At 37.4% G+C, this 144179-nt stretch overlaps 1 protein-coding gene across 3 annotated transcripts; it reads left to right on the top strand.

Annotated features, from left to right (window-relative positions):
• The first annotated feature begins 10932 nt into the window (after positions 1-10932).
• Positions 10933-85577, top strand: SS18 (SS18 subunit of BAF chromatin remodeling complex). Of its 3 annotated transcripts, XM_012506381.2 has the most exons (11): positions 10933-11088; positions 14008-14084; positions 23221-23305; positions 43856-44009; positions 48727-48948; positions 62120-62287; positions 62914-63018; positions 65647-65739; positions 66443-66565; positions 69109-69242; positions 83465-85577. In XM_012506381.2, exons 1-11 carry the CDS (start codon positions 11020-11022, stop codon positions 83489-83491), a joined length of 1257 nt encoding a protein of 418 aa, XP_012361835.1. In that variant the 5' UTR covers positions 10933-11019; the 3' UTR covers positions 83492-85577. The 3 variants fall into 3 exon arrangements, with proteins under 3 accessions (XP_012361835.1, XP_030666485.1, XP_030666484.1); XM_030810625.1 differs by lacking the exon at positions 65647-65739 and having other exon boundaries at positions 83465-84501; XM_030810624.1 differs by lacking the exons at positions 10933-11088; positions 14008-14084; positions 23221-23305 and adding an exon at positions 36599-36663 and having other exon boundaries at positions 83465-84501.
• Positions 85578-144179: the final 58602 nt, after the last annotated feature.

Genomic DNA, 144179 nt, shown 5'->3' on the forward strand with positions numbered 1-144179 from the left:
AGCCATTCTAACTGGGGTGAGATAATATCTCACTGTGATTCTGATTTACATTTCTTCAATGATTAGTGGAGTTGATCAATTGCATGTATTCTTTTGAGAAATGCCTATCAGATCATTTGTTCATTTTAAAATTGGATTGTATTTGCTTTTTTGCTATTGAGTTCCATATATATTCTGGTTATTAATCCCTTATCAGATGAATAGTTTGCAAATATTTTCTCCCGTTCCTTAGGTTGACTCTTCACTCTTGATTTTTTCTTTGCTGTGCAGAAGTTTTTTAGCTTGATATAATCCAATTTGTCTATTTTTGCTTTTGTTGCCTGTGTTTCAGGGGTCTTATCCAAAAAATCTTGGCCTGGCCGGGCGTGGTGGCTCATGCCTGTAATCCCAGCACTTTGGAAGGCTGAGGTGGGTGGATCACGAAGTCAGGAGTTTGAGACCAGCCCGGCCAACATGGTGAAACCCTGTCTCTACAAAAATTAGCTGGGCGTGGTGGTGCACATAGCAGTAATCCCAGGTACTTGGGAGGCTGAGGCAGGAGAATTGCTTGAACCTGGGAGGCAGAAGTTGCAGTGAGCCGAGATCATGCCACTGCAATGCAGCCTGGGCAACAGAGCAAGACTCTGTCTAAAAAAAAATAAATAAATAAATAAAAAATCTTGCTCAGATCAGTGTTCTGAAGTGTTCCCCAATGTTTTCTTCTGGTAGTTTCATGTCTTACATTTAACTCTTTAATCCATTTTGATTTGACTTTGTATATGGTGAGAGATTGGGGTCTAGTTTCATTTTGCATGTGGTTATCCCGTTTTCCTAGCACCTTTTATTGAAGATAATGTCCTTTTCCCAATGTATGTTTTTGGCACCTTTGTTGAAAATGAGTTCACTGTAGATATGTGGATTTATTTCTGACTTCTCTATTCTGTTCCATTGGTCTATGCATCTGTTTTTATGTTAGTACCGTGTCTCTTTTTATGTGAGTACCATGCTGTTTTGGCTACTATAGCTTTGTATTAATAGTATTAATGATATATTTTGTATTAATAGTATATTTTGAAGTCAGATAGTGGGATGCCTCCAGCTTTGGTTTTCTTTCTTTGGTTTCTTTCTTTTGGTTTCTTTCTTTTAGTTTCTTTCTTTGGTTTTCTTTCTTTTCTTTCAAAGCTTAAGATTGCTTTGAGTATTAAGGATCTTTTTGTGGTTTCATACAGTTTTTTTTCTATTTCTATAAAGAATGTCACTGGTATTTTTATGGCGATTGCATTGAATCTATAGATCACTTTGGGTAGTATGGACATTTTGACAATATTAATTCTTCTAATTCATCAGCATGGAATATCTTTTCATTTTTTGGTGTTCTCTTCAATTTCTTTCGTCAGTGTTTTACAGTTTTCTTTGTAGACATTTTTTACTTCTTTGCTTAAATTTATTCTTATATTTTGTTTGGTAGCTATTGTGAATGGGATTGTTTTCTTGATTTCTTTTTCAGATTGTTCACTGCATCTATAAACACTACTTTTTTGTATGTTGATTTTGTATCTTGCAACTTTACTGTGTTCGATCTTATATGTTTCTAAATATAAGATCATGGTTCTGCAAACAAGTGTAATTTGACTTTTTCCTTTCCAATTTGGATGCCCTGTCTTTCTTTCTCTTGTGTAACTGCTCTGGCTAGGGTTTCCACTACTATGTTTAATAGGAGTAGTGAAAGTGGACATCCTTGTCCTTTTCCAGATTGTAGAGGAAAAGCTTTCAATTTTTCCCTGTTTAGTATGATGTTAGCTGCAGGTTGGTCATATATGGCCTTTATTGTTTTGAGGTATGTTTCTTCTATACAGTTTGTTGGGTTTTTTTTTTTTCATGAAGGAAGGGATGTTGAATTTTATCACATGCTTTTTTAGTATCTATTGAAATGATAATATGGTTTTTGTCTTTGTTCTGTTAATGTGATATATCACATTTATTGACTCATGTATGTTGAACCATACTTGCATACCTGGCTAAATGAAGTTAACTTTTTCCTAATTATTTTTTCTGTTTCTCACACTATACAATCTCATTTGACGTATCTGCAGTTTACTGACTTTTTTTCTTCTAGTTCTAATCTGCTTTTTAGCCTTTCTCATGAGGTTTTTATTTCAGATTTTGTGCATTTCAATAATTTTTTTGTTTTTTGTGGTTTTTAATAATATTTCTCTTAATATTTTTGGGGGTGAGAAACATTGTTTTCAAATTTTTCTTTAATTCTTAAGTTTTTTTCAGTTTATTAATCCTTTTGTGAAAAATCTATGCAGTCAGCACAAAGTCATTAGTCATTGCAGAATCCATACTCCTACTGTTACCCAATCTCTAGCTCACTTTTTGCTGGCACCATTGGCCTTTGCAGTCCACCTGACTTTCTTCATTCTGTTCTTGCATTTCTTTTGCTGTTTTCTTTAGGTCTTTTTCTTCTCATACAGGCCATGTCTTGTAAGTCTATATTTGAGTTCATTTTTCTTTGCATAATCCAAGGAATTATAAATCATGCCAAAGCCAGTTGTCTTGCCACCACTAAAACAGGTTCTGAAACCAAATTCAAAGATGACATCCAGTGTGGTATTGTACATTTTGACTAGTTTCCCCCAAACTTCTGTCCTAGGTACTGTTGCCTTCCCAGGTGTTTCCTCTGAAGTAGTTGGTAGGTCATGAACTTCCTCGCTGAAATAGTTACTGTTTTGTTTGTGATGGCAGTCGATCCTTAGGCAACCAGGAAGTGGGGGAAAAGTTTCTTTAATTCTTGAAACATCATTTCTTTTAGTTCTTTGAATATATTTGCAATGGGTGATTTAAAGCCTTTGTATAGCAAGTCTAATATCTGGGCTTCCTCAGGGGCAGTTTCTATTGATTGCTTTTTCCTCTTGTTTACAAGCCACATTTTCCTGGTTTTTTTGCCTGACAATTTTTTTGTTGACGTGTACATTTTCATGGTACCGTTAATATGGCAACTCATAGTCTTCCCTTTGCATCATTTGTTGTTGCTCTTCGATTAGGACTTTGCTGTGATAATTATCTAAAGTCTATATGAAATTTCTACTTCATTAGCTAGTTATCAGGTGATGTGTGGGTCAAGACTTCTTTTTAAATGCCTTGAACAAATATATCTCTCTCCCTTTGCCAGGGCTTTATGTATATGTTGGGGCATAATTTCAATTCTCCATCAGTTAAAAACTCTGCTTTCATTTTAACTTCCTGCTTTCTCAGATCCTCAGAGTCAAACAAAAATGAGAGATTAGGGCCTTTGCAGGTTGTACCTGGGTATGTGCACAATTGTGCATATGCATGTGGCCTTTTAGAGCTCCAAGAATATGGCAGAGCTTTTCAAAGCAAGTCTCCTGTGTACATCTCATTTCCCTAATTTTCCTTTTTAGTTTTTTTTTTAACTTATTGTTATTTTTTTGAGACAGGGTCTTGCTCTGTTGCTCAGGCTGGAGTGCAGTGGTGCAATCCTAGCTCACTGCAGCTTTGATCACCTGGGCTCAAGAAGCCTTAGGCTCCTGAGTAGCTGGGACTACAGGCACATGCCCCCATGCCCAGCTAATTTTATTTTTTATTTTTAGTAGAGATAAGGTCTCACTCTGTTGCCCAGGCTGGTCTTGAACTCCCGCGCTCAAGCAGTCATCCCACCTTGTCCTCCCAAAGTGCTGGGATGATAGGCGTGAGTCACTGCACCTGGCCTCTTTTTCAGTTTTTGGACCGGTCTCTTGTTTACTCCAAATGGGATCTCTGTCTCAGGCAGCTGCAATGTTAAGCAATTGCCACTGTATATTCTTAGGTCAAGTAAAGACATGTCCTATGAATCTAGTTTTGTCAGAGACCTGCCTGACAGGTCAACTAGTGACAGATCTCTGGGGATGCAGCTTTGTTGTTGTTAATTTCAAAACTGTTCTGTCCCCTCTAGTGACTGGTATACCGCTGATTTTTATAAGTACCATGGTTGTGAGTCTGCTGGTTTTCAAGTATGCCGTGGAGCTTGGGAGAGATGAATGAGTATAGGGCAAGTTAAAAAGTTACAAAGCTCACTATTCTTACTGAGATTCAGCCATTTTCTTAAATATACACTAGCCTTTGCAAGACTTTCGTTAATTTAGGATTTCCGCAAAAGTTTATAAAGACCTTTTTTTCCCGTTTTCCTGTTGTTTTATGGAGGATTGGATTTACTGAGGCAAAGTTCTAACTTCACCATTTAGGAAGTGAGGCAGGAGAATAGGGTTTGGAAACAGGGAGTCTTCAGCCTCTGATTGGTCACAGGCCAAGTCTTCATTTGCAATAGGGTGTAACTTCACTTCAGCCTCTGATTGGTCAGAAGCTGAACCTTCACTTCAGCCTCTGATTGATCATGAGCCAAGTCTTCATTTACATAGGGTGTAACCTATAGGAAACCTCTAAAGGGTATTTAAACCCCAGAAGATTTGCAACCAGGGCTCTTAAGCTGCTTGCTCAAACCTGCTCCCACTCTGTAGAGTGTACTTTCACTTCAATAAATCTGTGCTTTTGTTGTTTCATTCTTTCATTGCTTTGTGCATTTTGTTCAATTCTTTGTTCAACATGACAAGAACCTGGACAACTCCTAGTCAAGACCCTCCACCAGTATCAGAAATGCTTCTCCCAATGTCTGCCTTTTTTTTTTTTTTTTGAGACGGAGCCTCACTCTGTCACCCAGGTTGGACTGCAGTGGTGTGATCTCTGCTCACTGCAACCTCTGCCTCCCAGGTTCAAGTGATTCTCCTGCCTCAGCCTCCAGAGTAGCTGGGACTATAGGCGCATGCCGCCACACGTGGCTAATTTTTTGTATTTTTAGTAGAGATGGAGTTTCACCGTGTTAGCCAGGATGGTCTCATCCCTGGACTTTGTGATCCACCCACCTCAGCCTCCCAAAGTGCTGGGATTACAGGCACGCGCCACTGTGCCCAGCCATGTCTGCCTTTTAACTGGAGTCTTTTGACTATTTATTTTTAGTATATCAATAGCTTGGCTTGAAATCTATTATCTTACTTTTTTTGTATTTGTTTCATAAAAGTTTTTTTCTACCCTTTCTTGAGTTATTTGAATACTTCTTAGTATTCTGTTTTATCTTCCTTATTGACTTAATAGTTATACCAGTTTTGTTTGTAAATATGATTATTTTAAAGTTTATTGATGCTAGGAAGTATCATGTTGGGGTCCTGGAGGTCGTTTATATCCTTTTAGAGGTCCAAGGGGTTAAAAATATTTTTGTAATGACAATAGAGGTTTTTTGTCTTTTAAAATTCATTTTCTCTTATGAGTGTACAATAGTTTTTCCAGAGTCTACATGATGCGTGATGATCTCATTGTCCTGACAGCTAATGGAGTCTCTGCTTATGTTTAAAAGTTTCCAAGTTTTAATTTTTAATTAGGTAAATATTAAGAGATATTACCCAGCTAAACAAAAGGGCTTTGAGGCACATGATAATTTTTAAGGATGCAAAGTATTTCTGAGACCATAGAGTTTGAGAACCACTGTTCCTGGGTTTGCAATGTGCATATTGAACTTATTATAGTGTACTTATAAATAAAATTGTACCCAACAGTGCAATTTTATTTTCCTCTATGTTTTGTACTGGCTTTAGCATGAGTTTTATCTCTATAGGGTATAATCTCCACAATATTATATTATTTTTCTTTTAAGGAAAACATATAATAAATATAATTGTTAGGTTAGTTTAAGACACCATATTTTGTAATATATTTAATAATTTAGCAATTTTTACTGCATAATGTCTAATTCAAACATAAATGTTATATTGGAAAACAACATTGTATTGGCTTCCTATTGCTCATCTAACAAATTATGACAAATTTAGTGGTTTAAAACAACACATATTTATTAATCTCATAGTTTTGGAGGTCACATGTCTGAAATAGGCCTCATTGGCCTAAAGTCACTGTGTCAGCAAAGCCAAGAATGGCCGATTTAATCTTTCTCTCAAGATGCCCTCTCTCTAATTCTGACTCTTCAGCCTCACAGATTCCCATTTAAGGACACTTATGATTTCACTGGGCTCACCTAGATAATCCACATTAATTGCAGTATCTCAAAGTCGTTGATTAACCATCTTAATTCCATCTAAAACCTTAATTCCACTTTGCCATGGAACCTAACATAATCACAGGTTCTGGATTAGGGAGGTCGTCATTTTTAAGGGGATGAAATTATTCTGCCTACTACACGCATTTGTAGCGAAATTAGTTAACAGATAGTATATTATAATCCTCTCTATAAATTGTGAAATAGTTCAAGAACAGTAATATTCTTTTACTAAGTGCAGAATAACCGCATATCACGCCCAAGGGCACAGAACATGCTAAATGTGAAAAAAGAACATTTGATATTTAAGGTCAGCAAATTTCCCAAGGGTAGACTGCCCTATCAAGTACTTTGGATTATAGTCCTAAAATGTCCATTTTTCCTTATTATATTATTACATTGCAAATCTTGTCCTTGTTTAGTAATTTACAATATCCCATTTATTTTTACACGTTTTATATGTTAAAATTGAGACAGTCTTAAAGGATCTAATGGAAGGTAATTGTTTAATTAAAGGATCTAATGTAAGGCACAGAGGCTAGTGCGTAATAAACGCTAAATAAAAAAACATTATTTGTAATAGCTTTTTAGATATGGCAGCTGTTTTTCAGGAAGTCCAGTGAGATACAGAAATGACCTGTCCAGTATTATGCCATGGGTAGAAGAATTGGGAACTCCAAACCTATGCATCTTTCACAAAGAGTGAAAGCTTTCCATAGGAACTAATTTTTTTTAAAAGCAATACTTTTCTGTATCATTAAACCCCAAAATATAATTGATTCAGTTCATAATTAATTCTATATTTGATATTATAAGAAGAGATGAAAATGCCTCCAATAGGCTTTGTTATAGTCTATTTGAATGAAATCTTCCGTAGTATCAAAAATAAAAGTCCTTTACGGAGAATTGGGAAAGGTAATTTGTTCTTGCCTGAATAATGATTATATAAATATATAGATATATGCTTCTTTCTTTACAGTCTCGAAATCTGTGGGAGCCACAACTCAAATTGACTCATCAAATGCCACAGGGACTGTGAACAGAAATATTTTGAAAGATATTACCTGAGGGGTTTTGCTCTGAGCCCAATTATGAGCAGACAGGCTTGGTCTATGCCTTCTCAATGTATTCTAAGAATTTATGACAGCTCAGGGGCTTAAAATATCAGCACATTTGGTAGTGCAGATACTCTATTAATTCTAGAACAATACATATTAAAGAAATGCTTGTATGAAAGCAAAATTATTTTAGTTACCTATTCGTACATATTTTTTGTGGATTAAGATAATTTTTAATGCCATGATTATATAGTTTCACTAAATACTGAACATATTACAGGAGCACTTCACTTTGTCAATTCATAAAAATATATTTAAGGAACACACAGTCAGGTGTGGTAGCTCATGTCTGTTCTCCTAGCACTTTGGGAGGCCAAGGTGGGTGGATCAAGACCAGGAGTAAAGGAGTTCGAGAACAACCAGAAAAAAATGGTGAAACCCTGTCTCTATCAAAAAATACAAAAATTACCCAGGCGTGGTGGTGCACACTTGTAGTCCCAGCTACTCAGGAGGCTGAGGTGAGAGGATCATTTCAGCCTGGGAAGTCGAGGCTGCAATGAGCTGAAATTGTGCTACACTCCAGCCTGGGTGACAGAGTGAGACCCTGCCTCAAATATATATGTGTGCATGTGTATGGGGGGGGGGTGTATTTTAAGGAGTACAAATTTATATAAAACAGTTTAAAAATTGAAACATAAAAAATCAAACATGAACAATTTTATTTTTTTAATCTTTTTTTTTGTTAAATCTGCCTACTTCATATTCATTAGTGTGAGTAATGAAGAATTAACTGTTCATACAGATTATTTTTCTTATTCTGACCCACTGTATATGTTCTTCAATTTAGGATTATTCCAAACTCCTTCTACCTCTTGGTTATGTGACTTGGATTCCTTCTTTAGATGTCTCTCATTCAAGAGCAGTTTAAATAGTGGGACTGATTTTTTTGGCTGGGGAGATGGTTGCTTCAGTAGCTTACCTTTAAGTCCTTAGAGTCCTTTCCCAGTCTTAGGCCAACTTCCCATATTTATTCTCCTTTTCTTCCTTAACTAAATGCTAGGGACTATTTATTCTCCTTCTACCAACTGTGCTGCCACTCAGTCTACCTTGGGATTCCTCTTAAAACTAGTGGTCAGGTGAGACGGGACTTACTATGTTCCCCTAAGTATTCGCTAGCTCAGGACTCTTAAATTACAAAGGCCTCAAAATTTTAAGAAAGATCTTCAGGCTTCAGTCTCAATCTTTCCTCTTTCCAAATTTTCTATTTTTCCAGGTCAGGCTAACTGATTGGACTGATTGGGTTTTAGCAAGGAAGCTTGAGGGTGAAGTAGTTCTTTTTAAGTATCCTCTCTCAAGGAGATCATTTGCATTTCTGGCTGGACTTATAGAACAATGCTTTTCAACTGATTTAATGTGACCAGACACAGAGAATAATGGTATCTTTATGGCATACATGGTGTCACAGAAAAGACTGTGGCTATCCATGCCTGCAGACTATGGGTGCTCTAGGCCCTACCCTACTACTCTGAAGAAATAAACACCTCAGGCCAACCTGTAACCTGTTTTCAGTGGATTTCCCTTTTTCACCTTTGGGAAGCTGTAATTTAAATAAAGAAGGTAACTATCTCCGGGTGCCTCCCTGGAATAGAAGCCCCCTTGGACTAATTATTTTTTTGCTGGGATATGGAAATTAGACAAGTGTTCCTATTGGTTCATGTTGCCCTTTGAAGTTTCAGTGCTATCTGCCAAATGCACAGAACTGGAGCAGTAGGACTATTTACGATTCATGTTTCCTATCGAAATACTGTTCTTAGCTACTATGTACTAAGGTACTTTTGTGTAAAGCATTGAGACATGACTCTGCATGCCAGGTGTTGAGTGCACAGTGATAGTGGTAGACAAGTATTGGTTTCCACATTTGACAGAAGTTTTCCAATTTGGTGTGATTATCTTAAGTCCAGCTATACCAGAGTGTTTTCTTCAAGGCTTAGAATAGTGAAAGACAACAATTAAATTTTTAAGAGTAATTGCTGGCAGTATGAGTATAAACTTTCTTCCCTTTATTCTTATGACAGCTTGTCTTCATCCTTTAGGTCTCAGTTTAAATATAATCGGGAAGACTTTTCACACTAACTCATGTAGGTGTCCCTGTCATTCTGTTAGTTCCCCCCCTTTTTTTTGGCTAGTTTTTCTTGGGACTTTGCATATATACATATTTGTTTGTTTTTGGTCTGTTAGTCCCATTAGTGTATAAGCTCCTTGAGGGGAGGTTCCATGTCCAGCTTATTCACAATTGTACCCTAGGTTTCCAGTATAAAGCCTAACAAACAATGCATCCAGATTTAATCAATGAAACTCTTGACATTTTTGTGAAAAGCGTTTATTTGATACATAATTTTTCTTTTTTTTTTTTTTTGAGACAGGGTCTTGCTGTGTCACCCAGGGTGGAGTATGGTGGCACAGTCATGGCTTATTGCAGTCTCCACCCGCTGGGCTCAAGTGATTCTTCCACCTCAGCCTCCTTAGTAGCCGGAACTACAGGTGCACACCACCACACCCAGCCAATTTTTAAAATTCTTGTAGAGACAGAGGTCTCAGTTTGTTGCCCAGGCTGGTCTCAAACTCTTGGCCTCAAGTGATTAAATTTTTAAAATAATGTATTTTTTCTTTACTTTTCCAATTTATATTAAAAATGGAAATATTTATTTTTTATTATTCATTAACGTTGGGTAACACTTTATATAAACTTTCCCTTTGTGTTATACGGAAGTCCAAATTTACAGAATACTTTAAAACCCCACAGCAACACAAAACCCACATTTGTCCGTGTTCCTTCCATAATTTGAAAACTTTGCCTTTTTCCCTTACACTGACTTGAAGCCTGGAAGCTTGGGCCTAATTTACAAGGCACTAAGTAAGTACTCTCTTAAAAAACAGAGATTGAGGATGCCGTGTTTCACAACTTAATTCCAAAAAGCCAAATCAGACGAAATCGACCCACTTTCCGGCTAAGGGTTTGTCCCAAGAGGTGAGCTCTTCTCTGTCCGCTCCAGCCAAGCTGGCCGATTGCTCCTGAGCACTGGACACAACCTTGGTGTCCCGGTTTCGGGTGAGGGTTACTTTCCAATTGTTAGGCACGACTTTGTGCGTGCGTGTGAGATTGTGGACTCGGAGGTGCGCATTTGGGGCGTAGCCGAGCCATTTAAACCAGCGAATCCGCGTTCACCTTGTCCTTCCACCTCTGCCCTATCTCGGCAGATGCTCCACGGATTTGCATGAACTCCCGAGTCTTGACCTTCCTCCCCTCTCCGGGCTGCCTGGACAACTCGGGGCAGCCACTTCTTGCCAGGAGGCGTAAGTAAAGATGAAGTTGGAAAAACAACTAGGTCTAGGGCACGCTCTGCAACACAGTCGGGGAGACGCTTCAGAGGGCCGGAGCGGGACGCAAGTTGCAACGGCGCGAAGGGGGCGGGTCGGCTTGGGCCGCTCGCATTTCCTGTGACAGGGGCTGCCCCAACCTCTCCCTCTCCCGCGGCGGCGGGACCATTTCCTGAATCGCTGAAGCGGAGGGAGGACTAGGGCGCGACTCTACCATTAGCGCAAAGGGCCAGGGGGTGCCCATAAGGAGAGGTCGGGGGATGAGAGGACGATCAAGAAAGTTCGGCCGGGGCTAGGGGTCCCCCAGAGTGCGCAGAAGCGAGACGTCCCTGGGCCAGAGTGCCTCCTTCAGGCCTGCCCCGCCGCCCGTCCGCTTGGCCCCGGAGCATCCCCCCTCCCCGCATTCCCGAGGTGGTTCAGCCCGAGAGGCCGGCGTCTCTCCCCCTGTTTGCCGTTCCGCCGGAGCGCTCGGGACTCGCCGATAGTGGTGACGGCGGCAACATGTCTGTGGCTTTCGCAGCCCCGAGGCAGCGAGGCAAGGGGGAGATCACTCCCGCTGCGATTCAGAAGGTGAAAGCGCGCGAGGTTGGGGATGCCAGGCCCTTCCCGCCTCTGGGAGAGACAGGCGGGGGGGAAGGGCCGGGCCCGGAGTCGACCGGGCCGGGCCAGGGGCCGAGGCGGAGGCGGGCCTGCTGGGAATCAGCCGTGTGTGGGAACGCGGTCTGCCGGCTGTGCCTGAGTGGGTGGCGGAAGAGGGTGAACTGGTTTTTCTCGGAGTCTTTCGCGCATTTACGCGCTTTTCTACAGACACAAAAGCCTAAACAGCCGCCGCCTGATTTCTCTAGGGATGGGGTGGCGTTCGGGCTGCGGGGCGCGTGCGCCCGGCGGCGGCCGCGCAGGGAAGGGCGTGTGTCGGGCCGGCGGTCCCGCGCGTTGCTCCGGAGTTACTTTGGCGTCGCCCCGCCCCGCGCGCCGCGGCTGCTTCGTGCGGACCCCACCGCGGGTCGCGGCAGGCGGAGGGGAAGTCGGAGCGCTGGTCGCCGCCCTGCAAACTCAGCCGAGTTTGGGAGCTCTCAGGACGTGGGGAACGCTGGAGGGAACCTTAGTAGAGTTTGAGGAGCGGGCAAGGAAGGTCCCCATGGACTCTGGGGTTATCCCCAGAGCCTCTTCTTCCCTTCTGTATCGCCGCCTATTCATTTATTCTGCAGCAAATATTTATTGAGCGCCTATTTTAGGCCCTGAGGCTACTGTGGTGAGTCATGGTCGCTGCCTTCCTTACAGTCTAATGGTGGAGAGTGTCGTGACCAGTTAATATAAGTCGTGATAAATACACAGGGAGTTGCCTCCTTTTTAAAGGATAGAGCTGCTGCAGTCGCTGCTGTGTTACTGCCACTCGGAACACAAAGGTTCTTTATTGTCCTCTACCCCTTGTTGCCTACAAGCAAGGCAGCATTCTAAATTTTACTGACCTAGACTTTCAAAAGTTGCTGCTGTATTTAGCAGTTTAAGTATTTTTGTTTTGTTTTATGCTGTGTAGCAAAGATCAAAATAGAAAAAAAGGTCAAGTTTTAGTACCACTCGGACTACATAGATTATGCTAATCGGTTTCTGTTTACTGTCAGGTTCTTCGTAGTGTGGCTTTTGACATTTGCCCAACTGTTGCTTTATTTTATGAACAAACGGGCTTGGCAGTGCCTGGAAATGCAGTGCTTTCGTATAGTGCTCTGAGTTAAGTCTGCAGCCTGGCAAACAGCTCCAAGTACACACACGCAAAACTGCGTTTCTGGAGGGCTCACCTTTTTTATTTTTGTACACAGGAGAAGTCCAGAGTTTTTCTTTTTTTCTATAGTTTCTGTTACATAAGTCTGAAGATATTTATCATGGATAATGATTAATTCGGAAGATGCTGATCAATTATTTTCCATTCTCAGCTGAACAGAAAAATGGGTTTCAAATTAAGTGCCTTCCTTATTCTGCAACGGGAGAGATTGATATTAGATGCGAGACAGATATTTTAATGGTGAAGTTCAGTAGTTTGAGGAATATACTGGAGATAAGTTGTGAAATCATTAGGTTGAGGACTGGATTCGTGCGTTTTAAGGACTTTTTTTGGTCATCCAATGATTCTATTTAAGAAATAACTGCATTTATTAGCAGATCATGTTAGTAGTTTTTTTTTCCCCCAGTAAGTGAAGATTATGATTCACGTGCAGAAAAAAGTGACAGTTAATGTTAAATGGATGTTCCTTTTATTTAGATCGAGTAATTATGGTATTGTGCTAATGCTTTTGAATCCTGGTAGGGTGGGGCAGGTTCTGGAGGAGCATCTCCTGAGTCCCTTGATCTTACGGCTGAATCAGCCCCTGAAAACTTAAGTGACTTGCTCAAAATGGCAAAACTGGCACTGAAACTAACTGGCCTTTTAATTGCTACTATCAGTACTCTTTCTTCAGTTCCACTTTACTTAGATGAATTATTTAACCCTCAAAGCCAAGATTGCTTTGAATGTTAAAAGATGATAGAATGATAAATCAGTATCTTTTTCCTCTTAAACTTTTGAGACAGCATAATTATGAAGTAAACTCATAGCGTCTGTAACAAATATACATGCATAGAAATTATTATGTTTAATTATTATCTCATAATTGGAGAGTCACAAAACCATGCTGTTATAAAACTTGGAAACTAACCAGCTACCTCATCAAGACTCCTGGGCTGAAGTTTTCATGTATTTATTTCATTCTGGAGAAGGACAGAATTTTTCTTTACTGCTCCAAAGCATTAGAATGATGAAAAGCCAACTCGGACTCTTAACTTTTAGTCTTAATTGGCTAAAGCTTCTATTACAGATAGCAGAGGTAATTAAATGTTTGATATAAAAGAATTCAGATTTTCCCTTCTGGGCTTGTTTATTCAGAGGGAGAATAATTGGAATATTAAAACATTATTGATGAAACACGGTATCATTCCAAAGGTGTAAAAGTAAGATTTTTTTGTGGTGAGCTATCATATATATTAAAAAGACCCAAGGGGATTCGATTTCTGTATAGATGAAACATTTCTAGAAATCTGAAGGGAAGAAAACTCAGTTACTGAAAAGATTGTCCATATGAACTGTGCATGGCATATTTTTACAAGAGATTTAAATAGTACGTAATGAAATTTTATGCAAGAGAGCTGCTGATACACTAATCTTGCTTTAAATTATATTTGTTATTAAAATGAATTTTAAAATACTTCTTAACAGCGGGTAGCAACATTAATAGAAAGTCATTTTAAGGAAATTTTGTTTTTTTTTTTGTTTCCATGTTTGCTTAATGATTTATGATAGTAATGATTGTTTGGGGGGGACAGTATTTTGTTAAGGGATACGTTTTAGAGTTCTTGTACAAGCAGTATTTACTAATTCCCTCCCTTTCTGAATTTTCTAGTTTTTTATTTTACTTGATGCACTAGTTTTATGCTAAACGTTTTCTAATTCTGTTTCAGATGTTGGATGACAATAACCATCTTATTCAGTGCATAATGGACTCTCAGAATAAAGGAAAGACCTCAGAGTGTTCTCAGTAAGATTGATAAGAAACTTTTTTTTAATTCAGTTTTTTGTATTGGTTAATTTTTTACTTTTTACTAACAGCTTTATTGAGATATAATTCACATACCATACAATTCACCTATTTTAATGTGTGCAATTCAATGTGTTTTAGTATATTCATAGAGTTGTGCTGGTATTACGTCAGTCAGTGTTACAGCATTTTTAACATCCCCCAAAAAAACTGGGCATCCTTTGGCAGTCATTATCCCCCACCCCTCACCCCCTGACAACCATTAATTTACTCTCTGTGTGAATTTGCCTGTTGTGACATTTCATATAAATGGATTGATATACTATGTGGTCAGTTTTGACTGACATTTTTCACTTAGTGTAATACTTCTGAGGTTCATCCATGTTGAAGCATGTTTCAGTACCTCATCCCTTTTACTGGCAAGTATTTTTTTCCATTATGCAGCTGTACCACATTTTATTTATCCATCGGTGATGGCCATTTGTGTTGTTTGTACTTTTGATTAATTTTGAATAATACTGCTGTGAACATTTGTGTACAAGCTTTTGTATGACTTGTTAATTTATAAAAGAAAGCTTTCTTTGGGAGGAGATTGGGTATCACTTCATTTCTTATACTTCTTACCCTGCATTATACAATAATGACTTCAAATATATGTATAGTCTGATCTGTGGAAAAGTTAGATCTTCATTTATGTAGGATATTGAGTTGCATCCATGTATGTGGTGGAGAAAACAAAGCTTATATCTAATAAATAGAGAATTGATTTTCATTCATAAGGACCAAACTTTCTTACTTCGAAGTGATGTATCTGAAGTAAATAATATGCCCTAATAGAATCTGATGTGGTAGAATAAGTTGAATATATTATCAAAAGTATTTAGAATAGAACAGCACTGTCCAGTAGAAATATAAATGCGAGCCACATGTGTGATTTTAAATTTTCTAGTAGACACAGTAAACGAGTAAAAAGCAGATGACATTGGTATTAGTAATACATGTTATTTAACCTATTATTTCCAAAATAGTATCATTTCAATATGCAATTAGCATAAAGATATTGAGATATATTGCATTCTTTTCTTTGTTGTTCTAAATCTTGGAAACCTATTGTGTGTCTTGCTTTAATAACACATCTCATTTTGGATTAACCGTATTTTACTGTGTGTAGTGGCTGCTATATTGGTCAACACAGCTGTAGAATATAGTTGACCCTTGGTATCCATGGTGAATTGATTCCAGGACTCCCCATGGACACCAAAGTCCCAGATGCCCGTGTCCCTGATATAAAATGGTGTAGGATTTGCATATCACCTACTCACGTCCTCCTGTAAACTTTAAATAATCTCTAGATTGCTCATAATACCTAATACAATGTGAATACTCTGTAAATACTTGTTATACTATATTGTTTAGGGAATAATAAGAAAAAAGCCTACATGTTCAGTACAGACACAACCATCCATTTTTTTTTTTTCCAGAATATTTTCAATGCATGGTTGGTTAAAGGATGTGGAATCTGTGGATACTGAGGGCTATTTTATTCTCATCCTTGTTTTGGGACGCATCTGTCTTTCCTAGAGACCTCACTGGTGTATCCTCCAGCAGATAATTCCCACCAACCTTGGCCCTTGCTTTGTTTGGTTTTCACATTGTATTGGTCTCTTGCTGTCATTTGATTTACCCTCTATTTAATTCCAAGTTTCCATTACTTTTTCCCCTTTGTTTAAAAGTATTTTTAAATTTAAAAAGTCATATATGGTTATTGTAAAAAAAAAATTATAAAGTATAAGTTTGTGGAGATAAGTCACCTTTTACATGCCACTATCTTATCTCCTTCCCCTCCATAGGGGTAACTGCTTCTAATGCTTTAGTATGTATTCTTCCAAACATTTTTCTGTGCATTTACATATATGCATTCATATTTAGGCATACACGTTTATAGATATTGTTGTTTTTAATATTTATGTAGGTTCAGTTTTAGAAATGGAATTACTGGGTTAAAGACAATACTAAGTTGCCAAATTAGCCAGCAAAAAGATTGTATTAGTTTGCTTTCTCCCAGCCAGGTTTTTAGAGTCCTAGCTTTCAGCTACCCCTGTGAGCAGTGGATATTAGACATCTTTAAAATATTTTTGCACATCCAGTTGCTGAAAAGTGGTGTCTTAAAGAACTTTTTGTTTTGGCCAGGCACAATGGTTCATGCCTGAAATCCCAGCACTTTGGGAGGCTGAGGTGGGAGGATTGCTTTGACGACATGAGTTTGAGAACAGCCTGGACAACAGTGAGATCTGTTTCTACTTAACACCAACAACAAGAAAAAACAAAAAGCCTTTTTGTTTTGAAATAATTTCACACTTACAGAAATGTTTCAAAGATAGTACAAAGAATTCCTGTATGTGCTGCACTGAAGTTTTTCAAACGATAACATAGCCCACTTGCTTTTTTATTCATTTCTCCCCCATATTGTTTTTCAGAAACATTTGAGAGTAATTGCAGGTATGAATCCCTCTTACTTTTAATAACCTTAATGTGTATTTCCTAAAAACAAGCACATATTCTTAAATTACCAGAGTATAATTGTTAAAATCAAGAATGCAATACTATTATCTAATATTTAGGGCTTTTTTGAATTTTGCCAGTTGTCCTGTTAGTGCATATTTTCTGGTCCAGGGTCCAGTGCAGGATCTGGTGTTGTATTTGTCTTGTCTCTTAAGTATACTTTAATCTGGGAGTCTTTTAAAAATATTCCATGATTTTGACATTATTGAATAGTATAGACCAGTAGTTTTGTGGAATGTCCCTCATTTAGGATTTGACTGGTGTTTCCCATGATTAAATTCACACTATACACTTTTAGCAGGAGTACCACCGTTGTGATATTGTGTCCTTCACAGTGCATCCTCAGTAGCCATATGTTAGTAGTTTATCCCAATATTGGTGATAACTTTGATGACTTAGTTAAGGTGGTATCTTAACTAAGGTGGTATCATAACTTTATGGTTTGTTCATCATAAAGTTGCTATTTCTTGAGGCACATTTACATTGTTTCTCATCATACTTCAACACACTAATTTTAGCATCCACTAAAAATCCAATGATTTTTGCCTAAAATAGTTATCACCTTAAGTGGTTACCAAATGATGACTAAATCTATCATTCCTTCTACTTTTACTTAAGTCCTACTGTGAGGAAGAAATTTGTTCTTCTCCTATTCCTTCATTCTTTCATTAACTTATTTATCTCTAAATGGACTTAAACATTATTACTGTATTTTCTAGGTTATAATCTCTTACTTCATTATTTATTTTCTTTAATTCTTCCAGATCTGGCCAGTGGGAGCCCCTCAAGCTGGCTTCTTGATATGTCTTCATTATTTTTTGAGCATTTTCTTACTTTCTTATACCACAAAATGTTCTAGGCTCATCCTGGTTTTTTTTCCTGTGCAGGTTTGTAGTCACCCGTTTCTCTAAGCCCTGGTTCTTTTTTTGGAGAATGATGTTTAGAAACTAAGGTCTGAGTGCCAGGTTATCTTACTGTTCAATCTCTTGTATGTTTTGCATTTTATACTATTGTTTCCGTTACATATATTATTGCTTAGATGAATCTTGTCCATATATTTGAGAATGTTCTTTAAAAAATTAACTAGCTGATCTGCTTCTTTGGTTTAACTGTGGAGAGTAAGGAGATCAATTCCTCAAGTCAGCCATGGAATGTTAAAGCTTAGAGGCACTCATTAGAATACAGTCATGCGCTACCTAATGCTCTTTTGGTCAACAATAGACCGAAAGATTATAATACCATATGTCTACTATAATATCCATAAGATTATAATACCATCTTCCTACTGCACCTTTTCTATTTGGATAACTGTAGATAAACAAATACTTACCATTCAGTACAGCACAGCCAACAGTATTCTGTACAGTAAAAGGCTTTTCAGGTTTGTAGCCTAGGAGCAATAAGCTATACTATATAGCCTAGGTGTGTAGTAAGCTATACCATCTAGGTTTGTGTAAGTACTCTTGATGATGTTTGCACAACAACAATGAAATCACCTAACAACACATTTCTCAGAATGTATCCCCATTGTTAAGTGATGAATAACTGAAATTATTTTTACCTTTGGTTTTTAAGAACTCCACATAGAGCCAAGGGTAGCATATGTCACGGATAGTGTATGTTTAGGTCTAGAACCAACTGAGTCAGCAAAATTTTCAACTTTTTCAAATATATATATATGATCATTTCCCTCATTCTCTACATATTGGATTAGACCTCATTTTCTCACATATACCTGGTGAACAATTTAAGCAAATAGGGCTTAAATTGACTTAGGAAGAATCTTAAATTCTACCCTTTTTGGTGGATTTAATTTCATTCTTTTGTTCTTCAGATATTCTTTCTTTCTCAAGTTGTCAGTATTGGTTTGTGAATAAAGAGAAAAACAACTCCTCCTCTCGACCTTAACAGGTGTTCTTGTTTCTCATTGTAGGAGAAGCAAAAGGAAAATAAAGAGAAACATTAATACATGACAGCCATCTGGGAATTGATACTCCAATTTTAATTTAACAACTCCTTAAGATGTGATAACTTTGCCTGAAACAGTGTTTTTTTTTTAATTAAAAATAACTGTATTTTATGAAAGCAGTATGTGCAAATTAGAAAACAAAAATATGTAAAAATAAGAGAATGAGTACCGTATTCTTACTACCCAAAGACTTTTCACTGGTAGTACCTTTGTGTATGTTGCTTTATCAACACTATCTGCAGACACACTCAAATTCAAATATTACACTCATGACTCAGTGGTCGGAATCACTTGTGGAGCCCATACGCCTGGACCCTCTTCCTTTAAATTCTGGTAACACATGTGAGAATGTGTTACTGATTCACTGTGGTGTTTGATTTGAGCATTTTCTAAATCAACCTATGTTTGCTTAAATCAGTTCTTATTTTTTGCATTTTACGGTGAGTCCAAACTATTCCAGAGATGCATAAATCTCAAACAACAAAAAAAATTAGTGTTCATCATTCATCATAATTTAAAAGAGTTGTTTAAATCTGTAGTTTGGAAGATAACTTTTATTCTATAAAGTGTATTCCCATTGTCTAATAAATATAGCTTCTAGGTAAGGTTTATTTTATAAAATGAAACTACTTCCAGCTTAATTTTGTAATTATGTCAACAAATATAGTGTCCATTTTACTTGATTCAAAGTAATTGATGAGTTACTCAGTGGCCTCTGTGGGAGGTGAACTGTCTCTTTTAATAGGTTAATAATCGTGGGTATTTGAGAATATTTGTCATATTTACCAGGACAGTACCATCATCAAAATTAAAATACTAAATACAGCCCTTAGCTTATATACTCCATTTTTTCCTCATATCAACGTATACTCTTTTTTTTTTTTTTTTCAAGACATAATCTCACTCTTTTGCCCACGCTGGAGTGCAAGTGGCATGGTAATGGCTCACTGCAGCCTCAACCTCCTGTTCTCAAGTGATCCTCCAACCTCAGCCTCCTAAGTAGCTGGGACTACAGGCACGTGCCACCATGCCCAGCTAATTTTTCACTTTTTTGTAGAGATAGGGTCTCACTTTGTTGCCCAGGCTTGTCTCGAACTCCTGGGCTTGAGTGATCCTCCTGCCTCAGCCTCCCAAAGTGCTGGGATTAGAGGTGTGAGCCACTGTGCGCGGCACAACATATGCTGTTTTAGGAATAAAACATTAAGAAAGTAAACTGTTTCAGTGAGAAATGTAACTATATATAGAATAAAAACATTCAAAGTTTCTGAGAAAAATATATTTAATATCATTTTTATTATCATTTCAGTATTGTCAGCTGAGTCCAGATTCTCCTAGCGCATTTGCTGATTGCTTTTTAGGTGACCTATATACAAAGTTATAAAATAATACGAGTATTTACTACTTTTTTGTTAATGTTCATCTTTGAACCTTGAATCATCTTAGAATATGTTTAATTGGGCTCAGTGTGGTGACTCACACCTGTAATCCCAGCACTTTGAGAGGCCGAGGCGGGCAGATCACCTGAGGTCAGGAGTTCAAGACCAGCCTGGCCAACATGGTGGAACCCCGTCTCTGCTAAAAGTACAAAAATTGGCTGGACGTGGTGGTGGATACCTGTAATCCCAACTGCTTGGGAGGCTGAGGCAGGAGAATCCCTTGAACCCGAGAGGTGGAGATTGCAGTGAGCCGAGATCGCGCCACTGCACTCCAGCCCAGCTGACAGTGAGATTCTGTCTCAAAAGAAAAGAATGTGCTTATTTGATGAATGCTATAAAATAATGCAATTTTACAGAAAATAAACATACTGAAGTTAGAAAAGGCCAATTAAAATTTTTCATTTTTACCTACCTCCTTATACAAGGGAAAATGACTTGGAGGTATTAGGGCAATTGGAGAAATTTGAATGAGTTCTGTGGATTAAATAGTAATGATATATCAATGTTAATTTCCACATGATGGTTGTCCTGTTATATGAGGGAATAGCCTTGTTTTGGGAAAGCCAGTACTGAAGTATTAGGAGTAATATACTACTGACTCACAAATGGTTTTGGAAAAAAGTGAGTGTATATGTATGTGTGTGTGTGTTGGTGTGTATATTTAGAGATGATAGGAAAAATGTGGTAAAATGCTAATAATTAGAGAATCTGGGAGAAAAAATATACAAGACTTTTTGCTGTTGAAACTTTTCTGTAAGTTTAAAATTATTTCACAAAAATTGAAAAGATTTGATGAGAGAAGGTTGGGCAAATGTCTTAAAATGAAACTACTTCATAAAAGATGCTGGGTTTATAGATTTTAAAACTGCAGGCAACTTCAGTGTGCTGCTTTAACTCCATTATTTTATATATGAGACCTTAAGAGTGTGGCAGATTAGATGTAATAGTAGTTTCACGCTGGCTTTGTCAAGTACTAATCAGCATGATACTAAAATTTCTTCTTAAAGGGTCATGAATAAACCACGTCTGTTAGTATGGTTTGGTCAGTGGTCCTCAGCAAATCTCATGTCATGCAACCATACTAATACTCAAGCAAAGGAAAACTTGAAGGCCTAGACTGAAACAGGTTATGTGTTCTAGTTAAAAATGGCTCTGTTAGTGCTGCTTGAAGAATTTCAACAACACAATTAACCATTATGTATAATTCAGTACAATATAATTATTACTTTGTCCATTTTATGTTAAGTTCACTATCAAAGATGTATCGTGTCTGATTGGGCAACATAGCGTCCATGTGAGGCAAAGCATTAAAAGCATGGACTTGTTTGTGAAAGCGTTATTTTAAGGTCAGCAAGAAATAGTGTTTTTTCCTTTCTTATTAAAAAAAAAAAAAGCTGTGAAACCTGTTGTTTGTAACAGGAAAAAAATAAGTAGCAAAGAATATGCTAGGATTCGGCTGGGTACAGTGGCTCACGCCTGTAATCCCAGCACTTTGAGAGTCTGAGGCTGGCAGATTGCTTGAGCTCAGGAGTTTGAGAGCAGCCTGGGCAACATGGTGAAAACCTGTCTATTAAAAATACAAAATTTAGCACTGTGTGGTGTGGCATGTGCCTGTGGGCCCAGCTACTTGGGAGGCTGAGGTGGGAGGATTGCTTGAGCCCAGGAGGTCAAGGCTACAGTGAGCCATGATTATGCCACTGCACACTCCAGCCTGGGTGACAGAGTGAGACCTTGTGTCAAACAAACAAACAAAACCAAAAACGAACAAAAGAAAAACTAGGATTCCTTTGTGGTGTCTATTTTAGAAAATGAATTAATTTGGAATCTGAATTAGAGCACTTTAGCTGAATAAACTTATTTTTATTATTTTAATTTGTATTTAGCATTTTTAGTAAATGAAATTTTAAGAAAGCCTAACAATTTGATGCAGGTTTTAAGTTTGTACTCATGGGGCTTGTATGGCTGCACTGAGACAAAACACTAGTGATTGGATCACTGTGAATTTTAATATGGCTTTGTCAGTTAATTTGTTAAAATTGTGAAGAGAAGCTTAGCTAAACTAATTCATAGGTAAGATTACAATAAGCATGTTTAACCACATAATGCTGATAATGAATTTGCTTTATTTTCTTAAAGTTAATCTTGAGTGTTGTTGGTGTTATAACATTTCCTCCATCTTTTGTTTTAGCCTATCTCTTTTTTTCTGTAGTTGGAGATTGCCTATTCATTGCCTTCTCTATATGCTGTGTCCTGATAGATGGGTAGTATAAACACAGTGGGCATAAATTGTTGGTCATTGCTACAGTAGTGAAAAGGAAAAAAAGGTGTGGTTCCCACCCCCTTTCCTACATTTTAGCAGAACATATTGACTGTACTTGGGTTTGAGGTTTTTAGCAAAATGAAAATGGCAGAAGGAAAGGGATAAGCATATTTCTTTTTTTTCTTTTTGAGGTGGAGTCTCACTCTGTTGCCCAGGCTGGAGTGCAGTGGCACGATCTCGGCTCACTGCAACCTCTGCCTCCTGGGTTCAGGCAATTCTCCTGCCTCAGCCTCCTGAGTAGCTGGAATTCCAGGCGTGTGCCACCATGCCCAGCTAATTTTTGTATTTTTAGTAGAGATGGGGTTTCACCATGTTGGCCAGGCTGGTCTTGAACTCCTGACCTCAAGTGATCTGCCCACCTCGGGCTCCTAAAGGGCTGGGATTACAGGTGTGAGCCACTGTGCCCAGCTGGGATAAGCACATTTCACTGGATTCCTTTATTTAGTTCTTTTTAAAAAAACTCAGTGTACTAGTATGGGCCTATTACATATGTCAGTTATTCCATCTGCTAGCTATGCAATCATGTACAAGTTATCAACCTCTCTAAACATTAGTTTCTCATCTGTTAAATGGAGAAAAGAGCTCCTGCCTTGTAGTATTGGTTTGTGGATTGAAATATATAAGCATATAAAAAATTATAACACTATTTAGCTTACATGGTAAGATCTCTGAGCTCATTATATTTAAATATTTATTACTGGGAACTTTTGCAGCATAGGAAAAATTGAAGTGCTATTGATGTTCAGGTAACAAATTTTTAATGAAACTTTAGAAATGATTACAGTGCTGTTCTTAGGCAGGTAGGAAGAAAATTATTTTTTAATATTGATATTTGTTTTGTTTTAATAGGTATCAGCAGATGTTGCACACAAACTTGGTATACCTTGCTACAATAGCAGATTCTAATCAAAATATGCAGTCTCTTTTACCAGCAGTAAGTACCTTTAAAATCATGTGAAGTAGACAATCTTTATAGTTACATATGGTATGGCACATTTTTGTTGAATGATTTTTAAGTTTTGTTTAGTAAATCCTGCTTTACTCTGAGAACATGAAAGTATTATGTGTTATCTAAAAGCTTTGTTTTGCTTTTATATTTAATTTGAATTCACCTAAAATTGGTTCTGTCCCTGAGAAAGTTATATTCATTTACCTGTTTACCTATTTATTTTAATTTTTAATTGCACAAGTAATTTGTTAATCTGAAGTATTTCACAGCAAGTCCCAGACATCTTACAGTTTGACCAGTAAATACTGTATTTCCATATGCCTCTCTATCACACAGGACCATTCTCATACCCAACTAAGTTAACCATAATTTCTGTCTTATAATATTCAATCTATTTTCAATTTTTATCCGTTATCTAAAACAAACCTAAATGTTTTACACTTGATCTTAGCCAAAAGGCCGAGAAGCGATTAAAAACTAAATTTTTTAATAGTTGTTTTCCTCAGAATCCAAACAAGGTACACATAGTGCATTGGTTGATATGTGTCTTAGTCTCTTTTAATCTGTATCATTTTATCTTTTTAAATCTTCATTTATTTGTTAAAGGAACTGGGTCATATGTTGTGTAGAATTTTTAACATTCCGGATTTGGCTAATTGTATTCTCATGGTCCTTTAACGTGTTCTTTGTTTCTCTTATTTCATGTAAACTGGTAATTAGAGAGGCTTAATTAGTGAGGTTTAGATTTTTGGTAAGAGTATTTTGTTGGCGGTTGCTTTGCATTTCCCATAATATCAGATCAGGAAGAACATGTTTGGTTGTTCCATTTTTAGTAATGTTAAAATTGATCAGTGGGTATACTTGATGCCAGCCTGATCAATCCATTATAAAGTTCCCTGTCTGCCTATCACGTAATGGTTTTAATGGTCATTGATGCTTGTGGACCAGATCCTGTATTTCACTTTGGGATCACAGAATGGTGAATTTCTAATTCTGTAATCCCTCTTGCATTTATTAGCTGTAATTATTTTAAAAAGATAAACTTCCTTTCATTAAATATTTGGTTATCCTGAAACTAGAGAGTCCCCTAGGAAAGTCATGATAAACGCTTGATTCTGTCCCTTCATCAATTTTCAGAATGAGTTGGTCTCTAGCAACCTGTGTAGGTTACCATTTTAATATTTTTGTTTTTATTATCTGAATTTAATACATTTTTGGATTTTAATGTTTAAATCCCTTGCAGTCATTCTTTATTATGTTGAAATTTTGTTTCTCTGATCAATGGAAGCCCCTTCATTTGGCTCCTGTGTCCCTCTGACATGAGTCAAGTATTTCATAGCTTCTTTGTTTTTGTGATTTGCTTTATGCTACTTTGTATAAAACATGTAACAATGTAATGGTACCAAGACTACCACTAACAATAAGATGCTTGTCCCTAAGATACATCCCACTGGGGATATTTTAATCAGTATATTTAGTTTTGAAGTTGAAATAGTTCTTCATGTGGCAGTTGTCATCAACTTGATTACCAGCTAGGTAGAATTTATTTTCGTGAATAATGTGAGGAATAGGTTCAGTTTCATTTGTTTCCATGTGGATGGTTTTTTGTCCCATCATTATTTCTTGGAAAAACAAGATATTTTGTCATGCAATCTATGTTGTATCAGGTGTCCATATATATGTGGGTCTGTGTCTGATCTGTTTATGTTGTTTCCTTGGTCTGTTTTTATGAATTCCACTCTCTTGTCATACTTAATTTTATTCCTTTTTTTTTCTCAAGAACATCTTGGCTGTTGGTTCTTTGCATTTCCATATACATTTAAACATCAGTATGTCAAGTTATATACACGTATACGTAATCCTGCAGGGATTTTCATTCAGATTACCTTGACTGTAAATCAATTTGGGAAGACTTGATATCTTTACAAAATTGAGTCTTCCAAATCGTGAGCATTGCATATATTTTCATTTATTTAGTTCTTTAATGTCTGTCAGTGAAGTTTTATGATTTTTCCCTGTAGATAATTTGCACATCTCTCATTGGGCTTATTGCTAGATATTTAATACTTTATATTTTTTGAGGCCACTTTAAATCGAATCTTTGTCTTTTAAGTTTTATTTTCTAGCTGCATTTGCTGTTTACATGGAAATGCAATTAATTTGAATCTCACATTCTTGTTCAACTCTTGCTTCTAAGTTTTTCTGTAGATGCTTTCAGTTTTCTATATTCATGATCATATCATTTGTGAATAATCAGTTTTGTTTCTTTCTTGTCAATCCTTACACCTTTTATTTCTTTTTCTTGCCTTCTCTGGCTGTGACCTCCATTACATTCCTGAATAGAAGTGGTGATAGAGGACATCCTTGTCTTGTTCCTGATCTCAAAGGGAAAGCTTTCACTGACCATCAAGTATGATGTTTGCTGTAGTGTTTTGTAGATAACTTTTGTCAGATTAAGGAAGCTCCTTTCTGTTTCTGGTGTGCTAAGTAAAAATTTATATCTTGAATGGATGTTAAATTTTATCAAGTACTTTTATTGCATCGAATGAGATGATCATAAGACTTTTTCTTCTTTAATCTGTTAATGTGGTAAAATATACTGATATACTTTTAATGCTCAGTCAATCTTGCATTCTTAGAATTAACGTACTTGTTGATGACCCACTTGATCGTGGTGTTTTTAAAGAAATTGCTATATTCAGTTTGTTAAAATTTTGGTTAGGATTTTTGCATCTTTGTTCGTGAGTGTGATTGACCTGTAATTTTCCTTTCTTATAATGCCTTTGTCTGGTTTTTATTTTGAGGCTATGGTAGCTTTATAAAAGGAGCTGGAGAATTTTCTGCTTTTTCTTATCCAGAAGAATTTACATAATATTTATATTTCTTTGTTAAATGATTGGTATAATTCTTTAGAAAAGCCATCTGAATCTGAAGTTTTCTTTGCAAGGAAGTTTTTATTTACTTATTTCTTTAACTGTTATAGGACAATTTCTATATTTTATAAATTTCCTATTTTGGTAAGTTGTGGTTTTTAGCATTTTAATAAATTTGAACATTAATTAGCATGAAAATAAAGTAAAAGCTCTTGAAATAATCTTATTTTCCTAATGTCAACACTATCTGTAGTGATAATTTTCTTTTTAATGTCATTATTTGTGACTTTTGCTTTAAAATATTTTTTGATCACTCTTGCCAGAAGTTTATTATGGGTTTTTTCAGTCTTTTCAAAGAATCAACTTTTGGTTTTGATTGTGCTCTGTTGCAGCATTTTTCAAACCTTTTGGTCTCAGAACCCTGTTACATTCTTAAAAATTATTGAGGACTTAAAAGAACTTGATGTAGGTTATATTGTTAATATGAATTATAAATTTTTCTCAGTTGTGAAATTAAAACAAATCTAAAAAATTTGTTAAAAATAATAAACTTATTGCATGTTAATATAAATAACATTTTTTAAAGGAAAAATAACTATCTTTGTGAGATGAATGGCATCATGTTACGTTTTTGCAAGTTTCTGTTAAATGTCGGGCTTAATAGAAGACACTGTATTTTCACATCTACTTCTGCATTCGGTCTATTGTATCTTGTTTTGGTTGTAGTAGAAGAAAAGGCAGTCTCACACAGACATGTAGTTAGAAAGGGGAAGAATATTTTAATAGGCTTTTCAGATTTTTGTGGATAACCTTGTTTGATATTACAGCAGATCTCAGTAAGTTGGTTTTTTTTTTGTTTGTTTGTTTTTGTTTTTTTTTAAGGTTAGTTGCAGTGTGGAATCTTAAATTGTATCATTACGTTTTTCTTACTCTGGTACATTTAAGCCCACTGGTCCTTATTACACTTTGAATAGATTTTTGCTTATGTATAATTTTATGACATCATGCTTTGGTGATTTGGAAAGTATAAGTTTACTGGGTTAAACAGTTCTTCCAAACGTTAACATTTTTCTGTGTGATGCCAAAGACTACACTGGTTAAAATCACCTCTAATCTCATCAGAAAAGTGCCTAAGTATGGGGATGCTGTCAAGCTCAAGGTCGTAGATAAGTTTGCACATTCCAAATTCTTGCTTGAAAATTCAAATTTGATCTTGGCAACAAATGTTATTAGTTGATTTTCTTGCTCGCTTTGTTTGTTTTTGAGAAAATGTCTGCCAAATACCCACGCCTAGATAAATATAGTTAACAATTGTCCTTTCAAGTAAAAATGGTGTTCAGTGAAAACGGTGCCTAATTCAGCTGGCAACTCAATCACAAACTGCTTTTTCTTGATTATTTTACTTTGTGACAGATAATGTTTATTATTTTCCCATTTTGTCGCTGAATATTTATTTACAAGACATGGAGAATTTACTAAATAATTTTTACTGCTTCATGAAGCACATTTTTAACTGAAACTGTGTTTTTCTTTCTTCAACTGCAAGTGTGTGGCAGCCAGTAATACATTGACTAATAATAATTTGATGTCATTGACTTGATTCATAATGAGGTTCCAGCAATTATATCCACTGTTACTTTTGTACCATCATTATAAATGTGCACTTAGCATAAAAGGCAAACATCATCTTATTATTATGGAAATAGTTTTGCCCTTGGGCACCTCATGTATGTTTTTGTTTATGATTAATTTCTGATCTTTATGATTTTCTCCCTTTTACTTTCTTTTGGTATATTTTTTTCTGTTTCTCTGAGTTTTAGATGAATGCCTCTTTCATCAGTTTTCACCTTTCTAATGCATTTAAAATGGACGTAAGTTTTCCTCTAATCATAGTTCTGATATGTAGTATATTCATATTTATTTAATTCCAAATATTTTCTAATTTTCATAATTATTTTTTAATGCATTGGTTGATAAAAATACATTTCTTAATTTCCAAACATGGGTATTTTATTTTCTTGATTTCTGGCTTTATTGCATTGTGATTAAATAACATTTTATGATTTGAATTCTTTGGAATTCCTTGAGATTTGTTTTAAGGTCCAGCATATGGTCAGTTTTTACAAATGTTTCATGTGTATTTAAAAAGAATATGTATTGTTTAGCCACTGACTGCAGAGCTCTATATATGTCTATTAGGTTAGGTCAAGTGTGTTAATCTTGTTTGAATCCTCTGTAGCCTTAATGATTGTTGTTTTTTTAGCCTTTCCAATGTTTTGTTTGTTTGTTCTATCAATTACTGAGAGATGTATGTTTAAAATGTACAAGTCAAATTGTGGATTGACTGGTTTTCCTTGTAGCTCTTTAAAGTTTTTTTTTTTTTTTTGAGACGGAGTCTCGCTCTGTTGCCCAGGCTGGAGTGCGGTGGCGTGATCTCGGCTCACTGCAAGCTCCGCCTGTTGGGTTCACACCTTTCTCCTGCCTCAGCCTCCCGAGTAGCTGGGACTACAGGCACCCGCCACTACGCCTGGCTAATTTTTTGTATTTTTAATAGAGAAGGGGTTTCACCTTGTTAGCCAGGATGATCTCGATCTCCTGACCTCGTGATCCGTCTGCCTTGGCCTCCCAAAGTGCTGCGCGCCGCCTGCAACATCATTGTGAATTATCCCTTCGTATCTTTAGTAATGCTTTTAAGGTCTACTTTATCTGATATTAGCATAGCTAAATAAGCTTTCTTTAGTGTTTGAATGGTATTATCCTCCTTTCTGTTTTCTTGTGTTAGAGATACGATATTATGAGTAGGATGTAGATTTTTTTTTTTTTTTACCTCAGTCTGGCAATCAAAGTGCTGGGATTACAGGTGTGGGCCACTGTGCCTGGCCAATAATTAATTTGTTTTTTATTATTCCTTTTTTTTCTTTCTAGTTGGGAAATCTTACTTATTTACTATTCTTTTAGTGGTTACTGTATAGATTATAATATACATCCCAATCAAAGGACCATAAAATACTTCATTTCTGTTCCTTCCCTCAATGACCTTTTCGTTATTGTATTTTAAGTCTCTATATGTTTACCCACAAGTGGTTGTTATTACTGTCTTTTTTTGAAGTCAGTATTCATTAGATTCATCCACATAGTTACTTACCATTTCTGATGCTTTCTGTTCCTCCTTTCATTTATGACCTTCTAGCTTAGATCACTTTTTTTTTTCACCCCCTAAAGAACATTCCTTAGTATTTCCTTTAGCACTGTTTTGCTGGTGAGACATACCTTCAGTATTTTTGTTTTGTTTTGGTCTGGGTCTGAAAATGCCTTTATTTCACCATCATTCTTTTCTTTTTTTCCTCTGGAGACAGTGTTTCACTCTGTCACCCAGGCCGGAGCATAGTGGCATGATCATAGCTCACTGCAGCTTCAAACTTTTGGGCTCAAGAAATCTTCCTGCCATAGCCTCCTGAGAACCTAGGACCACAGGCATACACCATCATGCCTGGCTGATTTTTGTATTTTTTGGAGAAATGGGATCTTATTATATTTCCTGGGCTAGTCTTAAACTCCTGGCCTCAAGTGATTCTCCTGCCTTGGTCTCCCAAAGTTCTGGGATTGTAGGCATGAGCCACCACACCTGGCTCACCGTGATTCTTAGAAGATATTTTCCAAGGACAGATACTAGGTTAGTTGTTGTTTACTATTAGCACATTACATTTATCCTTGCATTGTTTTCTGTCTTGTATCTATTGAAAATTCAGATATCCATGTAATTGTTGATATTTTGAACATAATCTGCTTATTTGACTGCATTTAAGAGTTTTGCTTTGTCTAGGATTTTTAGCAGTTTTAATATGTTTAGATGTGGATTTCTTTTTTTTTTAATTAAATTTTTTTTTCTCACACTGTAGTTAGATATTGGAAGATTTCTTTCTAATTATCCTGCTTGGTGCCTGTTGGGATTTCTAACATCTGTAGGTGCATGTCTTTCATCAGTTTTGGGAGTTTTCAGTCATTATCTCTTCAAGCAAATAATTCTTCCATAAGACTCCAGTTAAACTTAGACTAGACCTTGTAACTGTATCTTTACGTTTCTTAATCCCTTCAGACTTTTCCAACCATTTATCATTCTAGGTATATTTTTTTCTGACCAGTTTTCCAGTTCATTTTTCACTTAGCCTAATCTGTTATACCTGTCCCTTGAGTTCCTAGTATATATTTTTCTATTTCTAGAATTTCTATAAGTTCTTTTTTAGATCTGCTCTGGCATTTTAAAAATATTTTCTGCTCTTTGCTGAGAGGGCGTTACCAACTATAGTTTGAGATAGTTGAGTCTGAAAAAGAACTATTATGTTTTAGGATGATTTTACTTAAGTTTTCTAGAATGGGGTTTTTCACTTCATTTCAGTTGAATGGGGTGGGAATTAGAAATGTGTTCATAATTATATGTAAGTTTAACTTTGAGTTTTTTCCCATGTCATCTAAAGAGAAGAATTACTTATTTATAGTTCTATTTCATGTGTTTGGAACTGGCCAAGATCGAGCACTAGCTAGAATCTAAAAGTCAAGAATCCAAACACGGAGAATAAAAGGAGCAAAATAACTTCTAATGCCAGTGCACTAACACTTAAGCATTTTACTTCTTAGTTTCAGCCTTGTGTCTTTTTTCTTAATGCCAAAGCATTATAACTTTATAATGGAACTTACTCTTCACCTTACACATATTTTAACAAACTTGTTTTCTTAATTTTAAGCCAGGAGACAGCAAATAGCAAAAATGGGAGAAGTTGTTCTATAAGCAGACATATACACATGCGGTGTTACTTGACAGCCAAGATGGCATAGAAATAGACATAAAATTTATAAAAAGCTGACAGTTCAAAATGTGCACTACTATGGCTCCATTTAGTGTAGATAGATAGGGCCCTATCTATCTTGGTAAACATTGCAGGCATCATTTAAATGTTGGTTCTCAGAGATGGTGTTTACTTTCTGAAACAACAAACTATTGACATAATTATTTTCATAATTAGGAACCATTTTTAATTTATTTTTATAGGTTTGTGGGTACAAGTGCAATTTCGTTACGTGGATTTCTTGTGTAGTGGTGAAGTCTGAGCTTTTAGTGTACCCGTTACCCCCAGTAAGGAACACTACCCAATAGGTCATTTTTCAATCCTCATCCCCTCCCCCCACCTAGGAACAATTTTACCAGTAGAAAGTGTGACTATTTTTTTGTGTATGCAGATTTTTCCTTCTCAAACATACTTTGAAGAAATGGCATTTCTACGTTTTAATTTCATATTAGTTATTGTTTATTTTTTATCATCTGCTAGTATTAGCATATACAAAGTGGTAAGCACCATTTGTTTAGAAAAGAATTATGAGAGAACAATTTCAGTCAAGAAAAGTTTTTATTCATTGATGTTTCTTTGAGAAAAACTTGGGGAGAAAATAGTTCTTTCTATTGTGGTAGTTCATTTTAAGGCACACAGTCTGAAAATATTTCTGTATAATCAAACATTTTTAACCTAGAAAGAACCTAGCTAATCATATAGTCTAGTGTTTCTCAGCCTTGGCTACACATTAGAATTATGTGGAAAACTTTAAAAAACTTCCAGTAACTTAATTGATCTGGGCTGAGGGCCCTGTCGCAGTATTTCTTTCTTTTTCTTTTTTTTACTTTGGTAGGTCTTTGTGGCAGACCTGTCACAGTATTTCAAAAGCTTCTTAGGTAATTCTAATGTGCAGTTAGGTATAAAGAACCTTAAATTTCTCTGCCTTTCAAATGGAGTATCCAGTGACATTTTGAGGATTTCAGAAAAATATTATTCCTGTTCCTGTGGTGTCAGCTTCATTTGATATTGTTTAACATGAATCATTTTTATAATATGAGAAAGATAATACTTACTATATATTTTATTAGAATGCTGTAAAACAGTTCATGGTGTCCAGCATGTAAAGGTACTCAGTGAATATTGGCAATAATGATGATAATAAAGATATAGGTACACGTTGGAGGATATCAATGGAAAGGGACATTAGATTCTGGAGTATTTGAAGTAGAACTAACAGGATTCAGTTACTGAGTAGATATAAAGCGTAGAAGAGAGTATTTGGAGACTCGACTGATGGTGATGCCATCCACTAAGTTGAGTACATAAAAGCATGTCTTGATTTAAAAGAAGGCTGAAAGCTGATTGGAATTCCTTATCTTGTTTTTACTTAATTCATTATGAGTACTGAGTTTGAAATATCCCCAGTTTAGCCAAATATACTTCTTGAATTTTAAATTTATTTAAGTATATACTTAAAATTTTTGTAAGTATCTTTACAAAGATATCTGTACAAAGAATAAAAGTCTGACCTGTTAATAAAAATTGATTGAGGCTGTGTAGTCTTACATTTTATATATTGTTTGAAATTAAGTTGCATTTTTTTTGGTAACATGATATTTGACATTCTGAGCAGAGCCCTTGGGTAGCATGTGATTAACTGTTTCTTCCAGATGCTTTAGTAAAGATGATAATATTAGTCTTCAGGTTCAGCAACTGTCCTGGCAAAGCATCTGTTAAGGTACTTCTCTGACTAACATTTGATCTTACAGAGTTTCCTTTTTACAGGTGTGATTCAAGTAAGGTGAAGGAACACATGCTTAGAGCTGTGGAACATTTTGAAGATTAGCAGGTTGTATTACGTTTGTAACATTTACTAAATTTTTAGCATAGGTAACTTTGCTATGGTTAGAACACCAAGGACTACAAAAAGCCATACAAAAAACTACTGTCACCCCTGTCTTCCACCTGCTTTTTATGCAATAAAAGCCAATATAAATATATACCTTGCTGTTTTCTACACAAGTAGAACTTGACATGTACCCTATTCTGTACCTTGTTTTTTTAATTACAGTAAAAAAAGAAAGCATCTATATTCTCATTTAAAGTTATAGAAATAACTTTTCTTAAAATTTGGTATTTTAATAATGTTTAAGTGTTTGATAAACAGGATAATGTTGTCTTATTTCAGGGGTCCCCAAACCCTAGGCCATGGACTGATATGGGTCTATGGCCTGTTAGGAACCGGGCCGCAAAGCAGGAGGTTAGCAGCAGGTGAGAGAGCATTACCGCCTAAGCTCTGCCTTCTGTCAGATCAGTGGCAGCATTAGATTCTCAGGAAGGTGAACCCTGTTGTGCACTGTGCATGCAAGGGATCTAAGTTGCATGCTCCTTATGGTAATCTAATGCCTGATGATCTGAGGTGGAACAGTTTTATCCTGAAATCATCCCTTGCCTGCCCCTCCCACCATCTGGCCACCATCAGTGGAAAAATTGCCTTCTACAAAATCAGTCCCTGGTGCCAAAAAGGTTGGGGACCACTGGTCTTTTTGGTAAGCATGATAATACTGACTATTTTCTCCTTTGAAACTTATTCTTTAGCTTCCATGATAGTTATCTTTTTCTCTCTCTGGCTGCTCAGCTCATCATCTTTATCATGCCCATTAAATGTTGCTATTCCATTCTTGAACATTTTCTCATTATATGCACTCTTCCTGGGAGATTTTATCCATACTCATGGTTTCCTATATTCTTGACTTCAGGTGTTCCATCAAAACATTGATACTTGCCAAATATAGATCTTTTTTATGAGTATGAGCCATGAATCCAGCTTCCAATAGACATATCCATTTGGACATTCCACAGGCCTCTCAAAACAATATGGACAAAACTCATTTCTCCTCAGTTCCCCCTCTGTTGTTCCCTGCTGTAAAAAGGGGGAAAAAGTTCACAACCAGTATTTTCATATTTTCTGTCTCAAGCAAGTAGTATTAAAAACACTTAGTTCTCTTAGTCAGAAGCTTGGTGGTCATCTCAGAGTTCTCCCCTTTCTTTCACCTGCCATAGCTTGGTGTCCAAGTGTTTTTCTTTCACTGGTACCTAGCATGGTGCTGCACAATTAAAGGTGTCTAGTTAAAACATTTTGATATTTAAAAACAGGAATCAAGACTGTGGGTGAAATGTCTCTAAAGTGTTTATTTTTGTGAGTTTTAGTACAAATTAAGACATCAGTATCTTTGTGATATTGAGTTGAGGAAGGCTGTGTTGAGAATAAAAAGCAAAAGAGAAAACTATAAAGAAAAATAATTGATTCCTTTAAGAATGTATAACAAAACTTTTTATATACCAAAAAATTCTATAATTGAAAGACAACTCAATAGTTATTGTACAGTATAACGTGCTATTTTAGAAATACTTTGTATTCAGAGTACATTTGAAACAGCAGAAGATGTGATTACTTCTGCCATTAAGGATTATGGAAAGTTCCACAAAGGCAGTATTCCTGTATTTCATAGAGAATTTGTCTATGGGGGCACATTTTTCTGAATTGATATTATACGGAGCATTTTACCAACATCATTGCCTACCTGCTTTTTCAAATATCTTAGGAAAAAAAATCATGTTTACTGTTTGCTGGACAGTATATATAAAATTCAGAGACTAATTGAGTCCAGATAGGTAAAGAGATTGGATATATCTTACTGTGAAGAACAGAAATGTTTGTGTTTGTGTGTGTGCGCACAAATTTCCAGGACTATATTAAAATCAGCGAAAGTAACTTGCAAAAATGCTAGGGAACTGAGAGACTGTCCCTTTGACATTAGGGATGACTCCATGGTTTTCAGAAGGGCAACTGGAAAGATGGAATTACCATCACTGAAACTATGGATAAGGAGGCTTGAGGGTGAGGGGAAATATCAGAGATTTCATGTCTGATAGACTTCCAAGTGGAGATGTGAAGGTGGAGTAGGCAATTTCGATAATTAAAAAACATGAAAGTTGGCAGAATGATACTGCCTCCTAATTTAATTCTCAAAGTGTTCATATTGCACAATCATTTTTCATTCAACAAATATTTATCGAGTACCTCTATTTGCTACTAGATGATTGGGGGCTCCAGTAATAAGCAAATATAATCATGGGCACAGTCCTTACAGAACTTAAACCTGTAACGGGAAAGACAGACCTTAAATCATTACACAAACACATTTGAAATTACAGCTGTAGTCAGTGTTACGAAGGAAGAATATCTGAAAATGTTGGAGCAGACAGTGGGGACCTTATAATTCTGGTGCTCAGGGAAAAAGTGACATGAGGTGTAATTCACATACAATAGAATTCATTCATTTTAAGTATATAGATAGATGAGTTTTGACAAATCCATGTAGTCACCACTATAATCAAGATAACAGTGTTTATCCCCAAAAGGTTTTCCAAATATCCCTTTCCTGCCCATTTTTAAATTGAGTTCTATGTATGTAGACTGAAGAAAATGGGCTTAAAATTTTAAAATGGTCATATATATGTATAAAATTCAGAGACTAATTGAGTCCAGATAGGTAAAGAGATTGGATATATCTTACTGTGAAGAACAGAAATGTGTGTGTTTGTGTGTATGTGCACAAATTTCCAGGACTATATTAAAATCAGCGAAAGTAACTTGCAAAAATGCTAGGGAACTGAAAGACTGTCCCTTTGACATTAGGGATGACTCCATGGTTTTCAGAAGGGCAACTGGAAAGATGGAATTACCATCACTGAAACTACGGATAAGGAGGCTTGAGGGTGAGGGGAAATATCAGAGATTTCATGTCTGATAGACTTGATATATATATATATGGATATATATATATGGATTTGTAGGCATTCCTTATATATTCTGGAACAAGTCTTTTGTTGGCTATATATATTGCAGATACCTTCTCCCAGTTTGAAAATTGTCTTTTTATTCTCTGTGGTGTCTGATGAACAGTTTCTAATTTAAATGAAGTCCAACTGTGGTGTCTGATGAACAGTTTCTAATTTAAATGAAGTCCAACTTACCAATATTTTGAAGGGATAATTCTGTATCCTGTTAAAGAAATATTTTCCTATGTCATAGTCATGATGATATGAAGATACATGTATATTTTCTTGTAGAAGTTAGTTTATTCATGATCCGTTGCAAATTAAATTTGTATATAATCTGAGATAGGACTCAAGGTTCATTTTTTTCTCCATGTGATAGTTGATCCAGCACCATTTATTGGAAAGATCATTCCTTAACCATTAAATGTAAGTTGTTTCGTTGTGACTGTGTATGTAGGTTGTTTCTTAATTCTTTGTTCTCTTGGTCTGTTTGTCTGTCGTTGTACTAATTATGTCTTATTTATTGTAGCTTATGATAAATCTTTGTATATTCTAGTGTTCTTCGCCAAGATTTTCCTGGCCATTCTGGGTCCCTTGCATTTTCAGGCAAAGTTTAGAATCGGCTTGTGAGTCTGCAAAAAGTCTGTGGAATTTTTATTGGGATTGCATGGAATCTTGAGGTCAACATCAGGGAAATTAATTATCCTCTACAATATTATTAATAAATCTTCCAGTCAACAAAGATGGCATATCCTTCCATTTTGTGAACTCTTTCTCTCAACAGTATTTCAGTGTAGAGGTATTGCACATTTCTTGTTAGATTTATTCCTAGTGTTTTGGGTTTTTTTGGATGCTATTATGCTATCAGTTTTTAAATTTCACTTTCTAATTGTTTTTTGGAAATATATAGAAATATAGTTGATCTTTATATATTGACCTTAGTTATTATATTCACTTATTCTAATGGTTTATTGTAGGTTCTCTTGGGTTTTCTATGCACTTAATTATGTCATCAGCAAATAATGACAATTATAAGTCTTCTTTTTAAATCATTATTTCTTTTTACTTTGTTTTCTATTTTCTTTTAGTCTTTATACCGTTGATTTGTGTTGGTTTATTTATTTTGTTGAATAGAAATGGTGTTGTATATTCTTGTCTTATTCCTGAATTCAAGGGGAAAGAATCCAGTATTTCATTAGTAAGATGACGTTGGCTGTAAAATTTTTGTTTTTATTCTTAGTTTCTGAAAGATTTTATTGTGAGTAGGTATTGGATTTCATTAAATTCTTTTTCTTTATCTGTTGAGATGATTATATAGATTTTACTTTGATGATTTGGTGAATTACATTGATGAATTTTCAAAAGTTAAATCAGCTTACATTCCTGTAATAAATTTCATTGGTTATAATGTATTATCTTTTTAATAAGTCTGGATTTGATTTGCTAAAATTTTGTTTAACATTTTTGTGTCTGTGTTCATGAGAGATGTTTTGGCTTGTCATTTTCCTTGTGTCCTTGTCAGGTTTTGGCAGCTTCATAAAGAATTGGGAACTGATTCCCTTCTTTTTGTTTTCTGGAACAAAAAATTGGTGTGAGGTATTATTTATTCTTAATGGTTTAGAAGAATTCTCTATTGAAGCCATCTGAGTCAGGAGATTACTTCAGGGAAGATTTTAAATGATTGATTCAGTTTCTCTAATAAATAGAGGATTGTTCCAGTTTTCCATTTCCTGTGTCAGTTTCTATAAGCTATGTTTTTCAAAGAAGTTGTCCATTTTACCTAAATTGTTAAATACATTATCATAAAGTTGTTCTTAATATCTCATTTTCCTTTTACTGCCTATATTAATATCCCCTTATTTTCCTTTTACTGTCTATAGCATATGTACTGATGCCCCCCCCTTTTAATTTTTCTAAAATTGGAATTTCTGTCTTTTCTTGATTATTTCTGCTAAGGGTTATTAATTATTAATATTCTCAAGCAGCCAGCTTTTGGCTTAATTTTCTCTTAATGCTTTTTATTGAGTTTTGTTCTTGTTTACATTGTTTCCTTCTTTGTACTACTTTGGGTTTGATTTGCCATCTTTAGCTACTGAAAATAAAGGATGATAGTGTTATTTTTCAACTTTCCTTCTTGTAAATACGTATTTTAAAGCTATAAATGGTCCTGTAAGCATAGCTTCAGCTGCATCTCACAAATTTTGATATTACATTTTCATTACCAATTAAAAATATTTTAAAATTTCCATTGTGATTTCTTCTTTTATGAATAATTTTGTTACTGATTTCTTTTTTTTTTTTTTGGAGACGGAGTCCCACTGTGTTGCCCAGGCTGAAGTGCAGTGGCACGGTCAGCTCACTGCCAGCTCTGCCTCCCGGGTTCACACCATTCTCCTGCCCTAGCCTCCTGAGTAGCTGATACTACAGGCACCCGCCACCACGCCTGGCTAATTTTTTGTATTTTTAGTAGAGACAGGGTTTCACCTTGTTAGCCAGGATGGTCTTGATCTCCTGACCTCGTGATCCACCCGCCTTGGCCTCCCAAAGTGCTGGGATTACAGGCATGAACCACCGCGCCCAGCCTACTGATTTCTAGTTTAATTCCACTGTGCTCAGAAAATATATTTTATGTGATTTCAATCTTTTGATATTTATTGACTTGCTTTATGGCCCAGTATGTGATTCAGTTCAGTCAACATTCCTTGAGTATTTGAGAAGAATGTGTATTGAACGGTTATTGGATTCTATAAATACAAATTAGGTCAAACAAATTGGTTACTAGTAATGTCAAAATTTTTTTATATTCATAGGATTTTTTTTCTTCTATAAATTACTGAGAGAAGGATCTTAAAATCTCCAACTGTTATTTTGGATTATTCTGTTTTTCCTTTTAGTTCTGTCAACTTGTACTTTATAAATTTTTGAAGCTGTGTTTTGAGATGTATACACATTTATGATTGTTAAACATTCCTGTTGAACTTTCATCATAATAAAGCATCTCTGTTTATCCCTAATAATGTAAGCCAGCTATTCAGTATTAACGTAGCAACATCATCATACTTTTAATTAGTATTTGCATGATATCTTTTTCCATTTTTTTCTTTTAATAGATCTGTTCCCTTGAATTTAAAGTAGTTGTGTTGTACACAGAATATAGTTGTGTTTTGAAATCCAATCTAATGTATTTGTTATTTAATTGGAATGATGGGTCCATTTACATTTAATGTAGGACATGATATAGTAGGATTTGTGTCTTACAAGGCAGGTTTTTTTTTTTCTATTTGTTACTTTCTTTAATCAAGCATTATTTTTTTCTATTTGATTTTACATATAATTTTACAGTATACATCTTTAATATGTGTGCATGTATTTTTAAGTAGTTGCCCTGGAGATTAAAATATTCTTCATTAAAATATTAAAATATTAGTTTATTAGGTTGTAGTCTAAATTTCTACTTTTAACACTTGTTGAAAAATGCAAGAACCTTATAACGGTTTAATTTCATTTACCTCACTGTCTTTTTCTTTTTTTAGATGGAGTCTTGCTCTGTTGCCCAGGCTGGAGTACAGTGGCGTGATCTTAGCTCACTGCAACCTCCGTTTCCTGTGCTCAAGCAACTCTCCTGCCTCAGCCTCTCGAGTTAGCTGGGATTACAGGTGCCCGCCACCACACCTGCTAATTTTTGTGTTTTTAGTACAGATTGGGTTTCATCATGTTGGCCAGGCTGGCCTTGATCTCCTGGCCTCAAGGGATTCCCCCGCCTCGGCCTTCCAAAGTGCTGGGATTACAGGCATGACCCTCCTCACCTGGCCTAACCTAGTCTTTTGTGTGTCTTGTCCTATACTTTATTTTTCTACATTTGTTTAAATCAGTAGAGTCATTGTTATTGTTATTTTAAATGTTAATATTAATATATATTTATCCACATATACTTTTCCATTCCTCTTAACTAACCCCTCTAGTTCTATGTTCATCTAAACTTATTTTTATTTCATCTTCATGTTAGAAGGTATTTTTTTCTTAGTGTGGAATTCTGGGCTGGTTGGTTGATTTTCTTGTTTTCTTTTTTTGTCTTAGCACTTTACAGGTGTCATTTTGTTATCTTCATTTTCTATTATTTCTAATGAAAAATTAGTTGTTAGTTTTATTGCTGTTCTCTTCCAGGTGATATGTCTTATTTTCACTGACTGCTTTTAAGATTTTTTCTGACTTTAGTTTTTAATACTTTGATATATCTGGGTTCAATTCATTTCTTCATTAAATCTCTGTTTTGCTGTTTCTAAACTAATGATTTCTTAATTTCAATGATTAATATTTTCCTGTTCTGGAATTGTCTTTGACTTTCTTACAGAATTACAAGGCTTTGCTGAAATTCTCCATCTGTCCTGTGTTTGTTTATTTATTTTTTGAGACGGAGTCTCGCTCTGGGGCCCAGGCTGGAGTGCAGTGGCGCAATCTCGGCTCACTGCAGCCTTTGCCTCCTGGGTTCTAGCAGTTCTCCTGTCTCAGCCTCCCGAGTAGCTGGGACTACAGATGCACGCCACCACGTCTGGCTAATTTTTTGTATTTTTAGTAGAGACAGGGTTTCACCGTGTTAGCCAGGATGGTCTCAATCTCCTGACCTCGTGATCCACCTGCCTCGGCCTCCCAAAGTGCTGGGATTACAGGCATGGGCCACCGTGTCCAGCCTTATTTATTTCTTGAACATACCAATCACAGTTATTTTAAGTCTTTAGTAACTCCATAATCTTTTTTTTTCTTTGAGGCAAAGTTTTGCTCTGTCTCCCAGGCTGGAGTGCAGTGATGCGATCTCAGCTCACTGCAACCTCCACCTCCCAGGTGCAAGCGATTCTCGTTTCTCAACCTCCCAAGTAGCAGGGACTACAGGCACATGCCACTGCACCTGGCTGATTTTATTTATTTATTTATTTATTTTTTTAAATTTTTAGTAGAGACAGAGTTTCACCATGTTGGCTAGGGAGGTCTTGAGCTTCTGGCTTCAAGTGATCTGCCTGCCTTGGCCTCCCAAAGTGCTAGGATTACAGGCCTGAGCCACCACATCTGGCCTGGAACTCCAAAATCTGAATGACTTAGGTGTCTTTTAAAATTCGTTGTTATTTCTCTTGGTTGTCCATTCTTTTTTTAATTGAGATACAGTTTATATAAGATTTACCATTTTAACCATTTTAAAGTACACAATTCAGTGGTTTTTAGTATATTCACAATTATGTAAGCATCATAACTATCTAATTTCAGAATGTTTTCACTACCCTAATAAAGTGAAAACTGTTGTCAATCTCAATTCTCCCCCTCTCCCCATCCCCTGCAACAGCAAATCTACTTTCTGTCTCTCTGAATTTGCGTAGTCTGGACATTTCCTATAAATAGAATCATACAATTTATGTGGCCTTTCATGTCCATCTTCTTTCACTTGGCATAATGTTTTCAAGGTTTATCCATGTTGTAGCATGTATAAGTATTTCTTCTTTGTGGCTGAATAATATTCCATTGTATTCATATGCCATATTTTGTTTATCCATTCATCAGTAGGTGGACATTTGAGTTTTTTCCAGTTTTTAACTATTATGAATAATGCTACTATGAACATTTGTGTAGAAATTTTGCGTTGAGTGTGTGTTTTCAATTCTTTTTAGTATGCACTAGGAATGGAGTTGCTAGATCATATGGTAACTGTTTTAAGTTCTTGAGGAACTGTCAAACTCTTTTCCACAGTGGCTGTACCGTTTTACATTTCCACCAGCATATATGAGAGTTGCAATTTCTATACATTCTTCACAACACTTGTTATTTTTCTGGACTTTTAATTTTTATGTTATTGCAGCTATCAAAGTGGGTGTTGGGCATTTATTTTTGTTTTTTAGAAAGCCTTGCAATTTTTAAGAGTGTTAGACCTTGTGGTTGAACAATTACAGAAGCTCTAGTTTGTGTTACTTTGCTCCAAAGAGAATTAAGTTTTCCTTTGGTATGTGAAGTACTAGGAGGTTACCTTGAATCTGTTAAAGGTTGGTTATAAGACTTTTTAGGGCTGTTCTATTTCAATTTTGACCTTACTCTTAAGGAGTAGCTGGCCCTTCTGTAGTCTCAACAGAGAGTTGGAGTTATTTATGTAGGCTTCTCTAACTTGGTGGGGCCTACACTTCAGTCTTTGTCTCCATAGCAGTGAGCAGCAGCTGGAATCTCTGCTGAGCTCTTTAGCCTCCTACCTGCTATTTCGACTAGTTTTCTTGAATGTTTCCCCTCTTGTGGTCCTTTCTCTCTGGAAATTTATTCTTTAGTTTCCAGCTCTTTGATAGTCAAAAATTCCAACTCTTTTTTTCCTTCGTCCAATTGGACTGCACTTTCTACTTGAGCTGTATTTCCCTGTTACTCAGCAAACTCAAGGAAAAAGCCAAGATAATTGTGGAGCTGGTCTTACATGCTTCCGTTCTTTCAGGAGTTGTAGCCCCTTCTGTTCCTCTTTGTGTAAGTCACTCTTTAGTGCCTTCAAACAGTTTTTACTTTTTGTCTAGATTTTATGAGTTTTATTTAGCTGAGGGTTGGTTTGATACAAGTTATTCTAGCCTGGTGGTAACAGTAATGATGTTTTATTAGTTGAATTACAAGAAAATGACCTCACTATTAAGAGTGAGAACATGAATTTTTAACAGAAAATTTGGACAAGAATATAGGAAGGAGGATTTCTGTTTTCAGACAGAAGAGGGTTAAGGTAGCCAGGTTTGAAGGATGATAAATAAGGATGATTAAAAGTTAGATAATATGACTGAAATTGGTGGTTTTTTTTTTTTTTTTTTTTTTTTGGTGAAAACTGAACAAGGTTTTTAAGTGTTTAAAGAATACAAGTTGGAGAAATAATATGAGAATTTAAGAGAAAATAATAAAGAGCATTCATCTGGATTTAGTTGTGAAGAAATTAAAATTCTGATTTTAAAATGTGTGCTATTAGAGTAGACTTGTTTATTTCTGTAAATGTTAGTGATTATTAACTGTTTGGAGGTTTGAGTATTTAAATGTGATGGCCAAATAACAATGTGTATCTGTTAAGTGTGCCAAAGAGAATTGTGTTCACAAAATGGAAAGGTATACAGTAACTGGCCATTTTTAAATGTAGGAGGAAGAGAACAACTGATATTATAGGAATGGACATTACATTTAGAACATCAAAGTACAGAAAGAAAGCAGAAATAGATTCCTAAAGAATAATGCCTCCCTCTCCTCCTACAGGATTAAAAATGGGGGTTTGGAGCGAAACTAACCGTTTGCTTTCTCCACCAAAATATCCCTAAGAAGGGACCCAGGTGTGGCAGACCACCTCATATGTATGTTTTTCCTTTTGCCCGTTTGTGAACTCTGAAGGTTAGTCAGTGGTTTTCTTCAAAATTGCATTAGGAAATTTGCCAAGGGCATCCTTTTGAGGCAGCTGTCTCTGTACCCTTGGAGGCCATCAGTAATGTTTCCAATCTATAGCAGTAGTTGGCACAAAAATGTTGAACTGTTGTCTTCATGTTTTAAAACATTCCTTTGCTGCCACTATCCTCCACCCCGAAATAGTGTAAAATATGGCACATTTTGGGACTTAGAGTCCTTTCATCATTTTTTGTTACTGTACATTTTTAGGTAAAATCCATCATTAATAATATATCCAATATATCAATAATGAAAGGACATTTAATTTTTTTCACATAATTTAGATAATAATAGACACATTAGAAATGCTTAATATATAAATAAATGAGAATTTTTTTATAGAATGTTAACATTTTAATTTTCACTATTGAGATTTTACAAAGTAAATATGCTTTAAAGTTTTGGGGGTTATTAACTATGTTCATGACGAAAATGCATTGGAAGAATTTGAAATGCATTTGTGTTTTTGTTCTTATGCAATTTAGTAACATAAGCAACTCTTTTACCCTATACATCTTTCATATATTAGTCTGCTTCTCTTGTTTTACTAAACTGTCTTCTTTCAGCCACCCACACAGAATATGCCTATGGGTCCTGGAGGGATGAATCAGAGCGGCCCTCCCCCTGCTCCACGCTCTCACAACATGCCTTCAGATGGAATGGTAGGTGGGGGTCCTCCTGCACCGCACATGCAGAGCCAGATGAACGGCCAGATGCCTGGTAAGTTTTTCTCCTCTAAGACATTAACACCAGAGTTGCTTAGCAACTGAAACGACATGGGGGCTCAAGGGATACTAGATTGTTGATGACAAAACTGCTTTGAATGCCCCCAAGTACAAGCTCTCTTAGAGTTTGTTAGCTACAGAGCTACGTGACCTGTATTCAGTGTTTATCAGGCTGCCCTTGGGCTTTGATGTCGCTGACACACACCATTCCTCTGATGAACAGAACTGGCTAAATTTAGTCTGTCTGAAACTGCAATACAGTTGGCTTTAGAAGCTTTTTGGAAAAAAAGGTGTTGCACCATGGCTTAAGAATTAAAGTCTGTTTAAAAAAGATATAACATTTCCCTGAGTTTTTATTTACTTAAATATTGATTGATCTCAGAAACAATATCACTGGGAAAAACACATGGGGAAAGAAACAAAACAGTCTCTGAAGTGCTGGTGTATTTAGTATTTCCTTATTGATACTGAAGCTGAATCTAGATTTTTTAATACATATGTTTATAGCATAACATAAATATTAGAATTGATTTTAAAGCAAAAATTAAAGGCTGAAATATAATGTAAACTTCCTTACATTATTTATACACTGAGTCATTCTGTTTTCTATTTGTCAATTTTAAGTGTAGGGTCACTAGGTTGATATGTTTTAAGACATTGGATGCTGATTTAGTTACCTTTGGCTGGTTTGAAATTTTAATCAGAAAAGTATCTTTACACTATTTTGTTTTTGTAACAGTAGCATCAACCCATGGCCATAGTTTTTGGTAGAATATTATCTACATTAGGTATCAGACTATTTTTACTTTCTAAGACAAAAGTTATTTTCATTGATAAAGAAGGCATTATACAACTAGCAGTAATGGAAATAAAATAACAGAACAATTATTAAAATTAGTAATTAGCATCTTTAGGATACTGTTTTCTGTAGCCGATTGTGTTGATTGATAGCATTGGTGTCCAAGGATGATGGGTGCAGTAAGGAAACAAAAGAGAGCACAGAGCAGAAGAGGCAAGGTAGCCTGGCTTATGGAAGATTGAAGTGTGACCGATCATATAGGAGGGCAGTGGTGTTTCAGTGGCTGTCTCCTATTTCCTGCTAAGGCTTGCAACATATATGGCACACATCCAGTATGGAGGTAGGAATAAAGACATCACTGCTTTTCAGTTTGTAGTCATATTGTAGTCAAGAGAAAGCTTCTTGCCAAGTCCACATTTAGTTCACCAGGACACACTGTGTTTAGAACTGGGAAGGTAGTGATAGTGCAGGTTAGCTAGTTAGGAGTTTTGTGACTTTTTATGATGGTACTTTGAATTAAATTCTCTATATAACATTGAAGCCTAAGGCCAAAGAAGCATTTGAGCAGCAATACAATTATGGTTAACATGACATTTTGGTTTTGTGTAAGGCCTTCTGAAGTATATTCTTTTATAAGCTAGTTATTATCAACCACTTATGACCTGGGTTGTTCAGAATACTGTAGAGCTTCCAAAACAGTAGTTAAGAATTTCTCCAGACCAGGCGTGGTGACTCATGCCTGTAATCCCAACACTTTGGGAGGCCAAGGCAGGTGGATCACGAGGTCAAGAAATCAAGACCATCCTGGCCAACATGATGAAACCCCATCTCTACTAAAAATACAAAAAATTAGCTGGACGTGGTGTTGCACATCTATAATCCCAGCTACTCAGGAGGCTGAGGCACAAGAATCACTTGAACCCAGGAGGCAGAGGTTGCAGTGAGCCGAAATCACGCCACTGCACCCCAGCCTGGCAACAGGGTGAGACTCCATCAAAAAAAAAAAAAAAGCACAAAGAATTTCTCCCAATAGTTATGGAGTTATAGTTAAGCGCAGGAGAAATTGGAAGGCCAGTAACTTATATTTTCTTTATTTGTTCCTTATAGCATTTAGCCAGCCTTTTTATGCACACAAATTTGCATCTTGGCTCTTGTTTCCTATTTCAGTTTTGTTTTTAATGTATATTTCATTATGTAGACTCAGTTTTAGAGCTACTTATGTTCTCATTGATCTGGGTCAAATCACTACTCAGTCTCAGGCTCCCTTTTTAAAAAAATTACTATTTTTTTTTTTCTTTTTGAGACAGAGTTTTGCTCTTGTTGCCTAGGTTGGGGTGCAGTGGCGCAATCTCGGCTCACTGCAACCTCTGCCTCCTGGGTTCAAGCGATTCTCCTGCCTCATCCTCCCAAGTAGCTGGGATTACAGGCACACACCACCATACCTGGCTAATTTTCGTATTTTTAATAGAGACGGGGTTTCACCATGTTGGCCAGGCTGGTCTCAAATTCCTGATGTCAGGTGATCCACCCGCTTCGGCCTCCCAAAGTGCTGGGATTGCAGGCATGAGCCACCGAGTCCAGCCTAAAAAAATTAATTGATTTTTAAAAAACTAGGTAATACATGCCTATGGGACCAAAATCAAAGGATACCAAAGGATGCCTAGCTGCCACCTCTCTGGACAGTTCTAGAGAGGCATTGGTTTCTAGTTGTCCTTCAAGAGATATTCTCTCTCTGGGCATGGTGGCTCACGCCTGTAATCCCAGCACTTTGGGAGGCTGAGGTGGGTGGATCAGTTGAGGTCAGGAGTTCAAGACCAGCCTGACCAGCATGGTTAAACCTCATCTCTACTAAAAATACAAAATTAGCTGGTGTGGTGGCGCACACTTGTAATCCCAGCTGCTTGGGAAGCTGCGGCAGGAGAATCACTTGAACCCGGGAAGTGGAGGTTGCAGTAAACCAAGATCACACCATTGCACTCCAGCCTGGGCAACAAGAGTGAGACTCCGTCTCAAAAAAAAAAAAAGATTTTTCTCTATATAAAATAATGCATGTATATTTCCTTTATTTTTATTCTTTTTTTTTTAAGTACAAATGATAACACTCATTAAATACTATTATGTATCTCTTTCTCAAAGATAATATTTGGAGACCATTATTTTATTCCATATGTAAATAGATTTCTTATTCTTTTTGGTCTCTGTATCATGTTCTCTTTTACAAGTTTAATTTATTCGAACATTTAGGATGGAAACATAGGCTTCTAGTCTTTTGTTATTATGAATTATACTGTCATGAATTTGCCTGTAAAAATATATATGCACATACGTATATATTTTGTGTGTCAATACCCATGCACACAAAAATTTGTATATCTGTAGCATAAATTCCTGGAACTGAAATTGCTGGGTTAAAGGTATATATATTTTAAATTTTGACAGTTAGTGCCAAATTGCTTTGTGTAAAAATAGTAATATCCATCAGTTCTGCATTTATGAATTTCACATCCATGGATTTAACCAACAGTGGATTGAAAGTACTTGGAAAAACAAATTGTGACTGTATTGAACATGTACATACTTTTTTTTCTTGTCATTATTCCCTAAACAACACAGTATAGCGACTATGTACATAGCATTTACATTGTGTTAGGTAGTACATGTAATGTAGAGATGATTTAAAGTATATGAGAGGATGTACATAGGTTATGTGGAAATACTGCATCATTTTATGTCAGGGACATAAGCATTTACGGATTTTGAAATCCGTGGGTGGTTCTGGAACCAATCTCCCACAGATATTGAGGGACAACTACTTTATTTGAATTGTTGTTTGTCATCACAAATTTCCTTAAGCTTGATCCCACCCTTGATTCCATAAGCTTGATTCTCCATGAAATATAAGTAAGATTTCTGTTCCTTCAACAATGGATGAAAGTGCTTCTTTCTTCATAATATAGTTAGATCGAACTTTTGATTTTTGAGAATCTGAAAGGTGAAAGTTCGGTCTCATAGTTTTAATTTGCCTTCCTATTTTAAGTGAAGCAATCAATCTTTTAATGTTGATGAACCTTTTTGTAGTTTTTGTGTGAACTAGTCATTCCCTCATTATGTCGTTTGCCCATTCTTTTACTGGTGGTGGTCTTTTACTTACTTCATATGTTAAGTAATTAATTTGGTCTGGGTCTGTGATCTATCTTATAAATAATATTTTCTTATTTACCTTTTTATTATTTAATTTTGAGTTTTTTATGTCGTGCAAATTTTTAAATTTTATATAGTCTAATTTATCAATGTTTTATGGCTCGGTTTTCTGGCATACTTAAGAAGGTCCTTCCATTATTATTTTTAAAATTCTCCTTTTTGAAATTCTTTTATGGTTTCTTCTTTTTAAATGTTTAAGTTTTCTATTCATCTAGAATTAGTTAGTGGAAGAAATGAGATAGTGATCCAACTTGTTTTTTCCAAATGGCTCTCCAGTTGTCACAATACCATTTACTGAATTAGTTTTCTATTACTCACTAATACTTAATATTACTGTGATTATTTACTCAGCTATGTATTTGGGTCTGTTTTTAGACTCTGTTCTATTCAGCCGATCTGTTAGTCTATTCATTTATGTTCACAGTTAATTACTCCAACCTTATGATATGTTTTGCTCTTTTATAAAGAAGCTAGTCCTCCCTTCTTTATCAGAGTGCTCCTGACTTTTCAAAAGCATGAATTTCTTAATCTGAAATGGGAATAACTACTTCACAGTATTTGCTGTCTTTTCCTATAAACCATTTACTTTGCTATCGATTAATTACTGTTTGGTATTACTATAATAATGGAAAAAAAATATTATTTCCAGGTACTTTTGTATGGACCATCTGTTTAACTTTCATATTTTGCTTCTGATCATTTTCCTTCAAAGGGCCTAACCATATGCCTATGCAGGGACCTGGACCCAATCAACTCAATATGACAAACAGTTCCATGAATATGCCTTCAAGTAGCCATGGATCCATGGGAGGTTACAACCATTCTGTGCCATCATCACAGAGCATGCCAGTACAGAATCAGATGACAATGAGTCAAGGGCAACCAATGGGAAACTATGGTCCCAGACCAAATATGAATATGCAGCCAAACCAAGGTAACTAAGCTTTATGCCCTTCTTGACTATTAGCCTTTGAAAAGTAAAATGATTGTTGTCAGTTCCTTAGCTGGTTCATAAAAATAAAAGTTTAAAGTGAGTGACAGTCATGCCCATAAAAAGGAGATGTTGAGTTTGAAGCTAGTTTAAATCTCTTTGCTCAATGTAGCTTTTTAAGCTTATTTATTTTTATGTCTTTTGGACAGTTTGTTTGTGGTTCTATATTACTGAGAATTGTTTTTTAAAGCCAGTCAGTGAAGAACCAAACATTTGGTTTAGCTAGAAAGTTGAGAAAATAAACACCTGCTCCTTCATTTTACTTATTAAGGATCTGTTAATTTATATGAATTCCCCTTGATTTATATGGATGTTTTCTGATGCTGTGTTTCAGCGTTAAAAGGTAATTCTAAAATAATTTACCATTAGAATGTTCAGTGGAGGTGCTGCTGTACTCGTCTTAGAGTGGTGTAAGTCCATTAAAGTTTATTACCAATCTCAGAATGAAATTGTACCATGTTTCTCTTTTAAGTATTCTGTGAATAATAACTAAAAGCCAGTAAGTGGCGCTCTGGTCTGCTAATTGTCTGTTAAAACATTTGGCATATTTCCAGCTTAATGCTATTTCAGTTACAAAATGTAATTAAGTTAAGACTGTAAGATAGAATTAAATGTATTTGGAATAAAATTTTCTAGATTTTGATTTATAAAATAAACAGAGCACTAAAATGTACCCAGATAAAAGAAGTTAATCTGTTGATAATTCCTTATGATGAAATAATATAATTTTAAAATAATACAGATTTTTAATAATTTTCATGAGATGTACTGAAAGCAAAAGGAGATAATAGAAAAAATTGCCAATCATTGTAGCTTCACAAAACTGGCACTTGTTACATTTTTTTCCCCCCAAAGTTACTTAATGCTTATGGTAGAATTATTTTTTTGTTTTTATTAGGTCAATTAAAAGTCCAAACAACAGCAAGATCCAGTCAGTGCTAGATCAGAAGGGAGTTCATGTGTTTCTCTATACAGTTTGGTTACCAGGAGAGAGAACAGGAAAATTGATGATTCTGACAGCAACTCCATTAATGATGGCACACTTCTTAGAAACCTATAGTTAAGAAAAGGTATGGTGTGCACAAAAAATGGATGTTGCTGCAGCATGGTTTGATATGACATAATAAGATTTGAAGAAAAAAATAATGCATACAGCAATGTGCATATTGACTTTTTGGAGAAAAGTATTGAGGTGTTTATAGAAATTTTTTGTTCTTAGGGACCAACTTTCATTTTTAGAAATGTCGTATTTTGTAAGTATGTGTAGGTCTTCCTTTTACTATAGTACAGTAGTTATATCACTTTTTGCCTTGTTCTCATAGTTTATAAATTTCTTTTTTATTTTTATTTTTTGTATTTTGTTAAAAGAATAGAAACAACGTCTTGGTATGTTGCCCAGGCTGGTCTTGAACGCCTGGGCTTAAGTGATCACCTGCCTTGGCCTCCCAAAGTCCTGGGATTACAGGCATGAGCCACTGCACCTGGTCAGTTTATGAATTTCCTAATAGAAAATAGACTGTACAGAAATGACCAGGTAGAGATCTGAAGAGATTAAGGACAATTTTCAAAAAGAAAATATGGTTAAAATCATTGAGGAAATTTTTATTGTGTTTTTTTTTTTTTTTTGAGACGGAGTCTGGCTCTGTCGCCCAGGCTGGAATGCAGTGGCGCAATCTCTGCTCACTGCAAGCTCTGCCTCCCGGGTTCACGCCATTCTCCTGCCTCAGCCTCCCGAGTAGCTGGGACTACAGGCGCCCGCCACTACGCCTAGCTGGTTTTTTTTTTTTGTATTTTTAGTAGAGACGGGGTTTCACCGGAAATTTTTATTGTTTTAAAAATCTCGTTAGGACAAATAAAAAACTTCATTTAAATTTTGATATTTCAGAATCAAAAGAACACAAAATTACAGTTACCAAAAAAGAAAGTTATACAGTATTCTGGCAGCATCTACTTTTTTAATCATATGAGTTTCTTATAAAAGCATTTTAATTATATGTTACCTTTTAATAAAGAAGTTCATGGTGAGTTTTATTAATGAATTTTTTTACGAGATGCTAGAGGATGATCAAAGAGTTTTATTAATGAAGTTTTAATATTCATTTCATTATAAAACATTTTCTTAGTTTTTGTAAAAATAAGCTGAATATTTTACTTTAAAAGCTTTTGTTTATTATTATTTATTTTTATTTGTTTTGATTCAGCAACTAAGCTAGTATTATTACAAAATATTTTTCTCTGTGTTCTCTTAGAGGGTCCATTGCTTCCAGGTGAGCAATTTAGCACAATTTTTTTTTTTTTTTTTTGAGATGGAGTCTTACTTTTTGTCGCCCAGGCTGGAGTGCAGAGGTGCAGTCTCGGCTCACTGCAGCTTCCGCCTCCTGGGTTCAAGTAATTCTCCTGCCTCAGCCTTCCTAGGGGCTGGGATGACAGGCGCCTGCCACCACGCCCAGCTAATTTTTGTATTTTAGTAGAGACATGTTGGCCAGGTTGGTCTTGAACTCCTGACCTCGAGCCATCCATCCACCTCAGCCTCCCAAAGTGTTGGGATTACAGGCGCGAGCCACCACTCTGGGCCCAATTTTTATGTTAATTTGTTTCTTAAACTGCTGGCAAAATGTTGCTTAAGTATAATAGTCAACCCACCATATACTTTCCCATGTTATTGTCACTGTTACCCAGATAAAAGTTTATTTTTTTGTCATTTTGAACCTTAAGAGAAAGACCTGGCTGGGCGTTGGCGCCCTTGCTTGTAACCTCAACACTTTGGGAAGCTGAAATGGGAGGATCAGTTGACCCCAGGAGTTGAAGACCAGCCTGGGCAAGATGGCGAGACTTGCATTTTTTACAAAAAGAAATGTAAAAATTAGCTGGGCATGGTAGCTTGTGCCTGCAGTCCCAGCTACTCGGAGGTGGAGGCAGGAGGTTCACTTGAGCACAGGACTTCGAGGCTGTAGTGAGTTTGCTGGTGTCACTGCACTCCAGCTTGGGTGACAGAGCAAGACTGTCTCTAAAAAAACAAAAAGAGTAACTCCGGTTTTCAGCGTAAACCACCATTTTCCTACATAAACTTATTTGCGTATAGAGCATAAACTTCGCTAGAATTCAGCAAGCTCTATAAAACCAGGATGTGTGTTCTCTGCTATATCCCAAATGCCTAGAAAAATATCTGAGGATGGACACACAAAATCTTATTTATTTCTTTCATTTCTTCAGTAAAAATGAAGTGTTATATGATCACCTGTCTGAAAAATGTTTATTTAATAAAGCAACAAGTACATTCAGTGTATGAAAAGGCAAATTATATAGAAGGTATTTCTGAAGATGTTATATTGGACAGATATCTGTGTATTTTTCATTATCAGGCATTAGTAATTATAGCTTTCCACATTTAACAGAATTTTACTAATTATATATTCAAATATAAAGAATTTTACAAATTTTGCAGAGCTTGTGTTAAAGAATATGTTTTGTAAGTTCCATGTGTCTTTAGATTTGGATATGTCTTGGCCCCCTGTAGCTTACTGTATGCAGGATCTTTGACTAAATTACTTAATTTCTCTAAGTAAGATTAAGTGAAATGATGCATGTAAAAATCCTGACTTGGTAATCATTTGCATAATTTTTATAAAATCAGTTGGTCAATCAAGCTTTTTTAAAAAGGTGAACACAAAAACATTTGAGATTGATTTATCAGCTACTGTCTTATTTTAGCCACAGCATCTAATTTATTTCTGGTTGTTTTAATAGTATTAAGAAAGTGTTGATTCACATGGCTAATTTGCAAATGACAATATCTTCAAAACACTGTGCTTTCTATCAGTGTACTCTTTGGTTAGACTGACCCAGAGGCTTGTCATGAAAGTAGGAGGACATTTTTCTTTCAATACCTAAACTGTTCACATTCGTTATATAAGTATGAAGGGCAAAGAGTGTGTATTGCCACAGCTGAGATTGTTTTCTCTTATTAGTGTCTTATTATCTCTTACTATTACACAATGGATTATTAAGAGATAGACCAAAAGGAGGTGCTTGAAATAAGCCTAGCATTTACTTTTACATATGTATTTTTACATGGTAGTTTATTTCCTTGTACCTCTGCCATTCGTATATATAGATCTTTCTCATTTTTTAAATGGCAACATTCTTTGTATGGATGTATTATAATACAACAAAGCCATATTCACTTTTGATAGATGTTTCTAGTCTTTTACTATTACAAATACTCCTGGAAAAAATGTCTTTGTACCTAGTCTTTGATTACTTGTACAAGATTTTTGTAGGATAAATTCTAGAAATAGAATTATTAAAATATGAATTTGAGACATTGCCAAATTGTTTTCAGTAAGGGTTGCATGAGGCCACATTCACATTCCTACAGCATATAAAAGTGCTTATTTTACTACATACCTAGTGACAATCTTCCTATTTGCTAAATATGTAGGGGAAAACTGTAAACTTAATTTCTTCAATTATTAGGTTGCATAACTTCATATGTTTATTTGCTGTTTGCATGTTTGCAGGTTTTCTATGAATTGCCTGTTCATGTCATATATTCTGTGGTTTGTCTGTTATTGAAGGAGTTGTTTATAGGTTAAGTCTGTTTGCCTTACATGAATTTCACATGTAAAAACATTTTGTTAGTTTTAAGAGATAGGAATTTAACTTTTTGTTGTTGTTGTTTTTTGAGACGGAGTCTCGCTCTGTCGCCCAGGCTGGAGTGCAGTGGCACGATCTCGGTTCACTGCAAGCTCCGCCTCCTGGGTTCATGCCATTCTCCTGCCTCAGTGTCCCAGGTAGCTGGGACTACAGGTGCCCGCCACCATGCCCGGCCAATTTTTTTTGTATTTTTGGTAGAGACGGGGTTTCATCGTGTTAGCCAGGATGGTCTCAATCTCCTGACCTTGTGATCTGCCCTCCTTGGCCTCCCAAAGTGCTGGGATTACAGGCATGAGCCACCGTGCCTGGCTGGAATTTAACTTTTTAAAATAGTTTGTTTTAGTGATGGGATTCTGAAATGGTAATATTCATGAAAAAATGTGATTATTTCCCAATTATATCAGAACTTTGACCCAGCATTTGCTAAGTTATGGTATTAATAGATTTACTAATTACTAGTAAAATACTTTGGAAGGTTCAGCATGCTTATTAGACTATTAAAAGGCCTGAGAAGATTTTTATTAAAGAAACTGATTTGATTTCAGTTAACATGAATATATTACCATGGAGCGTTTCTTCTTCTTTTTTTTTTCTTTTTGGCATATTACTTACCAAAGGTAACAGCTAATATTCAGTGAGTACCTGTTAGTGCCAGGCACTAACAGAAACAAAACTATCAAAATGCTTTGCATGTCTTCTTTAATTCTCACATCCTTGAGGTAGTAGGTAAGATACTATTACTATCATTCTGTGCATGAGGAAACAGACATCCTATGGAAATACAGGCAGGCCTTGCTGTATGCAATTCTGATATACATGAATATCAGTTACTGCAGTTAAGCTAAATACAGGCCTTGTTATATGTGATTCTGATATACGTGAATATCAGTTACTGCAGTTAAGCTAAATAACACCTGTTCCCCCAGCACCACCATTTGAATTTCAGTTACCATAGTACATTAAGAGTAATTGTATAAAGTATGAACTCTTAGCTGCTCTTTCTTCAGTCTACAAATCACTACATAAATAACAGATGCCTGTCATGATAAGTGATGGGTGTTACTTTTAGATTTTGTCAGTGATTGGTCACTGTGCATCTGTCAGTTAGTTCATGCACATACGGCAAAGCTTGTTGTTGTGTTGCTTCCTTGGCTTCCAGCAGTAAACCTCTATGAGATTTTACAAACCTGGATAATTGAAAGAGGGACTTGGCCAACGTAGATAAAAGTGCAACAAAGAAATGAAAAGTGATAATGCTGGAAATGAAATCCAAATTCAGTGTAAATGGAGTACTAAGAAATTGCTGACTGTGGGAATGTTGACATTGCTGCCATTTCAGAGAATCTGATTATGCCCTGCAGGTGCTTAATGAAGGAGAACTCATTGATACAAATGAGAGAAGTAGTTGTGATGAAAAGGATGAAGATGTCCCAGAGGAAGCAAGACTGGCAAAATATTTCACATTAAAGAAATTCTTGGAAATACTTCACAACTTTGAAAGTGTAAAGGATAAAATGTTGGATGCCAATCCAAACTTAGAAAGGAGTGTGACAATTTGCTAAGCCATGGAAAAGAGACTTACTCTAAATCGTCATATATACCATTAGGAGAAGGGAACTACCTTTTCAAATTATTCTTGACAGGATTTTTACAAAGAAGTGAAACACTTCAATTCTCAGTGTTTCTTTTTTTTTCCACTTTTTTTTTTTTTTTTTTTTTTGAGACAGAGTCTTCCTCTGTCACCCAGGCTGGAGTGCAGTGGTGCAATATTGGCTCATTGCAACCTCCACTTCCCAGGTTCAAGTGTTTCGATTCTCCTGCCTCAGCTTCCCGAGTAGCTGGGATTACAGGCACATGCTACCATGTCCAGCACATTTTTGTATTTTTAGTAGAGATGGGGTTTCACTATATTGGCCAGGCTGGTCTCGAACTCCTGACCTTACGTGATCCGCCCACCTAGGCCTCCCGAAGTATTGGGAGTACAGGCGTGAGCCACTGCGCCTGGCCAATTCTCAATGTTTCTAATGTTTAAAATTACAGTGAATTAAATATTTTCTCATTTCCCTATGTATTTTTAACTGACAGAGTTGTCAATGTTTTGACCAAAATTTTAAAGACCATGGAATAATTATGATTTTTTTCCTTACTGATTATTAAGATCATTTTGCATGATTTCAGCTTGCATGATCATTGATATGGTCTGATCCTACTATGCAAAGTGAAGACTATAAGGTTTTATAGACACTTTGGGAAATGCTAGTAAGTTCCTAACAATATAAATGTTATTATAAGGTTAAAAGCTCCTCATTTATCTTAAGGATTCAGATACAAATATGTCAGATAATGATAAGTGTTATGAAGAGAAATATGCAAAGGAAAAGGAAAAAGAAAAATAAGGATGTATGCCATTTTAGGGTGGTAAGCAGATACCTAGAAAAAGAGTGTGGCACAGGCAGATGGAACAGCAAGTGTGCACTGGAGCATACTTGGTGTGTTTGAGGTATAGCAAGGAGACCCGTCGAACTGGAGCGGAGTGAGTGAAAGTGGAAAGTCATAAGAAATAAGGTCCAAGAGATAGTTGAAGGCTAGGCCTTGAAAGTCTTTTAGTCCATAAGGATTTTAGATTTTATTCTGTGGAAGGAGATATACTGCTGGAAAGTTTTGAGCACTGGAATAACATGATCTGAATATATGGTTTTCAAAAAATGCCTTTGGGCAGCTGTATAGAAAATGGGCTGTAATTGGGCAAGGGTGAAATAGGGAGACCTGTTAAAAGGCTCTTGTTGTATTTAAGAGATGATCGTGGCTTTAAATAGTGTGATAGCTATGGAGGTAATCAGAAGTAGTCAGTTTTGGGATATTTACCATGTATTTTGAAGGCAGAGCGGATTTGCTGACATCAAATGTGGAGGACAAATGCAAAGTTTGTGTTGTCCTCTCCTTGAACAGTCAGTATATGTTGTGTTCCTCTCGCAGATATGTGATGATACGCACAGGGTGTATTGCTGACCAGGGGAGTTTCCCTTAGCCTTAATGTTCAGAGTTTTTATCGGGGCTGTATTTTGTAGATTTGATTAATTGCTTGTCCATGTGGTTGATCTCAGTCTCCAATCTCGATCCTTTACCCCCTGCTTGACCCAAAACCCCCATCCAGGATGAAAGGAGCTACAGGAAATCCCAATTAAGTAAATTTACTAAATTTTTCTGATTTTTTTCTGATTTTAGTAATCAGTAAATATTTCTGATTATTAAAATAACTAATGTTAAATTTGAAAAATCTTGGGTTGGGCAGGTGTGGTGGCTCATGCTTGTAATCCCAGCACTTTGGGATGCCGAGGTGGGTGGATCACCTGAGATCAGGAGTTTGAGACCAACCTGGCCAACATAATGAAACCCTGTCTCTACTAAAAATACAAAAATTAGCTGGACGTGGTGGTGTGCATCTGTAGTCTCAGCTTCTCGGGAGGCTGAGGCAGGAGAATCGCTTGAACCTGGCAGGTGGAGGTTGCAGTGAGCCGAGATTGTACCACTGCACTCCAGCCTGGGTGACAGAGCAAGACTCCGTCTCAAAAAAAAAAAAAAAAAAAAATCTAAAAAATATGAAAAGCATACAACATAAAATAAAAAACACCTCTTACTTCACTATATTTTAAATTATTAGGCAAATTCACTTAAGTGTAGTAGCCTATACTTAGAATCCTTTAAGCAGTACTACTTATAATTACATAATTTTAAGAAATATGTATTATTTTTCTTTAGACTCAGTTCTATGAAGTGAAGAACTGTGTCTTGTTCTGTTCACTGCTTTATCCTATTTGTTGACTGATTAGCTAGATAGGTATCCTCTTGCTATAACAGTGTCCCCTGAGGGACAAAATTGCCCACAGTTAAGAATAACCAGCTTGAAGAAATGGTTAGTATGAATAACTGTGTGTAAAGATGGTCTGTGTCACTAAAGAAACAAATGACAATAACAAAATTGTTATTGATATTATTTTTAATACCTTTTGAAACTTTTATGAGATTTTTTCTAAAGTTTTAACGTTATGAAAGATTTTGTATCTCTTAATGAGCTGGTGTTCTCTTTACTAGCTAGAATCATGTTTCCGTTTTTTCATTGGTTGCTGGGAAACTCAGCTAAATTTGTGCTTGGCTGCAGTGACCTTACTGAACTGGGCTAGTCATCCTACATTTTCTTACTTGCTCTTGTTCTTTTATCCTTGATATTGTATCCAAACATCTTATTAACTACTAAAAATTCTTGATGTGGACAGGTGTATAATTTAGGTAAGTAAAGAATCCTATTCTTTTTAAGCAGCTACTTAAGCAGATAGTAAGTTAGCTAATTGAGTTTTTTGGAATACAGGGATTCTTGCAAATAAATTATTAGAAATAACTCCAAATAAGAGCTATAATTGGGTTAGTTTGAGATTAAATGGTTAAGGAACAAATAGTAAAATGTGAGCAGTAAATGATGAAATATGAATGTGAAAATAGGCCTGAGGAGGATATTATCTATGGAGTTTCATGGTCTTAAGCTTGTAAAAGATAGGTGGGGTGAAGAAATTTCTTATATTTTAAGATTTTTATATTACAGTGATAGAGATGTATTATACAGAACTGTTTTCATGGGAGATAGTGGCATGGGAAAAGTATGATTTGAATTTGGAGAGGAAGTATACATAGTGATTAAGAGCATGGGCTTTGGACCATTTAGCAGCTATGCAACTTTAGAGCCTTTTGTAGCAGTACAGCTTTGGGTAAGATCCTTAATGTTTGTGAGCCTTAAATGTTATTGTCTGTGAAGAAGTTGATAATAATACTACCTGTTTCATAGGGCTTTGGGGAAGATAAATAATACAGGTAAAGCTATTAGCTTAGTGCCTGGCTAATAATGTGTTCATTAAATGTTAGCTGTCATTTTAAACAATATTATTTAAAATAATTTGTAGATTAGTGATACAATTTTTATAAAATTTTAGTGTATTGGTTTGTATCTGAAGATGTGAAATACATGTGTATATGTATGAATGTTCTATATATATAGAATATTTGTAAAATTACATTATTCAGAATTGACAGATTAAAACAATGTTTTCCTTATAGTTAAGTATTTAAAAATTGTTTTTTTCAGTCTACCTAATTGTATGTCACTATAGACAGTGGCAGTGCTCATCACATCTCTATATCACTATGGCTCCTAGCCTGGGGTGTTGTACCTAATAAGTACTCAATAAATTTGATCCTTGACTTACTCTTCAAAAAAAATTCTTTTTTTTTTTTTTTTTGAACACTGACTTAAGATAAAATTAAGTATTAACCATCTCATTGGAGAAAAGAATTCCAATAATATAAAATATGGTAATTTGGGAGGTTTTTACATGTGTTTAAAATAAAAGGTGTTATTTTCATAGAATATCTGTTAGAATATAAAACCCAAAATGGGAAGAAATAATGTGCTAATGACAAGTGTTTGTTATATGCCCTTGCAAAACGCTTGCAAAAATATATTCTAGGTAATTAAGACATCAGTAGGGTCTTTGCATATGTATTATCACGCTTTGTAGTGCGTCTTAACATCAAAATGGCTTATGTAAAAGATGAAGAATAACCTTTAAGTCTGTAGTAATGTATGATACCATTGTTTGCAGAAAATGGTTATAGAAGATGCATTTTATAATGCTATTTCACTCTGCAGTACAAGTTTTTAGAACATTTTTTGGGGTAACCTTTTGAGTTTACTTCTCTTAGTTTCATTAGTATCTCAAGAGATAATATACATTGCCAGTGTAGCATAATTTCATTATCCTAAGAAGGAAAATAATACACTTCCTAAACAATCAGAATTGAAGTCATAAAGTCATAATTTTTTTTCTTTAATGGATAAGGCTTCGAGGAAAATTATGAAATGTACTGTGCTTTAGTAGTGTTAGCTGACTCCATTCTCTCTGTGGTTTAGGCTTGATCATGAATGATGTTGGGATCCTCTGAGGGAGAGAAGTGACAGTAAAAGAAGGGTAGTAATTGAGCTCTTTGGGATTGGAACTGCTCACAGTCCCAGAAGATAAAGCACAAGTGGCATGGTCTTTTCTATCTCGGGCTTAAGCTACAATTACTTTGCTCTCCTTTAGAGCAAGGTTTAGTGTTTTGTTATATATCTTTTTGGATTTTTTTTTTCTTTTGGCTACTGTGGTTTTGCTTCCTTTTTGGTTCTAATATTATAGGTTTTAGTTATATAGTTACTTGCTGTTAAGACAAGAGGTCTTTAGACAGTGTTGGAGAAGAAAAGGCAAAACCTTCATTTACTGAAAATGAATTACATAAATGTCCGATCGGGTTACCTATTAAATTATGAATGTTAGTGTTCAATAGTTTAGTATATGCAACATATATTTGAAAATTATAACTGCTATTAAACTAGTGTTTTGGAACTTTTTTGTTGCAAATTATTTGCTTCGGAACTACTGAATTTGTTTTGTATTTTGTTTTGTTTTGTTTTGGTTTTTGAGGCAGAGTTTCACTCTTGTCGCCCAGGCTGGAGTGCAGTGACATGATCTCAGCTTACTGCAACCTCTGCCTCCCAGGTTCAAGCGATTCTCCTGCCTCAGCCTCCTGAATAGCTGGGATTACAGGCGTGCACCACCATGCCTGGCTAATTTTGTACATTTTAGTAGAGTTGGGGTTTCACCATGTTAGCCAGGCTGGTCTTGAACTCCTGACTTCAGGTGATCCACCCACCTTAGCCTCCCAAAGTGCTGGGATTACAGGTGTGAGCCACCACTCCTGGCTTACGAATTTGTTATAGCTTATTTTTTAATAGAGGCAATGAAAAAGAGAACAAACGTGCTTCAAAATAAAATTTGAGGTTTGTCTTATTCTCAGTTTTTATCTATTAGCTGTGTAATCTTGATTTTTAGATTCCTTGGCTAAAAAAATAGAGAATTAGGGTCCTTACCTCTGGTAGTTGTTAGGAGTTTATAGGAAATGACTGTGAAACCATGTAACTGGCAGTGTTGTAGGGTACCTTCAGTATTAAGTTCGCTTCGCCTCTACTCTCACCCAGCCACTTTGTCTCTACAAAGAGTGTATTTCCTTGTTGAAAGAAAGGTCCCAGAGTTTTTGAGAGGCTTACATTCACATTTATGAGAATAAAATTGAAAAGAAGGAAAAAAAACGGAAGCACGGAAGGCAAATAGGAGAAAAGCAGCTCTGATAAAGTACTCCTTCAGATAAAACAGTTCTTCTGATTGGAAATGTGAAGTCTTTCTGCTTACATCATTGCTGCTGTTGTAAATCAGTAATATATTTGAAGAGGTGGGCTTGTTTTGTTTTTAATTGTTTGTTAAGTAATTAAATAGTGAACTTTTGGCTCATTTGGGCACTTTCATCTGTGAAACCTTTCCAGGCTGTCTAGTACTTTACCTTTTGTACTTAAATTTTCTCCATGTCACTCAAGGGGGAGGAGGAGTATGTAGCTATAATAAACAGCAAGTTGGGAAAGGACTGATCCATACTTCTGAGACAGGATGTTATAATGGCAAAATGATGAGTTCCCCACACCATAACTTGGCCCAGTAAACCTCTCAGGAGCTGCTTGACATTGTTAGATGGCATTGTGGGACTTTCTGGCCATTGTTTATTGTTTCCTGTGATACATTTTTACTGTTGCCAATGTGATGCTATAGCAGTGGTAGTTTGGCTACCCCAGTATTGCTCACTTTGGAAACTGTAGTTCAGATTTCTTAGCCTACAGCTTGTTGCATGTCTCTGCCTGTTTTTAGAGGTGTGAGAGTCTTTATGTAATGTATGTGTCTTTTAACATATTAAGCACTATAGCCATTTGATTTCAAGGAGGCCTTTTTAGGTTATAAATCTTGTAGTTGGGAAAGGGAAAGAAGACTTTTTAAGATTTTGTCCTAAATTAAAGCTTATGAAATTCTATTAAGTATTTGTATAGTTTCCCTGTCTACCATTATATAATGAATGAGTATTGAAAAAGAGAACAAAGTAAAAATCTAGAGATTTGGTTTCTTTCCCTTAGTTTGACCACTGTTTTGCTGTGTGATTTTGTAAAGTTTACTTTTGGTGTATTTTGCAGTGTAGCATAAGGATGATATCTTCTCAAGAAAGATGGTATAGATAAATATAGCGTGTAATGGAAAATACACACATTCAGGATGTTCATATATTATATGCATTTTGTTTTAAAAAATGACTAAGAATCATCTTCCAGTGGATTTCAAGTTAACCACCATGGATTGGTTATTTTCTTTTGTTTGCAGATTATTTTAGGCATGTGAATTTTAATTCAAAGACTTATTTTTATTATTTGAAATCAGTTTTTACTGCATTTAGTTATATATTTTGGGGACTATATGATAAAAGATTATCTTATTTCTCTTGAGATGTTAAAGTTATATACAAAAAATTATGTATATAATGTTGTGTCTTGTTTCAGGTCCAATGATGCATCAGCAGCCTCCTTCTCAGCAATACAATATGCCACAGGGAGGCGGACAACATTACCAAGGACAGCAGCCACCTATGGGAATGATGGGTCAAGTTAACCAAGGCAATCATATGATGGGTCAGAGACAGATTCCTCCCTATAGACCTCCTCAACAGGGTAAGATTCCGTTTGGAAAATTTGCTACTTAATGTAATTGAAAGGCTTTAAATTTTCATTACCTTTTAATCTAGACAAAGTCAGGGCGTTTTCTTTCTTTCTTTTTTGTTTTTGACAAAAGGTAGGGTTCTAGTAGGTACAAAGGGGTCACGAAGAGGATAGGAACTTCTTATCTGTTATTTTCTGGAAAAAGTTATATCATAAAATTTTATATCAAAAGCTCACTAATTCACAACAGAAAATACTGTTTTGTTTTTGAAAAGTTATAAAATAAAGGGTCAGGAATAAACCCAGTTTTACTTCACAGCACTGTAGTATCAAAATTAAAAGGAAATAAATTTGCTACTAGTTTAACCTATTTTTAAGAAGTTAGCATTTGTTTTTCTGAGTTGGTATTTTTTGATATTCCATGTATAGTCTTAACATTGATTTTAGTAAATGTGGTATATGGAGCTGCTGTGTGTGTATGTGTATGTATATGAATAGCTAAAAGTATCTGAAATGCCAAATCATGAGACGGGAATCTATAGTTGAGAAATAATCTTTCATAATACCAAATTAGAAAGAAAGCCTTTGATGACATAGAGAACACGTTATTTATATCTTGACTGGTTGTGGTTTTTCAGGCCCACCACAGCAGTACTCAGGCCAGGAAGACTATTACGGGGACCAATACAGTCATGGTGGACAAGGTCCTCCAGAAGGCATGAACCAGCAATATTACCCTGATGGTAATCTCTCCTGATGTTAACTTTCCCATTTTCTATCCCTGCCTAATATTAATGTAGAGAGTTATTTAAAACATTTTAATGAGGGCGAAGAAACTAACAATTTGTTTCTTCTAAATTTTGAAACACTCAGTACTCTAAAGTACCAATGATAGCGTTAGTTTATAATCTAATTCAAAGTATATTTTGTGTAGCTGTTCCATTAGTACCATCAGGAATCACAGTCTGTCATTGGAATCCTTATGTAAAGAGGATCCTTTTGTAATATATTTAGGGTTGTTTGATTTCAGCCAAAGCTTATGTTTATTGATTTACTCTTTTTTTATAAGAGCTTCATTAAGATATAATTCACCTGCCATAAAGTTCACCAATTATTTGACTTGTATTAACTGTACAAATACATAGAGTATATAGTTCTTAAGTTATTTTTCCAAGTCTCATCATTTTAATTAATGTTTCATACTTCTCAACAAAGGTTTACATTAGTGCTTGCCTTTGAGAAAAATTTGGGAGACTAAATTATATCCATAATATAGCCATATAGAGATTGAGTAGAATGGGAAAGGCAATTTGGAAATAAGATTTTTAGTTAGGGTTTTTTGGTTTTTGTTTTTTTGTAGAAGGTGGCTTGTGAAAAATTGATTAGTAAGATGCACTGTACTTTAGGAAAATTTGAATAGCAATAATCCAAGCATACAAGTAGGTTTTCACAGTAGAGTTTCATCAATTTTTCTGTATGCTTGAAAATTTTATAATACAATGTAGAAGAAAAAATAATTCAGAAATACATTACAAAATGATGTGGGTTGTTAGGATTTGCCAAAAGCCTTATTCATGTATATGATCGTTTGATGTAAATATAAATTACTGAACAGAGAAACTAAGAAACTTAAAGCTAAAGTATTAGCAGCCATTGACTAGCAGCCCATGTAAGCTAGCAAGAAGATACAATTTAGGATATTTGAAAAAACATCTCGCCTGTCATTTTTTGTTAATACATAAAACATAAAGGTACATTTGTACCTAAGGACATTGGTTTTTGTTTTGTTTTTCTTTTCATATGTAAACATGGTATTAAGATTTTTTTAAATTAAAAACTTTAGTAAGGTTGTTGTAGACTATACATATTTTAAAGACGTGAAATCTACTTTGTTAAATTATATGTATTAAGTCTGCTGAAAATAAATGATTGTTTCTATTTTTTAATTTTTAATTACATTTTAAAGAGTTAAACTTGACATTGTTATTTTGGTCCTGGGTATCTCTTGAAATGTGACATTTGTATTGTTATAAGTATAACCTTTCTGTTCAAAATATATTGGTTTGTTATTTTGTAAATATCAAAGCATTAAGGTTACTTTAATTCATTTTATTAGTGGATTTTAATTTGAAGGGTATCATTTTTGCATAGGTGTGTATTACTTTATATCTGACATTTATATAGAGTATGTCAACAATTAATATTTGTAAACAACATTGGCTCTTTTCTCTCATGTCCGGATATTTATGTTAGTAAATATATAGATTAGGAATTGGCAAACTTTTTCTGTAAAGGGCCAGATAATAAATACTTTAGTCTTTGTGGGCCATATGGTTTTGGTCTCAGCTACTGAACTCTTATTGTAGCATGAAAGCAGCTATGGACAATACTGAAATGAATAGGCATGACTGTATCCCAATAAAATTTTATTTGCAAAAACATGCCACCGGCCATATTAAGACTGCAGGCCATAGTTTGCCAACCCTTCATGTAGGTATTTATGAGGTGGCTTGGGAACATTAGAATACTAGAGCACTGAGTATAATGTTCATTTGTAATTTTATTCCTGTGTCCTTAATTGGGCATTTTTGTAAAATTGAGTTTAGATTTTAGGTAACTAAAAGGTTATTTCCTACATTTTCTTAGTGAAACTTTAAAAAAAGAGTGAGAGTATTATTTTTCACTAGAGTCCAATTATCTCACAGGTAAAATTTATTGTGCTTTAAAACTAAAGATATACTCTCTCAGCACAATATTAATTTTATGAAGATGTATGTTTATGATACTTGAAATATTTTCTAAAGATTTCCAAAATGGCAGCATTAAGATATATAATTTTGCATCTGAAGATACTTTGAGACACTTAACTTTATATGCAAGTAAATGTTAGGACGTGAAAATTTTTCAGTTTCTTTCAGGGGAAAAACTTATGGAACTCTTTTATATTTTGCATTGTTTTTAGCATATGCTGTGGAATTGGCGACCAGCAGAACAGGTGTTTGACAAAATATGATAATTACTTCCTTTGTTCATTCTAATTTAATTTAGGTTATTTACATGTGAAAGACTTTTGTTCTCTTTTTTTTTAAATGGGAGATAGTTTTTTTTTCCCCTCAATGAGGATTATCAGATTTAAGACAATAAGTGTAATGTTTCTAAAACTACTGCTTTTTGCTTTTAAAAAAATTTGCACGTTATCTCAATATGAAAACAATCACATTGGTAAATCTTTGGCTAATGCAATTGAAATTATTTTTTATGTTCCATTTCTTTTTCTTTTTTTTCAATTTTATCTGAAAGTTTAAATATTTTTAGGGTTTTCACTCAGTGGCCATTAACGTTTCTTCCTGTCTCTTGTCGAATTGATGTAGGTCATAATGATTACGGTTATCAGCAACCGTCGTATCCTGAACAAGGCTACGATAGGCCTTATGAGGATTCCTCACAACATTACTACGAAGGAGGTATCTATATACCTTCACACACATACACATATATATCCCCTTCTACAGGAATGAAAATTCTTCCATAAGACAACTTCTACCCATGCAAAGCTCTTGTAGAATACTAGTTGCTGGCTTTCTTGAAAGTTGCAGGGAGCCCAAAACAATCAAAATAATTTCCTTACAAATATTTAAAATGTATAACCATGACTTGCCATTTCTAACAATAATAAAAAGACTAAAACATTAAAGATAATTTTTTCCTCAGTGGAAATTTTCTATTTGAACATAAATCCATCAAACTTTTTTTTCTCGTGTGTGTTTACATATGTATAATTTTACATATAAGTATAGTGCCTTTAGGAAACAGCTTGCTGATCTCGTGTAGCTAGTGTGTGCTCTTGTAGCTGTCTTTAATTTTGTCTTTTTTATTTTATTTAGCATAGTCATGATCTTATGACTGTGATGTTCCAGTAAATGTAATGCTCGTATGGCAGAGACGCTGAAAATGCTGCAGTTCAACCTTGCAAAATTGGCTTTAACTGCAGTTTGTTTGGCCGAAATCCTTCTGTTTGGTTTGAGTTTTTTCTTTGTTTTGTTAACTTCTAAAAATCAATATGGCATTTCATTTTGTTCTTGTGTTGTTGGCTATGCATCTTAGAGGGAAAAAAGTTACTTAAGCAGACTTCTCAGTTTTTTTTCCTCTTCTCCAATTATCCTGTAGGAAATTCACAGTATGGCCAACAGCAAGATGCATACCAGGGACCACCTCCACAACAGGGATATCCACCCCAGCAGCAGCAGTACCCAGGGCAGCAAGGTTACCCAGGACAGCAGCAGGGCTACGGTAAAGCTTTGTACAGTTTATTTTTATCACCAAAAAAATGTAGTGCTGATTGTTTTAAAATATGGAAGTGGATATTTAATACTTATTTTTCCAAGAATTATCACTTGAAAATTCAGTTTTAGACTAGTCTACTGTTAAAATGTTGGTTTAATGTTGCTCTTAGATAAACTAGTAATCCATTTAAAAAAGAACTACAAACTGGAGATGGTTCATTGACCAAAGGTAATGTGTGGAGTCATTTAAAAGACAAGAAAAATGAATTATCAGACCTATTTGTCATGCCTAGCCCTGTGTGTGCTTGGAAAACTGATGATTGGGTAATTATTGACCATATGTATATAATCTGCTTAGCAAATGTATTTTGAAAAACTAGTGGCCAATACAGTTTTTTTTAAGACATACTGTTGTTTTGTGTTTTTTTTTTTTTTTTTTTTTTTTTTGAGTACAAATGAGATCTATTCAGAATATTCAGAATGCATAAAGAAAATGTGTTTGTCATTCCCTAAATAGCAATATACGTATCCATCGGGGTGAATTATTGCAGCTGTGTATCATACAGAATTTGGGGGAAGTGTAGCAATATTTTCCTATTGTATACTCACTTATAATACCTACTACCTGGATATCTGACTTTAACTTATTAGTAGGGAGTGGGGAATGATGAGGACCTGATATTTCAGTCTTAACTCTCAGGCTGCTATAACCAGTTTAGATATAACTCTATTGAAAGAAAAGTAGCTGCTTATGAATACTGACTCCATCGCTTCCTAACGGGGTCTCTTTCACATCGGTAATATTTTTATTCATTGACTTAAGCTCTGCCATTGCTGTGGACATTTCTGTCTACCTGTGATAACAAGTCTTAGAACTAAGTAGTCAGACTGAAATTCTCTTGCCCCCCTCAGCATACATGTTGAAACTCAGTCAGATACTGGGAGTCAGGTATTTTTCTAAAAATGTCAAGTTCTGATTTCCAAATTCTAGATGTGACTTTAGAAATATTCCATGGATTTTTTTTCTTTCATAAAGGAACTTTCTTGCCCTTCCCAAATGGCCTTTTCATTTTGTGACTACTTAGTATTTATACTTTTAATAAATACAATATTCTGGTTTTATTGCCTTTGCATGAAAATAGATGTAATGCAGCTAAATCAGGTAAATTCATTGACTTAAGATAAATACCTTCAATGGTAAGAGAGTGTGAAAGAAAGCTTAATTTTTGTTAAAGTATTATAGTTAAATGCTGTTTTGTTAGACATCAGGAATCCTAAGAAATTTCTATTTTGTTTATCCATAGGCTTGTGTTGTCAAAAAAAACTTTATTTCCACTAGAAATAAAGTTTTAATAGTTGAATATACAATAAATAATAGACTGATATAATTTATTTAAGCTTGCAAACTTGTTCTCTTTTGACACTTTTCTCTGAAATCAGTGTTTTTATGGCAGGTTTTGGATGGCTATGATAGAAAACATTTAAGTGTCAAAGCTTTTCAGCTTATGCTTTTTTTTTTTTTTTTTTTTTTTTTTTTTTGGACGGAGTTTCACTCTTGTTGCCTAGCCTGGAGCGCAGTGGTGCGATCTCTGCTCACTGCACCCTCTGCCTCCCGGGTTCCAGCGATTCTCCTGTCAACCTCCCGAGTAGCTGGGATTACAGTCGCATGCCACCACACCCGGCTAATTTTTGTACTTTTAGTAGAGATGGGGTTTCAGCATATTGGTCAGGCTGGTCTCAAACTCCTGACCTCAGGTGATCCTCCCACCTCAGCCTCCCAGAGTGCTGGGATTACAGGCGTAAGCCAGTGCGCCCAGCCCAACTTCACGCTTTTTAAAGCATTCTTTACAATGGAAAGTAGTAGAGTTTATAAAACAGACATACTGTTTAGCAAGCCAAATCAGTCCCTTGCCATCTCTGGAATTTGTAATCATTTTTATGGGTAAAGTATTAAAGGTGATTAATTCTCAGTGTGACTTTTGAATCAAGTTTTTTCACATGTAACCTGTGGGTTTTCTAGTTTTTAGTTTCTATTATAAAATATTTTGGTAATAAATTTGTCAATGCGTAGTATAGACATATACTTTTGGTGATTGCAAATATAAATCTAGAATCATATAGTTGTAAATATCGTTTATTCCTCCACTTTATTCAGAAGTTATTTCAGTATTTTTCTTTGAATCTGCCTCTTGCTTTCTCTTTTTCCTCTTGCTTATACTGGTTAACGCTACCAGATACATTAACTTTCTTATCATCATGGAGTTAACCTACTTTACAACTCCCTGAGTCTTTTTTAACCCATTTTGAAATATCTTTTGTAATAGCTAGGGCATAGTACAATAATTATAGTGAAGTAACATTATAGTATTTTTACTCTTATTATGACCATCCAGATTTATTTCAGAAAGCATTTGAGGAAATCAAGGTACCAAACTACCTTTTTTTAGTTTAGATAGAAAAATATAGTAACATCTCTCTAGTTCACATCCTTCCCTGAGTTCTAGGGACTTACCATTTTATGTGGGTTTTTGTTGTGTAAATTATTTTCAGGTCCTTCACAGGGTGGTCCAGGTCCTCAGTATCCTAACTACCCACAGGGACAAGGTCAGCAGTATGGAGGATATAGACCAACACAGCCTGGACCACCACAGCCACCCCAGCAGAGGCCTTATGGATATGACCAGGTAAGTAGTTTGACCGGCTGCAGAATTGCCACATTGTTTGTTCACTCTCGATTAGGTGAACTTTTTTTTTTTTAATTTATTTAACTTGAAGCCTCATGTTTCCCTCATGAGGGAATGTTTATGGTACATTTGTTAACAAAAAGTGTATCACTTTTGAGATTCATGCTGTTTAATAACACAGTTGATCATAGTTACTGTATCATATAAAACATGGCCTTAACATAAGACAACATATATATTCTCTCTCTGTCTCTCTCTCTCTTTCTGTCCCTCTGTCTGGTCTTTACCCTCAGGCATACTTTGTTTACTGAGGTAAAGTATAGATACAGAGTTTATCATATTTACCATTTTTGAGTGTACATACAGTTCAATGTTAATAAATTCATTTATTTCTCCCTCCTTGATCCCTTCTCATCCCTTTTCTTCCCAACCTCTGGTAACCTTAGTGATTTCTATGATCCTCCCTGATGTTTATTGCTGAGACTTTGCCTTGATCTACTGAGATGTGGAGTCCATCTGTGTCGATGCTTTCATTAGCACTCCACTCCAGCGTATCCACTACACTTCCTTCACACCCATAATATCCCACCTCTTTAAATTCAAACTTTCCGCCCTCTGTTGCCTCCTTCCACACACATAACTATTATTTCAACTGTTATTTCTCCCCTGTCATTCTACTTTCAGATATGTAGAAGTGTATCTCATCCTAGGATGACTGTATTCCCTTGAACCCAGTGTTCATTTAAGTTTCTTATTTTTGTCATTAAACTCCTCAGACTTGTACCACAGTCATTGTTTTATGAATGTACTCATATATACTCTGAATTATTATGGAAATGATTTATTATTAGGCAATTCCTTTAGGCGGTTTCAGGTTTGTCTGCGCTTTTCAGTGAAGGTGATCTGGTTTGTTCACCACTTAAGCTGTCTAAAATAGGTTATTTTTTAACATGGAACTGTCTTTAATATACAGTTTAGGCTTTCAGGGCCAACGTCAGTATCTGGTTTGAGGAAAAACTCAGTTGCACTGGTAACTAGAATTTGAGGCATGAGCAGTTCTTTTATCAACCCTCTCTCACGCCTACAACCCTTTTGTATTGACACTTCTTAAGACAAAGGAGATACAAAAAGCATAAGAACAGATAAGTAATATTTTTCAAAAATATACTCGAACAAAACAAAAGGATCAGTTGGGGGATTTAATAAGTTTTAGAAGTGAAATAAGTCGTGGCTAGTGAGTATTTAAAGGCAGGATTCCTGAGCAGATAAAATTTAGGTTCATTGTAATCTGCAGGTGAACTTTTTAAAAAGTGAGATTCTGTTCATGTATTCCATCACTCAACAAATATTTATTCTCCACGTGTTTGATACTGTAGTAGGTCATATGGAGGTAAAATAGGCAACCAGCTATCTTGCTCTTCCTTGACCTCACTTTAGCTATTGGCACATTTTCCTTTTTCATTTTTAAATGGTCTTCTTTAGCTTCTATATTTCTGAACCATTTTGTTCCTCTTGTGTTTACATTGATTCATTCTTTATTGTTTTTAATTGGTTTTCCTTTTTATTTTACCCTAATATCAATTCTTGACTGTTTTTTTTCTAGCCTCTGAATCATCCTGCCCTCTATTTTCAGTATTCTTAGCTCTTACTTCTCAACCCAGTTTCAGCTCGTTTTTATCCAAATGTACAGAACATCTCTTGTCTTTGGATTCCCTCAGCTTTAGCATGTTGTAGACTAAACTGATCATTTTCCTTTCTAAGTCAATATATTTCCAAATCTCCTAAACTTCAAGCCATTCATCAAGCAAATGTTTATTGAGCAACCATTATATGCCAAGTGCCATGCTAAGATTGGGATCATATTGGAAATAAGATAGACATGGACTCAGCCTTTATGAATTTAAGTGTAGATGGCATACAGGTGGGTAAACATGATATGATACAGTGTGCTAAGTACTTAGATAAGGAAAGCTAAGATTTATGTGGAAGGAGCTTGTAACTCAGATCTTGAGAAATATTCCTTCGGAAATATTATATATAAGTGTGAAGTACCAAGGATGAGCCAATATTAGCCAAGTAGATGTGGATGATGAAAGAAGAGCATTCACAAAGAGACTAGTGTTAAACCGTGTGTAGTTCAATAAAGCAGAAGCATGGGGAAGAAGAGACAAGACTGGAGAGAGGTGTTGGAGTTAGCTTAAGAAGGCTCTTACAAGCCGTATTAGGGGACTTGGACTTTATCCTGACATCAGTGTGGAGCTTGAAAAGCAGTGTATATAAAGTGTGTAGCAGTGGCTAGCACTTGGTAGCTATGATAGATACATGATTTACTTCTCCTTTTATCATCATAATTATTCCACTCTCTAAAGTTCTCAGGAATTTGGGACTGTACTGTGGATGAAGACTCACGGTGTTTGAGTAGTTGCTAACGACTTCTCCTTCCCCACTAGAAAAGAATATGAGGGGGGGACCATTGTAGCTATTTTAGTGCCAGTAGTGTTTCCACATTAACCTAATGTTTAACCTTATCTTTAGCCCCTACCCAAAGACCTATTTCTTTATTTTAGGAAAAATAGTTCGTTCACCTCTTTATGGCTGAGGCAATGGAAAACTAATGAAGATTCTGAAACCCAATACTAACATAATTACAGTTGTAGTTTAGGCAGATGAATCTTACAGCAATGTGCAAGATAAAAGGGGAGAAATTAAAAGGGTGGAAATTGTTAGGATACTTCCCCATCGGTCCTCCCTATCCCAGTAAACAGTGGTTCCATTGTTCCTGTTCCTCAGGTTAAAAATCTAGAGTCATCTTTGACTCCCCTTTTTGCAAAGCAGACATCCAATTAGCAGATCCCCTCACCTCTTCCTTCAAAATATATCCAATATCTAGCCATTTTTCACAGTCTCCTTTCACCCAAGTCAAAGTCACAACTAGCACTCATCTGGACTGTTGCAATATATCCTCCTTTTTGGTTTTCTTGATTTTATCGTGGCTCCTCTACAAGATACTCTGCACATGGGACCCAGAGTAATGTTTTAAAGACATTAGTCACCTCTCTGCTTACAACCCTGTGGTGTTTTAAGTAAAAGCCATATGATATACTGGCCTACAAGGCCGTATAGGACTTGTGCTCCCACCTCCTATGCTACCCTTCTCGTGCCTGCATATTTATATCCCAACCACTCACTGCCCTCATTCACTCTGCTTCAGTCACACTGGCCTATTTGCTGTTCCTTATATGCATCAAGTGAGTTTCTACCTGAGAATCTTTGTATTTGCTGCCCCTTTTTCTGCCTGAATGCCCGCAGTGCCTCCAAACTCACTTTATTAAAATCTCTGCTTAAATGTCATCATGTCATATCAGAGAGTCCTTCACTGACCATGACCATCTAAGTAAGACATAACACCCTCCATTGCATCACTCTTTTTCCCTATCCTTTTCATAGTTTTTTAAACAGCTTAATTGAAGTATAATTTATATCCATTAAACTTCATGTAATAAAAGTGTACAGTTTGATCTTTTTTGACATGTATATACACACCTGTGAAACCATCAGCAGAATCGAAATAATGGGGTATCTATCATGCCCAAAAGTTTTCCCTGTGCCCCTTTGAAATCCCTCCACTTGCATCCCCTCTCCAGACCATGTTAACTGATCTTTTAACTAAACTGTGGATTAGTTTACATTTTCCAAAATTGTATAGAAATTGAATAATATAGTATGTTCTGGTTTTTATCTGGCTTCTTTTACTCAGCATAATTGTTTTGATACTTATGTTGTTTGTGCCAGTAATTGTTTATTGCTAAGTAGTGTTCCATTATATGGCTATTTGTTTGTCCATTGAGATGGGACATTTGGGTTTACAGACACAGTACTATGAACATTCATGGACAAGTCCCTGGGGACATTTTTCTTGGGTAAATACCTAGGAGTGGAATGGTTGGATCATATGATAGGTATATATTTAATTCAACAAACTGCCAGAATGTTTTCCGAAGTAGTTGTACCATTGTACATTCCTATTATTTTACATTCCTACCAGCAGTGTATGATTTCACCCATATCCTTGCTAACTCATTGCCAATATTTGGTATGAATCAGTCTTTTACATTTTATTTATTCTAATAGGTGTGTTATAACACCTCATGACTTTAATTTGAGTATCCCTAAGGACAAATGATGTTGACCATCTTGTCTCACTTATTTGCCACCTATATTTCTTCTTTTCAAGAGTGTCTATTTAAATCTTTTGCTCATTTTTAAATTGGAGGTTCTTTTTTTTTGTTATTGAGTATTAAGAGGTCTTTGTATATCGTAGATACAAGTCCTTAATCAGGTATCATTTGCACATGTTTTCATCCTGTCTGTTTTTTCATTCTATAAATAGTGTCTTTCAAAGACAGGAGAATCTAAATTTTGGTGAAGCTTAATTTATCAGTTTTTTTCTCTTATGGATTATGCTTTTGGGATCATATGTGTAAGAAATCTTTACCTAACTGAAGGTCACAAAGATTTTCTCCTGTACTTTCTTCTAGAAGTTATGTAATTTTAGAGTTTACATTTAAGTCTGTGATTCATTTTGAGTTGATTTTTATGTATGGTGTGAAGTATGAAATAAAGTTTACATGGCTTTTTTTCTTTCTGATGCATAGCTAATTTTCTCAGCGTCATTTGTTGAAAAGACTGTCTTTTTTTTTTTTTTTTTTTTTTTTAGACGAGTCTCGCTCTGTCACCACCAGGTTGGCATGCAGTGGCGTGATCTCAGCTCACTGCAACCACCACCTCCTGGGTGCAAGCGATTCTCCTGCCTGCCTCACGAGTAGCTAGGACTACAGGTGTGCACCACCATACCCAGCTAATTTTATTTATTTATTTTTATTTTTATTTTTAGTTGAGACAGGGTCTCATCTTGATGGGTAGGATGGTCTTGATCTACTGACCTCGTGATCCGCCTGCTTTGGCTTCCTAGAGTGTTGGGATTACAGGCGTGAGCCACCGCGCCCAGCCAAAAACTATCTTTTACCTACTGAATTGTCGTTTTACCTTTGCAAAAAATCAGTTGTCCATAAACATGTGTCTGTTTCTGAACTCTAGTCTGTTCCGTTGATCTGTTTATGTATCTTTATGCCAGTACCATACTGTCTTCATTACTATAGTTTTATAAGTTTCATAGTTTTAAAATAAGTTTTATAATCAGGTAGTATTAGTTTTTGAACTTCGTTCTTTATATACAAAGTTGTTTGGCACTGTAGGTTCTTTGGATTCCATATAAATTTTAGAATCAGCTTGTCAGTTTGTACATAAAAGCTTACTAGGAGTTTCATTGTAATTGCCATGAATTTATAGATTAATTTGGGGAGAACTGACAATATTATTTAGTCTTCCAACCTATGAACATGGCATATGTCCCTTAAAATTTTTTTTAACACTGTCATATAATTTTCACTATATAGATCTTACATTTTTCTAAGTATTTTATGTGTTTTGATGCTATTGTAAAGTTTTAAAAATTTTAATTTCCAGTTATTAGTTGCTAGTATATACAAATACAGCTTATTTTTGTGTATTGATATTTTATCAAAACTATAACTTTACTAAAATCACATCTAGTAGTGTTTTTGTAGATTTCATTGAAGACTCAAACACAGAAATCATGTTGTCTGTGAGTAAAGACAGTCTCCTTCCTTTTCAATCTGAATGCTCCCCCATGTTCCTTCCCCACCCTCCTACTTGCCTCAACTAGAAACTCCAGTACCATGTTAAATAAAAATGGTGAGAGTAGACATCTTTTGTCTTGTTCCTGATCTTAGGGGGAAAGTTGTCAGTTTTTCATCCTTATATAAGATGTTAATGTAGGGTTTTTTGTAGATGTCCTTTATCAGGTGTTATATTTCTAGTTTGCTGAAAATTTTTATTGGGAATGAATGTTGAATTTTGTCACATGATTTTTCCTTATCTATTGAGGGAATTATGGTTTTCCTTTTTTAGTTTGCTAATTTTTGAATTACATTGTTTGAGTTTCAAATGTAAATCAACTTCATACCTGGGATAAAATCCATTTGGTCATGATGTATATCCTTTTTTTTTTTTTTTTTTTTTTTTTTTTTTTTTTTTTTGAGACAGAGTCTCGCTCTGTCGCCCAGGCTGGAGTGCAGTGGCGCAATCTTGGCTCACTGCAAGCTCCGCCTCCCGGGTTCACGCCATTCTCCTGCCTCAGCCTCTCCGAGTAGCTGGGACTACAGGCGCCCGCCACCATGCCCGGCTAATTTTTTGTATTTTTAATAGAGACGGGGTTTCACCATGGTCTCGATCTCCTGACCTCGTGATTCGGCTTCCCAAAGTGCTGGGATTACAAATGTATATCCTTTTTATATATTGGGTTGATTAGCTAAAATTTTGTTAAGAATTTCTGCATCTGCATCACTTGAGTCCAGGAGTTCAAGACCAGTCTGGGCAACAAAGCAAGTCGTGGTGGCATATGCCTGTAGTCCCAGTCAGATGTGTCCTGACTTAACAGTGGTTCAACTTAGGTTTTTTGACTTCACAATGCTGTGAAAAGTGATGTGCATTTAGTAGAAATTCTACTTCCAGTAACCATACAATCACTCTGTTTTATACTTTCAGTGCAGTGTTTAATAAATTACATGAGGTATGCAAAACTTAGGATATTTTCAACTTATAGTGGGTTAATTGGGACATAACCCCATGGTAAGTCAAGGAACATCTGTATTTTCATGACAAATTTTGGAATCTGTTTTTTTTTTCTTGTAACATTTTTGTCTGGTTTTGTTACTGAGGTAGCACTGGTTTCATAGAGTGAGTTGGGAAGAATTTCCTCCCTTCAGAAAATTGGCATTATTCTTTCTAAAATGTTTGGTGCAAGTTACCAGTGAAGCCGTTTGGGTTTGTAGTTTTTTTGTGTGAGAAATTTTTAAATTATAAATTTAATTTATGAAATATAGGGGGTATTCAGGTTATCTGTTTTTTCCTTGAGTAAATGTTTTGTGTATTTTTCATAGGAGTTGTCCATTTTATCTATGTTGTTGAATAATTGCTTTATCATCACTTAATATCTCCATAATCTGTAGTGATATTACCTCTCTCATTTCCAATATTAATAATTTGTGTCTTCTCTCTTTGTCCTCATTTATCTGCCTAATTTTAATCTACCTATTGATTTTTCTCAAAAAGCAGCTTTTGATTTTATTGATTGCCTTTTGCCCATTTGCTTTTCTGTTTCTTTGATTTCTGCCCAGAACTTTATTATTTCTTTTTTTCTGCTTACTTGGGTTTTATTTGTTCTTCTTTTTCCAGTTTCTTAAGATTGAAGTTGTAGTCCCATTGATTTAAGAACTGTCTTTCTTTCTAATATAGATGTTTATTTCTAAGTACTCTTAAACTGCATCTGATGCTGTTATTTTTAATCAGTTCAAAATACATCCTGGTTTCGCTTTTTATTTCTTTTTTGACCCACAACACATCAGAAGTGTGCAATTTCATTTTCAAATATTTGGAGATTTTCAAATCTTTCTGATGAATTTACTCCTTTACCATTATCAAATAACTGTCTTTATCCCTGCCAATATTGTTTGCTCTGAAATCTAGTTTGTCTAGTATCAATACTGCAATACCACTTTTCTTTTGATTAGTATTAGAATAATATATTTTTCATCCTTTTAACATATTTGTTTTTATATTTAAATTATATTTTAAGTAGACAGCATATGTAGTCAGTCGGATCTTGCTTTTTTAAATCCAACCTGCCAATTGCTGTCTTTAAATTGGGGTTTTTGACATGTTTAGTGTGATTATGGATATGATTAAGTATATCATCTTTATTTTTTCTATTTGTCCCATCTGGTTTTTGTTCTCCTTTTCCTCTTTTTCTGCCTTCCTTTGATTTTTCTCCTGTTTTTAACAGAAACAGCTTTATTGAGATACAAGTCACATATCATACAAGTCACCATTCTAAAGTATACCATTCAGTGGTTTTTAAGCATATTCAAAAAGGTAGACTGGGGATGGTGGCTCACGCCTATAATTATAGCACTTTGGGAAGCTAAGGCAGGAGGATTGCTTGAGCCCAGGAGTTGAAGACCAACCTGGGCAACAAAGCGAGACCCCACCTCTACAAAAAACTAGCCAGGCATGATGGCATGTGCCTGTAGTCCCAGCTCTTCAGGAGGCTGAGGCTGCAGTGAGTTGTGATTGTGTCACTATACTCCAGCCTGAGCAACAGAGCTAATAATATCCTGTCTCAAGAAAAAGGGCAGCCATCACCACCCTCTAATTTTAAAACATTTTCACCAACCTGATAAACTGTATACCTATTAGCAGTCACTTCTCATTCCCCTTCAACTACTCAGCCTTAAATACTTAAATACTCAGTCTGTAATTTCGTTTTCAAATATTGGAGATTTTCCAGCAACAGTAGTTTACTTTCTATCTCTATGGATTTGCCTATTCAGTACATTTAAGATAAATGGAATCATACAATATGTGGAGTTTTGTGACTGGTGTTTTGTTTTTTTACTTAAAATAATATTTTCAAGGTTCGTCTATGTACCGTGTATCAGTGTCTTCAAGTGATAGTATGCCCATATATAGTGTAAGAACCTTAAGGTAGTCTGCTTTTCTTCTCGATCTTTGTGTTATTGTTACAAATTTTACTTCTGTATATGTTATAAACCCCACAGTATATTGAATTTATTTTTGTCTAAAAAAATCAGTTAAAGATACTTAAATATAAGGGAAAAAAATTTTAAATTGACCCATGTAGTTACCGTTTTTGGTACTCTTTATTATTTATGTATGGATTCATATTTCTATCTGGTATCATTTTTGTTTGCCTGAAGGACTTTAACATTTCTTGAAATGCAGGTGTACTGGTAATAATCAGCTTTTGTATGTCTGAAAAAGATGTTTATTTTGCCTTTATTTTTGAAAGATATTTTCTCTGGGTATAGAATTCTAGGCGGACAGTTTGTTTTTGTTTTCTTTCCATACTTTAAAGATGCTCCACTCTTTTCTTCCTTACATTGTTTCCAAGGAGACATTTGCCGTCATTTATCTTTGTTCTTTTGTAGTTAATATGTCTTTTTTCTCTGTTTTTAAGATTTTCCCTTTATCAAATTGTTTGATTGAAGAAATTTCTCTCTTGCCCAAGTTGTTTTGAGCAGTTTGATGAGAGCATGCATTGGTGTTGATTTCTTCATGTTTCTTATGCTTGGAGTTTGTTGAGTGTTATCTCAGACTTTGTCGTTTTCACCTCTAGAAGTTTGGTTTAGATCTTTTAAATATCTTCCGTGTCTGTCCTTAATTGTTTTGAACGTATGGAATACAAGTATAATTCTTTTAATATCCTCTTCTGCCAACTCTAATAATCTATGTCATTATAGGGTCAGTTTTAATCAGTTTTTTTTTCTCTATCCTTTGTGTGCGTGATAATTGGATTCCAGACATTGTGAATTTTATGTTATTGGATGATGAAGATATATATATACCTAGAGATATTCTTAAGCTTTGCTTTGGGATTCAGTTTAATAAATTACAAACAGTTTGAACTTTCTGAAATTGCTTTTAAGATATTTTAGGCAGGACAAAGAGCAGTGTTTAGTCCTGGGCTAAACACTCATCACTGATAAGGTAAGAGCCTTTTGGGTGTTTTGCCCAATGCCCTTTGAATTGTAAGGCTTTTTACTCTGGCTGGTGGGAATAATAAGCATTGTTTCTGTTCCTATGTGACAAACAAGTATTGTTTCCCCTAATCCTTTTGGATGTTTCTTGCCTCAATCTTGGGTATTTTCCTCACACATTTGCATATCTGTACTATACTGAATAGGAGGAGGGTTCTTCTGCAGATCTCCACAGTTGTCTCTTTAGGCAGATCTTTCTTCTAGGGTACTCTGTCCTGTTAACTCTAGCTACCTTTTTCTCTCCAGACACTAAGCCTTATCTCCTTAAGTCAGAACATCTGGCAGACTCAGCCTCAGTTCCCCTTCATATACTGCAGACCGGAAACTCTCAAGGTAGTTAGCTGTGGTAGTCAGAGGGCTGGCCTCGTTTGTTTACCATGTCTCAGGGATCATTGTCGTTTGCTGGCTCTGTCCTGTGTGTCCTGAATATGATTATCATATGCTTTGTGTAGTTTTTTTTTTTTTATTGTTTCAGGCTACCAGATAAATCCATCTTGAATAGAAACATGCATTAATTTTTCAACATAACATTTCTCTTCATTTGACAGATTATTTTGTTACTGTTTATTGTCATATTCTTCTTCCCCGAGAATGTAACCGCTTTAAAAGCATCGCTTTGTCTGTTTTTATTACTGTTGAGTCTCTGTCACCTAGTAGAGCACAGCACATAATCAGTAAATATTGGTGAATAAAGTATAAACAACTGAGTAAATAAGGCCGTTACTTTTTAGATTTGAATGCGTGATCACAAGACCAGAGATAAGAGGAAACCCCTAAAATGTTGTGAAGAAATAATGTTAAGATTTTAAACTGATTAGGTAAATAGAATGAAGGAAAGAAATGTAAAGATGTTGGTATTGCTCAGATTTCTACCTTAGGAACTCTTCTCATTCAATATACTCTCCCTCATTTATTCTCATTTATTCACAAGGTCTCAGTTCACCATGCTGTTGACTCCCAAATCTCTATTTATAGTCTCAGTCTCTCTTCTGGAAATTAGATGCCTACTCAACAGCTCTGCTTAGATGTATCATAGGTATTAATTCAGCAGAAACACAATAAATCTATAATTTTTTCTACCAAAACTTTTCTGTGTTCTTTATCAAAGAGAGGGGTACTATCACCAAGCTAGAATGCCAAGTGCCTGTTTGATATTTAAGTGTCCCTCCTTTTCCTCTCTCGTCTAATAAATGACAAATGTTATTGATCTTCCTTTTTGAAAAGCTTTTGAATCCATTCATTTCTCTCTAACCTACACCCTTATCTTAGTTTAGACCATGTTCATCTCCTGTCTTCATCGCAGTAGGATCTTCCATACTGTCTTCTTTCCCATTAAAATTCTTCATACTGTAGTCAGAGGAATTTTTTTAAAAATTGAAGAAGCAAAGAGAGAGGTGAGGCTTAGAGTGTTGAAGTGATTTACACAGGATGACAGAACTGAGGAGTGGTGAAGCTGCATGACCACTGCTGAGTGCTGAAAGCCCATGCTCTGTTCACTGTGCCATGCTGCCACCCATACTGTTAATGAGTACTTGAGTAGTTCACAGAGCATTTTCATGTTTTTCTTCTTGAATAACTTTTTAAAATAGAGATTATAATTACCCTTGTCAGATGATAAAATTGAAACTCAAGGGAGGTTAAGCAACTTGCCCAAGGATAAGAAGCTGTTAAGTGGTGACGTTAGCACTAGAAATTGGTTTCTGGCTCCAAAACCCATACTTTTAATCCTTAATTCCACCTTGGAATTTGTTAATGGTTGCAGATACACAACCTACCTTTTTAGGCATGATTGTGATTTTGTTTGGTCCTAGCATTGTGATCAAGTATGGGCCAAGTTACTTAGACTCTCAGTGCCTCCATTTCTTCATCTATAAAATGGAGGTAATATTTACTATATTATAGATGGACACAAAGCACTTAATACAATGTGTGACACATACTAAGGTATTGTTATCAGGGTGCATTATTAGCTTCTACTCCTCATTATTGCATATTTTTTCTTCCCACTTCCCTAAGCATTCTATATTTTATCCTCTGTGCCTTTGTTTTAGCTATTTCTTCTATTTGAATTGCCCCCTTTTCTTTTTTTCTGCTATTCAGATCTTACTGTTTTCTCAAGGCTCCCACATTCTTGGGAATATTTTTCTAATTAATTTAGGCTATGTTAACCTTTTCCTTTCTGAACTCTCTTAAGTTTGCTAAGACTTAGAGAACTTATCTGTTTTGTAATTATACCTTAATTTCTGAGTCTTCTCTGTTTTCCATATTTATGATGATGATGAGTATTTGTTCCGTAAGTGTTCACAGTTGCTTGGATATAATTTATTTGGTATACATTATTGACCTGGTCTCTTTCTTCAAGTAGTTCATAATATAGTAGATAAATTGTAGCTTATAAACTATGGTACAGTGTTTCTTAACCTCTCTTCTGCTTTCACATCATTTATATTTGCAACTCACTTTCATCATTAGCATCTCATTTTACACATTGACTAGGGGAGCATTTCCAATCTCCGTCATTGAGAGTCACTGATTTATAATTCTAAAAAGCGCTTTCTCATGTCCTCTCTTATTTAAGCATCATAACAAACAAATGAGGTACAGGAATTAATGTAGCCATTAACAGAAGGGAAATTGTGATCCAGAGATGTATATGTTACTCTCCCACTGATGATTGAAGAAACTGAGTCTCACAGAGCTTTTTTTAGACTCAAATAAGAAGTTAGCAATAGAGTTGGAACTTAAACTCAGATTTAGTATTTAGACAATCCAACAATGGAATAATAAGCTCCAGTATGCTAACCAATAACTTTCTTATTTTAAACCTTTTATTATGTTTATTTTAAACACATATAGAAAAGAGAGTAATATAGTGAACCCCTGTGTACCCATCACCCAACTTCATCAGTTTATCAACATTTTGCCAGTGTTGTTTTATCTACCCCTCTACACTATTTTTTTCAGAGTATTTTAGAGCAAATCTTAGATGTGATATCATTTTACCCATAAATCCTTCAAGATGATCATTGATTTAAATTTAGCTGAATATAACTATGTAAAACACACTAGTGTAAAATCCCTAATCTCTTTTTTTTTTTTTTTTTTTTTTTTTGAGACAGAGTCGCTCTGTTGCTCAAGCTGGAGTGCAGTGCAACCTCTGCCCTCTGGGTTCATGCAATTCTCTTGCCTCAGCCTCCCAAGTAGCTGGGATTACAGATGTGCGCCACCACGCCCAGCTAATTTTTGTATTTTTAGTAAAGATGGGGTTTCACCATGTTGTCAGGCTGGTCTCGAACTCCTGACCTCAAGTGATTCACCTGCCTTGGCCTCCCAAAGTGCTGGGATTACAGGTGTGAGTCACCATGCCTGGCCCATAAAATCCGTAATTCTATTTAATTCATTATTCCATCATATATATGGTGACATTCAACACATTATCATGTGTATTTACTTCTGTGGAAATGTAGATTTTTAGGGTACCGTTTCTTATGGTAGAGAAGTATTTCAAGTCTAGAATGTTTTTGAGTTATATTATTGTGACATGGAGAGAGAATTGTTTAGCCAAAGGAAACAGTTAACTAATTATATGCTTCCAGTGAGTCATGCTTTTTGAAAATTAGTGCTTTTATGAACATCTGTTTTAAACACAGTTAAGAAACTTTTAATAAAATACATATTTCATAGTATGTCTTTCTTTTTTTCTACCTTCTGTTTTAGAGGAAAAGATGTTGCTGCTCTTCTCCAAAAGTTAACCTGAACAGATGTATACCGGACATTGTTTATCCCCCACTCACAGAATTGTGCTGCTTCATCATGTCCCTTTTATCTATATTCCCTTTCTGTCTCATCCTGTCATCCTGAGAGTCTTCAAGTCTACCTTATTAAAAAAACAAGACAGACAACACAAATAAAAACAACTTTCCTTGATTTTATGTCCCTGTGGCCTGTCTAAATACCTCTACTGAACTTTGTTGACCTCAGGGAAAGGACCAATTATTTTGGTATGGATAGAAGGTTCTTTACCTTTTATGTCCCACGTACCTTTCCATTTTCACTTGCCACTTATTGCAAATACCCTTGATGTTCATTTGTAATAATTATAACAAGCTAAACACTCACAAAGTTGTCACACTAGCATATGATTTACACCCTAATATATATATATATTTTATATATATATATATAACATCAGAATTTAGAACTAGAACTTCTCACTCAATGCCTGCTGAATTCATTCAACAAAATTCACTAAACATTTAAGTTCTCACTCTGACAAGTATTATTCTAGGCTCATTTGCTAATCCCTAGCATATTTTGGACTATGAAATTCATTTGCAATTGAATATAATATCAGAAGAAATTACAGGGTGATACTGTGTACCTAACGATATAAAAAAATTTTGTTTATTGTAGGTACTGCTGCTTTTTTGTGGTATGACAATGTTAGAAATGATTCGCTTGTAAACTTCTTTGCCTGTTATGGTCAAACTGTTATCTAATTATATTTTTAAATTTATCTTTTAGGGACAGTATGGAAATTACCAGCAGTGAAAAAGTACTTACATTCCAATAGCCAGTATCTATTAGCAGCCATATTGTCACCTCAGCACTGTGGACACCTCCCTGTGAAGAGATCCTTCCATTCCATCTAGTTTTTGGAAAAACCTCGTGGATAAGTGGCTGTTTCATCAGTAAGCAGCCTTTGTGGTTTAGTTATAAAAGGCTTTAGTAGCTCAAAAATACTCTTGATTTCACATTTCTACTCTAGATGGCAACATTGGACAGAAAATGCAATGACATAACCAATTTGTAATGATTTTGGAACTGTGTTTCAAATGGACTGTTACAGACTGAAAGGTGTGAACAGCTTTGTATGTTTATGAAGGGTAAGGGAATTTAATACTTTTCCACAGATTTTTTTGTAAGGGGAAGAGGGAAATGTACACTTTTTACAGCAGCAATATTTTGTATATTATGTTTATTTCATGTGGTGAATATGCAAGGCGGTACACTACGCACTGGACAGAATCAGAAATCCTCTTAATGTGGACTGGAGCATGGTAGATGCTTGATTGTTTTGGTCTCAAAATGGTGTGCTATAAAGATAAAGGTGAGGGGAAGACAAAGCACACCATATGTCCACTGTTCTGTTCTCATAGAGGAAATTCAAATCCCTTTTATCTATTAGATAATCAAGGGCACTGTGATACAGTTTTGAGTAAAAAGACATTTTTTAAAAGCCTTCCAGTTTTGTGGATTAAACCTTTTTATAAAGATCATTTATAATACTGTTTTAAAATGTGAGGCAATAAGAATTACTTTGTGTTGGATCTGAGGAGGCTTTGGTAAAACAGTTTCATAAAAATGAAAGTGGTAATCCTCTTCTAAAATAGCAATAACTGAAAATGAAGGTGATAATTTTACCTTGTTTGAGTTATCAGGGAACTTAGTAATATCAAAGCATTTTATAAATGATATCAAAGAAGAGTCAACATTGATCCAGTAATTTTATTTTGTAACGTTGAGGGATAATTGGTTATTAAACTGAATAGTTCAGGAGACTTTACAAACCTTTGTTTCAACTTTCTTATCTGGAAATAATATCATTTATAAAGGGACACTTTTATGTTTTTCCCTTTTTTATGTTGGTTAATATAACACAAAGAGATATTTAGGAAAATGATTATTGATGAGGTTTATTCTATCTGTTTTTGAAGCACAGAAGTTGCATTCTAGATAACCTTGTTTATTAGCATGGCATATTTTAATCATTATTTGAGACTGTCCTGTGCCTGATTATTTAGCTAAATTCAGGGAGATTGCGTGGGGCAGGAAAGCATGCATTGAAAAATTTCTAACCACGGTTATTTAAGCATAATCTGAAAACATCTAGCCCAAAGGTAAGTTGCTATTTTCATCACAGTTGCCTATGCCCAGGGAATAAGATGTATTCTTTATAATTGAATTGGTTTTTCCCACTTCTAACTGGAAACAAAACAGAAGGGGTGTCATAAATTTGAATAAGCAGAACATACTGTTCTCAACATACTGTAATCAAAAGGAGGAATTTCAGTGGGTCTCTGTGTGTGTATGAGAGAGAGAGTGTGTGTTTATGTGTTTCAAGGTCAGAATAGGTTTTTTTGTTTTTGTTTTTTGTTTTTTTTTTTGAGATGGAGTCTTGCTCTTGTCGCCCAGGCTGGAGTGCAGTGGCGCAATCTCAGCTCACTGCAACCTCGCCTCCCGGGTTCAAGCAGTTCTCCTACCTCAGCCTCCTGAGTAGCTGGGATGACAGGCACCCGCCACCACACCCAGCTAATTTTTGTACTTTTAGTAGAGACGAGGTTTCGCCATGTTGGCCAGGCTGGTCTCGAACTCCTGACCTCAGGTGATCCACCCGCCTCGGCCTTCCAAAGTGCTGGGATTACAGGCGTGAGCCACCGTGCCTGGCCAGAATAGGGTTTTTCTTTCAACTTGATCAGTAGGAAATGGACATCAAGTTTGAACAGATAAAGCATGGACAGCCTTATTGTGATTGAAATGCTTGTAGGTTCTGTGCCAATTTTCCACCACTGTGTACTTTGTTGCTATTTAAAACTGTATCAACTCTAACGGAAGAATAAATTATTTGTGATTTTAATTTTCTCATTTGTTTCTTTAAATTAGATCTCTTTGACTCTCTTGTTTTGTCTGGAGACTATGCTGTGGGTCTTTATATAAGTTAGTCCAGTATAAGCAGACTATATTTGTATTCTAGGACTTTATCAAAAATTCTCTTGCCATGCCCAAGTTAATTAGAATTAACCGTTCAGTAATCAGCATGTTGTGTAGGCTGTTTGTTACAGAATTCTTTCTCTGAAAATGAAGTCCACGAGGCTATAATCAAGATGACTGAATTAGATAAATGAGTTGAGGAGACAAAATTGTACTGAACCCAACCTGGTGTAGATACGTTACCTCATTTGAAATAAGCTCAACTGACATTAAGAAATAATTTGTCTTGCCAACCCATCTTCTGTTGTCTTATTCTCCTTTTAATGGAAACTAAAATTGCAATTTTAATAAGCAGAATTTCCTCCAGGACTTTCTTCCTGGAGACTAGTGCATTTGCAAGGTTTAATTGTTTTATAACAGTCCTATTTCGTAAAAGTTTTTAATTGGTGGTGACAAAAATTACCTTACTCCTCTGTTACCTAGTAAGAGGAATAACTTTACCAGTAGCTGTCTACTAGATTTGACATTTCTGTACAGACTATATATTCTACAACTGAAATTTGCATTTTATCAAAGTAATAATACCATACTATCCCATAAAATTCCAGAAACAAGGTATTACCAAGAAAAGAGTGGGGTCACTATTAAACATTTCAAAATATGCTAAGTGTGTTAGTTATGTTATTTGGGAATATGTTGTTATTCTGTAGCATTATTCAGGTGGCACATTGTTTTTGGTTTTGTCTTAAAATTTTTTAATGGAATTTTTAAACATACACCCAAGTGTAGAGCGGAGTATGGTGCGATGGGCCCCCATGTAATGGTAACCCAATTTATATACTTAGCAACTCATGGCCGAACTTCTGATTGTTCATACGCTAACCCCCAAATAGAAGCAAACACTATGTTTTTTAATCACTTAAATATTCCAGTAAACATATCTAAAAGTACTTGAAGATTCTTCTTGCTCCTAAGTTCTGTGTTTTCAATGTTAACATTGAATTAGAGACCATCTCAGAATTTGTACGTGTAAGTCATTGCCTTTTTTTCATTTTAAAAAGTCATTCATGTTAAATAAAAGATTAATAGACATACATTATACAAAGAGTTAACATTTTTCATAATTTCATCCATTAAAAGTCACAGTTATTAAAAATTTGGTACTTCCAGTTTAACTTTACACAATAAGCCAACCTATATGTTGTTTTTTAAAACAAAAACGGAATTATACTGCATACTATTTTGCAACTTTCTTTTCTTTTTAACTTAGAAATATCTTGAATGTTCCCTGTTCCCTTGTTGCCTCTTAATTTTTTACTGTTGCAGAAACAAAGCTTTTATAAGCTATATTGCAGAGTTTTTTGGGGGGGTTTTTTGTGTGCTGTTGGGGTATTTCTATACAGCAAATCTTTAATATCTTAAGTGTAAGGCTATGGATGTTGAAAAAAGTATCACCATAAAAGGTATATCACTGGCAACACCAGTTCATTAGTCTTACTAATTTTTGCAATTCTCATCAGTTTTTTAAAATGTTATCTCTGAGGCCGGGCGCGGTGGCTCACGCTTGTAATCCCAGCACTTTGGGAGGCGGAGGCGGGCGGATCACGAGGTCAGGAGATCGAGACCATGGTGAAACCCCGTCTCTACTAAAAATACAAAAAATTAGCCGGGCGTGGTGGTGGGTGCCTGTAGTCCCAGCTACTCGTAGAGGCTGAGGCAGGAGAATGGCGTGAACCCGGGAGGCGGAGCTTGCAGTGAGCCGAGATTGCGCCACTGCACTCCAGCCTGGGCGACAGAGCAAGACTCCGTCTCAAAAAAAAAAAAAAAAAAATGTTATCTCTGAATTTTATTTGAATTGCATTTATTTGTAAGTTGAGCATCATTTTAAGTGCCTATTACACTTTTTTTTTTGGCTATGAAATGCCTTTTAATGTTCTTTGTCTGTTTTTCTGTTGGAATGTTTGTTGTGTAAGAGAGAGGAAATTACACACAGACACACAGAGATGTGTACACATACATGTAAAATTACATATGTCCCTGTACAGTTAATCCTTTGTCTCTTCTATTGTTGCAGGTTTCTTCTGTCCATTATTTTGTAACTTACGATGTCTTTCACTGTATTAAAGCTTTAAGATTTTATGTAGTCAAAAGTTTGGCTTATGACTCCCCCCTAACTAGCAAATTTGTAAAAATATTCCTCATGTTTGCTTCAATTTTTCTGAAACTTACTGTACATGATATAATTTAGGACATTAATTTTTTTCTTATGGATGACTAGTTGCTTAAGCATCATTTATTGTATCATTTTTCTTCCAGTGATTTGAGAAGCCACTCTATTCCTTTAATTTAAGAAATTAATTCTAGTTAAAGCTATTTATTTATGTTTTATGTATTCCATTTCAAGGACTAGTTAAATGCATTTAACTGTCTAATTTAATTGGCATAAACTTGTGAGTTGTTTTTCTCTAACACAGTGTTTTTTTATTTGATAAAAGTTATCTGCAAAGTTATACATAATCACTAGCTTTTTCGTTGTTTGTTTTTGGTAAAGACAGAGTCTTGCTTTGTTTCCCAGGCTGCAGTGCAGTGGTCCCATCTTGGCTCACTGCAGCCTCTGCCGCTCAGGTTCAAGCGATTGTGGTGCCTCAGCCTCTTAAGTAGCTGGGATTACAGGAGTGTGCCACCATGCCTGGCTAAATTTTTTTGTATTTTTAGTAGCGATGGGGTTTTGCCATATTGGCTGGTCTCGAACTCTGACTTCAAGTTATCCGCCCACCTCAGCCTCCCAAAGTCCTGGGATTGATTACAGGCATGAGCCACCATGCCCGGCCCTTAGCTTCTTAATAGTAAGAAAATTATTGAAGTGTGTTTTTATAAAGAATGACTACAACCTTTTAGAGATTTTTGCTTGTTGATGTTTAAAAGCTCTTTTTTTGTGCCCTGCTAATGGACTATCTTTTTAGCTGCCCCAAAGTATCTCTGTTTGATTACTAACAAAAAAAAAAAATAAATAAGAAATCAGTAGAAAACTTTGTTTTATTGTTTACAAATTCAAGTCTCAGAAATAGACAATGCAATATAATTTTTATTAATAAAGATGTATAATTAGAGTGACAATGTCACTTATTGCCCAATTTGATAACCTTGAGAATGCGAGATTGTTTTACATATATATACACACACACATATGTATATGTGTACACACGTTTGTGCGTTACATATATAAACAAATACAGGTGCATATACATGTGTATATGTGTGTATTATATATGCATATATGTTAGATATATGGGTAAATGTGTATATATTTTTTATTTTGTCTTTTCCTGATAGAGATCCATAGTTTAAGAACTTAGAGCCGGGCGTGGTGGCTCACGCTTGTAATCCCAGCACTTTGGGAGGCTGAGGCAGGCAGATCAGCTGAGGTCGGGAGTTCAAGACCAGCCTGACCAACATGGAGAAACCCCATCTCTACTAAAAATCCAAAATTAGCTGGGGTGCTGGCGCATGCCTGTAATCCCAGATACTCAGGAGGCTGAGGCAGGAGAATCACTTGAACCCGGGAGGGTGGAGGTTGCAGTGAGCTGAGATTGCGCCATCCGCACTCCAGCCTGGGCAACAAGAGCAAAACTCCATCTCAAAAAAAAAAAACTTAGATATGTGAGTTGATGCATTTATGTTATAATTTTGAACTGTGATACCATCCTGAGAGGGTTTCTCATGATATATTAAAATATTATTTAATATTAAAATAGATGAGTAAGAAATCCTGAATATTCTGAAAGGTTATCGTTTTTGTTCTCTCCTAGGAGTAATGATTTTCCTCCATTATTATTATTTTTATTTTTATTTTTTTTGAGACGGAGTCTCGCTGTGTTACCCAGGCTGGAGTGCAGTGGCACTATCTCGGCTCACTGCAAGCTCCGCCTCCTGGGTTCACAGCATTCTCCTGCCTCAGCCTCCCGAGTAGCTGGGTCTACAAGCACCTGCCACCACGCCCGGCTAATTTTTTTTTTGTATTTTTAGTAGAGATGGGGTTTCACGGTGTTAGCCAGGATGGTCTAGATCTCCTGACCTCGTGATCCGCCCGCCTCAGCCTCCCAAAGTGCTGGGATTACAGGCATGAGCCACCACGCCCGGCCCCTCCATTACTATTTTTAAAACATACCCCTCGTTTTGGGTGGGTGCATGGCTGCCTACCCTGAGACATTTAACATTCTCCTTTGCAGCTTGATGTGGTCATATGACTTTAAGATCAACCCAGAAGGCTATCAGTTGTAATGTGTACAGCTTCTAGACCACATTCTTAAAACGGTGCTTTCGTTTTTCTTTTTTCCATGGGCGGGAACATGACCTATTGTTAGGGAGCTTTGGCTTTATAGATAGAAAGATACTCCAGAGAATGACAGTGTAGATAGATAGAATCAAAAGTCCCCTGAAAATGGTTGTCATGAAGCCTTCTCCTCTCCCGCTTATCAGCTTGGATTTCAACATGAGAGAAGTAACACTTCTATGTTATTAAGCCCTTTGTGATAGGAGCAAATCCTGTACTCTGATGTAGGGTGGTGCAGTAGTGGCCAGTTCATATTACTCTATGATATGCTCTGTATGGAATCAATTTTTAGGAATGACGAGTGTACTATATGTTTAGCATACATTATGATAATTCCATTCATGTTTGTGACTAGTGAAATAGGCCAAAATTATGTAGCATTTTCTCTAAGATCACTCTCTGCTTTCCATCAGTTGAATGAATGGGAATGCCACATTTAATAACAATAAATTTGGTTAATTTGAAAGTATTGGTAAAAATATAGTTAATATTGATCTTTTTTGGCATCTGTATAATTATAAATTTTATAAATATCATGTTTTCTATATATTTATTTTGAGCATTTTGTAAGTAGGACCTCATAAAATCTCTCAAGATTTTAACTTTGTTTTGACTTATCACTTTAATTGATTCTTTGAATTTTTTTCTCTAATGCTTTCTTGCTGCTTTCTTGGTTTTCTGACTTTCACTCTATGGTATGTGTACTTTGATTCTAGTTTCTCTGCCATCTTTTCCTTGAGGATAAAGAAAAAAAAACATGTACCAAAAGTATTTTGATTTTACTCTAATAGTAGCTCTTATTCAGCTTAGGTCAAATGTAAAGAGTTTTATGTCTACAGAAGCTGTAACTGTATTAGCTATAGAATGATATTTAGAAATGATATTTATCAGGACTCCTGATATCAGTGGACCAAAATACTGCATATAGCTATCAAGGATTTTACCTTCTTTTCTATCAATATGGTTATACTAGGGAATTCTGTCTGTTATTGCTTTGAAAATTAAGAGCAAGGAAGTGTAGTTTGGCTTTCTCTTCAGCACTAATATTCTATCCAAAGAAATCCTATTTCCTGTTCATTAATTTCAGTATTCCATTCTTTCCCAAGATCTTGCTTCACAGCAAGCTTTCATACTTCAAGCTCTACATGTTAGTGTTCAGTCCTCATTCCCACATAAACACAACCATTTTGAAAACATGAACTGATATTAATTACCCCCTTGGCACCAAAAAGTCAGGATTTCCTGATGCGGCACGCTAATGTAAAATGCATTAGTGCAAACGGTGGCTCCAAGGGGTAATACTCTCTAAATAAACACAGCATTTTTTTTTTTTTTAATAATTCACAACTCTGGGGCTAGTCCGAAAGTCATTCATCCTCCACACACCCCCCCAAAAAGCATTTTGCTTTTTAGTAAGTTAACTGGGATTTTTATAAGAAGAAATTGAATTCCAAGCTGCAAATCAGTGGCACTTAACTTTTTGGTTCTGTGAAATAAAATTCTACCTGAATGTTCTGGTGATTAAGTGGCTTTGAACCATAATTTTCAACAATCTATTGGAAGATAATAACAGTTCATGTTTAGTCAGTATCACTAAAAATGTGTATCTTACATTTTTACTTAATAAATTCTTTATTTCAAATGTCACTCATTCAAGGTCAGAAAGTGTGTGTTTTGGTGTATGTCTTTATTTGAATATTCTATATAAAGACTTCTGATCAAGAAGGCATTATATCGTACTTTGATGTAACCCACTATACACATAATACTGCTGCTACTAATAGAAACCAACCAAAGAAGAATTAAAGTACAGAGAGTCAGGTTTAAAGAAGGTAAGCATCTCTATGGACCAAAACCAGAATAAAAATGTAAATAGGGAAGGCAGAAACCATGAGCCTCCTGGGTTCTGAGTGTAGAAATTGATAGTGAAACTTGAGAAATTGGTTCCTGTGGAGTAATTGAGCCAAAAAATAACTATACATAATAATATAATAAGATAATGGAGCCAGGTTTGCTGCTTTAAGGCAGAGGCTAGAATGTGACTCTCTCCCACTTTCCCTCCTATTTATGAAAGAAAACTAACAAAAGCTCCCTTCTTGCCAGCCACCACCTAGGGCCTTGTTTTGAAGAAGCTGGACATAATGATGCTAGAAGATACATATTTAGCCTCTCGATCTAGAACTAAACCAAGCTATTTTGAACTTAGTATTGGATTTTAAATAATTTCTAAAATCATTAGGAGAATAGGAATAAATTTTCTCAAAGTTTTGATTCTAGACTTGGTTTGGGATCTGGGAGACAAATGGATGCACAGAAGGAAGCAGGAAGGGTGGGAAAGAGAAAAAAATGAACCTCCTGCTTTAAGCCCACGAAACAAACTTTCAAAATATGTTAACAAACTAACTTGGAACCTGCGTTCACACCACGTAACATTGATTTTATTTAAAAGTCTGACAGATTTTAAAATAATGTATTTTAGAATGTTTAAAGAGATAACCCATCCATCCACGTTGATTTTCAGATATTATAAAACAAAAACAAGTGAAATAACAGGTACGCGTAAAAAGCATTTGGAAATCGTATAAGTGCAACATAATGAGACGTTGTCTCTACTTAAAAAAAAAAAATTGTTTTTAATTAGCTGGGTGTTGCACCTGGAGTCCCAGCTACTCCAGAGACTGGGGCCGGAGGATCACTTGAACACAGCAGGTTGAAGCTGCAGTGATCTATGATCACACCACTGCAGAACAGCCTGGGTGATAAAGCAAGGCCTTGTCTCTAAAAAAAAAAAAAAAAAAAAAGCTTTTAAGTGAAAAACGTAGTAATTGAACCAGCTTAATTGGCATAAACTATAGGCTGGACACAGTTAAGAAAATCTGTGAAACAGATTAAGGTATGAGAAATTGCCCCATACCAGAGCACCAAGAAACAAGATTAATATATATATATATGAAGGAAAAATTAAGACATATGAGTGCAGAGTTTTAATATGGGAGCTTCAGCAAAAGGAAATTGAAGCATTGGCTAAAAAAAAAAGATACAAAACAATGAAAGCTCACAGTTTTCCACAACTGAGTCTGAATACACAAATTGTAACTTGAACCAAGTTCCAACGAGGGTGAATAAAAATGAATCCTGTCCATATTTAGACACATTATATTGCTGTTAAAAAAAAAACTACCTGAAAGAAAAGGCACATTACCTATAAAGAAAATTTAGACAATTCTCTGCAATAATCAAAAGATAGGAGAGTTAAATACTGAGGGAAAGTAAGTCTAAATGTTACACCCAGCTAAACTATTAGGTTGGTGCAAAAGTAATCGCAGTTTTTGCCACTGAAAGTAATGGTAAAAAGCACAATAACTTGCAACAACCTATATAATTCTAAAGTGAGGGCAAAATGAACATTTTCAGGCTTGCAAAGACCAAGAGAATTCATCATCCATAGAAGATGTATTGGAGCAAAAGGAAATAATAGGTGTAGGATGTAAACAAGAATAGAGACTACATAAAATTTGTCAAAACATAATTATGGATAGGAAACGTTACTTTTTTGGGTGTGAGAAAGGGTACAGTTAAGTGTGATAGGTTGGTTCCATTAATAGCCTCATTTCTTGGCCCTCAAGTCCATGTCCCCTTTTTATATAAGAGTCGGACAGATTTTAAAGTATGTTTCTCTCAGGAGTGGGACTTACTTTCCTGCCCCTTGATTCTGCTTGGCCATGTAACTTGCTTTGGCCAAGGGGATGTTAGTTGTTGACTCAAGGAAGTTTGTAAAAGCGCTTGTGGAGTTCTGCTTCCACTCTTGTACCTCTACCCTTGCCATGGAAATCTGCCCAGGCTAACCTGCTGGAGGAATGTGAGAGACACATGGGGCAAAGCTGAACTGGCACAACTAACACCAGCTAACACCTAACCAAAATCAGAGCCACCTAGCCAACCAGGCTGCTGACTGCAGAAGCATAAGCAACTCTAGCACAGATCAGCTGGACTATGCAAACTAAGCTAAATAAGTGTTTATAGTTATACGAGCTGCTGATTTGTTTGTGTGTGTGGTTCTTTGTTATGCAGCATTACTGTGGCAATAAATAGCTGATATAATACTAAGATACAATGACAAGATAGGAAGCATGACCAATGAATAGATTATAGGTCATGTAAAGGGTTGCATGCATGCAACTAAAGGGTTAGAATGCTAAAGGGTTTTCATGGTCAGGAGAATAGGAAAACTGAAAAACTCAGTTGGAAAATTTTCAGGTAAAACGACAAAACGTAGGCCAGGCATGGTGGCTCACACCTGTGATTCCAACACTTTGGGAGGCTGAGGCAGGCAGATCACTTGAGGCCAGTAGTTTGAGACCATCCTGGCCTACGTAGCAAAACCCCGTCTCTAATAAAAATACAAAATAATACCTGGGCATGGTGGCATACGCCTGTAATCCCAGCTGCACAGGGGGCTGAATGAGGCATGAGAATCGCTTGAATCTGGGAGGCGGAGGTTGCAGTGAGCCGAGATCGCACCACTACGCTCCAGCCTGGGCAACAGAGCCAGACTCTCCCAAATAATAATAATAAAATGTAAAAGTCATTTTTAAAAGGAGACATACAATTCAGAAATTTAGAGCCAGTAAAGAGAAGAAGGGAAAAAAGCATGAGAATAGAGAAAATGTACTCATCCAATGGGAGGAATGAATGGAGAAAAAAGTGGGGAAGATGCTTAAGAAATAAGAAGATAAAATCATGTAAATACATCAGTAATCACAATAAATGTAAATAGATTAAACTCATTTAAGGATATTATGTTGGGTGGACCCCAACTAACGCTTATTAAGAGATGTTACTAAAAATACAACAAAAATCTAGAAATTAGATACAGGTATATTAATATCAAACTGTAAGGCAAAAAGTATTAATAGGGATAAGAAAGGATCCTAAGTATTTAAGATATAACTTTGGATTATATAAGCAAAAACTGAGAATTATAAGCAAAATCTAAAACTCCAAAATCATAATGAAAAGATTTTAGTCCATTTGTAGCAGAAACTGTTTAAAACAGACAAAACATTAATAAGGATGCAGAACACTTTTTTTTATTGAGACAGAGTCTCCCTGTGTTGCCCAGGCGGGAGTGCAGTGGTGCGGTCTCGGCTCACTGCAGCCTCTGCCTCCCGGGTTCAAGCGATTCTCCTGCCTCAGCCTCCCGAGTAGCTGGGATTACAGGCAGTGCCACCATGCCCAACTAATTTTTGTACTTTTAGTAGAGACAGGGGTCTCACCATGTTGGCCAGGCTGGTCTCAAACTCCTGACCCCAGGTGATCCGCCTGCCTTGGTCTCTCAAAGTGCTGGGATTACAGGTGTGAGATACCATGCCAGGCTAAAATTTTCTAGTAACTATGTTTTAAAAATATATAAACAGGGAAACTTTATTTTAATAATGTATTTAACCCAATATATCAGAAATGCTATTTCAACATGTAAATTTATGAGACACTCTAAATCCTTGTTTTCATAGTAAGTCTTAGAAATCTGGTTTGTATTTTATTTGTACTTACAGCCTATCACTAATCACATTTCAAGTGCTCAGTAGCCACATATGGCCAGTGGATGTGGAATACAGGATAGCTTTGATGCAGAAAATCTAAAAATGAATATGGAATCCTGTACCTGACAGAATATACATTCTTTTTAAGTATATGTAGTAATTTTTTAAAATGTACCTTGTGCTAATTTACAAAAGAAGTCTGATCAAAATTCAGTCAGTATTCTACAAGTCATTTTCTTTGACAACAGTAGTACATGTGTTAACAACTTTCAAAATTGATTAAACAGCCTTTGGTTAAAGAAGGTCTCAGCAGAAATTTAGAAATGAGCTACAATAAAAGTTCTCTATCAAAACTGGTATCTATAGCCTATAGTTAACAAAAATATATTGTACACATAAAAAAGAGGAAGGAAAAAACATGAGATGCTGAAATAGCAGTTATTAGAAGTAAATTGATAGCTTTCAATGGTTTTATTTAAAAACAAAAAAGACTGAAATTTAGTTCAGGAATATAGATGAAGATTCCAAAATTGAATATAGATAAAACATTAGAATTTTGAAGAAGTTATTAAAAAGCAGAAAGTAATACAATTTAAAAACTAGAGGATCATCAAAAGCTGTTTTTTTAAAAGATAAATTGATCAAGAAAAAAGATACTAAGGCACAAGAGTCTTTGTCTGTTTAGGCTGCTATAGCAAAATACCATAAACTGGGTGGCTTATAAACAATGAATTTATTTCTCACAGTTTTGGAGACTGGGAAGTCCAAGTTCAAGATGCAGGGAGATTTAGTATCTGGTTAGGGCACTTCTGCTGGTTCACAGATGGGGCCTTCTGTCTGTGTCCTCATATGGTGGAAAGAGTGAGGGAGCTCTCTGGGGTCTCTTTTATATGGGCAGAACCCCACCCATCAGGGAAACCTCATGATCTCATCACCTCCCAAAGATGCCACCTTCTAATACTGTGACCTTAGTGATTAGAATTCAACATACGAATGTTGAGAGAACAAACATTCAGACCATAGCAGTCCATCTCTGGCCCCACAAAATTTATGTCCTTCTCATATGCAAAATACATTCATTTCATCCAAGTAGCCCCAGATGTAACTTGTTCAGCATCAACATTAAAGTCTAAGTCCAAAGACTCATCTAAATATCTAAACCAGATATGGGTGAGACCCAAGTTACAATTCATCTTGAGACAAATTGCTCTTCATATGTGAACCTGTGAAATCAAATAAGTTGTGTATTTCCAAAATACAGTGGTGGGACAGGCATAGGATAAACATCTGCATAACAAAAGGGAGAAATAGGGAAGAAAAAAGGGGTAACAGGTCTCAAGCAAGTTCCAACCCTAACAGGGCAAACAATATTACGTTCTAAATTCCCAGGATAATCTTTGACTCAAAGTACTGCCTCTGGACACACTGGGGCAGGAGTTCCTGGCGCCCCTTCTCTCATGGCTTTGCTGGGCACAGCCCACACTGCAGCTGTCAGGTTATAGTAGGGTTGTAATTGAGTGCCTGTGGCTCTCCTGCTGGGATCACGGGCTGGTGTCTCAACCCATCTGGGGTTGCAGGCATGGCAGTTTCCGAGACAAGGTCTCCCTCTGTTGCCCAGGCTAAAGTGCAGTGGCGATCTGGCTCACGGCAATTTGACGATCGCCTCCTAAGCTCAAGTGATCCTCCCACCTCGGCCTCTCAAGTAGCTGGGATTACAGGGAAGCGCCACCATGCCCAGCTAATTTTTGTATTTTTGGTAGAGATGGGGTTTCACCATGTTGCTCAGGCTGGTCTTGAACTCCTGGGCTCAAGCAACCCATTGGCCTCGGCCTCCCAAAGTGCTGGGATTACAGGTGTGAGCCACTGTGCCCAGCTGGGGTGGCAGTTTTAATAAGCAGTTTTAGGGAGGGAAAGGGGGATATGATTACATATATGCTATATATTCTAAATGTTTACTAAAAGAATAGCACAAAAAAAGCTGTATGGAAAGCTTGATTATGAATTTCTTGTATTTGACATCGACATGATAAAATATAAATAGCTGTGTTATATGATGTGGTCTCTGGTCTTTTTGGCAGCCATGAATAGATTTAGGAATGAAACACTGAACTCTTTAATTATTTATAGCTCATTTATGAATTTTCTCATTGCCCCAGGGGAGTCATTGAAAGCTCCCTGAAGGCAGGGGTTTTGTTTTGTCTACTACTAGTCACTCGATGTCTAGAATGATGCCTAGAATAATGCCCAGTTATGTAGTGGGAGTTCCATAAATATTGATTGAGTATTAGAAATGTTATTAATTAGGATATTTATAGACATTTAGGATTCATACATTGAAAATGAAGTAGTAAAATAGATGGGTTAGAGGTAAAAGTTAGGGCTTTAACCTGAGTCCACAGTGCCTTAGCCAAAATTCCAAAATCCGGACCAGCCCTGAGGTCATTTGGCTATAAAACCTGGTCTGACCCATGGTGAGGTTATAGTCTCTTTATCTGACTCAGAGTCCCCTGGAGGTGCCATGTAATATACTGCCTATGCACACATCTGGCCCCACGAAGCTGGAGAGGAGATTGTGAACCTGTATAAATGTCTATACTTAAGCTGTGTACTAGAAGGGTACGTTTCATTTTGAGTAGGCCTGGAGTAGGTGCTTGGTCATACCAGTGATTTATTAAAGAATCGTAGCATTGCAATAATTAAAATGATAAACGTAGCTAACTGTCCCATTGCCCCTCAATTAAAAAAAAAGTCTCCTTGGTGGAAGATATTTTGTGGGAATGCAGATGGAACGATGACATATATGACAACATTTTCTCTCTTTACTTTAGTGTCTGTTATCTGCTAGTCTGTGCCCAGAGCTAAACCATTAGAATCCGACTTGCTAGGAAAGCATGCACTATTATGCTCTTTCACCAGTATAGACAACTATATGATACCTGTAACAATCTTACCATCATGAGATTCCTTCTGCCTCTGTGCTTCACAATGCTCTCATAGCCTTGACTCCATGCCAGTTCCACCTTAACAATGCTCCTTCTATTTCCCAGTGTTCCTCCGTCCCTCTGTATAACCCTCCCTAAATAATCTGTGATATGCCAAATGGCTTTCCTTACTGCATAGTATTCACTCAACCGTGTTCTTTCAAGCCACCTGTTAAACTTATTTTCTTTTTAATTTTATGGCTTTGAAGAATTCTCAAGTTCCTCTGCTATAAAGTTTCCTTACAGTGGGAGTGATGGGCTTCTGGTCTGGCATGTGTAATTGTTAGTAATAATTTCTCCTCTTCTATCCAAAAGAGATAGCAAGGGCTCCTTGATGTGAAGGATCTATTGACTCATATTTGGGCTAATGGATCAATAAGGTTGCCACAATGGAGAAAAGACTTTGTATAAACATTCAGGCTTAAAAGAATAGCCACACTGCATTGAGTTTCATATTTGGGAACTCAGGTCAAAAATTATCTTCAGAGAAAGAATACCTCCTAGTTGGAACTAAATCTGAGATCCATTGAGTTCACATTTTAATATCTCTGAAATTGGGATTTGTTCTCTTTCTTTATAACATAAAATAATGATATGTCTTACTCTTATAATTGATAGTGCTTTAGACTAGAGGAAGTACAATACAAATGTTTTTAAAACCACACCGTATTATTTGCATTTTCAGTACATATCATTTTAATTTTCTTAATAGACTAAAGTTTCTTAGAGTCTATAATAACCTAAATAATAACCTATAATTTAAAAACTACATTAAAAAAATAAGTATAATATGTTATCTACACTGTCTTTTGCTTAGTCATTTCCCCTATTGTAGAATATTTGGCTTTTCTTATGGAAATTTCTATCATCAGTATTGCTGAGGCGAACATCTTTGTGTTTCTGTTTATCCTGAGAGGCAGTGCAGCAGAGTGATTAAGCACATAGAACCTGGAGTCAGACTGCCTGGGTTTGAGTCTTGCCTTTTTAGTTTCATCACTAACTAGTTTTGAAACCTTGGGCAACAATTGAAACTGTGCCGCAGTTGCTGTATCTCTAACTAGAGAGAATAGGATACTTACCTACCTCAGGGTTGTTGTAAGGATTAAATGAGTTAATATATTACTCAAATTTCTCAATGTTATTGCATGTTAATGCATTAGATATAGTAGTTCCTTGCATGTGGTAAGTGCTAAATAAGTAAATTACTATTATTTGGGGTTATTTCTTTAGAATAGATTCCTAAAATGGGATTATCTTGTCAAAGGATATAAACATTTTCTAACACTCTGGATAAATACTGCCATATTTCTTTCCAATGAGATTATACTAATTTATACTCCTAGAATAGACTGAGTATATATTAATCCTCCTTTGTCAATTTTTAGCATTTTTATTTTTAAATTTTTAACTAATAACTTATTTTTTTGGAGACAGGCCTTGCTCTGTCACTAGGCTGCAGTGCAGTGGCATGATCATAGTTCATGCAGCCTTCAACTCCTGAGGGCAAACGATCCTCCTGCCTCAGCCTCCTGAATAGCTAGGACTACAGGAGCGCACCACCACACCTGGCTAATTTTTAAAAATGTGTGTAGAGTTGGGGTCTCCCTGTGTTGCCTAGGCTGATCTTGAGATCCTGGCCGTAAGTGATCCTCTGGACTTTGTCCCCCAAAATATTGGGATTCCAGGTGCGAGCCACTGGGCCTGGCTTAGCATTTTTTAAAAGTAAGTCTTCGTTAAATCTCGCAGACAAAAATGGTAGTTTATTCTAATATTTATTTCTTTGGTTATTAGTATGAGTTGAACTGAGTATTTTCTATGTGTTAGCCATTTGTATTTCCTTATTTGTTCATGTCTGCCTATTTATGTTGCTTACTGGTTTTAAATGGTTCCTTATATATTTGGATAAGCTCAATAGATAATAAGTCTTGCTTTTGTAATATAGTTTTTTGGATAAGTTAATTCAGCAGTAATTTATACTTAAAAAGTAGTTTTTTCATTTTGGTAGTTTATATGTGTATAACATTGATTATCTAATATAGGCAAATATGTCTATTTTATTGCTTGAAAGCTTGAAAAGTCCTTTAACTTTTATCTATGTTTTCTTTGTTTTATAATGTTTAGATTTTTAAAACATATAACTTTAATCTATAATTTTTTGGTAAAATTTTGCCTTGAATATATTAACCAATACATTTAGACTAATTCATTGCTCTTAAAAACATTTTTAAAGTAATACATGCTAATTTTAGAAAAATTCAAAAATACAGAAAACATAAAGAAGAAAACTAAAATTGTCTATAATTCCACTATCTATTGATAAACATCATTAACATTTTGAAGTTGTTTTCTCCCTTTTTTTCCCCTTTTCCCCCTTTACGTGACATCATTCTGGTTCTATTGTTGCTTCTTTTATCATATGTTAAAGTCTTTCTCTGGGCTATTTATCTTGTTTTGTTGTTTTATCCTTGCCCTAAAGCCCACCCCTTTAACTGTTTTAGGTTTAAAGTATGTTTTAATGTAAGGAAGTCACACATGTCTCCTTGTTGTTCTTGAACTTGCCAATCACACTTCTGTCTCAGGGCCTTTGCTTTTTCCATAGGTATCCACATGGCTCACTCCACTCTCCTTTCGTCCAGTCTCTGCACAGTGTCACCTCAATTGTATGGTTTTCCCTGACCACTCATTTAAAATAGAAACCTCTTCTCCCGGGTACTCCATATTCCTCTTTAATTTTTTTCCAACTTATTATCATCAACTCACATACTATATTATAAACTTGTAATACACACACACACACACACACACACACACATCTTGAGTTTCATTTATTGCTTATTCCTCTCTACTAGAGTATATGCTTCACAAGAACTGAGATTTTGTTTTCCTTTTTATTCAATTACAGTGTCTGTGCCCAGAACAGAGCCTGGTATATACGAGTATTCAATAAATATTTACTGAAAACATGAATGAATGCATATCTAGCAGGGCAAATCCCTCTTCCTATTATTCTTATTTTGACTGTATATATTTATTTTTGGCTAGCCATATAATTCTATCAGCTTTTGGTTTTTCAAGTACTCAAGAAAGCTTTGCTACTTAACACAGAAATATTACTGTCTTCTGCTTTTCTTGCAGTAGTGGGAATAGCACTTTTCTTCTTTTCTTTTTTACTTCTACTCATGTTCATTTGGATTTCTCTCTGACTTTCAAGGGAGTGGCCAACTGAGTTATTTTCAATTCAGTCCACCTTTTCAATTGATTCTATTACTCTTTTAAAAAGTCGAGATAGGATCTTGCTATGTTGCCCAGGCTGAACTTCTGGCCTCAAGCAATCCTCCTGCTTCAGCCTCCCTAAGTGCTGGGATTACAGTTGTGAGCCACAATGCCTGGCCCGTATTACTCTTTCTACTATATATAAGTGTCTACTGCTGCTTGCTAGACCTGAGTCTCTTGCTGCCCTTCTGTTTTGTTTAAATCTTTAGTTTCCTCTGTTATTTTAAAAAATAAATTTCAAAGCAGAGTATACCTGTTATTTATACTGTTAAATATATTTAAATATGTGTAAAGAATATAATTCATTTCACCTTTTACCCCTGAGATAATCAGCAGTAATGGAATGGTGTGTATCCTTCCAGAGTTGTTTCTGGGCTCACACAGATGTAAATATTACATTGTGTTTATTTTTTAAATGATTTAGTGATGCTATGTGCATTACATATTACTCTGCAACTTCCTTTTAAACAACTTTATTGGTGTATACTTTACATATCATAAAATTCACACATTTTAAGTGTACTGCTCAATGAATTTTACTAAATTCATAGAATTGGGTAGCTGTCATCACCAATCCAATCTTAGAACACTTCCACCAGTCCAAGACATTTCCTCATGCCCATTTGTACACAAAACCTGTCCGCATCCCTGGCTCCAGCAACCACAAATCTGTTTTTTGTTGCTATATAGTTTTGCCTTTTCTAGAAATTTCATTTAACTGAAGTCATACAGTATGTAAACATTTGTTTCTGAATTTTTCACTTGGCGTGATGACTTTGAGATTGATCTGTGTTGTGTGTAACAGTTTTCCCCTTTTTAGTGCTGAGTAATATTTCATTGTATGGACATAACCCATTTTGCTTCTCCATTTATCAGCTGATAAACATTTGTATTGTTTACAGTTTTAGGCTATTATGAATAATGCTGCTATGAACATTTGTTTACAAATTCTTTTGTGTGTCCGTACGTTTTCATTTCCAGGAGTGAATAGGAGTAAATATCTAGGAGTAGAACTTTGGATTTTTTGGTAAAACTTTTTAATAAACTTCCGGCCATTTGCAAATATTTTAGAGGGAAGATGTAGGGTTCAAGTTTGATGAGCCCATGAGACAGCTAATTTAGAGTTGCTTATAGTCAATTGGGAATTTAAGTACAGAACCAAAGAGGTAGGATGGGCTGGAGCTATAGGATGTGTCATAGAACACGGGTAACATTTAACGTCATGGGAGAGGATGATATCGCCAGGGGAGTTCCTGAAATATAAGGAGGACTGAAACCTTGAAGATGTAAACACTTGGAGGGAGTGGGTAGATAAAGAAGAACTAGTCAGACAATGTGAGAAATCAAGAGATAGAAAACCAGGAGAAATTGTGTCACAGAAACTAAGGAAAGAAAATTCAATGTGGTAAATGTGTGGCTGTGTCCAATTTTGGTCCTGAGAATTTTACTGCTGGCTATTTTCTTGCCCTTGATCTCCATATCCAGACATATGATGATACCCCCAACATTTATGCAGAGGTCACCTAGCCCTCTGGCAAAACTCTCTTAAGCATGATACCTTACAAAATTTCCAGGCTGAGATTCCTATTGGAGGTAGTATAGTAAGTCCTCAAATGTAGCCCTGGACTCTGTGTCTATGGAGTGTACTCTGTGCCACTTCAGCCTGTCTCTTGTCTGTACACTTTTTTTTTTTTTCTGGAATGAGTCAGACATCAGTCTACCGTGTCTCCCAAGCCCCAGAAACTTCAGGTGCTTCCAAAGTGGTTCTGAATGGCGTCCTGGACTTGAAGTAAGTGAAATGCACATGGAGTTATCATACACAGCCCCTGAAAACTCTTCAAAGAAATTCCCACTTTGATATCACTTTAATTTTACTCTTTTTATGCCCTTCAGATGGGGGTTGGGAGGAAAGTCTTGGCAAACCCTGTCTAGGTGGGCTGGCACCTCATGTGAAGTGTGTTTTGGGTCTCAGCCTACAGTAAGATTGAAAGGTCCCACTTTTTGATTTCCAAGCATTCCAGAGCACTCGTTAAAAGTGAATTCTCAGAAAACGTTGAATGAATAACAAGTGATCCCATAAATGACTGCATAATTTCCCTTCCTGTTCATCATCTCTTGGTTTCCTTTTACCCTCTGACCACTCCCTCTTTCTCAATCACTCTTCTCCACTGGCTTCTCGACCACCTTGTCTCCTGGCTGCACTTCTACCTCTCCATCTGCTATTTCTCATCTCTTCCTCACTTCCTACTGCCTGCCCTTTAAATGTTGGTGTCCCTCATGCCTGTAATCCCAGCACTTTGGGAGGCTGAGGCGGGTGGATCACGAGATCAGGAGTTCGAGACCAGCCTGGCCAACATGGTGAAACCCCGTCTCTACTAAAAATAAAAACTTAGCTGGGCGTGGTGGCGGGCATCTGTAATCCCAGCTACTCGGGAGGCTGAGGCAGGAGAATCACTTGAAACTGGAAGGCGGAGATTGCAGTGAGCCGAGATCACGCCACTGCACTCCAGCCTGGACGACAGAGCGAAACTCTGTCTCCAAAAATATATATATATATTGGTATCCTCCAGGTTTCATCCTTAGCTGCTTTCTCTTACCTTCTTACTAAATATATTCTCCCAGGAGGAATTTCATCTATATCCCTGGTTAGACTGCTACCTGTACACTTAATGTCCCAGCCTACACCTCTCCACTTCACCTTAAACCAATAGTGTGTGTTGCACCATCTCATGAGAGCCAATTGTTAAAATTTCAAGAATTTTATAAGCCAGTTGCTAAACCCAGACATTATTAAAATTGTGTAAATTTACAATGAAATAAAGTATATTAAAGACAAAAGTAATAAACACTTAAAACTCATTATTTTTTAGTTTGCTACATTTCTGTATTATCAGTACTGTTGAGATTATGCATGTCTATTGCATCTGTATGGTAGAAAGAATATTTAATGGTATACTACCACACATCATTTCCAACTTTGCATTTAGTGATGTTACGTTGGTCACTTGAAAACTGCCACAGTGGGAATATTTACACCATGGAAATTGGGAAATGCTACAAATTGGGGCTTCATTTATTATTTTTGTTGATTGTCTAGACTTCAGAAAATGATCAAGAAAATGTTGACAGAAGTACAAAGTGGTGGGGAAGATGAGAGGACAGTGAAGCATTTTATCAGAGTCAAGGAGGAGAATTTCTATGGCTTCACATAAAGGAGGCAACATTTGAATTGGCTCTTGAAGGGACAGTGGAAAAAAAAATTCTCACTGGGGGAATATGGAAGGGAATGAAAAAAGTGCATGAAAGCAGTCTGGTTAGGGACCTGTGGTTTAGAAATATGGTAAACCCTGTAACAAGACACCCACAATAAGTGAAGTTAGATAGAGGGATTGGTATTGGCTGTTGTCCTCATTCAGCCTCCATTCTTAAACAGGGGCAGGCTGAGATTCTTATACTGGAGGTAGAGGGGTGAGAATGGTTTGGGGTGGAGCCTGGCCTGGGAAGGGGCAGGTAACCCCCATCTTTGGAAATGGGAAGGCAAAGGATGTGTTGCCACATCCCAGTAGTCTTCTAGACTTAGAAGACTTCTAGATACTGGTTTTCTAGATACTAAGTCTTCTAGACTTAGCATCTGTTCCATGGCTATGAAATGGATACTGATTAACCAGGATATAAGGATATAACTGGAATTGTTGGTACTTTCTTTGACGTCCCAGTCAGGCACAGAGCCCAGAATTGTCTCTATTGATATTTAAACCAGAATAGACACAACCACTAGTAGACAAACCAAACCACAGCTAAACTACATTTGGATCTGGCACCTGACCCGGAACTACCAGTAGATAGCTGTGTAGGCTCTCCAACATTTTGTTTACTTTACAGTGACACATTTTACCCAAATATTTTGGTTTCTGCATATGTGGGATTTTGGCAGGGCTTTTTTTTTTTTGAGATGGAGTCTCGCTCTGTCGCCCAGGCTGGAGTGCGGTGGCGCGATCTCCGCTCACTGCAAGCTCCGCCTGCTGGGTTCACACCATTCTCCCTCAGCCTCCGGAGTAGCTGGGACTACAGGCACCCGTTTTGGCACGGTTTTATTGTGTTTAGATGGTATTATATTGTGTTTAGATGGACAGAGGAAATGAAAACAGTTGAAAGCATTTTTTTTAGTTGAAAAAATATTATAAAAGTAATACATATGCTTTACAAATAATCCAGATAATACAGAAGTGCATGAAAAAAAAAAAAAAAAACAGAAGTAACGATTACCTCCACACTACTAAAACAACCCTTTCCCCCAAGAGATTATTATTGTGAATAGGTTGGTATATAGCTTTTCATACATACATATGCACATATAGAATGTACATATATGAAAATATACACACAAATTATATGTATTTATGGCAGGATGGAGTAGCTCATGCCTGTAATCCCTGCACTTTGGGAAGCTAAAGCAGGTGGAACTCTTGGGTCCAGGAGTTTGAGACCAATCTGGGTAACATGGCAAAAACCATCTCTAAAAAAAATACACAAATTAGCTGGGTATGGTGGTACATGCCTCTAGTCCCAGTTGCCCAGGAGGCTGAGGAGGGAGGATCACTTGAACTCTGGAGTTCGAGGCAGCAGTGAGCTGGGATCATGCCCACTGTATTCCAGCCTGGGTGGCAGGGTGAGATCTTGTCTCCAACAAACAAATTATATATACTATTACAGTTTTTAATCTGCTACTCTTCAGTCAATAATACATCTTGGGTTTTTAACATGATTAGATAAATAGTTTTGCCTTTTTTCATAGCTGCCTAATATTCCATGGTATGGAAGGAAGTACCATTACTTATTTACCAAATTTCCCATTGATGAGGATTTAGGTAGATTCTGCTTTTTTATTATTGTGAATAATGCAACAATGAACATTGCATATATACTTCTTTTTACACTTAGTTAATTATTTCAGATAAACTCTCAGAAGTAGAATTACTGTATCAAGGGATATGATATTTTCACATATCAGCTAGCTAACTTTTATAAACATCACCAGATTGCTTTCAAAAAACTTGTATAAACTTACTTCTTAGCCAACAGTGTTAAAGTGTTTGTTTCTTTACCAAAATAGAACATTACTGATATTTTTATCTGATTGGTTAAAGTTATATCTTAAGAAGCCATTTTTAATATTTCTGGTGATAAAGAGGAATACTTGCATGGGGACAGTTGATATTGCAGATGGAAAAGATTCTCTGGGTAATTGAGCTTAAAAGTGTGTCTTTAACTCTTTTGAGAGTTATCTCTTCTGAGAGCCTTTAACTCTTCTGAGAGTCTGTTGTGAGTTTCATTGGGTTAATGAAGATGGAGTATAAATCTAGGGGCTGCTGCCTCCACTCCTCATTTAGTTTGAAATGCTCCCAAAATTCATGGAGTGGAATTAGCCTCTAAGGATGGAGGCAGTAACATGGTAGAACCCTTCTTAAGAATTTACTTGTAATTTGCAGAAATAACACTTTCAAAACCTTTCAGTATATGGGGAATGCATCTCAGGGGATCTAATCTCTCCATATTATAGAACCATTATAAAGTTCTTTAAGTTTAAAAAGAAAAATGCCTTAGTTGTTTTTGTTTTGTTTTGGTTTGGTTTTTTTGATAGAACCTCGCTCTGTTACCCAGGTTCAAGCAATTCTCCTGCCTCAGCCCCTTGAGTAGCTGGGATTACAGGCATGTGTGGTGGCCGGGCTAATTTTTGTATTTTAAGTTGAGACGGGGTTTCGCAATGTTGGCCAGGCTAGCCTTGAACTCCTGACCTCAAGTGATCTGCCCTCCTCTGCCTCCCAAAGCATTGGGATTACAGGCATGAGCCACTGTACCTGGCCACCACTGATTTTTAAATTTGACATACCCACTTCTAATATGTTTTGTATTTAATGCTATGGTTTTTATTTTGTATAAGGATTTCTTGGTCTCATCAGAGCCCAAAAGAAAATTTACCCAACTTTGTTCTCACATATGCTGGTAAAAACGAGAAAGCAAGTTTGATTTTGTTTTCCTCAAATCTCTATTTAAGTGTAAATAAACTTTGCCACTCTTTTAAAATTCTGTGCCAGGGTGATGACAATGGGAAATGGATACTGAAGTTCATAAAATGTTTCCTCTTTGCATTCAGTTTTCAGAATTCTCCTTATGTCATGTAGGTCTGAAAGGTTAAAAATAACTGTACCTCCAGAGACTTCTTCTTGGGCTATATTCTTCCTTGAATGGATTCTCTAAGCTTTTCCCACCCAAACTGGGTCATCATCCTTGCCTAATTTTAAAATCTCCCAGATCCAGTGCTCTATAAAAATCAATGAAATCCTTCCCACCAGATAATCCCAGCAGCCACACATTATATTCTCTGGTCTGATTCTGCATGAGTTTGATTTTATATGCTCTATTGTAATAATTTATTAACTTGATAAAATCTGCTGACTCCTCATGGAAAATATTCTGTTTATATTTTATATTTCCTGCTGCTTTCTTTCCATAGCCTTTATTGTGGAGTATTTACATGAGAATAGGGCCTTTGTTTTTCAAAAGTTCATTTGTGCCTGCTGTTTCTTGTCTCCCCTGAAGTCACAGCCCTGTGTTTGTGACATACGTCGTGCTTTTCATATTGAATGCACTCAATGAACCCCAAATAGCTAATTTTCCCATCATGTCTGAGTTATCTAGGTTAGTTGAATTAGCCCTATTTTCCAGGTAGGGCAACCTAAAGATATAGAGAAGGTGGTCATTTGAGGACATCTGAGTCCAAGTAAAGAGCGCTTGCATCTCTTGTACTAGATGAAGCCGTTCTCCTTGGTTACAGTTCATTCTGCTGGGTTATGATCATGTATATTATGTTAAGCTTACTCTTCCTCTGCAATATTGCTGAAGAAAAGGGAAAGGAAAGATGCACAATGTATGATGAAACTTCACTAATAAATAGTTACTAGTACTATTTCTCAGGGGAATGGTTTCTGAAAAACCTGTTGCGAAAATGGAGGCAGTGGCTTTACGTAATACCATGTGCGCGTGAACCAAGGGGTGAGTTCCGACTTTGAGCTCGCCTTGTCTACATGTTGTCTATACCTGGACCAGAACTTTGGGGTCAATGGGCAGATAACAAATTGAATCATTAACAGAAAATCCAGCGTATTCATATTAGCCGTTAAACTAGCTCGATTTATTCAGATTCTACTGATATGTTCACAGATTTAAGGATTTGCTTACTGATTTGTGATCGACAGCAGTGATGATTAAAACAAAATGGAAAAAAATCTATGGAGCAGTTTTAATACTCAATTTGTTTTTTTAGAGAAAGAGAAGTGATAAGTCATGCAGTTCTTTTTTTTTTTTTTTTTTTTTTTTTGATATAGAGTCTTGCCCTGTTGCCTAGGCTGGAGTGCAGTGGTGCCATCTCAAGTCACTGCAACCTCTGCCTCTCAGGTTCAGGCAATTCTCTTGCCTCAGCCTCCTGAGTAGCTGGGATTACAGGCACACACCACCACACCCGCTTAAGTTTTGTATTTTTAGTAGAGACAGGGTTTCACCATGTTGGCAAGCCTGGTCTCAAACTCCTGGCCTCCCGCCTCGGCCTCCGAGAGTGTTGGGATTGCAGGTGTAAGCCGCTGCATCCAGCTGAGTCATGCAGTTCCTCTAAATCAACAGTAAGAGTGTCCCATGTGCATTCCTGCCCTCTGGGACATCCTCAACTTTCTATTCTTCTCCTCCTCACCCCCATAAATTACTATTAAAATCCTTCAAGGCTCTTCTCAATTGCAACAACCTCTATCTCTTAACCCATCTTTTTCTTTTGAATCCACGTTGTATTTTGAATGAAGCTCTCTCATATAAGTGATCACAGCCTACTGTCTTAGCCTCCTGCTAGATTATATACTTCTTGGGGGCAAGGACAATAATTAATTCATCTTGATATTCTCTGAAGGCCTAGGCTTCCAGAGGTATTCTTTTATTCTTTCTATTTGAATAGTATTCAATTCAGTGCTAAAGTAATGAAATGTGATATTTTAAAATATATATGTCCTCTTTCCCCAGTTGGGTTAGACTTGGATAGAGAATCTAGTCTCAGGGTAAATCCATGAGGAAGACCGAATGTTAACTGTTATTAGGAGCATATCCAAACCAAATCCAGGATGACAGTTTTGGTGAATTTCATAATTTTGTATCTTCCTTGTAATACAGATTCCAAAACCTTGTAGTTCCAAATTTCCAAAGGATCATGTTACCTTGGTAGGAAGCCAGGGATGACTGTAAATGGAAGCTCTGCTAAGTGTCATCTATTAAAAAAAAAAAATGGGACATAAATAGGGGGAGAGCATGTTTGTTCTCATATGTACCAAGAATTAATTCCACTGTTATTCACTAACCTTTAGGAATCTGAAAATAATATGCCTGTTGGCTATTTACGTTAGAACAGATGTAAAATTAATCGGTCTAGCTAACAGTATTAGGTCTGCCTGATGGGTGAAAGACTTTAAAATAGTTCTCTCACAACAGGAATCATAAAAAAGTCCTCCAAATCACATTATTAGTAGGCCAGAATATTGTCATTGTGTCATGTTTATTCATGTTTCCCCCTCTTGTGAATCATTTTTACCTTCTTCCAGGAAACAAAGGATCGTTTTTTCTGAATACCTCGCCCTTCCTGGAAGGCAGTTTTCTTGCCCACTGTTATCAGTGCCTTTGGTCAAAACAATAAGGTCTGATCTGAGCAGCCCGGTGTTAGGCTGCTCTTCGGGGTACTGGGATCCTCTGTAGCCGGCAAGACTGGGCAGCAGGGGCTAGCCCTGTTGGATTCCAGAGAAGGCAGGGTGCACCCTGTTTGCCATGGTATTTGAAGCGATGTGCCCCCTAATTCTCTTTCTGCCTCGCCTGCCATTTTGCTGCTAACATAAAGATGGAAATGAATCTTCTAGTAAATATTCTATTTCTACATTGATTCTGAACCTTGAGTCATGCAGGAAAGTTATCAATTAAATTTTTAGATGAGAATGACCTCTACAACCCATAAAAGTGGATTAAGGTAAGCCAAGAGCTTTATACCTTAAAAAACGACGTAAACAGCATTTGACTTTGAAGGAAAGAACTTCCACTTGAGCCCTGGCTTCAACATTTTCTGAATAATCCCACCCAGTTGCCAGTAAATATAAATCTTGGACGCGTGAACAGTTCTATTGTTTCGTGGCTATTATCCAGAACCTTCCCTACGTAGTTAATGCCCACTTGCTCCCAAGCATTCTATTTTTCTATCTTGTCCCTCTCTTAACTCCCAACATTGTTTAGAATATAGATTCACACTCACTTCACTGCAATTCAGACTTACTTCCCTCTGAGCCTCTTTTAGCTCAGTTATCCAGCCCAGCACCAACCCCTGGTGACCCAGCACCCAAGAGCCTGTGAGATGAGAGTTACACATAACTTCTCAGAGCCTCAGTTTTCCTCATGTGGATAATGGAGCCAATGAGCTATCTTTTATTTTGTGAAATTAAAGCACCACGTTAGTTCAATTTTATTCATCAAACTTATTAACCACTGTACTGGGCACCGGGGGTCTACAGATCAATAAGTCACAGTTTTCTTTCTTTCTCTTTCTTTCTTTCTTTCTTTCTTCCTTTCTTTCTCTCTCTCTCTTTCTTTCTTTCATTCTTTCTTTCTGACAGAGTCTCACTGGGGGTCTACAGGTGAATAAATCACAGTCTTCTTTCTTTCTTTCTTTCTTTCTTTCTTTCTTTCTTTCTTTCTTTCTTTCTTTCGAGTCTCACTGGGGGTCTACAGATGAATAAATCACAGTTTCCTTTTCCTTCTTCCTTCCTTCCTTCTTCCTTCTTCCTTCCTTCTACCTTCCTTTCTTTCTTTCTTTCTTTCTTTCTTTCTTTCTTTCTTTCGAGTCTCACTGGGGGTCTACAGATGAATAAATCACAGTTTCCTTTTCCTTCCTTCCTTCCTTCCTTCCTTCCTTCCTTCCTTCCTTCCTTCCTTTCTTTTCTTTCTTTCTCTTTCTTTTCTTGACAGACTCTCACTCTGTTGCCCAGCCTGGAGTGCACTGGTGCCATCTCTGCTCACTGCAACCTCTGCCTCCCAGGTTCAAGCAATTCTCCTGCCTCAGCCTCCCAAGTAGCTGGGATTACAGGCATGTGCCACCACACCCAGCTAATTTCTTTGTATGTTGGTAGAGGCTGGGTTTCACTATGTTGGCCAGGCTGGTCTCAAACTCCTGACCTCAAGTGATCCGCCCACCTTGGCCTCCCAAAGTGCTAGGATTACAGGAGTGAACCACCATGCCTAGCCTAAGTCACAGTTTTCTGCAGAGACAAACGAAAGTCAAGGCTTATGGAGGAATATTCGGGAAGTTATGGAAGTAAGGGGGTGCTCAGTGAAGTGTGAGTTTATCAGCTGGGATAGTAGAGAAGATGTGTATATGAAGCCTTTCAAAAGTCACACTTGAGCTGAGTTTCAAAGCACCTTTAGGAGTTTGACAGGTGAGGAGACAGGATAAGACCATTCTAAGTAAAGGGAACAGAGAGGCATTAAAAAGCAGTGGGCACACAAAAGAGAACTGGCCTCTGTCATTCTAGGCAAGTGGCTTAATCTTTATGCACTTTTGTTGCCAAAACTGTAAAAAAAAAAAAAAAAAAAAAAAAAAAAAGAGGGAGGGCAGTGTTGGGGAAGGGAGGGCGTTATTTGTGATCATGGTTTTAGTTAATAGGTGTTTGTTATTTTTGTTATTATTTCCCCTCTCTTTTTGGTTATACCGTATGCTAATTTTGCTTTGGGGAAACCATGTCTCATCTGTGGGTGAACCTCGGAGTTCACTCTCAGCTTTGAGGGGAGGTGTGTGTCTCGGACACAGGGCAATTGGCGCCTTGCATCTATTGGTTCAGGAATGGACACATGAGGAGGGCCAGCCACACTCAATTTTTAGATTTTTGTTTGAATTCTCATTTTTTGAGTTCTCTCTTCTGGATAATCTTGAACCTAAAATTACGTTGGGCATAGGAAGTTTGGAGCCAATATAAAGAAACCAGAGCTCAGAAGCGGGAAAAGGAAAACCAGGCCCCAAGATTCTTGCTCTTTCCCCAGTGAGGCCAAGCCTGACACCGATTTTACCCCTGGACTCTGCTGTTATTAATCAGTAGGTCTCCTTTATGCATAAACCGGTTTCTGTCCCTTGACATAAAAACAAAACTTCTGACTGAGATAGCAACCTATTTTGAGGACTAAATGAGATAATATATTAAAAATTCCTGGTACCACATTTGATGTATAAGAGATCTCAAGAAATGCTAGCTCCTGCATGAACAAAGGCCTAGAGAGCTGAGAGCATGGCATGCATTTGGGGAATTGCTGGTAAGTTGCTATGGTGGGGACAGATTGTGCTCACGAGGAAGTGGCAGGACATTAGCTGGGCCCATGAGCAGTTGCAAAGACTACAGATTATACCTTGGTAAACAGTTTGAACTTTGTCCTTAAAAAGTTTCAAGAGTGGCCGGGCGCGGTGGCTCACGCTTGTAATCCCAGCACTTTGGGAGGCCGAGGCGGGCGGATCACGAGGTCAGGAGATCGAGACCACGGTGAAACCCCGTCTCTACTAAAAAATACAAAAAATTAGCCGGGCGTGGTGGCGGGCGCTTGTAGTCCCAGATACTCGGAGAGGCTGAGGCAGGAGAATGGCGCGAACCCGGGAGGCGGAGCTTGCAGTGAGCCGAGATTGCGCCACTGCACTCCAGCCCGGGCGACAGAGCGAGACTGTCTCAAAAACAAAACAAAACAAAACAAAACAAACAAACAAACAAAAAAGTTTCAAGAGTGATGAAGACCATAATGAAGAAAGACAGGACACTAGGAGGACAGCTGTCCTGGGCACCCAACCCTGTTTAAGGGATGAGGAAAAACACATGGCATTTCAGCTGAGGCCTGAAGGTTGAGCATAAAGTTTGGAACATCATTCATTCTGACATCATTGTGGAGAATGAATTAAAGTGAGGTAAGTATGACCCACTTGGATGTCACTTCCATGACAGCAAGAATTTTTGGGGTCTGTTTTGTTCACTGTCATGGCCTCAGATTTTTAAATAGTGATTAACACAAGGTAGGTGCTTAAATATTTGCATGAACACCATGGTACAAATGGTAGTAGGAAAACCTTTTTTTTGAGGTGGAGTCTCACTCTGTCACCCAGGCTGGAGTGCAATGGCGTGATCTCGGCCCACTGCAACCTCCCCGTCCCGGGTTCAAGCGATTCGCCTGCCTCAGCCTCCTGAGTAGCTGGGACTACAGGCACATGCCATTACACCTGGCTGATTTTTGTATTTTTAGTAGAGACAGGGTTTCACCATGTTGGCCAGACTAGTCTTGAACTCCTGACCTCAGGTGATCTGCCCGTCTTGGCCTCCCAAACTGTTACGATTACAGGCCTGAGCCTCTGTGCCTGGCCTGGAAAACATTTTAGAAGGTGAGAAATTCCAGCAAATAATTCAGGCAAAAAATATTAAGAGCCTGAACTGAGGTGGGGGGTGGGGCAGGAAGAAGGGGGTTGGTATGGATTTAATATGTATTGATAGGGTAGATTTAATAGATCATAGTGACTGGGATAATAATAAAAATAGCTTCCATTTGCTGAGAATGGAAACTATTCTCTGTGTTCTGAGCTCTGTTAGATTAAGTATAAAAAGCTGTACGTCATTATCTCACTTGTTCCAGAGAGCAGCAGTTTATTTTGTTCACTGTTAAACCCTACTGCCTAGCATAACACCTGATGCGTACCTTTTTGTAAAATGATTAAATGAGGCCTTATGACAAATTTAAAGCCAGATATTGTTATTAGATAATAAATATCTCCACTTTACATGTGAGAAAGTTAAGGCTCAGAGAGTGTAAGTGATTTGCCCAAGATCTCACAGAGTTTAGGTTCCAGCCTGGCTTTGCTCTGCCCCCGTAAAGCCGCTGCTTTTGCCCTTGGTTTGCTAACTACTCTCACATGGAGGTAGTTTGAGGGTGAGAGGAAGGTCCGAGGTTTTTAACTGGTCAAGCGGGCAGATGGCGATACCCTCCCGTGAGAGCACCTGGAGACGAGCAGGACGGTTCTGGGTATGTGGGCCCCGGGGGTGGGGGCTGTGGGACAGCAAGGGGAGATGACACACGAGCAGTAGAAATACAAGCGTGAAACTGAGAGGCAAGAGCTGAGCTGGAGGCAGACATTTGGGAGTCATTGATTATAGGCGATAGGTCGAGCCCTGAATAATCTAGCATTTAATGGACGTGCACAGCCGGCTGAAGATTAGCCAGAAATCAGAGAGACAGCATTTAGAAGCCAGGAGGGCAAGATGTATGCAATGAAGTGAGCTGCCAACCCAGCAAATGTGGTATGTTGGCTACAAAAAAGGAAAAGGAAGGGAGGGAGGGAGGGAGGAAGGAAGAAAGGGAGGGAGGGAGGGAGGAGGGAAGGAAGGAAGGAAGGAAAGGAAGGAAGGAAGGAAGGAAGGAAAGAAAAATTAAGAAAACAGAAAGAGAATTGTCCATTTGGATTTAGTGATTGAGCAAGAATTGCAGTGGTGTTGTGTGGCCTGGTGGAGAGAGAGTCAGTGCATACTGAAGGACTTGAAGAGGGAGGCTGTCGAGGAAATAAAGCCATTGAGGAGTCATATAAAAAGCTTGGCTAATTACTTCCAGTCAAGTGCAGAATTCAGGAAATCCATTTTGTCCCACCTCAAACTTTTCTATAGAGATGAAAGCAGGCTAAAAGAAATATCAAATACAAGTTTAGTCCTAATGAAACAAAGTCTAGGGGAAAAGTGAATATTGAAGTGTAGGCTCTACACTAAAGGTGTGGTTGTAAGAGTATGTTTTTGTACCTACGTTGTTTGTGGGTTTGCATTCATTTGATTATTCAACAAATACTTATTGAGTGTGTCTCCTGTGCTAGGCACTATTCCAGGAACTGGGGAACATCAGAGTGATCTTTAAAACTTTAGACTGAACTTTATTTTATTTTTTATTTTTGTAGAGTGAACTTTAAAAAAGACAAAAATCTGTTTCCTCAAGGAGATGTCTAATAAGGTGTGCGTGTTTGTGCATGTGTGTGTGTGTGCACGTATGTGGATGTGTGTGTGCACGTATGTGGATGTGTGTGTGCAGTGGCCTGGGGAAGAATAAAGCAGAAAAGGAGGATTGGGATTCAGGCTAGAGGGGTTACAATTTTAAGTAGGAGGCCAGGAAGGGCTGCCATCACGACATCTGCTTCAAGAGTATTTTAGGCAGAGAGAACATAATCATATGAACAGCTCAGAATTTTTTTTTTTTTTTTTTTTTTTGAGACAGAGTCTTGCTCTGTCACCAAGCAGGAATGCAGTGGCACGATCTCAGCTCACTGCAACCTCCACCTCCTGGGTTCAAGCGATTCTCCTGCCTCAGCCTCCTGAGTACCTGGGATTACAGGTGCCCACCACCACACCCGGCTAATTTTTGTATTTTTAGTAGAGACAGGGTTTCATCATGTTGGCCAGGATGGTCTCAATCTCTTGACCTCGTGATCCACCTGCCTCGGCCTCCCAAAGTGCTGGGATTACAGGCGTGAGCCAATGAGCCCAGCCAGCTCAGAATTTTTTTAAACATTAGGTAGTAGTGGCCAGGCACAGTGGCTCACAGCTATAATCCCAACACTTTGGGATCCTGAGGTGGGAGGATCACTTGAGCCAAGGAGGTCGAAGCTGCAGTGAGCTATGATCCTCTCACTGCACTCCAGAGTGAGACTCTATCTCTTAAAGAAAAAAAAGGCGGTAAAGCCATTTTCTCTCTCCTTGGGTCACTCTGCAGAATCAATGCAGGTATGTAAGTGTGAAGTATTCTGAAAAGAAGCAGTTCTTCTGAAGGGAACTTTTCACTGGGGCCCCTTAATCATTGCCTCCTCTAGTCAAATGTATTGGCCCTGTGAGGTTCTGGGTCTAAAACTGACCAAAAGAGAGAGTCCTTGTCACTTTAAAGACATGCTAGAATAGCAACTGTAAAGACTGATGAAATTTAAAATAGCAGTTTGCCTTTTGATATTTGTGTATAAATTTACAATGATGTTTTACTAAGTATAAATGAGTTCATTTTGCCTTTGCTCAGAACCACTTTATGAGAGAAATGTTACATATCATCCTTTTGTATTTGCCAAATCTGGACTTAATTCCATTTTTCAAGAAATTGTGTTTGCAGAAGTAAGGCCACATGGAAATGAACAAATAATACAAAATTGAATATAACAAACCCCTGAAGTCCTAGAGAATTAAAACCCTGCCAGAATTATTTATAAAATGTGCACCAGTATCCAGAAGTATTTACAGTTTACTCGATGGCTTCTAAAATCTGGTGCAATCCAAACAATACTTGGTCGTTCCATGAGACCCAAAACATGTTTCTGAAATCCTGTGCCCAACTCACTGCAAAGCAAAGAGCCCCATATGGTGGAAGCATAATCCTGACATGCAAAATTCTTCGTAACTAGAGACTTTCAGGGCCATTCAGAAGAGAAGTAGATTTCTGCATGTACCTCTGGGCTGCTGTCTAGTTAGTCTATCAGTAGAGATGAACATTCAATGTCCTATGACTCAGTGAAGGTGTTATAAGATAGGGAGTTAGGAATTCTGAATTTGGGGTTGGTGGGAGTAAAAGGGGTGCGATTGCACAGAAATCAGAATGTAGGAAAGTGAGAATCGTTAAGCCTCTTTGAAATGCAAAGGGGCATTTCAACACTAAACAATCAAGTGGTTGATTCATGTTTGAGTGATGCAGACTCAGATCAAGCTTTAAAAGTTCCCCAGGATATGGCGATGCTGCGGGGAACACTGCAGAGGGATTGTGGTGTTCCTCTTCATTTTGTTGAACTACACATCCCTTGTTCCTGCTACCCATTCAGATGGTGGCAACACAATGCCCTCCATCTGTGCCTCTTTGAAACAAGAATCTCACATTCATGCGTCCCTTTTAAATGGTGGATACAAGAGCCAACTCTTGCTGCTATCATAAGGTCTCACAAGGCTGTTAATCAAGTACTGATAGCTACTGTTCAGCATTGGATGAATACCAATTAGAGAGATGGGGCGACCTGAGGAATGGAGAGGAGAGAGCGGTGGGGGACTGGCTTTGTTGTTTTGGGGAGGGGTTGCCAAAAAATATTACCTGGGGTGCCAGTGCTCTTCTCGCCAACCCTGAGGGGTGAATAATGAGCACAGCAGCCTAATTTACAAAGTATAAAGTAGGGAATGTATCAGAGCATCCTATTATTATAAGCGAGGTTTGTTTTTTGAAATCATTATGGCTGACTCGAACTTGTTTCTAGTTTTCGAATCAGTCAGCGTTTGTCTAAACTTTATAATTCTGTTTGCATATTCTCTCTTGGTAATCCTCCTTTATAAAAGTGGTTGTATGAAGCTCCAGGCAAGCTTAGAAAAAAAGGCTCAGAAACCAAAAACTTACCATGTGGAAAAGAAAAAATTTACCAGGGAGCACTGAGGAGAATAGAATGAAGAGTCCCTGCAAGTTAAAGAACATCTTAGTTAGACAAATAGTCCACATTGGAGCAGATTGCTTAAACTGATAGGGCTTTCGCCAAATGAGATTTTACTTGCCCATGTGCATGTCTCTGCCCAGCCAATGATACGCAAATCCAGCATCCAGCACAGAGACTTGCTTTCTTGAGTGCTCCCTCCTTTGTCTCTCACAAATCACTGTCAGATATCAGAAGTCTCTCAGCATCTTTGGATGTGTCTTGAGGGCAGTGATTCTCAATATGAGGATAAGGTTTTATAACTGGCTACTATATCAGAAGCAAACTTGTTGAGAGCCAACTACAGACTTGGGAATAGGGGAGGGAAAACATATTTTCCCCCAGTTTAGTTTAGAGCTGTCTTCCACTGCCCCAGAGTGCTGAGAACACAGCATGGAGCTGCTCAGAAAACCTGATTAGGTCCCACAGTGCTAAGCACATAGAGTTTCAAGAGGCTGGGAAATTGTTCATACCATTGGAAGTCGTATGAAAAATGGCCCATGGAGGGAGGAGGGCAAAAAATTAAACTGAGATGACTTAGAAACATATTAACTAAAATTATGTTTGATTTGCCATCAAGAGCTCTGCTCTTTGAGATGGCTGGGAGAGTGCTTCCATGGGGAGTTGAAAAGCCGTATTCAAGGCCTCTCCTGAATTGATAGTGTTCCCAGGGCTGATGTGAACACCTCCAGGAGTGGGGACAGCCACAGAGACCTTTCAAATTGGATGGGAGGCCCTCGTGATGGATTTGAGAAGAAAAGTCTTGAAGAAATAAGACAAAATAACTTAGCTGTAAGAGTTGCTCCTTTGTTCTTTTGTTCCTTGTGTGTAATAGGCACTCAAGGAATGTTTATTCTAACATATTAAAGTCGTGTGCAGTTTGAAACCAAGTAGTGGATCTGGCCAGATGTTTTTTCTCAGATTATTATCCCAGGACAAGAAACACCACACTCTGTGTGAACAGAGAGTCAAAAGACAGCTCTGTAGAAATTTCTCCTGGATTCAAGCATTTTGGCTCATTATTTTCTCAGGTGATACATGATCTTGAGACTGTGAAAGTCATGGCTATACTGAAATGCCAGCTAGAAATAAAAGCAAACCCTATGTAGCAAAATCTTATATTGAATATAATCATGATGGCAACTGCAAAGCAAGCATATTTTGGGAGAGAAGGAGAAGAATCTATAGAGGCTGGCTCAGCTACAAAGCTGACTTTGACCTTTTGGTTGATATACTAGTTACCATTAGTGGTTGATTGGACTTTGCCATAATTAAATCTTTTTTTTTTTTTACCTTTAGGAACATAAGGCAATGAACTTAATGCAGATAGGTTTGTATTTGTCTCCCTTTTTCTTCTTTTCTTTTTTTTTTTTTTTGAGACGGAGTCCTGCTCTGTCACCAGGCTGGAGTGCAGTGATGCGATCTCGGCTCACTGCAACTTCCACCTCCCAGGTTCAAGTGATTCTCCTGCCTCAGCCTCACACCACCATGCCCAGCTAATTTTTTTTTTGTATTTTTAGTAGAGATGGGGTTTCACCATGTTGGCCAGAATGGTCTCGATCTCTTGACCTAGTGATCCACTTGCCTTGGCCTCCCAAAGTGATGGGATTACAGGCGTGAGCCACCGCGCCCGGCCTTGTCTCCCTTTTCCTTAAAGCAAAACATTAGAGGATATATGCCCTCATATGTTGATACCCTTTGCAACCTTCCAACAAAATCATGGAGAATTGGAAACGTTAATCCATCTCTGTTGATAAGGAAGAGTGAAAAAGTGGAAGCTTGAGAAGGGCATGGAAGAAAGCCTTCGGAGTTGTTCTGGGAAAGACACACTCCTGATTGGTCACAAATGTTACTTTAAAAAAAAGTTCCCTCTGCATAAAGACTGCCAGATAAAAATGGATTAAGTCCAGACTAATGAAGAAGCAAAGCAGAGTAGTATCTGTAGAAGAAAAACTGAAAGAAGAATAGAAAACTTCATAAACTGCCAGGCACAGTGGCTCATGTCTGTAATCTCAGCACTTTGCTCCCAAAGGAGGGTGGATCACTTGAGATAGGGAACTCGAGACCAGCCTGGCCAACATGCTCTTTGCTCCCAAAGGAGGGTGGACCAAGGAGGGTGGATCACTTGAGGTAGGGAGTTCGAGACCAGCCTGGCCAACATGGCGAAACCCTGTCTCTACTAAAAATACAAAAATTAGCTGGGCGTGGTAGCAGGTACCTGTAGTCCCAGCTACTCAGGAGGCTGAGGCAGGAGAATCTCTTGAACCCAGGAAGCAGAGATTGCAGTGAACCAAGATCACTCCACTGCACTCCAGCCTGAGTGACAGAGTGAGATTCTGTCTCAAAACAAACAAACAAACAAAAAACTTCCTAAACTTGAGTTGCCAGTTTGCCGCAGATTGTGAGATTGGAGAGACATATGACAGCTATGAAGATAAAAGCAATTTGTCCTAACAATTCAAGTACATAAAAGATCAGTCTAAGGACTAAACTGAAAATGTTTACAGCATCAATATCTTGTCAACATTTCTCTAAGAACCTCAGTGAAAGCTGTTCTGGAAAGATGAGAGAGGATGTTCAATCCTCTGCACAGTGGGTATTTGTAAAGAATTCTGGAAAGCTGCCAAAATAAAGTGTGGCTTTTCCGCCATATCATCAAAGTCGAAGAAGGATTGACAAGTGGAAAGGTGGGGAAAAGATTCAATGGAGACACTGCAGTTTGGTGACTAAAAGGCTTTGTGAATTTAGGCCAAATGAGGTATCCAGAAGCAGATAGGAAGTAAAGGGTCTATGTACTTTTCAAATGTAAATATGCTCACGAATCACTGTGGGATCTTGTTAAAATGTAGATTCTGATTTGGTAGGCCATGGGTGGGGCCTAAGATTCTGGATTTCCAACAAGTTCTCACACTATGCTCCTGATACTATTCCAAAGGCCACACTTTGAGTATCAAGGGGCCAGATAATCATTTTGTCTTAGTCTGGTCAACTTAAATTGTCTTTGAAGAGAGGAGCTTAGCATGATGGTGTGTTCAAGGTTATATCTTTTAATTATATTAGACAATTCAACATGTCTTTAATTGTTAATATTCTAGGTATATTTGATTATAGGTTGCTTAAACTGCCATTGGTGACAACCATTGTGTCAGTGTTCTACTCAGATGGCTGACAATTTGTGTTTTGGATTGTTGGGATTTGATGGTCTTGCTTCAGATAGTATTATGTAAGGAAGACTCTGAAAAGTAACATTAACTATCCAATCTAATTGCAACAATATATACTGGGACTATTTTTTCCCTATTTCTTTCTCCTGATTTCTTTTTCTTTTCTTTCTTTCTTTTTTTTTTTTTTTTTTAACCACTACTGAGTCAGTGGAACCCAGCCAAATCCTTGGAAATAATCCAGACCTACACACTTCTCTTGCCCATTACGGCTGAAACAGTAGTAGCAAAACAGAAATAGCTCTATTTATGAAAACGTTTTCCCCCTACAATTTAAGATTACAACTGGCATGCCAAATCAATATTAGGGACATGTTTAATACACTTATGTATTTTGGGGGTGGGGAATAGAAATAACACCTTTTATTTCAGAATCAATTTGAAGGAAGCTGACTTCATACACTGAATAGAGATCTCAGCCCATAATCTTGGGTTCCTGAGCACATAGCACCAGTTTAGCTTCTAATTTACTCTTGGGTGACTTAATGGTATTGCTTAATTATAGCAGTTGCAAATTCCACCCCCCAAAATATATCACAGGCAGCCAAACATCTGCAGGGTTTTGTAATAGGGAGGATGCCAAAATGAAATGCTCACTTTTTGTATTATTTTGCTTTTATTAGTTTTTAATACATATATGTAATAAACAAGATGAGCAAGACAACATTTAAATATGCACCAATGGTAATCAAATGTAAGATATTAAGTTCGAAAAATGCCCATTCTATGGAAAGGAATATGCTCCTCGGGAGAATCGAGGCTGTGGCAGGGGACATTTTAAAATAACATGAAATTTTCAGTGATATAATAGAAACAGGAAGACTTCTCAACATAGCAACTGTAGATCAGAGCCAGAGAAAACCCTCCGCAATGTACCAAACTTGCCAGCAAAACATTTGTTTTTTTCTGTGAAGAGGAAGGCCAACTCCTGACTAATTGAAACCCCTCTTTTACCCAATCCTGGATCTTCGAGAAAGGGTTAGAAAGGAAAAGTGCTGTCAACAAACTCAGAAAATTAAAAATGAAGTTGTCTCTGGTTTGTCTCAAGCTTGTAACTGACAAATAGAAATGAAAATAATATGTGTTTTTTTATTTGTTTGTTTATTTTGGAGACAGAGTCTTGCTTTGTTACCCAGGGTGGAGTGCAATGGTGCGATCTCGGCTCACTGCAACCTCTACCTCCCGGGTTCCAGAGATTCTCCGGCCTCAGCCTCCCCAGTAGCTGGGATTACAGGCCTGCACCACCACGCCGGGCTAATTTTTGTATTTTTGTAGAGACAGGGTTTCACCATGTTGGCCAGGCTGGTCTCAAACTCCTGACCTCAGGTGATCTGCCCACCTTGGCCTCCCAAAGTGCTGGGATTACAGGCGTGAGCCACTGAGCCTGGCCTGATGTTTATCTTTAATAAAAGATATTTGCAAGATAAGCATTAAATATAACTATCATTTCCATAAATTAAATTTATACTTTATTAGCAGCAAAGTAATGAAAAATATAATTTTACATGCAAGACAGTGTTTGAAAAAAATATTTTTGGGGCTGTTTTTTCTACATTTTGTTACAAAAAGATATCCCCCATTATTGAAAAAATATGTATATATTTCTGAATTGTATAGTGTTTTGTTTTGTTTTGAGACAGAGTCTCCCTCTGTTGCCCAGGCTGGAGTACAGTGGTGCAATCTCGGCTCACTGCAACCTCCACCTCCCCGGATCAAGCAATTCTCCTGCCTCAGCCTCCCGAGTAGCTGGGATTACAGGCACACGCCACCATGCCCGGTTAAGTTTTGTATTTTCAGTAGAGAAGATGGAGTTTCACCATGTTGGCCAGGCTGATCTCAAACTCCTGACCTCAAGTGATCCACCCACCTTGGCCTCCCAAAGTGCTGGTCAATTGTATAGTGTTAAAAAGAGAAGAATATTCTTTACCCTAATGCCTTAAAAACACCCTACAAACAAAACTTCAAACTTCACCAGTGATTCATCTCCCTTATGCAAAAGTATTTGTATAAATTTTTTTTGAATGAAAGAAAAGAAGAAGAAAGAAAAGCACAAAATATAAAAAAAAATAGGCAATTAAAAAAATTGCTTCTGTGTATGCTCAGCAGGGATCTGGTAAAAATTAAACTGAGGCTAATGAAGCTCCAAGCCCCCGCATAATGCCACAGAGGGAGGAAGACTGAATATTGCCTGCTATGAGGCAAACTGCTTAAGGAGCTTTGTGAAAGTCTCACTGAAACCAGCTTAGCAAATGCTCCTGTCCCAAAGCCTTTATGACGATCATCTCCAATCAGATAATGTTCCTGCCACCATGGAGCTAGGTGCCACTCCAGTGCATGCGAAGTCACCTCGGTGAGGTGTTAACTTGAAAGTCAAGGGAGACTAGTAAGTGGATCTTATTAAACAATCCAGGACTCTAGGCTCTCGTTGATCCCCGTGTGGGTGCTAGGCATGTAGATGGTTCATTAGAAGACTCACCCATTTGCTTTTCTGAGCCCAGTTGTGTATTTTTTGTAAACCCAGGCAGCTTCCAGCAAAACAGAAGTTTTGGTTTCCTGCCTTTTCAGTGGCTTGCAACCATATTCAAGCCTTTCCTGGAGGATTTGCTGAGCCTCCCACCATAGAAATCTCCCAAGTGCTGGCCTTCCTGAGACCAGAGCTCATGCATCATTGTCACCAGATTTATGCCCTGTGTTCTCTTCCCTCTAGGTCTTTTCTGGAGACTTGCTTGCTAATTTCAGGTAGACCACTGAAAGTGTGGTCCTCAGCCCAGCAGCATCACAACACCTGAGAGCTCGTTAGAAATGCAAAAACTGGCCAGGTGTGATGGCTCATGCCTGTAATCCCAGCACTTTGAGAGGCCGAGGTGGGCTCATCACTTGAGGTCAGGAGTCCAAGACCAGCCTGGCCAACGTGGCAAAACCCCATCTCTACTAAAAATACAAAAATTAGCTGGGTGTGGTGGCAGGTGCCTGTAATTTCAGCTACTCAGGAGGCTGAGGCAGGAGAAACGCTTGAACCTGGGAGACAGAGGTTGCAGTGTGCCAAGATTGCACCACTGCACTCCAGCCTGGGCAACAGAGTGAGACTCTGTATCAACAACAACAAACAACAACAACAACAACAAAAAAACCTCTTAAGTGTTACCATAGCCAGTCCTCTTCAGGTTCAGCCACTAGGGGATCCTCTATCCCATCCCAGTAAGGCCAGTCTTGGAGAAAGCCAGGGCAGCCAGCCATGAACAACCACGAACTGAATATACAAAAGGAAGGAGCTGGCTTTGGTACAACCACAGTAATTCCATCCATTGTGGCAAGACACATAAACAGTTGGAAAATGTTCAAGGAGAAAGTTGAAGTGTGCATCTGTTTTTCCATGGAACAGGAGATTACAGCAATTATCCAGCAGATATTATTAAACTTAGTGCCATAAGAACTGTAGAGAGTGTGACAATGGTAGTCATAATGTTACAAGAAAGGGGTCCCAGTCCAGACCCCAAGAGAGGATTCTTGGATCTCGCACAAGAAAGAATTCAGGGCGAGTCCGCAGTGCAAAGTGAAAGCAAGTTTATTAAGAAAGTAAAGGAATAAAAGAATGACTACTCCATAGAGCAGCCCCGAGGGCTGCTGGTTGCCCATTTGTATGGTTATTTCTTGATGATATGCTAAACAACTGGTAGATTATTCATGCCTGCCCTTTTTAGACCATATAGGGTAACTTCCTAATGTTGCCATGGCATCTGTAAACTGTCATGGCGCTGTTGGGAGTGTAGCAGTGAGGACGACCAGAGGTCACTCTCGTGGCCATCTTGGTTTTCGTGGGTTTTGGCTGGCTCCTTTACTGCAACCTGTTTATCAGCAAGGTCTTTATGACCTGTATTTTGTGCTGACCTCCTATCTCATCCTGTGCCTTAGAATGCCTTAACCGTCTGGGAATGCAGCCTAGTAGGTCTCAGCCTCATTTTACTCAGCTCCTGTTTAAGATGGAGTTGCTCTGGGGCAGGCCTGGTGGCTCATGCCTGTAATCCCAGCACTTTTGGAGGCCGAATCGGGCAGATCACGAGGTCAGGAAATCAAGACCATCCTGGCTAACACGGTGAAACCCCGTCTCTACCAAAAATACAAAAATTAGCCGGGCATGGTGGCGGGCGCCTATAGTCCCAGCTACTCTGGAGGCTGAGGCAGGAGAATTGCTTGAACCTAGGAGGCGGAGGTTGCAGTGAGATGAGATCACGCCACTGCACTCCAGCCTGGGTGACAGAGCGAGACTCTGTCTCGAAAACAACAAAAAAGATGGAGTTGCTCTGGTTCACACGCCTCTGACAATAATGTTACAGGAAAGGGGTCCCAATCCAGACCCCAGGAAAGGGTTCTTGGATCTTGCACAAGAAAGAATTCAGGGTGAGTCTGTAAAGTGAAAGCAAGTTTATTAAGAGAGTAAAGGAATAGGCCGGGCACGGTGGCTCATGTCTGTAATCCCAGCACTTTGGGAGGCCGAGGCAGGCAGATCACGAGATCAGGAGTTTGAGACCAGCCTGGCCAACATGGTGAAACCCCGTCTCTACTAAAAATACAAAAAGTAGCCAGGCATGGTGGCGAGTGCCTCCCAGCTACTTGGGAGGCGGAAGCAGGAGAATCGCTGGAAATGGGAAGGCGTAGGTTGCAGTGAGTGGAGATCGCACCACTGCACTCCAGTTGGGGCGAAAGAGCAAAACTCTGTCTCAACAACAACAACAACAAAACGTAAAGGAATAAAAGAATGGCTTCTCCATAGACACAGCAGACCCAAGGGCTGCTGGTTGCCCATTTGTATGGTTATTTCTTGATGATATGCTAAACAAGAGGTGGATTATTCATGCCTGCCCTTTTTAGACCTTATAGGGTAACTTCCTGATGTTGCCATGGCATCTGTAAACTGTCATGGAGCTGCTGGGAGTGTAGCAGTGAGGATGATTAGAGGTCACTCTTGTGGCCATTTCGGTTTTGGTGGATTTTGGCCAGCTTCTTTACTGTAACCTGTTTTATCAGCAAGGTCTTTATGACCTGTGTCTTGTGCTGACCTCCTATCTCATCCTGTGACTTAGAATGCCTTAACTGTCTGGGAATGCAGCCCAGTAAGTCTCAACCTCATTGTATCCAGCCCTACTCAAGATCGAGTTGTTCTGGTTCTCATGCTTCTGACAATAACACTGACTTGAGACTCTGGAGACCTAGGTTCCAGTCCCAGCCTGGCCACTAACTGTGCTACCTCAGACAAGTGACTTAATTAATTCAGGCCACATTGAGGGAGTTCTTACAGAATGCAGGCCAGTGACGGTGATAAGAAAGTGGAGGCCATCTAGTGGCTTTTATAAATAAGTGTATTGCTCTTGATCAGATTAAGGAACCCATTAAAAAATATGAAACATTTATACTCATTGAACAGCAACTCCCCATTTCCGCCTCCATTACTGTTCAATGAGTAAAGAGTTCTTGTAGTGTAAGTTGAAAAAGTTCTAGAGATCTGTACATCATGTTTAGCACATTGTACTTAATGATCTACTGTACCGTACACTTAAACATTTGTTGGCAAATTTAAGAGTGTTAAGGGCAATTTAAGAGGGCAAACACATAAGAGTGTAAACATTTTGTAACATTATGTAAACATTTTGTGTTAGTCCAATACAGAAAAAGATAAAATTTGAGCTGTTCTGTTTGAAGCTGCAGTAGAGTCCTGGGCCACCTGCTCAGAAGTCCCATGGTCCTAGCAGGGGCCCTGTGGCATTTCTTTGGAATTTCATGGTTCCAAAGTTTGAAAAGGATAGAGCTTGATGATATTTACAGTCACCTTTCACACTGCAATCCTTAACATTCTCCAGCTGTTTATGTGTCTTGCTGTCAGAGGCGTTTGAACCCGAGCAACTCCATCTTGAATAGGAACTGGGCAAAATGAGGCTGAGACCTACTACGCTGCATTCGCAGACAGTTAAAGCATTCTAAGTCACAGGATGAGATAGGAGGTCAGCATAAGATACAAGTCATAAAGACCTTATTGATAAAACAGATTGCAGTAAAGAAGCCGGCTAAATCCCACCAAAACCAAGATGGCCACGAGGGTGAACTCTGGTCGTCCTCACTGCTACACTCTCAGCAGCGCCATGACAGTTTACAGATGCCATGGCAACATCAGGAAGTTACCCTATAAGGTCTAAAAAGGGCAGGCATGAATAATCCACCTGTTCTTTAGCATATCATCAAGAAATAACCATAAAAATGGGCAACCAGCTGCCTTCGGGGCTACTCTGTCTATGGAGTAGCCATTCTTTTGTTCCTCTACTTTCTTAATAAACTTGCTTTCACTTTACTCTATGGACTCGCCCTGAATTCTTTCTTGTGTGAGATTCAAGAACCCTCTCTTGGGGTCTGTATTGGGACCCTTTTCCTGTAACATTGGCACAGTGGATGGAATTACTCTGCTTGTGCTTGAGCCAGCTCCTCCCTTTTGTTTCCCAAGATATGTCATGCCACTCTCTTTTAAGAAATACGGGCACCAAGTGGAATCGAGGGCACCTTAAGAAGAAAGAATAATACGAGAGGAAAGAATGATACATTTGACCAACAAACAATGTAAAGCTTTCGATGTCAGGAGAAAATGTAACGCAATAAATATAATTAAAAAACAAATGAATACTATCCAGACAAATTGGCTATATTAAAAAAATTAAAAATGAATTAACTGGGAAAAAATCCACTTGCAATTTATATGCTTGGGGGTTAATATACTTATTTAAGGATCTTCACAAATCAACCTGAAAAATATAGCTCCTAATAGAAATATAGGCAAAAAATAAGTAGTCAATACAGCAGACAATACATCAAATGGATAAAGATTAGTAAACTCCAAATTAAAACAACAGCAAGACACTTTTTAATTTTTCAGATAAGTAAAGTTTAAGAAGAATGCCAAATCCTGTTGTAAGGGTGGCAGGCAAAGGACATTCATAAATACTGCTGTTTGTTCTTTCTGGAGGGCAATTTGTTTTACAGCCTCAAAAATAGGCATATCTGTTACTGTGCAATTTTGTTTCTAAGATTTTGTTGGCCGGGTGTGGTGGCTCACACCTGTAATCCCAGCACTTTGGCAGGCCAAGGCAGGCAGATCATGAGGTCAGGAGTTCAAGACCAGCCTGGCCAACATAGCAAAACCCTGTCTCTACTAAAAATACAAAAATTAGCTGGGCGTGGTGGCTTGCACCTGTAATCCCAGTTATTTGGGAAGCTGAGGCAGGAGAATTGCTTGAGCCTGGGAGGCGGAGGTTGCAATGAGCTGAGATCACACCACTGCACTCCAACCTGGGCGACAGAGCAAGACTCTGTTTTGTGGGGTGGGGGGGAAAGAAGATTTTGTCATTAGAAATCAATCAGAAATGAAAACAAAGGTGCAAAGATGCACAGAGATATTCATTGGCAGGACAAGAATATTCATTGGCAAAACAAACAAGCAAACTGGAAACAATCTAAATTTTCAATAATTTAGGTATGACGATACAGATTTTGCTAAACTGGTGCAACAGAATACTACATAGTGATTAAAAGTGAAGGAATTGACATGGTATGAAGTTTATGCAAAACTAGTATGTACTAGGATGCCAATTTTGAAAACAGGTATGTATATTCAGATGTATTTTGTAATTTTACAAAGGTGATAAAATATCATACAGTCATTGTAATGAAGGCGGTTATACTCAACTGGAATCAAGACGTTTATATTCTTGTGTTGACTTTATTTCTAATTAGTTGCATGACTTTTGGGCAACATTTCTCTCTTTGTCTCAGTTTCTTCATTTCTAACATGAGCAGTGTGTGGGAGGCTGAATAAGGGCCCCAAAGATATCAAGCCCTAATCCGTGGAGCCTATAAATATTACACTAAATAGAAAAAGGGTCTTTGCAGATGTAATTAAGTTAAGGATTTTGAATAGGGAGGTTATCTTGGATAATCTTAAGTGTAATTTTAAGTGTCCTTATCAAAGGAAAACAGAAAGGAATATCATACAGAAGAGGAGAAAACAATATGGTGACCATGGAGGTAGAGGTTAGAGTGATGCAGCCACAAGCCAAGGAATGCCAACAGCCACTGGAAGCAGGAAGAGGTAAGAAATGCATCCTTCCCTAAACCCCCTAGAGGGGACACAAACTTTGATTTTTGCTGGTGACACTGACTTTGGATTTATAGCCTCCATGAGAGAATAAATTTCTGTTTTTATTTTATTTTATTTTGTTTTTTGAGATGGAGTCTCTCTCTGTCACCCAAGCTGGAGTGCAGCGGTGTGATCTTGGCTCACTGCAACCTCCACCTCCTGGGTTCAAGCAATTCTCCTGTCTCAGCCTCCTGAGTAGCTGGGACTACAAGCACATGCCTCCACACCCAGCTAATTTTTGTATTTTTAGTAGAGATGGGATTTCACCATATTGGTCAGGCTGGTCTCAAACTCCTGACCTTAGGTGATCTACCCACCTCAGCCTCCCAAAATGTTGGGATTACAGGCGTGAGCTATTGTGCCTGGCCATACAGTTATGTTTTAAGCCATCAAGTTTGTGGTAATGTGTTATAGCTGCCATAGAAAACTTACATAGGCAGTTTGGAACAAATTATTCCTAAGGTCCGTTTTGTTCTAAAAGTGTTAGAATCATATAATTTGCTTTGCCAGCTAAAGATAAATTAAGAAATAAATGTTTTCATGATATATTAATAGTTTGGGTAGAATAGATTCTACACCCATCATATGTTTTTTCTTTCTTTTTAAATAGAAGTAAAGGAAATTAGTATTACAAACACAAAGATGTCTATGGAAGAGAGCAAATGGCTTTATATTAACATATTTTATAGAGAACCAAACTGTGCTATGTTATTATAATTAATCTTAAGGCCAACTTTATTTGCAATTACTTTTATATCACATTTAGCCACTCGTAGACAAATTGGAGACAGGTGAGAAAAAACACAGTAGAGTAGTTTCCAGAGGTCTATGCTCATTCCCCAAGTCTCTGGTGGCAAGGAAATTCTCCATTTTAATACTATTTGGGGGCCTATGAATTCTTCTGAAATGGTCCCATGGAGCTCTGTGGAGGGATGTGAATGCATGTGGTCATTGAGGTAACTGAAGAGGAAAGTCATACACCTGGATATGCACTTTTAATAGTACAACTAAAATTTTGTGTTGTGATGGAAACACTCAGGTGCATTAATATTGGCATGCAAATGTAATATACCTTTTCCCTTTTTTAAGATTTACTTGTACATGTAATATCACATATAAAAATATTGTATTAAAACCAGTATAAAGACAGTTTTACTACATTTTCTGACACAGACTTTGTTACATTCCAATGTGCTTTTAATTATCTCAACAGGTATTGAAAGAGTATTAAGAACAGGATGTTTAAAAATGTGATCAGTTCTGGCACTGATTACAAAACAATAGGTGCCACCTATCCCCAGGTTCTGGACCACCAAGGTGGGGATTGTAAAAGGGTTGTCTGAGAACTGGTTTTGTAACCCTTAGCTGCCTATCAGACCTGGGGGGGAGACTTAAAAGGAGAGTTGAAAATAAGAAAAATAATTTTGGGGCAAACTTGGTGTCTTAGTCTATCTTGCTTCATATAACAACCACTATTATAGAAACAGGGTGGCTTATAAGCAACAGACATTTATTTCTCACAGCTCTGAAGGCTGGGAAGTCCAAGATCAAGGCACCCACAGATTCTGTGTCTGCTCAGGAACTGCTCTCTGGTTCATAGATGGCACCTTCTTGCATGTCCTCATATGGCAGAAGAGTGAGGGGTCTCTCTCTGGCTTCTTTTATAAGAGCATTAATCCCATTCATGAGGGCTGTGCTCCCATGACCTAATCAGCTCCCAAAGGCCCCGCCTTTAATACTGTCACCATGGGGGTTAGGATTTCAACATATGAATTTTGGCGGACACAATAATTCAAACCATAGCATTTGGGAAATTTTCTACAATTCCAAAGTAGAAGGAGAAAGGGGTATTTACTTTCTTTCTGTTTTTTTTTTTTTTTTTAGACGGAGTCTTGCTCTGTTGCCCAGGCTGGAGTGCAGTGGTGCGATCTCGGCTCACTGCAAGCTCCACCTCCTGGGTTCATGCCATTCTCCTGCCTCAGCCTCCCGAGTAGCTGGGACTACAGGTGCCTGCCACCACACCCGGCTAATTTTTTTTGTATTTTTAATAGAGACAGGGTTTCACCGTGTTAGCCAGGATGGTCTCGATTTCCTGACCTCGTGATCCACCTGCTTCGGCCTCCCAAAGTGTTGGGATTATAGGCATGAGCCACCGCGCCTGGCCAGGAGTATTTACTTTCACTTTATGCATAGGAAAAGATACTTCAGTAGGCCTAGGACTGGTTGCTTGCTTTGACAGAAGGCGGGGATGTTGATTACTGGGTAGGGGACAGGCTGTACAGTCAGCATTTGTACTGCCACAATGCCCGAGAGCTTCTCTGTAACCAGTGTGGGCCACAAAAGAGAAAGAGGTGGTGACAGTTTGTCCAAGACCTTGCCATAAAATTCTACCTGTAGGGGTGAGGAGACCTTGGCAGGAAGACATTGAAGGAGTACAGCCAGACTGCAGAGACTGAGGGAGATAGTTGTAAGCTCCCAGTCTAAGACGATAATTTTTTCCAGGACAGGTAAATTGTATTAATAGGTAAAAGATCCCCTATTGCCCAAGAATCCACTGACGAGCCCATAGGAAAATGAATCAGCTATAAACGTTTTAAAGAAGACAGTTTCACACCGTATCGCTGCTCTAACCCCTTTTCCTTTCCCATTTCTCTTCAACCCTGAGGTCTGAAGCCTCAGCTGGAGTTGTGTTGGGGCTGATGAGGAGGGGCAGGATAATGCTGTCAGAGTGAGTCAAGAAGCCAACTGTGTGCATCTTTGCCACTGTAGGTATTCAGCCCGAATCAGGCCTAGCTGCAGAATGGAAGAAAACTTAACTTTGAACGTAGTTGGAGAATTTGGCAAGTATAAGGGACTGGCCATTTTATTAATGAACTAAGACTGTTTGGGGGACTAGAGTCACCAGAGAAAGTTTTGTGGCCGAAGGGTATCCAGAAAAGCTATGGAACCTGCCCAATTTCATTCAAGGAGGTAGGGAAACTGAGTAAAAGGACAGTGGGAGACCAATATAGTGGCTTTATAACTACCAGACCTGTTTTTTCAAACTAATAGTTTTAATAAAAAAAACTAATTTATCACCCCACTAATAGATTCCGTTTTTAAGTCTAGAAACGATATTGCAAAATCAAATAAACAATTGTGTCATCATGTGGCTGAGTGCAGTGGCACACATCTGTAATCCCAGCACTTTGGCAGGCCAAGGTAAATGGATCGCTTAAGCCCAAAGGTTCGAGACCAGCCTAGGCAATATTCTGAGGTCCCTTCTCTATAAAAAATTTTAAAAAATTAAAAATTAGCTGGCTGTGGTGGTGCACACCTGTGGTCCCAGCTACTCAGGAGGCTGAAGTAGTAGAATCTCTTGAGCCCAAGAGGTCAAGGCTGCAGTGAGCCATGATTGTACTACTGCAGTCTATCCTGAGCAAAAGAGCAAGACCCTGTCTTAGAAAAAAAAATTAAAAAGGTCATGTATGTTACTACAGAATATGCAGCGGAGGTAATTTGAGAACTTACTACTGAAAAGTCTCATCTTATGTTATTGACTATATTTTCTTAGGTTAAAACTTCCCAAACCAACTAGTATGTGAGTGTTTTTAAAGCATCAGCTGGGCTACACTTTTGATGTATTTGAGTCATGTGAGGGTGAAAAAACACACTCTCTTCTCTAAAAAATGTTCTGACCTTTTTGGGCTTATATAACTTAAAGAACAGAAGCCATAAACTTCAAACTGAATGGGAATAGAGTTCTTATTGAGAAATGACAATGAAGTCAAATTAGGAGAAAAATGGTTTCATATTTTTTAGATAGGAATATTAAAAATTGAAGCCTTTGTCCAGACATTCAGAAGATTCACATGGCTTTTAGAGCTACTCAGGTAAGTCTGAAATAAAGCACCATTTGCATTAACTTTGAACTTTGTTTTCTACCAAGGAGTTTTCTAACTCAATAATTAAATGCAAATACATGTTAATAAAATGTTCGGATTGGAAAATAAAGCACTTTGGTTTGAAATTTTATTGAAATTGGAAAAGAACCAACAATTGGTAATGTGGTCATATTACTCATATTTTATTATGAGTTCCTCTTATTTTACTCTGGGGAACTTTATCTGAAGCGGCAAGGAGACCAACCCATTCTCCTACACATTAATGTAAAAACTAGGAACACTTAAAAAGTTATGTTATTAAAAGCTTCTGACTAAATTACTGATGTTAAATACAGAAAAACACATAACACAGAGGTTGTGCCAGTGGTTTTGCAGACTATCATCTAGGGCCATTACTTGACATCTTTGGTCCTGGTAATCTTGCTCTTTTAAAAGGTACTGATATTTTGGGAGGTAATTCTTCCCTTTGGTACTAACTTTTCCCTTATCTGAAATAAGCAGCCCTCAGCTTTTAAAATATATTTATTGCTAACATGTAAGAAATCTATCCATATTCTAAGTCTCTTTCCAAGTATCAGACTATGAAAGTAATCATCCACGTTTTTCTTTTTAAAAACTTATTGTAGATATTTCCTTCTCAAAATAGGGCTCCCTTGCATGTATCTTTAGGGTAAAACAGCCCAGTAGAGTCTTGACCCTTTAATTTGCTCCTCTTAAGTAAATACTGCTAAAGGCCATGTAGGATTGCATGGAATAAAAATTTAATACTATACATTTTTATTGAGATTTTTTCAGTTCTTTATTTTGACATAATTTCAGAGTTACAGGAACCTTGCAAGCATAGTACAAAGAATTTCCATATATCCTTCACTTTGATTCTCTAGATTTTTATATTATACCCCATTTGCTTTACTGCTCCCCCCAGTCTGTGTGTGTGTGTGTGTGTCCATTTAATCTTTTTTTTCTAAACTGTTTTCTGAAGAGTAAGTTGCAGACATGATGCTGCTGTACCTTTAAATACATCTATACCTTTGCTAATGCAAAGACATTCTCTTACATAACCAGTGCTATAGCCAAAATCAGAACATTAGCACAGATATAATACTATTGTCTGATCTACCTTATTCAATTTTACTAATTTTCTCAATAATGTCCTTTTACATCAAGATAAAAATCCCAGACGATGCATTGAATTCAACTGTCAAGTCACTTTAGTCTCCTTCAATCTGGAACAGTCCCCAGTCTGTCTTTGTCATGACCTTGACATTTTTGAAGAGTATAAATCAGTTATTTTGTAGAATTTCTCTCAATTTGGGTTTGCTTATATATTTTTCAAAATATAAAATATTCACTATGAGAGAGTCAGAAAATTCTTGTTGCTCTAGAAACCTATAACTTCAAAATTTATTGACTTACGTGAGCACAAATACATGAAACACTGAAGGGATTTAATCTCTGAATTTATATATGTGGTTCCTGAGCCATTTGTACACATGTGTGCATTCTTCAGACTCTGTACACTTTGTTCTTAAATAAAAATAATAAATGGCCGAAGTCAGGATCTGAAAAATGTATAGTTCATTTTTAAGAGAAAAGTTCTATGTTCTTGATTTTATTAGTAAGTGTTGCTAACAGAATTTTTTTTTCCTGTTTAGGCTATTTGTCTCACTTTGTCTTGAGCAATAGGAAGAAGTGAAAAATTACTACTGAAAAGTTCAGGAGAGGTTTAATAGCTAATTGAACTAGTTTCTGAAAAAATCCTCAAAGATATGCTATTGACTGAAGTCTTTTTTTGAGGGACAGCTGGTCTATTGCTATCAGGGATTCTTTGTCTCTTTATTTCAAGACTTCTCTTCTTCACTCATGCCTTTGTTTTTGTGAGTCTGTAATATTCAGGCCTTTTATGTAAACATGACTATCCATATACAACATTGTAAGATATACATATATATATATTCATCATCAGATCGAGTTTGGGAATCTTGAGATCTCTCAGAAGTGCAGTAAGGGCTTGAGAGATCAACATTCTCTCTCCTCTCCTGCAGTAAATAAACTGAAGGCTGATGATGATCTCAGGAATCATGGGAATAGATTTTTATTGTAGAGCTGAGGAGGGGGCTGCTTGGGTAATGCAAATGTTGTTATTGTTAGGATAACATACAAGCATAAAGCTGTTTCCTGCTAAGATAAAAATTTGCCTCCCAGGATACAATCATTTGATTTTCTTTTCCCAGAAAAGAAAAAAAAAGATAATAAATAAATTTAAAAAACATAAATAGCGAGTGACATTCAAGCCCCAGATAGTCATTGACTACGGTGGAACTGTCAGCTGGACAAAGGAGCATTTTCGTGCTGGAACTTCTGCAAGGCTTATGTCTCTACAACCATCAATTCCCTGTCTCCAAATATTTTCTCCATAATGGTAAAGAGCGCAAGAATTATTGAGTAACTGTCTTGGTAAAACAATTATAGCCTTCTTCACCATTAAAAAATGTGACTGGTCACTTAAAATACTGTACTTCTGATTAAAAAAAACAAGAATAACCTATTGTATACACCTTTCTTTTGGATTTATTCTTCTTTGCAAGTGAAGTGATTAATATTAGAATTCTTTTAATTGAGCTCAACCATTGCAGTGCTTCTCTTTCAGAAAAATCAATGCAAAAATAAACCCTTTTTTCTCCTGTGAATTGCTACCACTTGCTTTCTAGAGGTGCCTGGATTATTTTTTTGTGGCCTTAGTTTTTACCTGATTTTGAGCAACAGTAGTTTAGTTTGCCACTTATTTACTTCTCGCCACCTAATGTCATCCAAAATTTTCTTGCTGAATCAACTTTTTGAGCTCTCCACTTTCCTTTCAAGTGTCTCACCTCTGTTGCTGATCTGTCAGGCTTAGGGATTCAGCTTTGTTGCACCAACGCATACTTCAAACATGTTTCAGAATTCGCACTTCAAAATTAAAATATACATTTTCTTTTCAGTGACTGAGCCATGAAACAGAATCACACGGGATAAGGAAGTGGTAGAGTAGAACAGAAAAAACTACGGCATAGAAGCAAGCACTTCCTAGGGAATTAACTTTCTCAAACATGTGCCTCCCAGAGCTCAGGAAACACTAATTTCTGTGTTGTTGGTATTGTTTCTTTGTTCTACTCTGCCACTTCCTTATCCCACATGATTCCATTTCACGCCTCAGTCACCAAGTAAGAAAATGTATATTTGAGGTTAGATTTTAACTTTAAGCACATTTTTTAAGGGAGCCCCCAGTATTAAAAATGCTAGCACTTGTGGGTATTCCCTGGAGCTGAATAGTGTGATCTGGAGGACCCCCTCCCAAACAGAAAAACAGAGTAACTGTGTTGTCTGAAGGCAGAGAAAACACTCCCTCCTCACCATAGATCACTGTGCCAGAGTCCTGTGGGGACCAGTGGAACCTCAGCACCTGAGTTGCCTGATGTTTAACCTGGAAGCTTCCACATTTCAGAACATTGCCCAATTATAAGGCCGTTGTGATGGGGATGCTATGTCCCACTGCTGTGCTGATGGGTGGCTGATTTCAAAATGATTCCATATGCTTTCTGCTTGTTAGAGAGCTTTCCCTTCCTGCCATGCCCCTGGAGGAGATGTCATTCACTCTGCATTCTGAGAGGAGCTTACTAGTGTCCTGGGCCATTGCGGGATGAGGGCTGTGTAGGAGGATGGGTAGGGAGAGTGGGGGCGGAATAATTCTGATGCCCGTATGAGAGTCACCCCCACTCAGGGAGTGCCTGGGTGATGGGTTGGCTGCTGTCAGCTTGGGGTCCTTGCACACAGGAGCCAGAGGGTGGGCTTAGGCTGCTGGCTCTGCTGGTTTCTTCTTAAACACTCCCAGCAGAGTCTCTTCCTCTTTTTTTTTTTCCTCCCTTTCCCAGCTGGGAAGGCAACATTTTTTTATTTCTAAGAACAGAAAATTCCACTTTGCAAGTATGCATTTCAGTCTTTCTCCTTGGGTTTAGGTGAGTAAATTCCCCTGTACTCCAAATAGTCAAGTGCCTAAAGCTTTTTGTTCTGGTTCCTAGTGAGAGACTTCTGATTATTTCCATGAGCTGAGGAGAAAAGAGGCTCTTGGTGTGTAAATGGAGGAATTCAGTGGGTTTGGGATGGGAATGGGGAGAAGCAAGAAACAACAGAAATAAATATTTCAAAATATTTTCCTTCTACGTGTTTCATAACACCACTAAGCACACAATTCCTCCCTATTTCAACTTATCACCAGTAATAAGTCTTGAACTCTAAAAGATTAACAACTCTTAATATAATTTGAAATATGGCAGGCAGCATTTGAAGTATGTAGACCTTCCAAGGCCATCTGGGAGCCTGGCAAATCCCGAGTGTAATATTTGGAATTTTTAATCACATTTAAAGCTCTTGTTCAGATAGTTCAACAAACCCTAATTAAGCCATTAGAAAATGGTAAGCCCTCTGCTAAGGTTGAAGATTACAAACAGCAGTAAAAATCTCTGCCTCATGGAGTTTCAAGCCGAGTACAAGAAACAAATACGTGAAATGATACTGGCAATAATAAAGTCTATATGAAGTAAAGAAATAGTTCAGAGCTGCAGTGATTTATTCTCATGGAGAGAGGGTGCTGTCAGGAAAATTTTTCCAGACCTGCCTGACCCGGGTTTTGAAGGATGAATAGAAGTTTGACAGATGAACAAGAGAGAGGCAGGTCCATGCAAGTGGAAGAGGCATGTGCAAAGGAATAGAGATGTGTGTCCACCTTCCAGCCTGCACTCCTCTGCTGGCTACACTTTGGATTTTTGAGGCTAAGAAGGACTTGGGAAAAAGAAGTTTAAAGCCCTCTGGGGCTCTCTGAATCTGCTTTGTGGATCTAGAGAAATCTGGAGATTTTAGAGTAATTTTAGAGTGGGTTATAGATTCTCCATAAACTCTTGGGAAACCAAGTTTGGAAAGGATTGTAGAGTCCTGTCTTGCTCTGGAAGGTCCACTTTTGGTCTCTGAAGTCCCTCCTCTTTGAATGGCTTTGGGTGCTGATCACTGCTATTCATTAGGGGTGAGAAGCCAGGTAGCCCCCGGACAGACATTTGTAGACAAGAGTTGGTTGCACTGAGCCTGAGCTATCCAAGGGACAAACCAGCAGACATGGAGGGGACTAGAGAAATCCACACACCCAAACTTTTGGAGAGAGAACAAAGACACATCAGCAGCCCTGGTCTGCCATCTGGCATTGCAGCACCTGATCCATTTGGGAAGGGTATTCAGTGTTGCCGATGGCTTTTAGCAGAGGTTAGACAGGGTGCTTAGAGTTCAGGTTGAAGCAGCTGAGAATGCAGGTTGTTGTTGGAGAATTCTGTGTGAGATTGAGTTTGTCTTGCTTTGGTCTGGTGGTCAGCAAGTGTTGGCTGGGAATTCCCCGAGAAACCCTCAGTCTTGTTGCAGAGTCCTAGGTGACACAGAAGTGTATCTATGCAAAGCAACAGCTCAGCTGGGTTGGCAGTTAAGTTTAGGACATTCAATTTTCCAAAACAGTCCCAGGTCAGGACCTACATTCCTTCTAAAAGTAGGTTTCTATAGTTCATAGCAACATTCTATTAAGTAGTTCTAAATGGAGTACATTTTGATTGTATGTGTTGGTGTTTTATTGAGCATTGCTGTAAGGTACATCATATTTGTAAATCTGCTCTTAAGTATATTCTGCTAAAATTGTTCATTGTCCCATTCATAAAGATCTATACAATAAATTCTCCTCAAAATGTAGAAAGAGATCCTAATAAACTGATAGGCTTCTTTTTACCAGTTAATGAAAACTCTGTAACCCAAGATGTTTTGCATTTTGTCTTAGCCACCAGAAAGCTCAGAGGTAAATGTTCTGATCAATTCTGTCATTCTAATTTATTTTTCTGCAAAAGACTCTTGTTCTCTTATCTTTTCCAAAATCCTATTGCATAGAGGTCTCAAATTCATTTTTGGAAACAGTTGGGGGCATAGAAAGTAAATATGCAATGAAATTATAACATTTTATTAAATAGTGCTATCTTATTTTCTAATGGAACATACACATGGAAATTCTTGTATTAAGCACAAGTTGGGGTTCTGCTTCTGGCTGTTACTCACTTGAAACTATCATTAACAGGAAGGCACTCTTATTCCTACTGGAATACCTATGTGGGTAGTTCCTCTGTTAAACCCTCCTAGATTAACTTGCTCATCTCCAGACATTCTTATCACTCTAAGCACCTCTAAGCACTCATGTATATGTGTCTGGGTAACCATAATTGTCATTAGTTATGTATTTCACAGAACACAGAAATTTACAGCTGGAAGGAATGTAATCACCCAAATCCCATTTAGCTAAAACGATAGATGGGCATTTTGAAACCACTAAGAGATTACAACAGAAGTTAGCATGCCGTAGTTTATTGCATGGGCTCTAGGGGACGCTCTCCAGAATGTGGAGGCTGGGCCTCGACTCCGGGTAGTGTTTGCATTATTCTTCCATAAATGGCAAACAGAAACTTGGCTTTAGGACTTTCTCCTTGAAAATAAATTTTCATCTAATTGTTTGTTTCTGGTTTCTATTTATGCATGTCTGTCTTCTCCTCTGGAAGAGGTGGTCCTTGAGTGCGGCAGCCATGTCTTTCTATCTTTGGCATCAGCGCAGGTCCTGGCATACAACAAGCACGTAACTAAAGTTTGCTGAGGAAATGAATGAATGAATGGCATACTGTCTCTTTGGTAGGACTGTGCATTCATTGGTGGAAGGTCCTACCCTTGCCATTTCTTTCTTGCCTTGTAAGATGCATTGCTCCAGAGGACACCATGAACAAGGACTGACAAAAGCAAAGAATACAGCCAAGGCAGTAAGCAAAATGTCATCTTAGGAGGTTGGCAAGCAGCTTTAGTTGCTGCTGTCACTATCAGTACTAATCAGATAGCTGCTCAGGCAAGTCAGTCCTGGAGGGAAGAGCCCTAAGGATGCAATGATGAGAGAAGCAGAAAGACATGGTGAAGGATTTGATGACTGAGGACAGAAATAAGGGAGCTGAGGATGCAAAAGTTAGGGGTAGTTTTGTGTTGGGCAGGGCAGTAATGCTGTACCTGGGGATTGTTGAAGCTGAGAGGCAGAAACTTTGGGAGGAAAAATGAAATCATTTGTGGGCAATTGTGCAGAGTGTTCAGGCCTCGTTTCTTTCATTGTGTGTGTGGTCACAATGGCTTCTCCAGCTCTGTCTCTCACAGTGGAGTCAGGTGTTAGGATGGAGGAAAGGCAAGAGGGGGAAGAAACAGGCCAAGGGTGGATGCTGGCTTGTAAAGAGATTTCCTGGAAGTCACACACTTGTGCTTAAATCTTATTGGCCAGAACTTTGTTACACGATTGTACCTTGCTGCAAGGAAGTTTGGGAAAGGCAGTATTTAGTTAAGCACATGCTCTCAATAAAATTGGGAGGTCTTTTTACTGTGGAGAAGGGGAGCCCGAATATTGAGGGGCCGCTAACAGTATATATCACATAAAGCTAGACATAGAACATAGTCTCTTACTCCTAATCCAGTGCTCTATTACCTAGTTGTGAATTTGAACTCTATATTGTGGAGGTAGAATGGGAGACTGAGAAATGCTGGAGGCTTAGTGCCGGAGGCTTAGACTGTCCTGTCTCTGCCATTTATTGTTAACTTGGACAGAGCATACCATTTCCCTGAATTCCTGTCTCTGAATCTGTAAGATGGTTTGCTGCATAAAATGGCCTTTGAATTTCTGTCAGCATATATATATATATATATATATATATATATATATATATATATATATATGTTTGTTTGTTTTTTTGAGATAAGGTTTCACTCTTGTCGCCCAGACTGGAGTGCAATGACATGATCTTGGCTCACTGCCACCTCTGCCTCCTGGGTTCAAGTGATTTTCCTGCCTCAGCCTCCTGAGTAGCTGGGATTACAGGCACAAGCCACCATGTCTGGCTAATTTTTGTATTTTTAGTAGAGACAGGGCTTCATCATGTTGGCCAGGCTGGTCTCAAACTCTTGACCTCATGTTATTTGCCTGTCTCGGCCTCCCAAAGTGCTGGGATTACAGGCGTGAGCCACCTCGCCTGGGCCTAAAATACTTTATGATTTAAAAAATAATATGGTAGCTATAACCAAGTGAGCAATTGAGCAAGTCAAAGGAGTCTGCAGGGGTCTCTCAAGGAAGGCTATTCTGGTTGAGATTCACCGGAAGGCCCCATGATTAGGCCGGATTACAAACCTGCGTCATCTCTTCAGACACAATTTGCAAAACAGAAGCTAAAGTGGTTGTTTGCTCAACAGCTATTTCTCTGCTCTTTCCTTGTCCAACAGGATGCTGATTTTATTTGAATGTGGGTCAGCAATCCCACAGTAACCTGACTCCAAAGATGGCTGCCGTGAATTCCTTCCCTCCCTGTACTCCCCCATTGAGGGGTGGAGTCTCTAGAATCTGGGCTGGACTGGGTTTGACCAATAGAGTACTGCAGAAGTATATGGCATGAGAGAGTATAGCCAGCTCCAGGCTTGGCATTCAAGAGGAATGGAGTTTCTGCTTCCTGTCTTTGGGAGCCGTGAGCTGCCTGGTAAGAAGGTTAGACCAATCCACTTAAGAGAGATGCCACGTGCACAAGCACTGAAGGACTAGATGTGTGAGCAAGGAGGTCTTCTTGGGGAACAGCCAGCCCAGCCGAACCTACAGAAGACTCCAGCCCCAGTCATCTGATGGCAGCCACAGAAGGGAGCCAAGCAATGCCCAGCTGAGCTCAGGTAACTCACAAAACTATGGGAGATCATAGTAAATTGCTTTAAAGCACTAAGTGTTTCGGTGGTTTTGAGGCAGGAGAATAGGATTTGCAGGTAGGGAACCTAAGGCTGTTTCATGCCGACTTCCTGGAACTAAACTGAAGGGCAAACCCTAACTTTCCGCGACTAAGTAACAAAAGGACCAGAGGCTACTCCCTTTGCAAACTCCTCACCTTTCCCAGATGGGAAACTGGCTGTCCGCAACCAATCAGACTGATTGCTGGCAGAGTCTTTTTTCGAAACTTTTGTAACTTCATCTTAGTCTCTGATTCGTTACTTTTTTGCAACCAATCAGATATTTGCACAGGAGTGTGACCTTTGTAACTCCACTTCAGCCTCTGATTGGTTGCTTTTGGCAACCCATCAGACCAACTGTAGGCCACCACTTCATTTCCATGAGGTGAGTATGAAGTGGCCAATGGGAAACCTCTAGGGGATATTTGCACCTGAGAAGATTCTGTTCAGGGGCCTTTGCGCCGCTGCTGGGCCAACTCCCACACTGTGGAGTGTACTTTTGTTTTCAGTAAATCCCTGCTTTCGTTCTTTTGTTGTTTCATTCTGTCTTTGCTTTGCTGGGCGTTTTGTCCAATTTTTGTTCAAAACGCCAAGAACCTGTGTGTCCGGAATTGGTGGGTTCTTGGTCTCACTGACTTCAAGAATGAAGCCGCGGACCCTCGCGGTGAGTGTTACAGCTCTTAAGGCGGCACGTCTGGAGTTGTTCGTTCCTCCCGGTGGGCTCGTGGTCTTGCTGGCTTCAGGAGTGAAGCTGCAGACCTTCGCGGTGAGTGTTACAGCTCATAAAAGCAGTGTGGACCCAAAGAGTGAGCAGTAGCAAGATTTATTGCAAAGAGCGAAAGAACAAAGCTTCCACAGTGCAGGAAGTGACCTGACCAGATTGCCACTGCTGGCTCGGGCAGCCTGCTTTTATTCTCTTATCTGGCCCCACCCACGTCCTGCTGATTGGTAGAGCCAAGTGGTCTGTTTTGACAGGGCGCTGATTGGTGCGTTTACCATCCCTGAGCTAGATATAAAAGTTCTTCACCTCTCCATCAGATCAGTTAGATACAGAGTATGGACACAAAGGTTCTCTAAGGCCCCACCAGAGCAGCTAGATAGAGAGTGTCGATTGGTGCACTCACAGACCCTGAGCTAGATAGAGGGTGCTGATTGGTGTGTTTATAAACCTTGAGCTAGACATAAAGGTTCTCCACCTCTCCACCAGACACAGGACCCCTGCTGGCTTCACCCAGTGGATCCCGCACCGGGGCTGCAGGTGGAGCTGCCCACCAGTCCCGCACTGCGCGCTCGCACTCCTCAGCCCTTGGGTGGTCAATGGGACTGGGCGCTGTGGAGCAGGGCGTGGCGCTCGTCGGGGAGGCTCGGGCCGCACAGGAGCCTATGGAGGGGGTGGGAGGCTCAGGCATGGCGGGCTGCAGGTCCCGAGCCCTGCCCCGCGGGAAGGCAGCTAAGGTCTGGTGAGAAATCGAGCGCAGTGCCGGTGGGTGGGCACAGCTGGGGGACCCAGTACAGCCTCCGCAGCCGCTGGCCTGGGTGCTAAGCCCCTCACTGCCCAGGGCCGGCAGGGCCGGCCGGCTGCTCAGAGTAGGGGGGCCCGCCAAGCCCACGCCCACCCGGAACTCCGGCCGGCCGCAAGCGCCGCGCGCAGCCCTGGTTCCTGCTCGCGCCTCTCCCTCCACACCTCCCTGCAAGCTGAGGGAGCCGGCTCCCGCCTTGGCCAG

Source organism: Nomascus leucogenys, chromosome 4 (assembly GCF_006542625.1).
Source record: "Nomascus leucogenys isolate Asia chromosome 4, Asia_NLE_v1, whole genome shotgun sequence".
Lineage (NCBI taxonomy): Eukaryota > Metazoa > Chordata > Mammalia > Primates > Hylobatidae > Nomascus > Nomascus leucogenys.

Coding starts and splice junctions, on each gene's coding strand:
- SS18 (XM_012506381.2), top strand. CDS start 11,020: ATGTCTGTGGCTTTCGCAGCCCCGAGGCAGCGAGGCAAGGGGGAGATC. Junction 48,949..62,119: donor GAATATGCAGCCAAACCAAG/GTAACTAAGCTT, acceptor GTCTTGTTTCAG/GTCCAATGATGCATCAGCAG. Junction 65,740..66,442: donor ACAACATTACTACGAAGGAG/GTATCTATATAC, acceptor ATTATCCTGTAG/GAAATTCACAGTATGGCCAA.